The sequence below is a fragment of the Brugia malayi genome (genome assembly GCF_000002995.4).
Source record: "Brugia malayi strain FR3 genome assembly, contig: Bm_v4_Chr4_scaffold_001, whole genome shotgun sequence".
Lineage (NCBI taxonomy): Eukaryota > Metazoa > Nematoda > Chromadorea > Rhabditida > Onchocercidae > Brugia > Brugia malayi.
Window position 1 is genome coordinate 9,623,450 of NW_025062478.1, and position 106,365 is coordinate 9,729,814.

Below are 106,365 nucleotides of genomic sequence, written 5' to 3' on the forward strand. Positions count from 1 at the left end.
CTATACGTAAGACAATCTCAGAAAGAAATTTAACACATTTGTTTTACAATAATATTATAATCAAAATTTAACATTGTTTTCTGGGAAAAATGACTGAATTTAACATTCTGCTGTATTTAATTCTTAAAAATAAATTAATTAAAAAGAAATTAAAAGTTGCACTTTTTCCTAAATAAAAATTAAATTACCATAAATACAAGTTGTATAAAATTATTTAATAGATAAAGTTAACTGTCAAATAATATGTAATTCATTAATAATGAAATCGTTATGTTTACATTTAACGTTTTCAAATTTGGGCTGCGTTTATTGACAGCAATTCTATTTAAGTTTTTTTTTTTTATTTTTCTTTTTTTTTCTTTTTCTTTTTTCTTCTCTCTTTTTTCTTTTTTCTTTTTCTTTTTCTTTTTTTTTCTAATAATTGTGTTTGTAAAGAAGAGATGGATCGTAAATTTGAAAAATTTATATTTTTTTGATATAAGAAATATTAATTATCCTACTATACTATAATAGATATGACATAATCTTGGCTTGCATACAATGGAAAATGTTTATATAACCTAAGAAAATATGTTTGTGCCTATTTTTATACTAAACTTTTATAGATTTACTAGGATAAACTTTATAGTTTTTTTTTTTTCTTCTTTAAATATAAGGTTTTTCTTTTTCTTTAAGATGAGGTTTTTTGATAAGATTTATAGATTATAATTTGACGTTGATAGTTTCTGGAAGTAATGCACTTTCTTCCTTTGGTGATACTTTTTCCCTGATTAATTATCAATAGTAGAATGATGATAATATTTCATTAACGCAAAGATAATTCGCTCTTCGAAGGTATTACACTTTCTTCCTTCTGTGATATCACATTTGCTTCTCAAATTGTAAGAATATTGTTGATATTAAGAAATTGATATTATGCTGAAATTATTGGTATTATCTATTGACTAATAGTATTTATTGTAGATGTCTGATTCGGAGTGTAACAGTAACACTGATGGATCAGCAGATGATAGTAGTTTGAGTGATTTGGAAATGGATATCGAAAATAATGATGGACACTATTCCGACGCAGGTAGTTTGTCAAAAAAATTAATTAGTTAAATTTTCACATATAAATGGTACAATAATTTCTAGCATATAATATATTGATGATGACACAAAAACGAGCAGAAATATTTTTAATTTATGTTATTGTAGCAGATATTTTAAATTGGTCATATCACATACGTGTAAAACATTTAGCTTTGTACTCACTTTGTTGGAAAAAGGAAATAATGGAATAAAAGAAATTCTATTTACCAAATACATGATTTTGATTCATGATAATACAGAAATATGAGTTTAAAATTTGTTATTTTGCTTCATATTTTATTTAGGTTATTATAATATTTCTAGATGTTATCGGGACATTTGATAATGTTATCATCTTGCTTTACAGTGTCTTTCTATAGTTAATATTGACTTTTGATGCTAATTAATTCATGTACTGAAGGAATAACACTTTTAATCACAGCGAATTCTTGCAATCTTTTTTTTTACAATTGAAGAAGCGGCAATGGATGTGGATGAAGAGGAGGTTACATCACCATTTCAGAAGGAAGTTTGGCAATTAAAACATTTGCCATATTATGAAGAAATGCAAAAAGAAGCTGACGACCATTTTAGGTATAATCTTATTTGATACCACTTTAATTTGGCTAAGTTTTGGGAGGTTCATGCATATGGAAGTTTATCAAATTTGATTATGAATTATCATTTGGGATTTGCATCATTCTATTTTTCTGTCGGTAGAGTCAATAGTTTTTGGTAAGAAATGAAGAAAATCCAAGATGGTCGGAGATATTCAGGGTTTTTTTTTTTTTTATTTCTTATGCAGAAATTATTTCATTATAGATAGCTAGTTATTAGTCCTTTTTAGGCACATTAAGGTTGGTTTGGTCCATGCTGTAATGCTGCGAGATATACGACCTGGTTTTGTTCATTGGATATGTGAATTAGATAAGTAAGTTTTACAATTCTATTGTTATAATTTTAACATTCCCTTATTTCAAAATATACATTTTTCATGTGTAACAGATTCTGTTCGTTCATTCAGTATTATTGATAAGTTAATATCAGTAGTATCTGAAGTTCAGCCAGCTTTGTCATTGCAACGTTCTGATTGAATCTGAATACGACAACTTTCTGTTAATTCACTATTCTATAGTTTCATTTTTCTGCAATTTAATTTTTGCTAAATGAAATAAAACTAATGAAGTGAAACTTGATTAAATTGTATTCAGATATATCAATTTGTATTCACGCCGTTTCACAAAAGCAGATCATATCGCTTTGGTGAAGTTATGCTATGCTTGCATGACAATGAAAGGAGCTGATTTTCGGATAGTGAAAATATGCGCTCAATCTCTCTCAAATTTGCTATTGTAGGTTTTTCTCATTTTAGCTTTATGTAGGAATACTTTTGAAAAAAAAAATGAATTAATTAGTTTGTGAATTAATTAGTAATGAAAAGTAGTGTAAAATTGACATTTTCTGAGCTGTTTTTACTGACAATTTGTAGGAGAGGTCTAACAGTCTTGTATATCATCAATTATATCAATTTGTAGCAACTTTTATTTTGGTCTGTGGTTTTTCTGAAGAATGAAGAAAAAAATTTTTTTTAAAAAAAGTATGTCTTCTTTTTACAAGTTAACAGTGTGTTAACAGTTTAAACATGTTACACTATTTTAAGTCGAAGGGAGTTACTGTCAAGAGATGACATACAGCTTGAATGGAAACCAGTCTACGATATCTATGTGGAAGTGAGCTTCAAAAGTTTGGAGGAGGATGGGGTGTTGCTGTTACCGGATGGGATGAAAACATCATTGGAGCAAGTTAGTTTAAGTTATGCAGATTTTTTTTTTTTTTTTAGTTGGCTTTTATTTGTTAGAGATTTTTGGGTTATTTGACTTTTTTTCTTTGATGGCTGAAAATCGGACGTAATCATTTACTGACCTTCTGCCGGTTGATATTATTGTTTATGTTACCAATTGACTTACTTCATTTCAATATCAATCGGATTGGAAACTAAAATACATCACGAATCAAATGAGGCCTTGTTTTCAGGTGATTATACACTGCAGGACCTATTTTAGCTTGAATTCCACACGGGAAATTCTAGATGAAGTAAGTTGCTCTGATAGTTGATTTTACATTTTACTATTCATATATTTATTCCGAAATATAACTATTAATTAAAGAAGGATATAGTTTAAGATGGACGATTGTATCAGTTAATTGGCAGTTTGTTGTGCTGGGTTATAGGTGAAGAATTAGAGTTAAAATATTTTTTTTTCACTTTATTTGCTTATTTTTTTTCTTGATACGCTTACTGTTGATCATTATGTTTTTTCTTATAAAAAAAAAAAAGGAAATTGAGTTTGGCAAAATCTACTAATGCATTATAGTTACTTATCAATTTCTTCTTTAATTACAAGATTATTTGCTATATCTCTAACACTGTACTGTATTTTGTATCTGAGTATGATGTAATTGAATCATATTTTATTTAGAACTTTTGTAATTATGAAATTTTTGTAATTTTGTAATTATGATTTTATTTTGAAACTTTTGTAATTATGAAACTCTAAACATCATTTTTGTAACTTTTTTTTTTAGCTTAACTAAGTTGTTTTCGTTTCTAAGGTACGACCGTACATATGTCCATGGGATGAGAGCATGTCACGAGCAGTATGTTTATTGAATTTGTTTCTGCCAACTTGTATGGAGCAAGAAATGCATATGAAATACGGTGCCGGTTTATGGTTCGATGAAATGTGGCATTGGTTTACAGTTCTTGAAACAAATTCATCTTATGAATCCAAGATAGAAGGACTTTTAGCTCGGTATAATAATGATTAGTTTAATATATTCATTTGAAATTATCGTTTTTTTTTTTTTTTTTTTTTTGATAACCAATTTAAACTAAACTTAGAACAAATGTTATTTTACGTCTCCGTTGAAATAATTAACGTTGAGCATACTTAACGTTTGAATGCACTCCAAATGAAGGAAAATTACGTATGATATCCAAATAATTCTAATCCTGTCATAAATTTGTAAAAACAAAAAAAAAAAAAAAAAAAGTGAAGACGTAACTTACAAGGTACTGTTAGAAAAGAGCTGACAATGAGTAACATGAGCTATTAATTTATAAAATAAAACTAGCTACAATAATTTATGTGACAAGTTTAAGCTTATCACGTGAATGTCCTGGTTTAATCGATTGGCATGATAAATACGACATAATAATGACGCGGGTATTACGTGCACTTAATTTGGAGATAGGGCAAGGTACTGAACGAGTCAACATTTGTTCTACTACTTCATTTCATCTTGATCACGCTGCTATTTGGTTAGCATATATGCTTGGTGGACCAAATAATGGGTTAGTTTTCGTTCTTTTAGGTGATTATTTACAAGTTTAACCTATGCATCAGATAGCTGATTTATTTAAATAGTTTATAGAAATTTTTTTTTTTACATCTGCATATATTTTGGCAGTTTTTTTTCTTAAATTTTCTAGATATAAAGAAGAAATGTTTTATTCTTTCTTCAAATTGAAGTTCATTTATCATTTTGTCATTTTAGAGTTCAGAATCATCTCACTCGTCTTTTCCGTTCATTGGAATCATACTTTCATCCTTCGAATTATGGTCATCATTCTATTACAATACTTCATTTTTTGTTGAGATTGGTTAATTCTGTTTGCAATAGATTACACAAGGAACGATACCAAAAACCTAGCTGCCATCCACAGGTTTTTTCTTTCTCCTTTTTTTTTACTTTATTTGTGAAATAAAAAACTATTTTGAATACATTTTTTTTTTTTGATTAGAAAACAGAAATAAAAAAAAAAAAATGAGAATAAAATTTTTTTTGTGAAATTTGATATAATTTATATCAATCGTGTATATTATTCATAACCATGTGATCATGTAGTTTTTCTTACTACTTGTTTTCATTTAGGTTCCAGCAAATCTTCGTTTAACAAATGCACAATTGGATGAGTTTGTAGAATCTGTATTGCCATGTGCTAAACTTGCATTATTTGCAAAATATAAAATGGAGTATGCACCTGCTATAATTCGTAATCTATCGCAAATAGCACCGCGAATTGTTGTACCAGCAGTTCTTGATTTGTAAGTTTTTTATGCTTCATGGAACATATTAGACTAGATTAGAAATAAAAATCATCTGTTTACTGGATAGTTTTTTAGATATATAAAAAATTTTTTGTTTATTAAATATAAAAAGATGAATGTAGCTTTTATGCAGTAGACATTCAGGTTTATAATGGTATTGTTTTGCATTATTGAATATGACATATTAGTTTGAAATGGCTTTTTTTTTCAACAAGTTTTGACTGAAAATATTGAGAAACTTTCGATTTGTTTTATTTTATATATTTTATAGGGTATATCCTGCATTAGAGACAGTAGTTGAACCTCATCGCTTGGTACAGTCTATGAATGCGCTAATAGCAGTTTGTGTTACATTAGTTCGTGATGATTCTAATTTGGGCAGTCACAAACGTGCTCCATTACATACAATGGAAGAACTTTCCGATAAACCGTATCGTAGTCATGCCATTGCACTTCTTAATTCAGTTCTACCTGGTTTAGATGCTAATGATATTTCAAAAATGCTGCTAACATTTCAGGTTTGTTCATTTCTTGTTATTAATAATAGCTGAATAAATTCCATTCAGGATGAATGCGCATAATGATGATAAATGATTTGAAAGTTAACTGCACGGAAAACTGCAGTAAATTAAAGGTGAAATGAAATTATGCATCAAATTGATTAAAGAATAGGGTATGGTATGCTTTAATAATTATCATCTAGATTCATTTTGAGAAATTTGGTGTATATTGTCCAGGTCTGAGAACCGAGAAGTTTGGTTTGTGGTACTGAATGAATGATTCGATAATTATGGCATGAAAGTATTGCTTGGCGATTTTGCCGAAAATATCACACGAAATTGACTGGCTAATTGAAAAGGCACTTTGTGAGAATAATTCTTTAAAAAAAATGTCAAGATTACAAACCTTTCTTTTTTTTTAATTATTATTCTCTGATTTGATTTAGATCATAAATTTGCTGATAACATTGGTACCCATTGTTGATTGTTCGGAAGCTATTCATGTACGAAATGATTTAACAGAGGAAGAGCAAGAAGTTTGTTCGGCAACAGCAAATTTCGAAACAATTGTGCAAAATCTTTTAGATAAGTGAGTTGTATTTTATATTTCTTCTCTTTTCCTTTTTTTTTTTTAATTTATTCAATGCCTTACATCTTCTTTGCTTACATTTCATTTATAAAGTGTGTTTATAGGATGATAGAGATAATTCATGTTTTTACGGGTGGTGCACCAGCAGTAACGACAGTACAAGGTTCATTGGGTGCTAAATCACAATCAAAATTATCAGTGGAAGAAACGGTGATAAAACGAGGCATATTTTCTGTATTTCGTGCTCTTCTTGGTAACTGCAGCACACCAATTTATAAAGTGAGTGTTTGATAAAATGAATGAGAATTTTTTGAGTATTTGGCATTTGTAATTTAGCTGGAAGGTTAACATTCTGACACTACTTGTTAGCATTTTGCATACTGTTTGCATTATAAGATGAGGCAATGAAGGTTTATGGTTAGAATTTCAGTAATTTTAAGAAATCAGTTAATGCGAGTTAGAAAAAAAAATCTTGTTTTTTAGATTGCCATAGATAAATTATATGATTTCATTTCCACAAATATGTATGATAGCCGATTGGCTGCGGACACCGTTTCAGAAATGATTTTCTGCGCTGTTAGGGTATATTTATTGCATTTTTTTCTTTTTTTTACAGCATAATTTGGAACTTTTTATCATTCTGTTATGATTGATTTTGAAATGTTTATCCAAATTTTTAAATTTTTTGACAACTCTTAAAATTCAATATATATCTCTTATTTGCTGATTAAAATGAAAAACATTTCAAAAATTTTCACTGTTTAGGTGTTAACTAGCAAAATATATGTATAGAAATAGAAATTTTTTTTCCTTTTTTTTTTACGTGAGGTTTTTACATAGCAGTATTAAATTATGAACTATTTAGACAAATCCACGGCAATCCCTGGATCTGTTCTTGGATTTGATTACAGAGAAATTGGTTCCACTAATAACAGGTATATATCAAACTACTTTCATCTGCGTGATCTTTTTTTTTCTTAATTTTTTTTTTGAAAACAGTATGAAATTTCTTATCCTTTCTTTCTGAATATAATAGTATGAGAATTTGGTATCTTATTCATTCTGATCTCAGCATTAATATTATAAAAAAAAAAAAACGAAAAATTCTGGCGAACATTTAAATGGATAAAGTGAATTATTTAATTTCATATTGTATATGGGAATTTGAGATGGATAAATTAATGCTCACTTTCATTCATATTATTGACATTTGATAATTTTCAAAATTTTCACGCAATTATAGAGTTTCAGATAGGATTTTTTTTTTTTTAGAAGAAACATATGAAGAAGAAGAATTAGACTCCACAGTGGTATGGTATATTATTTTGGCTTCACAACTCTTCAGAGCATCAGGAATGTATATTTTATCACACAAGACAAGAATGTTAAATTTATTGCGAATGATTGTGCCTTTGACATGTCGTACGGCATGTGAGGTAATTTTATTTTTTCTTTCATGCATTATTTCCTGGAAAAATGATGGTAAAAAAAAATGCTTTTCCTGGAATTCTGACTTCTTCTTTTCTGTTTAAATAGTCCTCAGAAGGAGTTTGAGTAAAACTATAGTTGCAAAAATAAAGTAAAATATGGAAGAACTTACGCTTTATCAGTAAAAGATTTCTTCTTAGAGTTTAGTTATGTAAGAATTCAAATTCTTTATTTCTTTATTTATTTCCTATATAATTATGGGATCATGAAACACCATTTAATGCTTTGAAATGAGCAAAATTACGGAGGCTTATTTTACAGCTATCGTGTAATGCATTGGAATGCATGTTAACAGGTTTAACAAATATATATACTGATAGCAGCGAATATAGACGTGAAAAACTTGACCAACCATTCGAGAAACATCTTCCAATAAGAGTTCGTATTACTGTTTTTCTTTTTTTTATAAATCAATTGATTTCATCAATTAAATACTGCTCTTTTCTTATTTTATAGTTCTTACAATGCAGTTTTGGATGATTTCTCGAATGAAGGAGGAATTTTGAATTTTACATAACCACTGATCAAATGAAATGTAAGTAGTTAGTTCATATTTATTTCAAGATATCAAGATGTTGATTTTTTTCAGGATTGGGCAAAAGTAACGGATAAAAAAACTTTCCAATTGAAATGGCATATACCAACTGATGAGGAGTTTCAGCTAGCATACGATGTGCTGGACGAATTTTTCTATCCAGAATTAGAAAAACTAACGAATGCAGATTCTCTTTCAAAGTACATTTTCTTTTATGCTATTTATGTTTTTTCTTTTTTTGAATATTCATTCACCTTTCTTTTACCGAAATATATATTTGAGAAGAATGACTGTAATGTATTTAGGGTGAGTATGCAAATGCTATATGAAAAAGAATGAGCCGGATTAATCTAAAATTTGTATTTCTTTCAATTGATATTCCTCTAAAACTGTATTCTAATTTTAGGACAGAAATGTTAAAATCTTTGGAAATAATATGTAGTTGTTTGGCTGGTGTATCTGCTGCATTACCACCTCTTGGTGGGAAATTGATAACATTGATAGAATCACCAGTGAAAGTTTATCCTTTTCAGTTTGTTGCTGCTCCAAGTTATGTAAAAGGTATTTGTATCGTGTACTACTTTATAAGATACGAAGTAACGTATATTAAACGTTTTAAAAACTATAGCTGTTGACGTTTCTTGTAACGGATAAATACTCATATAGTTACTACTCATCACTATTATAATTTATAAAGATGATTTTATCCTGCAATCTTTACAGAAATGACGTATAAAGGAACGAATGTACGAGATTTTGTATTGAAACGAGTAAAAAGTGTTGCGGAATATTTGGTACTAAATCGAGAAAATGATACGAAATCCTTGTCAGCTGTATGCAAAATTTTACATATTCTCGTTTTTCAGCGTGGAATTGATCGCGTTAGTTTATCGTTTTTAATTTGTTTACTTTTACAATTGGACTAGTATGCTTGAAAGAAAAAGTTTCAAATACGTCTTGCAACTTTGAAAAGATGAGCAGTTTCCTTTTATACTTATATTGTTTTGAATTTAATAAATACTTGTGTGTTTGAAGCTAAGAATATAAAAAGATAAGATTTCTTCAAAGTGAAATTAGTTGTACTGATATAATTCATGAAAAGCTTTTATATATGGAATGCGAACATAGATTTGATCGAAGTGGTTCAAACATTACTGTGAATTATTTCATTGGTTTGTTGGGGATTGTTGTTCCACTGAAACTCGAAAAGTTTTTATTTGTTGCAATCTATGCTATAGATTCAATAATAGTAAAACTGAATATCTTTCAGACGAAATTCGATTTGCAAAACCAAAATTATATATTATCGAAAAGAATTGTTGGTGATACAGTGCAGGGAAACAGAGCAAACATAGAGCTGGTCACTACCGAGTTTCTGATGCTGCAGCATCATGTGAGCATTAGAAATTATTAAAATTGAAAAAATGGTTCCGAAAATTCTGGCTTTTTTATCTGAATATATATCTATTTAAAGTTGTCTTCTTGCTTTCAATTTACCTATTTATTCCCTGTTAAGAGAAGCATTGATATGAAGTGGTATGAGGAGGAGTGACTTGTGAACTTTTAAATACTTTTTTTGTATTCACTTTTGAAGATGAAAAAAAGTAAATAAATTATAGAAACGAACACTGGCACGTTCCGGATATTATTTTACTGCGCAACATTTGGAAATAATGAAATTACTGGTGCGATTAGGTACAAGTCTCTACAGTGCTGTATGTTTTTGCTATTTTTGTGAATTTATGGTTAAATTTAATGATTTATAATAATAATAAAATACGACAAGCAATATAAGCTCGCATATTTTCCAAATATTCGCGATATATTTGGATTAGAAGAGTGAACTTAAAAGAAAATAATTTATCGATGTAAATTAGTATTGAGATGTAGTATGTTTCAGACTCGAATTGATGCCCAAAGGATATTAGATGGCTGTATTCAGACATTTCCTTATTCATACCTACTTGTGCTGGATGATATACTTGCATTTCTTAAGGAATCATCCGATATATCCCATGAACAATTCAAAGTGATAATTATTTTTTCAAATGAGTTCAGAAAATTGTTCTTTTATGGTAGTTAGTGCGAGATTTTTCAATCTATTAATAGTCTAATTAGTAATGCATGAATTACAGAGATTAGTTTAACAGAAAGCATTGTAGTTGCTTTTTTTTTTTTTGAAATGGTCTTGCATAACAATATTTGATATGAAGTTATGTCTCTATCGTGAACAATTTACGAGATAGCAAGTTGAATAAGTTTAAAATGATAAGTGAACATTTCGTTCGCAAAATAGAATTTGGAATATTTTCCATTATTTCTTTTTTTTTTTTTACAGGGTGCATTATATATGCTTTTAAATGGTAAGAGATTAGCAATTTGTGTTCGACAAAATTGGAGTACATTATTACGAGTTTGGCCAGCACTTATTGAAGCGCAACATTCCGAGAAGCCTTCCGTAATTGGTTTGTTGGAATTGGCTCAAAACACTCTTGTCGATAATTTCGAATCATTTCAGATCAACTTTTGGGTGATTTATTTATTAGCTTTTTTTTTTTTTTTTTTTGGTCTTGAGTTTCTTTAAATGTGCTACTTATAGTTAGGAATGATAAGAATTAGTATAGTATGTCAAATACTAATGTAGAGTTGATTTATGTTCTTTTAAAAATTAATATTTCATTAAAATATCGAGTATACAGAAAATAATATGCCACTTCTACATAATTATTTAGTATACTTAATGTTGCTCTGTGAATAATTGACTTCGTTAATACATAGATATTAATTTATTAATTTTTAGTTCGATAATATAGATATTGATTTACGACGAACATAGTATCATTAAACTATCTTATAGTTACACTTTCTCGTCATTTTCTATTGTGAATTTATTACAGTTGCCGGATGAACCGGTTGTTGCCGCGCGAGAATTGTATGCAGCAGGTGGTGGTGAAAATATACATCAACCGGCATGGGCATTACCTACTGATGAAGAGATTGAAGCTGCTATTGAAAGAGAAAATACTGCATGCGAAGAAAAACAAAAGTAGTTTCATAATTAGTTGTTATTTACAACAACTTTTAGTTATTTAAGTGGAACATAGATTTTTTTAAAGAAATTTTTAAACCTTTTTTTAGCAACTGTGTTTTTAAATGATCAATAAATTATTGTTAATATTAAGATTAAGCTAATTAATGGTTTGAATCACTTGCGTGGTGAGCGGATGAATTAAATTGAGTAATTTGATTTTGTACATTTTCTAAAGTGCAAACTGCTAAGAAAAGCGTATGTGTAGTTGTTACCAGTTTTTCTTATAGCAGAATTAATTTAGTGAAGTATACTGTCAATTTTACTGACAGTACTTAGGTCGCAATTTATGATATTTACGTATAGATAGAATAGTTAATTTAGATTCGGCTCTTTTTTTTCTGAATTCTAGAAATTTTTTTATAGACTGTATTATTTGCTTTGTGATCGTTTGGTTGCACTCAGTACGGATGCAAATCTTCATTGGCGACATGTTGACATGGCACAGTCTTTACTTTCATTGCTTATCAGACGAGATGTGCCGTTTCCACCAGATGCTGTTAAGTAAGTTTTTAGAATAGCTCAAAATGTTAGAGGGTTTAATCCAATTGTTTTTTATGATATATTCATAAATGATTTTATATGCTGGATCATTTTGTTTCAAATTATATTTTCAAAATATATTATTTTCATGCTTATTTTGACGGTATTATTCCTATAGTTAATACATGCTGATATTGTATAATTTAAGCATAATATATTTTTAATAGTATCAGATTTTCTCTGAAAAAAATTATCAGATAAAATGATTTAACAAAAGTACATACATTTTTATGTATAATTTTTAAATATGATAGCACTGCGTTGTCTCTATTTGTAGATTGTTTATTCGTCTACTTGTGAACGATACTGTTAAAACGAGACGCATGGCAACTGGATTAATAGCTGCATGGTTACATATTACAAAACCTCGAGCCGTAAAAATACCTTTTGAAAATCCGATTAAAGTAATTATTGTATTATTTAATAGAATAAGTATAATCTTCGCATTTTTATCATATTTTCCCAGGACAGATGAATTAGTCATTGATATGCGGTTTTACGATTATTGTGCGGGAATATTAAACTCAAATTTGATCAATCTTCTTGGTAGCCTAGTTTGATCTAACTATATTTAGAAAAGTGAAAAAGAAAGAAACTAATATATTTTTTATTTGATATCTTCACAATCAATTATATTTATAGGAAGAAAATGTTGGTCCTGGTGCAGAATGGCCCATAAAATATGGTTTTCGAATGGACAATCTAATAACAATGTATAATAGAGAAAAAGTACCACGGACGGCCAAAGACTGGAATGCTACAGTGTTTTTCAGCAAAACTCATTGGGGCTTCTATACTTGGCCAAAGTAAGTTTTACTGCTAGTCTTTCCCAGATATTTCAAAAAAGCTATTTTCAACTATCCAAATGTTAATGGAAATTAAAAAGTACTGTAATGATATAGTTATGTTACACAAATGAGTTACCGAATAGATATTTTAATTCTTTGTGATTACTAAAATTTTGAACCAATATGATATTAAAATTAAAGTAGCTAAAGCTTTTTTGACTAATTGGAATAATAGTTGTTGTATGTGATATTGTTTCGAATTACCAATTCTTGAGATATAATAGTGAAATGTTTCTATTTAATTTAATCGATTCACAATTCATAATTTGGATTATCTGCAGGGTTTTGAAAGTTTACGCACCAGCAAATGAACAAAGAGCGATTAATCGTAAACTGGAAGAATTAAGTGAAACTGAACGTTTCATTGTGGAAATATTTTGTGATGATGAATTTGCGGAAAAATTTCGCCAATATATGAGTGTTGAAGAGAAGAAAGGTGAAGAAGCATTCGATGCCATTGCGTTCGGTTTATTTTACGTCAGTTTTATTAATTTTTTTATTAACGAAAGTCAATATTCCTTGTGCTTTGAAAGAATTTATATATTTATTAGCAGAATTGTTAATGTGTCATAAGATACTGTCATCAGTGAGTCACTTTAATGACTTTTTTTTTTTTTTTTGATAGGTAATACTAGGCTTTTTTTAAAGAAGCTTTAGATATCAGTATATCTAGCGTGAAACAGTAAAATTATTTTGATATCATTTTGTAGTCAGTTTGCACTATGTAATAAATTTTGTATGATTCAGATGACTCTAAAGTGTCTTTTCTCTCCATATACTATAAAAGCTTTCCCCAAACTTCGGTGACAAATCGAACTTTTAATATTGCTTTTTTAAATGATTTTCATAGCTGTTTTTTGGAAAATTATTAGTGAGATTAAAAACGATGCATATTTCCAATTACTTTGAGTAAAAAAAGGAATTGCCTTTTCAGGGCATTTTTCGGAACTATAATGATCTTATGCTTCCAATTTTTAAGAAACATTTGGAAATTTTGCTTGCAAGTGATAAGGTTACGCATTTTATCTTCTTTGTTTTTCATGTTTCGAATTGTTTTGTAGAACTAATATATATTCTGAATCCTATGTTTATATTTCATAATAAATGTTTTATTCCTCATTTTCATTCGGACAACGATGAATCAAACTTTTAATATTGCTTTTGTTTTTTTCTAATTTCATATTTTTAGGAAGGTGATCAACGATTAGCATCAGAAATGGTTGCGGGACTGTTAAATGGCAGTAAACTTTGGTCATTCGAGAAGATTTCAGCAATGTCGAATTGGCTTAAACCTTTAATAAGCAGTTGCTTGGAAACAATAAAAACTGAAAATGTCAAAAATTGGGGAACAGCTATTGCGACAGTTTTCGGTTCGGCTGACCCGAAAGCGCTTTCATGGTTTATTGAAATGCTTCTTGATTTATGCATGAAGCCAACGGATAACAGCTTTCATGCTACTACGTATGAACTTTTTTCATTAATGTTATTTGTATAATTCCTTATTAGTTGTATTACGAATGAATGCAGTTCATTTGTTAACTTAGTCTGTATGAGAAATTAATCAAATGAGTAATTTTTTGTTGAAAGATTGAAGTAACAAATTTGTCTTCAAATTAAAAAGAATATTTCTAATTTTACTAAAGAAAACTGATTTAAATAATTATAGGAAAAATCTCTTTTGATAATTAATGCATATCTGAATGGGGTCAAAAATACTTATATGTTATTAACGGTAGCATGTTGAAAGTTTGAAAGTAAGGCAGGGGAATAAATTTTTATGGCCATATCGCAATGAATAATGGATTTGCAGTGATCAGATCAACTTTGTTTACTTTATATGAATGTCAGATATGATGAAATAAAATGGATAACTACTTGGTTTCAATTAGTATAGATTGTGTTATTTATTTCAGTTAATCTTGATAATTTACATATAAGTGGGATAATCAATTATAATCTTTTTTTTTTTTTTTCAACAATTCTTGACTTAATTTTATTTCTTTATTCTAATATCATATAGCTTATACGATGATATCATTTTTTTAGCTATGGGATTTGTGAGAAATCCTTTCCGTTTCAGGCGAATGTATTTTGTGCAAGGTGCTTTAAATCAGTGTGAATGGCGAGTAACAGAATTATGGAATCAGCTGTTTCAAAAATGTTTGGGAACTATGGAAGAATCATATCAGAATTTACGTGAACGTATTGGCTCTAGTATTGCTACCATTGTATGGTTTGATTTGAGTCATTTATACATTGATCCACGACTGCCAAAGAAATTTCATCCAATGAAAATTGACGACGTAATGGGTAAAATTAGTGCAAAAGTATGTTTTACTAGAGTTTTTTGTTATTTCTGCCATTCTTATAGTGCTTTGTCAATGAACTTTTTATATGGATAATGTTAAAATTTTATTTGCAAATACTTTGAACAAATTAACAAGCATTGAGTGAAAATTTTGATTAGGAAGAAAATTTTATTGGGACTTTAATCTATAAATTTTTCTTTTTATGAAGAGGAAAAAACGTTTTGGTAGGTATCCCTAGGCGTTATGTGAAAATATATGTTGATGGAAGAAATTTAAGACATATTGCTATTACATATCTTCACTAACGTAATTGGAAGCGTTCGATTTCTTACTTGAAGTGTAACATATACCTAATTAAATCATTATAAAATTAATTAGAGAATTTCTACAGAAATTGATTAAACAAGCAGTGCTGCTATCTGTTTTATCTTGCTTATTTCAGTTAGAACTTTTATGGTCTGAAGTCGCCGTTGCAAAACGGGATGATGACGAAGTAGAGGATATTTGTTTGGATAGAAACATGGCGATTAGTAATGGTGAAGGCAATGGCCGAAAAAAAGTTTGCTAATCTTTTTTTTCGCAAAAAAAAAAAAGAAAGAAGAAAAATACTTAATTAATTTCTTCTCATATTAAAAAAAAATGGATAAAAGAATATGTTATGAGGAACTGATGATTTCTGTATCAACTTTATATATCAAAGATTTTGGAGAAAAGCTTTCAATTTAATACCATTTTCAGGCAATTATGACATTTAAATGTGCATTAAATTATTTAAACGCACACTGGGTGCATTCGTTCACTGCCTTACCGCCTGCTATTTTTAATGTTTTACCCTTGCTCATACATTTTGAAAATGAAACAAGGTATTTCATTTTTTTTGAAAAGAAATTATAGCATCGAACTTAGGGTAGCAAAATGAACATTTAAATCGTCAAAAGTTGCAAGTTTCACAGTCCTTGTTTCTAACACTGGAAACTACCGGGAGCTCTTCTAATACCTTCACTTTGCAAATCAACAAAATAAGTGATTCGATTACCGTGTTTAAGAGTTATAGGAAAGGAACCCTATTCATGATCAGGATCTTTTTGTTACTTCAGAATTTGTTTCAGCGACGAGGAATTAAAAAATAGTTGTCATGATCAATTGCGCCAAGGAATGTCACAAACTCTTATTGTGGCAAGCAATGTAGAAATGGTTTTGTGTGGCATTAAAGAGGTTAGCTTTATCATGTTCTGCTACCTGTGGATGCATAATCTTAGCAATCAATCTCATATTAAGAAGGGAATTAAAATTGTAGAAGTGCACTGTGATTGTTTACTTGAGTTTACTACTTATAGTAATAAATCAAGTAATTATCCGACATTATGCATAAGATCTATCCTCTGATAGTGTGGTACCGTTCTCCATAGCGGTAGGAGTGGTACCAATCTTTTGATAATTTAAATAACTTATATATATATATGTTTTGATTGATCGCTGTTTCAATTTGATTTTTGCAATTACAGTTAGCTTCATCTGCTGCTTCTTGGTGGAAACCGAAAGTTTCGCTGCTAAAATATATGCAAGTTGCTGTATTCTCCAATTTCTTCCTTTTCCTGCATCATCGCCCATTTTTACAATCTATTCTCTGCTCCATGATACTTGATCCAAAATTTGAAGTGCGTGAAGCTGCTGCTACAACGCTATCAGGTCTTATCCACTGTCACTTCTTCGACGTGGACCACCTAATTGTTGTAAGTTTTATGTTTATACGTGTTCATGTTATCGTTATGAACCATTAATGAAAATTGCAAATAAGTTAAAAGCACTGATTGAATTTGTTGCGCAGGTAATAGCGATATGTATGTCACATTAGCAAATGTACCGACGTATACTGATGATTTAAACAAAATTAAATTTTAGGAGACATTTTACGAATGGTCTCGAGAGGAGAATGGTACAAAACGACATGCCGGTGTCTTAGCTCTTTCTGCTATTGTTCAGGCATTTCCATACAGCGTTCCATCATTCTTGCCGAAAATCCTGATGCAACTTTGTCGTCACACTTGTGACAAACAACCTATGCAAGTAGGCTTCTTGTTCTTTTTCAAATTTTAGTAAAATTTTAGAGTTATTAAATTTAACTCTTTGGTTGACTTGTAGCTGACTTGAAATAATCTACCTTCAGTTATTCTGAACATTCTTAGTCATAGTGATAGCGTAAAAAAAACGTATATTTCACGTGATAACCATTGAATAGTGTAAAAAAGATCATTTATTCCACGTGATAACCATCTTAACGGTTAAGGAAAGAATATTTTTAGGGTACAGTGAAGAAAGCGTTGAGTGAATTCAAGCGTACTCATCAAGATAATTGGCATGAACATAAGATGCAGTTCAGTGAAGATCAACTTTCCATTCTGACAGATCTGTTCGTTTCACCCAATTATTACGTCTGACTGAGTCCGTTGATTGAGGGTTATTTTAGAATAGCAATTTTTCTAGAAAAATGCTTAGAAGTGTGGTTTGTTTATTTAGTCATTTAAATTTTCAAAATTTTGGATGAAATTGCTTTGATGAAAAACTTTTGGGAATTTCTTTTATTATCATTAGAGAAGGCCTTATTATGAAGTTATACCAACAATTATTGTTTAGTGCACAGTTCAAAGCTCGTTGATATTACAGTCAGGGTTTTACATTCTTTTGCTTAGGTGTCTTTAGTATTATTGAACCGGCTACATTTCTCTCTCTATCTCCACGACATATTTTAATCTGATGATGGTGACACAATTTAATTACATTGTCGAGTGGTAACCTTAGTAAAATATTTTAGTAAAGAAAAAAATTCGAATATTGAAAGTTGATTTCTTGCGTCATCATCCATCATTAAGAAAATCTAAGCTTCATTTTTGAACTTAAGCTAATGGATTAACGGCATTACTAGATAATGATATGACTTACCTTTGATATGTTTTTGTTTCTAGAAGTTTTATAAAAATTTTGAGAAGGGATTAGTTATCTGCCGTTCGATCGTGTGGAGTTTAGGAGTACGGAAGCCGGATTTCAAATTTTATGTTAAATGAATGATACTCACTGTAATTTATTTCTTCGTTTATGATGCTGTGATGACATTGCGATTTGTTCACTGAACTTTATTTCTCAATTGCTTCCTTATACTTCTTTCTAATTTTTAGGATTATATGTTGAAAATTCCTTGCATAAAGTACATCTCATTTTTTTTTTCATTTTATTATCATTTTTAGCCTTCTATTTTTTGTCTTTTTCTGCTGTTAAATATTGAAATGCAAAAATTCCACAGATTGTAGGATAATGCATGGATGGTAACAATTTAGATATTATAGTCCCTTGTCTTAATCTTTCCCGAGTTCTTTTTATTGCATGAAACTCCAATTTCATTGGGTATGAATTATTTGATTATTACAAGGATAATGCACAATGATTATTTTTGATTATCAAATATCACTCTATTTGCCTTATCATTTATTAACGATATGTCGAAGATTTGTTTCATTTCCCTGTGGTCTTTGTTGTTTTCTGAAATTGCATTCAGTAAAGATTAAATTGGCATTTTCAAAGATCTTCTGCACTACCAGAATTCATATCCTTCAAAAAAATTACTTTGTTTTGATTTCCAATTAAATTTTAAAGCAATATTTTTAAAACTTGATAAAAATAGAACGATATTAATTTAATTTGTTAGAGTTCTGAAGAAGAATTAAATACAAATGTTTGATTATAGGAGATTAGCTTATTTCCTACCTTACTGATGTCATTATGCAATGAGTAATTAGACTTGACAATGTTGTGAACCCAACGAATATTTTGACAAATTACCTACAATATCTGCACTGGTTGTAACATAAATTTCGTGCCTACACAATATTGTAAAAGTATGCTAGCACGCTATTCTTATGACTTTTAACTCAAAATATGGAAATTTGACATGAAAATGGGAAAGGTTTGTTTTTCCTTTTCCTTTTTTTTTTGTAAGATCTGTGACATACATTTTTCCAAAATTTTGAGTTTTTAAATTGTTAGTTTCTTTTTTTGAAGAAGTAATTTGAGTTAAATTAGTCTCCTTTTTCTTTCAGTTAGCCATTAATATGATGAATTTAGGTTAATTTTAGTACCTTTTTAGCTTGATCTTTCAAACAAAGTTTATCTTTCAAGACTAATATTAAAGACTTTTCTCCTTTTTTTTTGCCCCAAATTTTATTAAATCTATAAAATTGTCATGCATCATATGTTTATTTAGGTTATTTTTTCATAGTATGATGTGAAAATTGTTATTCAATTCTCGAAACAATGTTAACATAATAATGGAAATTCAAAATATTATTCGCGCTTGGTTAGCATTCACCGTAATACAACTTATCGGTAATCTTCGACAGTGCATACAATCAAAAAATTTTTTAAAAGTTTTGTTACGCCGTAAAACTTCTACCACTGCTGCTACAGGTTAGTTATGAAATGAAATTAAATATAATTTTAAAAATAAAAATGTTTATGCAACTTTTTTTCGGTTTATTTTATATTTGCTAACAAATTTATATTTGTAATTAATTAACGATAAACATTTTTAGATATAGCATCTATTGCTGCATCATTTTTTGTTCACTACTGGACAATACTACTCCTACGCCTCTTTGTAATTTATTATTTCGACTGCATCCCACTTCATATATTTCATATAATTTGTACAATAACATCAATTGGCTTCCTTTCCTTTGAAATTTTTTACACTGAATTATTGGAAAAATCAATGGCTCAGTATATACAGATTGCTTTATCTGGTAAGTTTACTGAAATTTGTATCTCATATAGAATTTTCATTGAATTAAAAACAAAAAAAAAAAATTAAGTTTTGAATTGGACATCATGATGAAAATATGCAACACATTACATCATCAAGTAGAGAAATTTATATTATTCCCAATTGAAACGAAAAATGCTAGTTTTTTTTTTATTATTATTATTGCTCGCTAAGGTAATTATTACTAGCAAAAAAGACACATAATTTCTTTCTGGATAGTTTGTTTTTTTTTTTTTTAAATTGTAATGATAGTTTATAAATCGATTGAATTTTTGTCAATTATTCATATCATTCTTTCTTTTTTTCTTTTTTTAAGGTTTTACGATCTTAATTATTATATCTAGCTGGAAATATTTATTCACAGTTACCAGAAAGCAAGAAAAAAGACGTAAAAAATTAACAGCTCTACATATGATGGAACATAATTACATGGATCTCAAAAAACAAAAATGATAAATGTAGTATATTCATTATTTATTTAAAATGATAATAAGAGGAAGAATGCAGTGAAACAATTAATATTTTCTTTCATTGTTTATTGATACTCAAATTTTGTGGTTCCTTTTTGAAAGCTCCAAACATTTCTTAATTTTAACCGACAAAGAATTTTTATACAGATATTAGTAATATTCTTCTTTCTCTTTTTTTTTCCTTTTCTTTTTCAATCTTTTACTTTTTTTTCTTTATTTTCATATTTAATTACAGATTATAAAAAAGATTATAGTCTCTATAACATAACCTAAAAATTAAGATGTGAATTTATAGATATGCGCCAGAATAAGCAGATATATCTTTTTGACTTGACTAAGACCTATAGCTTGTTTACTTTCTTAGCGAACATCAACCATTGCATTATGCTTAATAAGACAATTTCGAGAGTTCAATAATACTTTTTTTTCCAAAAAGATATGTTTATGAGATAACAAAAGAGATCGTTGCATTGTACAGTACCACAAAAAAAGGCATTCTATTGTTTTTCAATAGTGAATTGTCAGCATATGTTTGCTGCATTTTCCAAAAGGTTTTCCTCTTTTTCTAACACATTTTCCATAGTATCAGATCCTTCTATCTGAAAAAGAAAAAAAAAAAAAAAGTATATTAAAAGCGAAACTTTCTTGTCCTTTCAATATTGACAAGCGTCATCTCTGAGTAATTAATTTCTAATCAATCTTCATAAAACTTAGATTCTACTTAAAATTCCCATCCACAACTTGTTTATCCACGAAAAATGACAAAAGATATCGACTACAAAATTATTTTTCTCCTTAAAATTAACAATGCCAAATGAAGGTAAAAAGAATATGAATGTGCCACTTGGGTTTACGAAGTCAGTCGTAGTGGGTTTTACCTGATTTCGTGCAGATTTAGCCACTCGTATGCGACGTTTGATAATAACAGTTTGACCTGGCTTAATACCTACTGCTTCTACAAACGGTCGAGGTAAATGTTGCAATTTCATGCGTTTTTTCATACCAGTTACAGGATTTGTGAACATTACAATATTCGGCATATCATCTTTTAATGACTTTTTCTCCACTTCTTGGGTTTCCGATAACAAAATTTTTTCTGATGAACAATCTTGCAAATTTTCGGTAGCACCTTGGTCGATTTTCTATAAACTGATAAATTCATAAAATTCTCGTGTTTTCCAACCAAACAAGTCATATCTAATTGCAATACAACAGTTTGACTAAAATATGAAGCAGTAACCTTAGGTTCATCTGAAGAAGATATCACTTTTCGTCGTTTTCGTAAAATTGATGGCTTGCATGCATGCAGACGTTCAGTGCGTTCCGGTCGTGATACGGAAGGCTAGAATCATGAATTAGATTTAATTACTCACTGATTAAAACTCTAATGATTATTACGCATCTCTACACTATCGTTGGTGGAGAAAAATACCAGCTCATCCTACATCTTAGTGAACTTCAGTAATCATCGTTTTTTAATAGAAGAAGACAACAACTTTACTACGAGAAAATATTATTATTAAGCAGAAGAACTACTATTTACAAGGAAAAAGTGCTGTAAGTATACGTTATCCTATGAACAAAGTCGATAATCATATGCTTTTAAAAGTAACTGTCATATATTATTTTGTGAGGTAGCCTAGGACTCAAAGCAAGAAACTGAAATGAACACACACCATTTCATCGAAATCATCATCATTTGCAAGACTTTCAAGATATGTTAATGTCTTAGCAACGGGCTCTGTTGTCAAACGTTGCAGGAATAAATGAGGAGCAAAATCTTCATGTGATGGATCGTTAGATGGTCGACCTTGTCGAAAATGTATACTGCATACCTATAAAGTGATAATGAAATAGTAGTAATATGTTTAAGTCGATATTTATATAAAAAAAGTGCACATCATCCTGTGAATGGAAGCAATAATAATGTCATTTTAAGAGTGTGTAAAATGACATAAAATGAAATAATCCTAAGGGATACTAGAAGTATAGTTCTAAATAATTTACATCTTCCAAATCCTCTGTGAAGTTTTGATTTTTCACACTAAAAACAACATGCTGCTAAGAATCATATTTAATATGGTAATCGCAAAATTTTCAAAAAAAAAACAAAAGGTTTAACTGCTTGATTCACTACTTTCTGAGCATCGAGATTTTAACTTCTCTAACAAATAAACATAATCGGTAATACCACACAATACTGTTTGAAGTTAGCTGTATGTTATAATAAGTAAAAATATAGTCAAATATAGTTTTTAGTTTAAGTTTGGACCGAAATATGAGATTAGATTTGCCTTAGATTCTAAACGTATATTAAGGAACAAAATCAAATTATACTATAAAATTCCGCTTGAGAGTTATAGCCAAATATGCATGCTTAAATTATAGTAAAATTTGATACTCATGTTCACACTTAAATTTTGGATATAATTTTTATCAAATAGAAGCTAACATATTGTGGTATTTTCATTGCAAAACCTAAGCAGATACAATTCATTTCTCGAACTAATCTTGCTAATTGATTATGTGAGCAATAGATAGTGCTGGAATGCAATGATATGAAGAAATGAGCAAACCTTATCTTTTGCTGATAATTCGCGATCACCAATAGCACATAACCATTTCACACGTTTCAAGCCTGGTTCACGTGGAATTCCATAAAATCTCAACGTTGGACCATTTGTACGACGATACCAACCACAGAAAATACACTTTTCCATTGCTTTTGAAAGAAAGGAATATTTTATGCTTTTATGAACGAAACTTATACAAATCGATTGTTTGCTTTATAGATTAATATATAAATTTTATAGATATATACTTTATAGATATAAAAATACTTTGTAGAGAAATATGATTTATCATTATTTGATAATTTTGATGATTCAGATGAAACCACTTCAACCACTTAAAATCTCAAACAATTCGAAGGAGAAATAAATAATGAAATTCCGAATGTTGCAACAATCATTACTAATACCATGAAAATACCTCTTTCGCTCTGCGGTGGCACTGAAGTAGTCAGTTTTTCTTTTTCTTTTTTTTCAAAAAAATCATATTTCAATTTTTATAGACTCTAAAGAAGTTTAAAAACATACCAGAATTTATGCTTTCCATCATTGCCAACGCTATATTCCAATTTAAAGACCATTTAATAGACATAAAAAAAGTCGTATTTCAACTTGTATAAACATGGATTCTAGCCGTTGTCATTTTTAATAGATATTTTGATTGAATTTCATAGAGTATACTATTTCTTATCATAATTTTACAAATATGCAATATATTAGTAATATACTAATTATCATTTATTTCCTTTTAATTTGGTTTAAAACGATTTATTTTAACATTTCGGTTTGGAAATATTTTTGAAAAGCATTTTTTCATACGAATTGGTCATATTGCCATTTCAAAATGACCACACCGTACAAATACCGGGATATCATCATACTAACACAAAATTATAAATCATAACCACCAATTTAAAACTACCTAAAGCAAACAAAAAAATAAAAAAATATTCCCAAATATTGTGACCGTACTGTAATTTTCATGAAAGAATTTTCATATTTGAATATTATTTACTTTTTTTAGCTAATTAAAATTGCCCTATTTCATTACTCATTGCTAATATATAGATAATATATGCTTATAAGCCATCAATTAGATCTGAAAATCCCAAATTTACAATATGTCTAGAAGACTCTCTCAATTCTTTGCGAATTTTATTCTGTTGAATAAATGTTGAATTAATGTTACATAATTCATGTCAATGGAATAAAATATTGGATAAAATACATAAATTTGTGATAGACACAAGATAGTACAATTGCTTTCCAATGACTTATGACCTTTTATGCAATCCGAGTTATGTATGATTGCTTTCTGATGACCTATAACCTTTTATGCGATCTAAGTTACATGAAAAGTTTCATCAGTTTGTCGCAATTATTTGATTGTACTTTTAAAACATTTCACTTTACACCGTACCTCTGATTAAATTTATTTTTCTCTCTCTTCTTCCTCTCTCCCTCTCCGCCTCTCTTCGAGCCATTACTTTCCCATCAAACTAGTACCGTTCGCACTCTTTCGATTTTTCTATATCAATAAAAGTTTTTTTCACATCAACATTTTATCTTCAATATTATTATTATTTATTAATCATATTATTATTATTGTTATTATTAATTATTAATTATGGATGAAAACCATCTAATAATGATTGACAGTAAATGTCGAAACTTGAAAAAATTCAATATTAATTTTCACTGTAAAAAATATTTTAAAGAAGAACGAAATGATTTATTCTTATTATACACTTTTCATTTATTGGTCTCTTCTTTCCTTTTTATTTTTTTTTTTTTCAATTTAAAATTTATGCAAAAAAAGATTTCCTTTACTGTTTGCTTATCTCTTATCATCTCCGTTTACACTTATATTTTCGCATTTCTTTAGAAATAATTTCCGATTTAAAACTTTTTCGAATAAACTATATTTAATAATTGTCCATCATAAAGTCACACAGATTCTTTTGTCATTTTAATATCGTAATCTCTTGACAATGTCGGTTTCCTTTATGCTTTTTATTCTGTTCTCTGATTTCAATTTTTATTGTCACTGATTGGTCGAGTACTTATGCAGTGAACTGTTTCCGGAAAATCAACTAACATCCTTTACTGATTGGAATATAATTAATGTATGATCGCTACTTGTTATGTTGACGATTATGCTGGTAATTTTGAAATTCAGTAAAGAAAGTCAAAAATTATATTTTCTCGGGCAATATAAATATCGAGTATCTTTTATTTTTATTGTACCAATGTCATCTACAGCCTAGCATTGACCTGAAATATGCAACATTATGGAAAAAGTCGTCGTACTTCTCTTTAATGACAATTTTCCGGTTTAACTCGATTGCTTCCACATCTATGGATTCATAGATGCCAGAATGATTTCCGGGAGACTTTTTTTTTTTCGGAAACTCTTGAAATGAAACTTCTATTACTGAAATTATTAAAATTTCCGTTGAGTCTTCGTTGTGATCGCTACTCTTCGTGATCAGTAAATTAATCAGAAATTTTGTTCTTTTTCTGATTACAGATCAATAAGGTTTGATTACAGATCATCAGCACTTTTCTCATTTTTATTATCATTTCAAAATTGATTTGCAATGAACAGGTGATTCGTTTCTTCATTCTTTCTTACTCTTTCAAATGAAAACTTGATTTTATCTAAAAAATTTGTTTTGTCTTCTCATTCCTTTCTTAAAAATGCGCCTGCTTTTTTATCAAAAAAAAAGAAAAAAAAAAATGAAAAAAATGATAGAATAAATTGATAAAATTGTCTGATTTAACTGATCGATGGCTTTAACTGATCAAATTAGTGTATTTGAATGATTCAACAGCAAATGATGAAAAGATTATTTTTATGTTTGAGATTTGTCTAACTATTACTATTATTATTAGTGATAGTATAATTAAATTAATTATACTTCTTTATCATTTACCTTTTTCAATAGATATTTTATTTTGGCTTTTTTGGTTGCTATCGTTGCCATTATTACATTCATCGTAACACCTTCATCAGTATTTCAATGTGAACACTATAAGTAAGTTTTGAATTTTTCCAAAAAATGAGCCAAACTGGCAGATTGTGAGTAATGTGCAAAGTGAGATTGCATAACTTCAAAAAATTCAGAAAAAAAAACATTTAAAAAGTTTGACACTTTGTCGACGAATGAAAGTAAATTGTTGAAATGTACTAATTTTTTGGGAAAATTGATGATTCATTAATTCTAATTGTTCATTTAGGTAACGCTTGAATCAGTCGTAGTGGTCGATGATAAGCTAACTTAGATTTTGATTTAAGTTAGATTGGGTAAATGTTATGTGGGATATTTCAACAATTTGTTAATATCTGCAAATTACTTTAGATTGCCGAAACCACCAAAGTTAGAAGGCATTTTAGCAGTAAATAATATATTAACAAAAGCAGAATATCTTCTGAAGGATAAAATTTTTGGCCCAGAATCAATTATTGTGGAGAAAGGTTAGTATTATTGAAATATTTCGAATCATTCCGTTGAGATTATCTACCAGAAACATTGCTAATCCAAAATTTCTTTCTTTGATCTTTGATTTTTTACTATACTTTTACTCAAAATACACCTTAATAGCACTGTTATTATCACTGTTATCACCATTATTATCACTGTTATCATTAGGCTCATTCTTCTTTATTGTTATCTAATTCTATTTCTAGATAAAATTGTGACAGGGATGCAAAATGGAATGATAATTTCGGCAGAATCTGGAGTTATTCGGAAAAGTCTTACATTTGGGTCGGTCAATCTCGATCTCTGCGGTTATTTTTACTTCTTTTAGAGAAAAGTTTAGATCGTAAGTAAACACCCAACTTGTAGATTTTAACATTTAAGACAAAAATGAGGTAATTAGTAGAGTGGCGATGTGATAAAAAATTAAAAATTGAAAATTTTATAGATTCCGAACATTTGCTTTCTAAATTTTACTTTTGCATTTAAATCTAACTTATAAACTTTTACTTTTCTCAGGTAAAATTTTCTAACAAATGACCCATTTGTTAAGACGGTCGATTCGATATGGAACCGAAATGTGGTCGACCGTTAGGTCTTCGTCGATTAAATGCTGAAACTATTTTGGCCATTGATACTTATTTTGGCATTTTCTCCGTCAATTTTGAAAAAGGTAAGAATTTGCGATTGTCACGTGATTTTTTACGGAATTCTCTTTGAGTTCGGTCATTACTACGTATATACGCTATAAAAGGTTACGTTGAATATAACGTTCTTCTGACAGAATTTCAAACTAAATTGTTTTTTTAAGTGATTTAAACATTTCTATAAAATTTCGATAATTTTAAATAAAATCTGAGCACGAAATAATCATTCTAATGGTAAAAATGTTCTACGCATGTGGAATCAAATTAAAAAAAAAAATTTTAATAAATTTTTAATAAAAATATTTTAATATATTTTTAATAGATAAAAATTTTTAATTTTTTTTTTAAGATAAAAAAAAAGTTTTAAAAGATGGCTCAATTTATAATCGATAGAATGCCTAGTCCGAAGGTATTGTGCGTTATAAGCTATTAATTTAATGATTAGAAAAGTAAATTTAGTTGTTTTTTATGGAATTAACTAGGATTATGTAAGATAAAAGAATGTCAAATATAATTAGTTTAAGGTTTAAGGACAACATATGGTAATATTAGGGAATCAGACGGAAGTAAATGGTAAACCAATGAAATTTCTGAACGATATTGACGTGGTTGATCGGGACGTACTGATATTTACGGATTCTTCCAGCAAGTGGGATCGACGCCATTTCATGAATATTCTCTTGGAGGGTATTCCTAATGGAAGGTAATTAGCATTAAATTAACTGATGGAAAGTTTGAGGTAGTCGTAAACTTATTTAATAATAATGTAATAAATAAAAAATATTGGCAAAGATTTTTGTTTTTCATTTGTAGAGAATGAAGTAAACAAATGGCAATCTGTAAATTAAAATAAAATTAAAAGTTAGATTTGGAAGTAAAAGTACAAAATTGAATTAGAAATTTCCTAAATTAAAGAATAAAAGAATAACTTAATTGCTTCCAAATATACAGTATATTGTTTCTTTTTTCTCAAACAAAAAGATCAGAATTCTAGAACAAAAACAATGAATAATGCTTCTTATACAGAGTTTTGCGCCTAACACGATCAACTGGAAAAATTGAAGTCATTATGGATAAATTATATTTTCCGAACGGTATTCAGCTATTTCCTGACAAACAGTCATTTCTGGTTTCGGAAACAGGCGCTGCTCGGATTAAAAGATAAACATTTTTTTAAATTATGATTTCAACTAGCATTTATGAGGGGCAATGTGATTTAATTGTTAACAACTAAAGGAGTAGAAATCGTCAGTTACCATCTTTATTTATTCCTTTTTTTTTTTTTTTTTTTGTTTTTTGCTGACAAACATTTAAAGTAGTCGACGATAGTATTTAAAGGTATGAAACCTGTATTTGTAATGATGAGGACACTCTCTTCGTCCAGGTGACATGCAAATATTTGCAGGCATTGGATTGCAGGCCCACGAATGGGTGAAACGGAAATCTTCATTGATAATCTACCTGGTTTACCGGATAATATACGCTTAGGTAGTAATGGAACATTTTGGATAGGTTTGGGAGCTGTGCGTCACAGTGATCAGTTCTCAATGTTGGATTTTCTCGCTGATAAACCATACATAAGGAAATGTATTCTTCAGGTAAAAGCTGTAGATTTGTTGATAAATAAAGGTGAAATTTCTACAAGTTTCAAACTGAAATAGTTGAAATTCAGGTAAATCTGTTCTTCTCAGTGATACCACAAAAAGTTTATTTATATTTTCTACATTTAGTAGATTAAGAATGGTCAATAACTAAAGTTTCATTTAGTTGGTACCGGAACGACAATGGGAATGGCTAATGTCAATATTCGGTACAAAGCATGCGTTGATTTTGCAACTTAATGAAAAAGGCCAAATAGTAGCAAGCGCTCACGATCCAATGGGCCAAATAATTAAAGAAGTGTCACAGGTGACAGAAGCCAATGAATACCTTTATTTAGGTAGTTACCGCTCTCCATTTATTGCTCGGCTCCGTAAGGATCACATCATTTACTGAAATATCTATGAATCTTTATGCAAACTTCAAGTCAGGCTACCAGTTTTTTCCGTCTTCCATGATAAAACGGAATTTTGTAAATAACAGATCGTCCTAGTAAATATATAGAATCTATTACACGGTAATAGCATTATTTTAACTTAATGGTACTAAAATTTAATAAAAAATCTTCATCTTCCCGTTTTTCGTGATAAATCGGAATTCTGTAGATAAATGAGTTTTCATTTCGTTTAATTATTACAGACCTTACTATTTTCTTTCTTTTTTCTACATTGTTTATTTCTGCAGGATGAGATATTCTTCTGGTTGATTATATATAAAGGACTATACCAAAAAGTAAAGAATAAGTTTAAGTTAAACAGTAAAGTTCAGTGCAGTTCACGGATACAAATAGTTAAGGTTCAAAAGTATTTCAATATTTTTAGTTCTGAGTGCTGACATTTCTTTTTTACAAAAGAAAAGAAGAGCGAGAAATACTCAGGAAAACTTTATATTTCATGTTAGTATATTACCTTTTTTTTTTCTCATTGCAATAAATAAAGAATGCCAAGTTTGAACAGCAAAATTAAATACAATTACGGATTTGATAAGGTTAATTCCAGAAAAAGTTTACAAATACAGATGAGCATAAAAAGGTAGGCCCTTAAAATTGATTAAACATACGTAAAAATTCCATTTTTTACAATTCAGAACTGATAACAACAATGAGCACCACGTGAGCCATTATAGAATAATCATTCATAGTCACCGCATCATAATTATTAGTTCAAAAAAGGAAGGAGCAACGATTAGCGCCCATTAGAAAGGTATGTTGAAAAAAAGATAATGCACTGCAGAGGAAGTCCGAACAGAGAAAAGTCTCTGAAAAATTTAAAGCACAGCCTAGAAACAAGTGTATTTCGAAAAATTACATCCCTAACTATTTCTTCTCAAATTACAACGAACCGAAGCAATCGAAGTCATCGATACAAATTATGCCTCGTTTCAGAGATCAAATATGGAAAATTTAACGCAAATGGTAGATGTAGGACAGATACCATAAACGACAATTACATATATACACCTAAATATAATATTTATTATACATAAATACCTAAATATAATATTTATTATACAATTAAAAAGAATGATATCTTTGAACAAAAAGTCATACTTTCATAGCAAGCACTGGTAAAAAATACCAACAAAAGATAATTGAGAAGAATAGCTCAGTAGAACACCGTTTTTGTCCGATTTCTTGATTTTGACTTTTTCGACTTTCGAGACTTTCTGCTGCTTGCCCAATCTTCATCATCGTCCGCTCCCGTATGATGTGAATCCTCCTGAAACCAAATCTTCCAAACTTATGTCTTTTAGCCTTCTTTTCTAAGCAGTCTTTCTAATTACTATTTGTAGATTAAAACCTTACTGCTAGGAAAATTTCGGAATAATTCTCCTTAGTATCTATTATTTGACGATTGATCATAATTCATCATCTGATCCATCAATTCGAATTATAGATCATTCATTGCGCCGCATCCTTTTGTACTGATGCAACTGATACAGTGCAGATAAATTCCAAGAAGCACTTTGTAAAAAACTAGTTAATTGCAACTATGATAAAAAGTCTTTTAGACAAGCTCAAAGTTTTCAGAAATATGTATCACTACTTAGCACTATTTCAAAATTTAACCGAACACAATCAGCTCAAGTAATTATATTTCTCCAATAAAGCTGCTACAGTGAAACAATGATAAGGTTGATAGATTGCTTGTGATAGCTTACATCAGAGTGATCCATATCGCTGTCTCGACCAGAATATTCACGTAAACGACCTTCTGAAAGCGAATTCTTCATGGAACTGGTGTAGTTCATTGCTTGATTTATGCGACGTTTTGCAACTCTGAAGAAACGAAATTATACAAGTTGCTTCAATTTGACTTATTTCCAGAACTAATATAAAATATCCTATAACCATACGTTTTACTTGTATGCTTCATTGTTTGCCATATATTCGGAATATAGTTAAAAGCTGTTTAATAATAGTAAAATTAGCCACGGTATAAAGAAATATAAAGAAATATTTTTGAAGGAGATTTTCCAATGCTGAATCTCATATAAAAGGTGTTGTACAAATAGGATGGAAACGAAAAGCACCAACGTACAGAAAACAATTACACACGAAACTAATTCTCATCCTATTTAAAACATATCAATGCATTATCCCATTCCTTATAATTTCCAATCTTTCAAAAATTAATTGCAGTTTTTAAATAACTTATGGTTCAACACTAATTCTTTGATTCTTTAAAACATCCCATTTCAAATCAGTTGTGAAAAAGTTATATAAATATATTAGATTCGATATAGTGATACATCGACATACAATTTAAAATAGTACTACTGTTCGATACTACAGCAAACTATACTGTTTTACTACTTTATTAATTATAATGAGCACAGACCGCGAGCTACTTCGTCCCATTCCCATGCATTTCTCAAGATGCGGAGCGAAACGACACGCTGCGATAGGTCGTTTGCATTCATCGCATATAACGTCCATATTTTTTTGATGTTTCGTTTGTGAGATTAATGTACTGCCGAAAATATCATATTCGCCCACTATAGTAGGTTCATTTTGCATATCTAAAATAAAAAAGAACCATGCACATAGAAAGTTATATTAATTAAATGAAGAAGGCAAAATACTAATTATTTCCCATCATATGGCTATTTATTTCAGATGTATTATTACTTACACTAAAACTAAAAGTACAAATTCAAAAGAAAAAGAACACAAAATATTGCTTTTCTCGGAAATGTAGTTGAAAATTAAAGGCGAGTTTTTATCTTTCTTCAATTTAATGAGTTTTCTGTTTCTTTTTATTGGAAATAGTTAAAACCAACCAACTGGTGGTGGTAGCACAGCATTTGTAATTTTAGCAATTCGATGAACTTTGAAACAAGGCTCCAACAATACTGTTCCTAATAAATAATCGAATACCTGTTCGCTCATTTCTGCAAGATTAGCCATAAATATTTGTTGAAAAGAAGCATAACTTCCAAATATTCCAACAAATAAATTTAGAAAAGCTGCTATGCTCATCCCTAATCATAAAATGATTACAACAAGGCTATGTAAATCATATTTTCCTCTTCTTTTCAGCAAAATCATTCAATTCAATCGTGTGACAACCGATCAATTGCATTCACTCCAAATTACCTATAATACCAACAATCAGGTTATTCCGCTTAATTCTCTCAAATAAAATTCCATCACTAATAATTTTCGTTTACTCCTAAAGAAAGCGAAAAAGCATTAACCATTGATATCAGCGACACTTTGTACGATTCCTTCGTCGCCTTTACCGTCAACCATCGATGTTATTTGTTCAAATCCATATTTAGCAATAAATGAATCATTAATCTGTGCCTGAAATCAAATGAAATCAAGAAAAATGTATATGTGAACAATTCTAATTGACAACAGACGAGCCAATTTTTCGACCTCGACTCTCGTATATATACAAATAACATCACACATACACAAACATACATACATGCACACATACACATACATGCATGTGTGTAACACAACCACCGACGAACGCCTCCCCTCCTTTTACAACACAACAACACGTGAAATACTTCATCCCACTTCTGACAACCAAACATCGTTAGGCCACAATGATGGTGATTTTATTAATATGAATTTTGTTCGATGCATTCACTTCAGTATTTCTTGCTATATTCCAAAATAATCAGTGGGATACGCACCAATCGATAGTGCCATTCTTCAGCGTTACTTTGCCTCACCCTTGGTGACAACGTTTGATGTGGAAGTTATGGAATGAAAGATGACTATTTGATGTGTCGCATTGTGCGCCAAATTGTGACTTCAAAAGAATGCGCTAAATAATACAATCGAATTACAAATCGCTGGGCAAAATACTGGTATAATTGGTATAAATAAGTCGAGTAGAAACGCAGAAACCAGCTATTAGATTGAGCGATATCGGAACTTTTCCGGATTGTAAGTAATCCGAATGTGTCTTTTTTTCGGTATTATAATGTCCTTTGAATGTCAAGTTTAATTTGTAGCAAAATTTCATTTAAATTTTAGCAAAATTTAATTCTGATCAGTAATCGGATCTGCGAACAAATGAATAAGGAAATACATGCTGCACTTATTACTAAATGTATTTCTGTTATGAGAAGCTATCAATGTTTATAAATTATGATACATGTAGGAATAGGTAATATATAAAAAAGTGTGAAAGACAGTATAAGTCGAATTTCTATGAATGTGATTAATCGTTGAGTTAATTCTTATTCTTTCTGAGCTAGAACGGATAGTAGTAATTCATATATTTGATCCTAAAAAAAAGAAAATTATATCTCCCATAATTGACCAAAGATTTTGAACAAACAATAATTCCATGAGATATGCAACAATCTTGAAAGATCAGATCAGAAGTGTATACTTCTGTTATGTACTTATGTTCAGTTTAAACTTTATCCCACAATTATAGCTACTTTTTCCACAGAAAACTTTAATTCAACTTAATTTGTGATTCAAATATTCCAGAATAAAGGTGATGTTATAGGTGAATGGAACTGGATCGCTATCAAAATGAGCCAATGTTATGGATGGATCAGAACTGGTACCCAAATAATCCATTGCCATGGAATTAGCAACTACCATACAACTTACCTAATTGATCATTATCTCACATTACTCAATAACTTCATTTTACCGCACTGTTTACTAATAAATTCATTGTTATAGTATTAATTATCAGTCACAAATGACTCATTAAATGTGCATCGTACAGTGATAAAATTGAAATTTTTATTCCAAATAATCGTTAATACTATCATCTTTCATAAATAAAGTGTCATCAAAACTTTTGGGTAGCATTTATACTACTAATTTGACATTTGACTCAAATTGTAGGAACCGTAAATCCGTAATAATAACCTTTTGCAATTCTCTCCCTCTCCCTCTCCCTCTCCCTCTCTCTCTCTCTCACATTTCATTTATGATTTTTGATCATTCTGTGCAAATATATGTTAAGAATTATTATGAGTAAAAAACTAAATGAGTCTACCTGTCATTTTCACGTGCATTAATATTGGGATGTTGCAGCGTTGTTATTTGCATGATAACTTGAAGGTGTCAAAATAAGCAGTAAGAAAGAAAGAATAAATTGTGGCAGAAGAGACAAGGACAGGTAAAATTGGTAAAATAAGTTAAATTGTTTTCATTTCTTTCTTTAACAATTATTTCTCAGGTAAATGACACCTTTCTTGTTTGTTTCATTTTGTTTAATTTTGTATGAGTTTGCGAAATTTTTTGTTATCCTTTTTTTTTTTTAATTTCCAAATGTCACTTTGTTGATATTATATGCGATTTTGCAGTTCTTATTCATTTCATTTATTTTGGCATTGAGATTTTTTTTAAATGAATATACTGATGTTTTCGTCTTTCGTTTTTTTTTTTACTTTTTTTAAAGAAATTTTATGTACTTTTTGAAAATCGTACTTTGCAATAAAAATGAAACACATTCATCCATTTCTTTGATTTTTCTGCAGAAATTTCTTTTTTTTTTCCCTTTTTTTATAAAAATTTAAATAGTTTGAATAAATCTTTAACCTTCGGCAACTCAAATGTAGGAAAAAAGTTTCTTTCAAAAATTCGTTTAAGATTTTATTTTCTCGAAAAGCTAATTGGTTGACCTTTGAGAAAAGGAAAAAAGTTATTCTTTCTTTTTTCTTTTTTTCCTTTGCTCACATTCACATAATTTATTGCAAAAATAAAGCGAAATTCACTATCATTTTGATTTGTTTATATTTTCGCCTTTTGATATAAAAACACACCAATGAGCATTTTTATAAATTTACCCATTTTTTTTTTTTTTTTTTTGCAATTTCTTGAGTAATTCATTAAAATTAGTGATAGTGGCGTATGATTCAGTATTGTCGCTGAGTTTGTAGTTCACTGTACTTTTGTTATGCATACCGTTGTGATACCTTACCCATTATTTATTCCCATGGGCAAATGCTAACAAACAAGCATTACCATTCTATCCGGAAAAACGCTTTTCTTGAATGTAAATTATTTAAGTGTCATATTTGGAATTTTTCTACTATCTGAACAGTCTTCCATCTTTGTCTCTCTTTTTTCATTCCCAAATTAATTTATTGGTATTATCAGTTAGAGTGACCAAGAAATCAATAATTTTGCTTTCTTTGATCAGAAATATCGAATACGACCAGAAAAAAAAAACTTTTAATTTACGATTTTTTTTTTTTTTTTTCAATGTTTTATTGTTAATTAATATATAGAAAAATGATTATATTTCTTATCAAATTTACGCAGAAAAATCACAAATCTGTGTATTTGGTAAAAATGTCAAAAAGTCAAAAAAGCATTTTTGAACCGAAAAAATAAATAAGCATTGTTGCAGAAGTTGAAATTATATTAAATGAAAATAAAAATTAGACATCATAAAAATTTTGAGAAAGCTAAAAAACATTTAAATTTGTTGAGAAAGGTAGAAAGGTAGCGAAGTAAGTAAATCATATTACTGTGAGTTTTGAGCTTTCTTCAGCTAACCTTTCTATATACTTTTCATTTTTTCCTGCTTCTCTTCAGTTTTTCACTTTTTTACTTTTATGTTTTTCGATTAGAACTGGAATTTGTTCAATTGGTGTCCAATCAATTTAACAAACTAACCTTGTCACCTCACTTCCCTTGTCAAATGAAAAAATACTACGGGAAGCTGTAATGATAGTTTCGTAACGGTGTCACTATCTTGAAAAGTTTTACTAAAATTTTAAACATTTACTAATTTTGCAAACTTTAATAGATTTTAATTTTAAAAAACATTTCTTAATTTCTTATCCATGTTTCATTTAGAGTTTCCTTTAATTTGCCCGAAATATATTTTAATTGGTAGACCTTCGCTACCTTTTTTTCCATTTGTTTTTTCGTTGTTCGCGTTCACATAATTTTTTAATGCGAATTTTTTCTTCGTTTTTTGGAAACTTTTTTTTTTACTGTAATTAGCAATTTCGTTTCATATTGAAATTTTGAATTAATAACTTTTGAAAATGCGAAAAAAAAAGAAATTTGTAGAGATGGAAGTAAACACTTTTTCGAGAATAATAAAAAAATATGGTTGTTATTACTTTTTTTTAGTGATTCCAGGAATGGAAATGTTTATTCTTTCCTATTTTCGGTAGCAAAGAGAGAATGAAAGCGGGAAGAAGAAAGGGAGAGAGAGAGAGAGAGGGAGAGAAGAGTGGAAGAGAGGAGAGAGAAAGGTTACTTGAAAATCTGAATACAACAAGGGAATCTCTCACACAATACAATTTATAAAGACTATTTATTTTAGCACATAAATGTTCTTTTGCTCAATCTTTGTATTTCTCAACAAATTTGCTTTTATAAATTGAGCTTTTATGTTATCACAAAAACTCATTCAACCACTTTTTTCCTTTTTGTCAAATATTATCACAAGATTCAGTGAGAAAAAAGAAAAATAACAAATTCTATAATTTTGTGTTTGGTTACTTTTGCTAAATTAAAATTTGGATTCAGCGCTTAATTTAGTTTGATTCTTAGATATTACAAATAGGAAATTAGTTAATAATCTCAAACAACGATAGGTAAATGCAATGGACGGAAAAGTAATATGCAAGGATATATTATCGTCTTGAAATTAAATCAGAAATTAAGAATTAATTGATCGATCGCTGAACGGCAAGGAAAACTGTAAAATTTGCAAGCATTTAGTACAAAGATAAAGCAAAACGGATCGCAAATTCATTTAGTGTTATAAAAAAAAAAAAAAAAAAAAAAAAAACGAACAAATAATCTTCAATAAAAATCAAAAAAAAATGAAAATTTGAAATTCTCTCTTTAGAAATTAATGGGAAATTAGAAAATTGAGGACAAATACACAGATTGCCCTCTTCCCATTACTGTTTAATTTCTCATTTAAGAGAGAGAGAGAGAGAGAGAGAAAAGAAGCTATGATTAATGATGGAAGTTTTCAACAACGAACTGAAAGCGATCGGTAAATCGAAATGCGGTAAAATTGTGGGGAATCTCAGTGAGAGCTCTCATACCGTGTAATTTACAGGGATGACTGTTCAGTACAACTTGGATGTGTCAACTTCTCGGCCTTGGACCTTATTCAAACTTTTATTCCGGTGGCGCGGAAGTATTTGGAAATCAGTAACTCTCGAATTATTTGTTTGGTTGTTGTTATTTGCCGTAATATCAGTGATATACCGCGTTGCTTTAAACAATGAACAAGTTAGGTACATTACATACAATTCTGCAAATAGAAATAATCGCAAAAGAATTTCAAATTTTAATTTCAGTTATTTAAAATAGTATTTTGAGGAAAATGCACACAAAAATCTAAAATTCCTTTTTGACTGTTATATTTACTTATAAGTTTCTACTAACTTAAATTACAGTGTTATGTTGACACATTATGAAATGATAAAGGTATTTTACCTTTCCAAGAAAATTCAATTTAAGCAAATTAATAAAATACAAAAAGAAAATGTCAGCTGTTAAATTGATGATAATAGTGATAAAGGTATTTTATAGGACCCTTACATAAGCCGAAAAAAAAAAAGAAGATATATATAGCATAATTTCAAGTTTGTAAATTAAAATCATTTTCGGTTGAAATTATTTTGAAAACTATTTCAAAACTATTAATAACTTAAATGTTACTGAAATTAGATGCAATAACTGCTAAATATTATAATTTATGCCATCAATGATCAAAAAAAAAAGAAAGAAAATTTGGTCTATGTAAAACTTTTAAATAATATTCTGAAAATTTGAACAAAAACTCAATTTTGCATAAGTTAGTATATTTGATTTCAGAAATTCATTTATTACTTAAGTTTATATTAATGCTAACTTATCATTTTAGTACATTCGAGCAGTTCGTACATTACTGCGATGAGAAATTGGATTACATTCCATTGAATTTTATGCTTGGATTTTTTGTTACAATCGTTGTTTCAAGATGGATTAATTTTTTCGTGAATATTGGCTATATTGACAAGTTCGTTTCAGGAATTTATTTCTTTTAGCTAACTTTTTTTTTTTTTTAATTCAGAAATTTCTTTATTTTGTAAAATATGTTTCAGTTTAGTAATTGAATTATTCATTTCGTTTTTGAGTTGTAAAATGATGCAAAAACTTTATTATTCGCTAATTTAATTCATAAAGTGAAAAGATATTTAAAATTATTATTAAAATGTAAAATATTGTATTTTGTTAATGAATTTTTTTTCTTTTTTGTAATGGATCTTTGATTAGTATTGGTACTAACTAAAATTGCAATAATTAATAGAAATCATTAAAAGTATTTCGAGAAATTTGTACCAATCATTGGGCTTACCGAGCATTACACTTAGTAAAGTTTTGGAAAAACAAAGTTATTTATTTCGTTAAAAGCCATTTTTCTTGTAAAACGCTATGAATTCCGTATACTATACTGAACGGAATTCCGGAAAATGGAAGTGTCATCGTGCAAAAAAGTGACTCTAAGATTGAAAAATACAGTAAACTTATTAAGTATGCTAATTTATAGTATAGCTTTAATGGTAGCAGCATATGTAAAAGGTTCGGATGATTGGGCACGAATGCTGCGCCGAAATATCATTCGGTATTGTGTCTTATCACAAGCACTTGTCTTCCGCGATATCAGTATGCGAGTCCGGAAACGATTTCCGACCATCGAAGCATTGGTTGCCGCCGGTACAATTTCTAATTCAATTCAGTTCAGTGATCAAAATTTAACACAGTCATAAAATATGTGTTAAGTGTTCACAATTGTAAAATTAAAATTAAGCAAAAATACTTTAATTAATTGGTAAAATTAAATTTAACGAAATTTTAATAAATTGAGTATTTATAATAGGTTTTATGATGAAACACGAGAAGGAAAAGTACGATGCGATCCAATATCGCTATGCTAAATATTGGATGCCATTCCAGTGGGCATTGTCACTTTGTCAAGAAGCACGAAATCAACAAAAAATTTCCAGTGATATTTTGCTTGAAAAAGTTGGTGAAGTAAGTGGTTCCTTTGAACTGAATCACTTTTAATCAATCAATCAATTTTATTTTTAAATTATTCAAGAATTAATCATCAAAACGTCAATTTATACAATTAATATGTAATTTTTAAGCCAAACACAGTTAGAAATTTTTATTTTCTCAAAGAAATTTCTGCTTATCTAATTATCTCAGCATATATGCATAATCATAGCTTTCCTGAAATTATCATTGTCATTTAAATTGAATTAAATATTAAATTTGGATGATAGGAAGATTCTTCTTTCCTTTATTTTAATTAAATTTGTATAAATTTTGTCATTTGTACTATGAAATATCACTTCGACTTGAATTTTAACAAAGGACATTTAGAGACTCTTAGTGTCTCATATACAAACACTTCTCTTTTGGCCTGAAAATTTTTTAAATAAATTAAAATGAAGAGACATTCACAAATCTTAAATAATTCTTCGCCTCTGTCAATCATAAATTAGCAAAACTTCAACCACTTTTATTAATTTGAATTTCAGGAAATTAAAAAGTTTCGTACGAATTTGGCCATTTTGTGTAACTTTGATTGGGTACCTTTACCAATTATGTACCCACAACTAATTGTCTTAGCTGTTCACACATATTTTCTTGTTGGTGCTATTGCCAGGCAATATATTATTAGTGAAAATGCAAAGAATAAATCAACGGTTAATATTCTTTATTTATATTTTGTTTTAAGATTTTTTTTATTGATTCTCTAAAACGTTAATTTCTTAAATTTTAATCTTACCAATCGAAATTTTGAAAAATTTTTATTCTGAGAGATAATTTTATTTTAAGAGATTTATCAGGAAGGAAAGGCAGAGCCTTCTTATAACTATTTTTATTTTTGGCATCATAACTGCCTGATTGTCTAATTACAGTAAATTTACCGGTAAAGGCCTGCCAAATCCAAGCAACAACTTTTCGAGACAGACCTATAAGTGACAGTCATGAAATCTTTTCACAAAATCCTGCAACCAATTCTGAGTTTACATCATTTTAGCGGCAAAGCATCAAAAATTGCACTTTGTTTATTTGTTTACCTTTTGCTGAACTGTTAAAATATTCCGTTTGCAGTTGGATATATACCTTCCGGTTATGACTATCATTCAGTTTGTCTTCTACATGGGATGGCTAAAGGTAGCAGAAGCAATGCTAAATCCGTTTGGTGAAGACGACGACGATTTCGAATGCAATTTTCTGCTCGACAAAAATCTTAGCGTAATTTATTCAATCATTTCCTTAATGAAAATCTGATTGAAAGTGGACACATGGAAATGTATAAAATTGAACGAACTAATAAATATGCAAATTAAATAATTAAAATGAGAATTTAAATAATCAAAAACGATGCTATGACATGCATCAACGCTTGTTTTTACTTTTTCATTTTAGGTAGGTTTAACAATCGTCGATGACGGATGCAACAAAATACCGGCATTACTTAAAGATGTTTTCTGGAGCGAAACCGAAATTGAACCTTTGTATTCAGCGGAATCGGCTCGTGGAGAATATCGACTTTCCGGTTTGACTGGTTCAACCGCAAATGTTCAGTATGAATTTTGTTTTTTGTTGAATTTATTTACGATGATTCCTTCTAAACAAATTTAAAATTTCAAAAGAAGTAAAAAAAGTTTTCATTTTCATTGATTTCTTTCTTCTGTTCTATGATCATTGCAATTCTCTTTAGGTTAACTGATCAAAATAGGAAAATTAAAATGTTACCTTTATCACGAGAATTAGACAATCATCATTCAATTTCGGAACTTTTACGAAGTTCAATGCGGCATAGTCTGCGTGCTGGAAGGTAAGTAAAAAGTAATACTTACTTATGATGAAAAGTGATGTGACGTGGTTAATTGACGTGATTAATATGATGATAAAAAGTGATAAATGTATTGATTAAATGCGGCATAAAACAGTGAGATTTCTGTTAAGTAATTATTATAAAGTTGCAAAATAGTTAAATTTTGTGAAAAAAAATTTCGTTCAATTGATTAATTCTTTGATTAATTTGTTTCAATGCAATTTAATCATTTTATCTTAAAAAAAAGAAAAAAAAAATCCACTTTCAAAGCTTTCTGAAAGTGCTAGCTGTGACATTAAATGATATCAGTGCGAAATAAGTGATATCACAGTAACTCTAATGATAAAGTATAGAGTGATTTAATTTCAAAATATTTAAATTTTAGAGCTGATCATCATGGCGGTATTATGAACATTGTTCGTCAAAAATTTGGTAGGTAAGGTAATTATTACATATAGAAATTTATTTCTTTAATTTAAATCAATCTTTGTATTTTTTGTACGCAAAATTTTATCTTTCATTCAATTATTTCTCTATGTTTACAATAATCAATGAATGAACGAGAAATGTTATCAGTTTAATGTTATCAGTGTTTTGCACTGATATTAGCAATTATTGCAGAATTATGTCAAAGGTCATATTCTTAGGTCATTAAGTCATTCACATTTCAATACGAGCCAAAATGCCGATGATAACAGCAACAAAACGAATCAAACTGTGGACGAATTGTCAGTCGTGGAAAAAGGTTACTCAAAATGGATAAGTAACAGTGAAAGCCGTCGAAGCAGTTTAAATCGTGTTCTGGAGACTATTATCAAAGAATCATATGATAATCCAAATGTTAACTTATCAGGTAAGCAAAGCAAGATGAGGAAGGTTATTGCAAAGGTTATTTAAATATTCAGTATTAACTTTTAAATTTTAATATCATCATTAATATCAGCAAAAAGTGTGTGAAAATTATTTCTAAATGGAAAATTTTCATATTTTAATCAAATTTCGACCTTCTAAATTTATAATTTTAAATTTATAGATGAAGATTTGCCCCTTACATTAAAGCAAACATCGATGAGTGATGGACGACATACTGGCCATGCTGCACTGTCACAAACGTCAACGCTGTACAGACTGGAAGATTTGGAAGAGGAAACAGAAGATGCTATAAGTAGGAAAAATACCAAAGCAGATAATACTGCTCCTGTCACTGGCTACACTTACGTGAATTACGTAAGGTCACCGAATAGTGACGTACGGATTAGTGCTGTCGATGGATCATCACTGATTGTAACTCGACAACGAAGTGTTCCATCGAATGATGCAAATTGCGCTTTTGTTCAAACAGCAATTCGTAGGCAGAATTCATGTCCAGAAGTTAATTTAGAGAATAAATCTTGGATATGACATTTCAACAAATCATTTAATATAAAATTTGAAGTTTGATTTTTTTTTTTTGAAATGTAATTGCAAATTCTATATGCAAAGTAAATATTTTATTTTTAGGCATAACTTCAAGTAATTAATTTATTGAATTTGACAAATTTTTATGAAAACTCAGCCAAATGACTTATTATTACATTGCAAATTGTGTATTGTTGTTTTGTCAATTGTTGCATTATTTATTATTACATTACTGAATTACAATAAATCGAATTTTTGTAGAATCTTACGAATAATTATTACATAAACAGAAAAATGAAATAATGATTACATGAAAAGATCAAAGATTAGTTTTACTGTTTATGATTTCAAGTTTCTTTAAAGAAAAGTTTTTTTATTCTCTAATTACTTGATAAAACAACAATTACTGATTGGTAAAAAATGCATTTAGTTGTAAAAGATCAAAAAAAATGAAAATTTGGATCAGTAGTAATGGATTTATTAATTTCATTTACTAATTTTTTTTTCTTACAAAGAAACTTGAAATTTCATTGTTAAAATTGTTTTAAAGTAAATTACTTTAAAAAGAAAAATGAATTTTTTTAATAGAAAATTTGACATTTAAAAATTGTTATAAACACTTTAATTACGATAAACAATAATTTAAAAACTGCTGGTTTTTTGGTTTATTTTATCTTATTTTGAATAAAAACAATAAATGGTTCATTTTATTTGCTTAGGTTTTTTAATTTCTAATTTTCAACCTTTAACCTTTTGCAAGTTCTTTTCCATCCTATACTATTACACCAATTGAATTCACTCATTCTAGTAAATATTATTCTCACATTCGTTTTGTTACTGTCACCTTCCTGTGTAATTAAAATGTTTACCTTGTCATTGTCACCAATTGTCATGTCAACGCCACTCTTAAATCACCAGTTTTTCGACTGCACTTGCTTAATTTAACCTTTTAACTCTTTTTATATATATTTGTATTTGTGTATATGTTTTTGTCTGTGTCTGTGTATTTACAAATATATGTATATTTGTTTATTTACATTTGTATTTACAATTATATATTTGTTTATGAATGTTAAAGTATTATTGACATTTATAATTCTTTTCTTTATTGTAGTTAACAAAAAAAAGTTTTTTTTTTTCTTCTGCTCAATAACAAATATTATTTTCAAAGAATTCATTTTTCCTTTGTTCGTTTAATTCAACGATTAATTCCAAAGATCAAAAATTTCATCCATATTATTAGTATTACTATTATTATTATTACATTTTACAAATAACATTTTTTTTTTTGCTATTTCAAATTAGAATTATTTGAAATTATTCCAATTAAATTACATTGTTTAGATCATTTCATTCCGAAAATCTCTAATATGTGAAATTTGAATGTTCGAAATTTATTTTCCAGATTATTTAATTTTATTTCAAAGATGACCGTAAAATATAACTTGGCTGTATCAACATCACGACCATGGACCCTGTTCAAATTATTATTTCGATGGCGTGGAAGTGTTTGGAAGTCGGTGACCTTTGAACTTGTCATTTGGTTATTGCTTTATTTTACTATCGGTATTATTTATCGTAAAATGTTGTCACCTCAACAAATTAGGTATGATTCAATTATACTATTTCTTTTTTGAGAAAAAATTTGTATTCTGAAAATAAAAAAATAAAAATTCTTTTATTGAAATTCAATTGGTTACAAGTAATAAACTAATAAAACCAAATTCTATTTAAATCTTTACACAATTCAATTTTGCTTTCTTGTTTAATTCAAACAACCAATTTTATTGCAATTAATACTGAATTTGATTATATCAAATTTAAACGAAATTTGTATAAATATTGAAAAAATTGAAAGAAAAACTAACATATTGTAATTAACTGATAATAAATAACATTATAGTAGCTTAATCACAGAAAATAAATCAAGTAATTATCCGACATTATGCATAAGATCTATCCTCTGATAGTGTGGTACCGTTCTCCATAGCGGTAGGAGTGGTACCAATCTTTTGATAATTTAAATAACTTATATATATATATATGTTTTGATTGATCGCTGTTTCAATTTGATTTTTGCAATTACAGTTAGCTTCATCTGCTGCTTCTTGGTGGAAACCGAAAGTTTCGCTGCTAAAATATATGCAAGTTGCTGTATTCTCCAATTTCTTCCTTTTCCTGCATCATCGCCCATTTTTACAATCTATTCTCTGCTCCATGATACTTGATCCAAAATTTGAAGTGCGTGAAGCTGCTGCTACAACGCTATCAGGTCTTATCCACTGTCACTTCTTCGACGTGGACCACCTAATTGTTGTAAGTTTTATGTTTATACGTGTTCATGTTATCGTTATGAACCATTAATGAAAATTGCAAATAAGTTAAAAGCACTGATTGAATTTGTTGCGCAGGTAATAGCGATATGTATGTCACATTAGCAAATGTACCGACGTATACTGATGATTTAAACAAAATTAAATTTTAGGAGACATTTTACGAATGGTCTCGAGAGGAGAATGGTACAAAACGACATGCCGGTGTCTTAGCTCTTTCTGCTATTGTTCAGGCATTTCCATACAGCGTTCCATCATTCTTGCCGAAAATCCTGATGCAACTTTGTCGTCACACTTGTGACAAACAACCTATGCAAGTAGGCTTCTTGTTCTTTTTCAAATTTTAGTAAAATTTTAGAGTTATTAAATTTAACTCTTTGGTTGACTTGTAGCTGACTTGAAATAATCTACCTTCAGTTATTCTGAACATTCTTAGTCATAGTGATAGCGTAAAAAAAAACGTATGTTTCACGTGATAACCATTGAATAGTGTAAAAAAGATCATTTATTCCACGTGATAACCATCTTAACGGTTAAGGAAAGAATATTTTTAGGGTACAGTGAAGAAAGCGTTGAGTGAATTCAAGCGTACTCATCAAGATAATTGGCATGAACATAAGATGCAGTTCAGTGAAGATCAACTTTCCATTCTGACAGATCTGTTCGTTTCACCCAATTATTACGTCTGACTGAGTCCGTTGATTGAGGGTTATTTTAGAATAGCAATTTTTCTAGAAAAATGCTTAGAAGTGTGGTTTGTTTATTTAGTCATTTAAATTTTCAAAATTTTGGATGAAATTGCTTTGATGAAAAACTTTTGGGAATTTCTTTTATTATCATTAGAGAAGGCCTTATTATGAAGTTATACCAACAATTATTGTTTAGTGCACAGTTCAAAGCTCGTTGATATTACAGTCAGTTGATACTTTATATCCTTTATCTCACTGTCATTGCTATTTGTGATATCCCCAGGTATTTCTTTATGAATGAGTTAGTTCGTAATTTGTATTCCTAACTTATCGTCATTTTTATATAATTTTAAAGTTGTTTTAGTTTCTCTTTTTTGACTTGATAAATTCAAAACATTATATTTCAATTAAATATAAAAATAGATTTTAAACTGACGTGCTTTATGTTTACGGCAGAGAAACAATTAACTCTGAATGAATTGTGATATGTATTTTGGTAAATTTCTAATTATTTAATAAATATGATTCAACATTAATAAAGCTGTGTATCTTATCATAGTTACTTTGTGTGTTTTTTTTTTTTTTTTTCCTCAAATATTTTAAAGCAGATTTTTAAAGTATCTAAAAGAGTGATCAGTGACTTATGTAGGGTAATAATTCACCAATGGCTTTCTTTCTATTTGATGCCATACTTTAAGTTTTAATTGAAGTTTGAATTAAAAATAAAGAAGAAAAAGAAAAACAATAACTTCATTTAGTACTAATAAATTTTGTAATTGAAAATAGAAGTAGGGCTAAATTTCACTTGAGAAACTGGATTGGACCAGAATGTAGCGTACCGATACCTAATAGATTTCAGCAAACCATGTTTTAACCGGTTGGTTTGGGGTGATTATGCTACAGTAGTGCACTCAAGGAGTTTGCGAAGTGTGGTCTGATGTCTGCTGGTGTAGAAACTTTTGGAAGTTTTGCAGTAAAAAAATTAGATTAATTAAATTGTAAAATTAATTTTATATTTTAGGAACATTTCAGGATGCTTCTCATCAGTTACTGCTAATTATTGAAACTTGCTTACGGCAAAAAAATTTCAGAGAATTTAAGAGACGTATAAAGGGTTCTTGCATGCGAGCTTGCATGGAAACAGAGAGTTCCGGGGTGAAAAGTCAGATTTAATTTTTAGGAATTCATTATTTGGTTTATTTTTGTTTAATTTCAATACAAAAAGAAGCTTTTTATTTTCCTGGAACATATATTTGGCTGTTTGAATTTGCAGTCAGACTTTTGTTCTGACTACTGTTCTTTTTACCGTACACCGAAAAGTAGTTTGTATCGAAAATGGAAATTGAATTTATATCAGAGCGTAATTTAATTCTGTAAGATTTTACAGGTGTTCCTCACTTTTTTCCAGTCGACGCGATTAATTTTTCGTAAGAATGTCACTCGCTGATGAGCTTTTGGCAGATTTAGAGGATGAAGAAGTGGTGGAGGAGACGGAACAAGATGCAGGGGAAGGCTTGGAAGAAGTAGATGAACAATTGCCATCTATGAGTGCATATGATCGAGTTGGATCCGTAGCAAAATTATTGGCGAATCAAAAGTGTGGCATTAGAATTACTTAAGATTCTCATTTAATATTAAACATTTAATATTAAATGTATAAAGATTGAGGGATTCTTGGTTTTGGTTTCATTTATAGTTCGTGACTGCTTTTGTTAATTGTGTAAAAAACTGTATTCCTATTTTTTTCATCCTTGATTATTTGTAGTTATAAGGATCTTATCGACAAGATGCAGGAGCAACTAAATTTGAAAGAAATTCCACCAGTCACAAAGCCATTGGAAGCGGATCCTCAGTATAAATTGATTGTGGAACTTTCTGGAGTAAGCAACAGACTTCTTTTATTTGAGTTTTATTTATGTCGATTTTTCATTAAATTTTTACTGTCAGGATAATGCAGTTGCAAAGTATTCTCCATGTGGCTTTCTAATATCGCTAGTAAATCTCCTGAGTTACTCATATATAGTGACCATATAGTGCATTTTCAGCTCGTCTCTACATCTATGATATATCTGTTTATAAAATTTTGCATATGAAGTACTTCAGATTCTGACTAAATCATTTTTGCAGCTTGCAGCTGAAGTGGACCAGGAATTAAACGTAATTCATAAGTTTGTTCGTGACAAATATGAAAAACGTTTTCCTGAGTTGGAATCTCTAGTACCAAATGCTTTAGAGTATTTGGCGACTGTAAAACTTCTCGGGAATGATATTTCGACGAAAGGACAAAATAAGCAGATTTTGAGGTTGGATATTTTTCAGCGAGAAGTTTCCAAAGCTATGAGATTTCGGTATTGATTTAAGGTTTCGTTATTGACTTTAATTTTCAGTGAAATCCTAGCACCCGCTACGTGTATTGTGGTTAGTGTGACAGCGTCAACTACACAAGGAAAAGCGCTAGAACCAGATGAATTAGTGGCAGTACAAGAAGCTTGCGATATGGCTGAGCAGTTGCATACCGATCGACTTAATATGTATCAGTTGGTTGAGTCGAGAATGGCACTTATTGCACCGAATTTGTGCGAAATCTTGGGAGCTGGTACGGCAGCAATGATAGTTGCCAAAGCTGGAGGTAATATCCATATTAGTTGTTTCTTTAGAGTTCCATAAAAGGGTTTAGTTTGAGGTAATGATTTTTGTTGGTTTTTTATTGTTCCTAATATGCACTGCAGCCAATTGGAGCGGAAAGAAATAACTAAAACAAAAAAGTATTTAAAAAAAGTATCAGACTGGTAATCAGACTGGTATCTCTGGCCTATTTGAATTTCTGTTTCTCTTCTGCATAAGAGCATTTTTTAGGTCTTGCACCATTGGCTCGCCTTCCCGCCTGCAATGTACTGATTCTTGGTGCACAGAAAAAAACGCTGACTGGTTTTAGTTCAACAGCTGTATTACCACATGCCGGTTTCCTTTTCTTCCATCCTATTGTTCAAGGTGTTCCACCAGATTTGAGGTAACATCGTTTCGAGCATTTTGTTTATGCGATTTTTTTGCCTATTAACATAAAATAGAAAATTACATCAGAAGCACTAGGTTTTCTGTTAGGTGCTTTTCTGTTATGATTTTTTTTTACAATATCACATATTTTTAGGCAGAAAGCTGCTCGATTACTGGCTGCGAAAACCACGCTTGCTGCTCGTGTTGATTTTATTCATGAGGCATCAGATGGTTTGATCGGAAAAAGTTTATTTGAACAAATAAAGCAAAAAATAGAGAAAATGTTAGAACCTCCACCTGTAAAAGCTGCAAAACCTTTGCCAAAACCTTTGGATAAGGTTAATATTAATATTTGTTATGCTTGTTCGTATGTTTTTATGAGCAACTTCAGGATTTTAAAATCCCAAAATTCATTTACTTTATTTACTATTTTAATTTTCTTGCAGTAAAACTTTATACTTGACACCTCTTTGCTAATGTTGAAAGAGAGCTACGTAGAAACTTCAAAATAAATAATGGGAGATCTCTTAATGAAACGATGCACATTTATTAAAACGTTGTTCTGGAAAATGCATGCTCTTCATCTTTTACATGGAGATATGTTACTAATAAGATATGAAAAAGATATTTCGGGTTGAATGAGTCTTTATCTTTTAATCTTTGTTTATTCTAAAATTAGTTTAATCCTACTTAAATTTTTCCTCAAGGCTAGTAAAAAACGAGGAGGTCGTCGAGTAAGAAAAATGAAGGAACGACTGGGCATGACTGAATTAAGGAAAAAGTCGAATCGAATGAATTTTGGTGAGTTAGCGGAAGATGTTATTCAAGAAAATATGGGATTCTCGCTTGGACAGGCGTTGAGTGGTCCATCTTCTGGAAGCCGCATCAGGAGTGCAACAGTTGATCCAAAAACAAGAGCCAGGTACAGTGATACTACATTCTTGTTTGATTAACTGTATGAGTTCTGAGTCGTAAATGTTTTTACCAAGTACTGCAAAAATATTTTGTGGAGCTATAGATTACCTATTTAATGTAGAATTTCCTGTATTTTATCTTCTGGTATTTCATTTATGTGTCTCAAATATAAAAATTGTTTTAGAATGTCGCAAAAGCTTCAAAAAACAATGGAACGACAGCGATCAATGGGTGGTGTAACGTCAGTTCGATCACGAGCAGCAGGCACTGCTTCAAGTGTAACTTTCACTCCTGTATTAGGATTAGAGATTGTAAATCCAACAGTGAAACCTGATCATATTGGTTCTTCTTCTACAACTTATTTTTCGCCTTCTGCTGCATTTGTGAAAGTTCAAACTCCGATGTTACGGCCCTAAGACAGAATGACGCGAAAAACATTCAGAACATCCTCACTCTTTCCTATCTCAAAGATGAAAGTAGTGCAATCCTTTTTTCTAAGTTAAGTAGACCTACTAAACATTTATGAAGCAATTTAAATGCGATTATAAAGTCATTTCGAGTCTTTGTTTTTGATTGTAATTCCAGAACGAAAGTTAAATAGGGTATTTTTAATTTATTGTTTTTATCATTGTACAGATTATGTTGTTTGTTTTTTGAATAAATATCCCAGTGTATATTTACATTTCTAGTAACTCAAGATTGTTTTATCAGAAAATTATCTTCCGCTGTGACAGGTAATTTTATAAGGTAATGTCATTTTTTTGCTTTTGCACCAAACCATTCACCTTTTCTTTTATAGATTAACAATTTAATAAAATCCAACGATCTGTAAAGTATTGTTTAAAATTTCCTTAAAATTTATCTTTTTGGTGACAATGCATAATAGTTCTAAACCAGAAACAGTGTGGTTGGGTTGTTGTCCGTCAGATAAGTTCCCAAGTGAATTCAACATCAGATAAGACATGCAATTCTGAATATTAAACTGGTCATTGCAGTAGTGTGACATTCTAATAATTTGACTGCTGTGTTTACCGATATTTACTTTCGGGTTTCAAGTAAACAATTCTTAGGAATCTTTTTTTTTTTTTTTTTTTTTTTTTTTTTTTTAACAAAAATCTTGCTATAGCTTTAGGAGGGACTTGAGGTGTTGAAGGAATAAATGTCGTATGTCTGATTCACTGTCATCTGCTCATCTATTATCAGTTCCAATTGTTAATCGTGGAACTACGACAGTACCAGATACTGAAGATACTTTAATCGATTTGTCTGCTAGCCAAAGTGTGTATTCTAATCCTTTAACCGGTGAGTTTATCGGATTGTTTGGATGTATTAAATTTTGACCGGGGATCATAATATTATTATGTAATGGCTAGATATATATTCAAGAAGAAAGAAGATATAATATACCATGTTTACCTCATGATTATATCTTTTTCGAGAAGTTGCTGCAGAACTTGAACAGAATTTATCAATGGCTCATAATTTTGGAAATGCTGCAATTGATATTGAATTGGTTGGTGTTTCTATTTGTGTTCTTTACTTATTAGCTGTAGAAAAAATTTAGTTAAATCTCTTCAATTTTCTGCTCGAATTCGAAATGTAACTAATTACACAATGTATTTTAAAGTTCTATCAAATTATTCACTTCAATTTGCACTTTTGTTAGCATAAATGTGATTGTAACGGCAAACATTGCATAATCTAAATAGTAAATTATTTAGTTGGAAAAAGAAATCTCAGCAAAGGAACAGGAAAGACGTGATCAGCAATATATTGATTTGAGTGGAGAAATTGCTGGAGTAACTTCTTCAAAACCACGACGTTCCATTATTGAACCCGATTTGAATAGCGATTTTGATACTTTGGATGAACCGGTCTGGGATACTATTGTTAGTTTTTCTTTGGTATTATCACTAATAGGGTATTGTTAATAAGTTCCGAATTTTCCATTTAAAGGTTAGTCCCTATACGTTAGTTCTATCGCATTTCCTTTACTGACCTCTTTTCTGTTTATTTTCGTCACAATGTATGCTAGAATTTGAAACTTAATTAGCTGTTTTAATTATTAATAATCTATATTAAATGATTATTGGCTGCACTAATGAATACTCATTTTTTAGAGACGAGATTTGCATACTGTTGTTGCAAAATTTGGGCAGGTTATGACACCAAGAAGCAGTCAACAGTTACTGCGTGATTGGGATCTTTGGGGACCGCTCTTTATATGTGTTTTTATCTCATTGTAAGTTATTTTGCTGCTATACTGGCTAAAAATTTAATTGTTTTGGTGAATTTAACTGACATCAGATTTGCTAAATAACTGGAATAGTTGTCTTTTATTATTTCATGTCAGAATCTCTATTCGTTAGTCCTACCATTTACATGAATTCTTTGTTTACTCCTTTTAAATAAAAGAAAATGAAAAAAAAAAATGTATTTCCAGTGATTATGTGTGTCTAACTTACTGTTTTTAAGATTATTGCAAGGAGGTAAAAGTGGCAAAGGTCCTCATTTCACCGAAGTTTTTACGTTGACTTTCTTTGGCTCGTGCGTTGTCACTTTGAACACAAAGTTGCTTGGTGGTAACATGTAATTGCTTGTTATTACTTTCATTTGTAAAAGAATAGAAATTTTTTATTAAGTAAATGATTTTTTTTTTAAAAGGATCAAATTAGTGAAGTCGTATCTTCATATGTAAAGATAGACCGTTTAAGACAGTATTAATCATTCTCTATGCTGTACCGGTAATTTTAACAGTTAAATTATTGTACTTTACAACCGGAAACTAAGCGAAATCGTCAAAACGTTTATATATGATTAAATTGCCTTATTATTTGAGACGCATAAAATGTTTAAATGCTTATTTTTGCTGAGATATAAGTCGTTGATCATTTCAGATCATTTTTTCAATCGTTGTGTGTGCTTGGTTATTGTTTGTTGCCTCCTGGTTTAGCAGCAATAATATGCAAATTTATTGAAATAAACTCCGAACAGACAGTATTTCTCTTCGCTTTACGTCTTCTAGTTACGACGGCTGGATTTATGTGGGCAATATATGGTAGGTTTATTGGAATCTATTTTTTGACTTGACTACAAACATTTAAGAAACAAATGACATATTATTTTTTTAAAAAAAAAATCATGAAGCTCAAGAAAGAATTTCTGTTTTTTTTTTTTTTTTTTTCAAGTAATGAATGTTCATAATAGATGTTAAAAATAGAAATTTACAGTTCTTTTTCTAGCATCTATGGTATTCATATCCAGTTCACAACCACCGAGACGAAAAATGCTGGCACTTTATCCTATTTTTTTATTTTATTTCATTGTTAGTTGGATGATTATTTCACATTCAAGTTTCTGATCTTTTCCTTTCTTTTTCCTTTTTGTTAGTCATGTAATTTCCAGATTTTGATATTTATAATACTGTGATGTAGAATTTCTAAGTATGCAGAAATATTCACTCATTTCTTATCTGGTTAATTGTCGAAATATCGCTTTTCTTTTGACTCTGCATCATATCATTTAGCTCTTCAAGATTTTTTCTTCAAAGATGGTACCAGTGTAAACTTATTTATTGATGCTATGGTTAATGTGTCCAATAATTCCCTGTCTTTTCGTTCACTTTTTTGACTATTTTTGATGTATTTTTGTATATACTTAATTTAAGTGACTCATACATCCAAAAGTTTGAAGTTAAACGAGGAGATAGGGAGACTATTATGATTGATATCAAATATGTACCATAATTCTATATTCTTTATTTATTAAATATTTAGGCTGTTTGCATTTGCATTACAGTGTATATATTTGGACATCTTTTCTTTCCGTAACGGAAACTAATCATGAATATTTCAGCACTGTCTAATTATTTCTTCAGTTGCAATTTAAAGCTTCATTAATTTTGCCAATCGTGCTTTGCTCATTTCATTATCCCTGGTAATATTTGTTTATAGGTGTATTAAAATGTTTGGTTATTTTGTTTCATAAAAATATTGTTAACACTCCGGTTTTTTCCATTCAGTTTCTTCACAATAAATGGTATATTTAAATTTCACTCCAAAGAAGTGACAAATGCATCTTGTACCATTTCAGAGTGCTTGAACGTTATATAAAGTTGAACTCAGCGTAATATTCTTTACAAGTGGATCTCACTTTTGTTTTATTCATTCTTTGGGCTTATTTGCTTTATACTATTTTCAAAAATTTTGTTTATGATCCAATGTTGAATCCTAACTTGTATCATCGGGTGATTGAGTTTTTTCTTAAATTTTAGTGGAAGTTTTGTGTTTTCATAGCAAGATCAAAGAACAGATTTTGAAATTTATTGATTGCAAAGATATGTTTTTTGTTTTTGCAACCATTTATGTTTTATTTTGTATTTTAAAAGAGATAGTATTCGTGGACGGGTGAGTCATCTTCCAAAGAGTTACTCAGAGTGCGGACAGACTGTTTCAGATTTCAATTTTTATTCAAAAAGCAGATCCAAAACGGACGTTGTTGATCTGGGAATATTTACCTTTTGAATATTCTGTTCTCTGATTTATAGTTGTTGGTAGTGATGGAGACAGTTACCTGGTCATCTCGAAGTGAAAACGATGAAGAAATCGATGAAGGTGTGTCTCTTCGTTATTGATATTTCAAGATAGGCCTTTCTATATTTTTACGATAAGAGGACAAGGTGATTCCTGAGAAGGTTATATGGTACTTCAACTTTTCTGGGCATTTTTTCATCTTATACACAGAAGATTGTCTGTTTCAGAAGGTAAAAGCGACATTTATCTGCACGGTGTACCAATTCCTCCTCAAATTCTCGCAGAAATTTTAGTCAGAGTTGATGGTCGTCGTGATGTTGGTTATATATGTCCTTTGGTAGGTTATTTTGCTTCTTATTCGTTATTTCATCAATTCTGGTAGTGGTTAATCTGTTTATGTAAATTGTTGGTGCAGGAAAAAAATTAAAAATGTAAAAAAAAAAATGCAACAAATAAAACTTATAAAAACCATTAAAAAAATGTATTCAAACATACTGGAAATTCGGAAAATACAACTGTTTGATTGAGTAAATTTGAATGTAGTTTATTTGCGGTGGTATTTGGAATTATAGTTTTATCTTCACATATTGCTGATTTTAAATTCAATGTTTCACTTTATTTTTTTCTTAGAGCTATTGCAGGTTTGTCGTCGATGGTACAATGTTTTATCTGCTCCCGGTTTCTGGATCAGTTATATGATATACCGATCAATGGATTTGCCTCCCAGCTTCTTACGAAATGAACCTTCACTCAATGTCAAAAAAGTTTCTCTTCAGCAAGCTTTCGGGCGCAATTTGATCAGCAATCCTAGTGGTGACGATGGTTATCAAAACTGGGAGATATATGAAGATGGCGGTGATGAGTGAAGTCTCTATTCATTGTTTTGAATGTTTTCGATGGAAAAGAAACAAGATCCATATCGTTCGCAGATATTTATATCTGACCTCAATCCTCTAACATTATATGGAGTTGATTCAGATGAAGCAGGAGAGCTGAGGAAAAAGTGACTTAGAATTAGCATACGAATGGAGTAAGCAAACCATGTGGTATTTTTCTCGATTTGGACACAGTAAAGTCTGAATTATTGCTTTTTGATTGGATTTTACTTATTTGAAATCATAATTTAGATTCGAAATCGAGAAACCACCAGTAGGCTGTATAGCACTGGAAGAAATACCGGTTGCATTTGTGACAAGCTATGATTGGTGTAGTAAATTTCAAATCATTGATTTGTGGAAGGAAGGAATTGAGGTATTTTCCTATACCATTTTCCTATATTTCTTTTTTAAGTTAATTCCGATTATTTATTGGTGATATTTGGTGCCAGTTAAAACGGTTTTTTCCTTAGCTCATTGAGGTAAAATAAATTATAAGAAAGTTTGTTTTACTATTCTATTCTATTTTTATTCTATTTTATGTTTTACTGTTATATTAATTCACTCACTAATGGTCAAAATTATAGACTTCAATTTCAATAAATGCGACAAAAACAATTTTTTTTAGCATATCCTAATAAAAATTTCATTTAGCGTGCTTTTTTGGATGAATTTTGTCCACCAATCACCGTTTCGGAGTATCATACAGGTCGTTTCGATTGCGCATCGATTTATTTATTGGAAGTACAATTGCTTCCTGATGGATCTATACCTTTGCCACATAGAACAATGCCAGGATTTCTTCTTTATACTCGGCATCCTCGTCTTCCTCAACAACATGATAGATTACAGCATGGTCTGCCACAAGATGATGAAACAACCGATACTTCAATAACTCGAATTCGCATGTTGGACGGTAAATTTTCACTTAAGTGTCTTTTTTTTTTACTTTACTTAAAAGAGAAAAAAAAAAAAAAAAAAACAGGACAAAGCAATTTATTTATATATTTCCTATATAATATATAATAAAATATGTTAACGATTATTATTATTTTGAATAAATGCATGGAGACGTTCTAATATTGTTATTTGTATTTGAACTCTGTTAATGTTTCGTAATTACATGTATTTTGCTTACTGAATATAAATTCATCGTTATTTTCTTTAATTATTACAGCTTTTTTTTTTTTTTTTTTCAGTCTTAGAAATTGAGTGGCAAAAGATTGAACATACATTTTCGAATTATCCTAAAGGCATTCGTTACGTATTATTTCGGCACAGTGGAAAAGATCAGCAATTTTGGGCTGGACATTATGGTTCAAAAATGGCTAAAGCTTCAGTTACTGTAAATTACGGTAATGGAAAACGAAGGTCTATACTCTGAGGGACAAAATTTCGATAATTTGATGGACGTTCGATTTAAGTTCTATGTAATTTAAAGTTTTTTTTTTTTTTGTTAAATTATATTTATTTGAATTGTTTTTTGAGTTACATTGTATTTATGTGACTTGCTCTAATATCGAACATAATATCGATGCATGCTATTCTTGATTTTGCTATTTACTCATGGCAGTAATTTGAGCTGATCATTATATTGGTTTTGTCCTTCAAATTTTTTAGCTCTGAATTGATGAAGATAGAAATTTCCAATGAATTGTTAAGATATAAATCACCTTATGAGTCCATCTGCACTTTTTTTTCTGTTAGTTCTATTCAAAATTTATGATTTCCTTTTCTCTACCTTTTTTTTTTTTTTTTTATCTAATTAATTTTTCTTTCCTAGAAAGGAAACTTTGTTTTTCTGATTTTATCGGAAGCAGAAAATTTTTCTCTTATTTTATAGTTTAGTGAAAATTCTTGTCTAATTCTAGTATGAAGAAAACAAAATGTCTGACATACTGCATCCCAAGGATTGAATTATAATTAGATGTGTAGCTTTTATTCTTACCTCCCCTATCTTTGTTGATTGAAAGGTTCTATGGGAGCAACTGATGCAGATATTGTGATGCAGTTATGTGCGATGTATTTGCTATATTCTTAATGAATTTTTTTTTTTAAATAAGTTCCTTAAAGGATCAAGAAACAACATATCATTTGATGTTTTATTGTTTGGTTTTTTTTTTTTTTTTTTGCACATTATATATTATTTAACATTACTTAAAATTGAAGGGAAAATGGAATTGAATTCTATCGTGATTAATAAATTTGAGTTTTAATTATTTGAGATTAATAATTCTATTTTATTTCATCTGTTTTCCAATCCTTCCTTTCATGTTTAATGTATGTAGTGAACATTAATCTTTAATTCATATGCTATCGGATGTTGTTTTTGATCAAAAAACAGTTCCTGATAATGCTCTGTTCTATTTTGCTTCCCTTTATCATCAATGCATTCCTTTTATTTCTGGCTGACATTATATATTTCTATTTAATATCTAGCTTGTTATTTTTTTAAATAATTTTTTTTTCTTTTTTTTTTTGCTGATAACAATCATTTGTTGAATTTTACCAGAGGTGTAAACCTTCAAAAAGAGGTCTTTTCTAAAGCTTTCATTAATAGAAATGACATGAATGCCTTCAAATACATGATAAAATTGAATAAATGATTGTCAAAGGCATTTCTTCCTTTTTTCTTCCTAGTTTATTTGGAATGTTTAGCATACTAAACTTTAGCTAATTGAGAAAGGGAAGTACTATTGATGGCTGTAAATTTGTTGTTTTCTTAGAAACATTTTGCTTAACTTTCACTAGCATAAATTGTTTTCTTCTTCACTTCACTTATTCTGATATTTCGCATTGTAATTAATAATTTATTTAAAGTGCTGAATATAGTAATAAATTATATTTTTGAATTTCTAATTTTTGGAAATTACTGTATTTTTCAGAGCAACTAGTGTTCATTCCCTATTTCCTAGAATCAGTTCTTATCGTAGACTTAATTACTTGTCTCAAAAATTAAGGTTCCATATTTCGTTGGAATTTTGCATTTCTCCTTTTAATATTTTTAAAAGCATTAAAATAGATTGTTTACAGCGAAAGAATAGGTAGTTTTAGTTCAATTTAATCTATGATTATGAGTTTTTGCAAGGAATAACAATGTGATTTTTAGATTTAGAAAAAAAAAAAATTCGTTATGAATTAAAAAAAATTTGAGCTTATGATTGAAATAAGCTTTATATGCTCATTATTTTGTTGGTGAAAAAAAAGAAGAAAAAAACCTATTTTGACAAAGTCTAACACGATGAGCAATGCTAATAGTTTGTTTTTTCATTGACTTAGAAAATATTGAAGAGTCTATTTATCTAGTAATTTCATCCTCTTGAATATTCTTCGGTGTTCAACATAATCTGTTATTTTCTAGGATGTCCCAAAGATGATTTGTTCGGAGTTGAAAATCTCAAGATCTGGCGCAAATGTTAATGCCGCAGTTCTGTTTGCTACCCATCTTAATACACCTTCTTCTAGTGTATTAATGGTATGGTCACGAAATCAACAACAGCTTTTCATCGTTATCGGCAAATGCAATGGTGACGTTAGTCTTTTCTGGTTTTTTCCGGTGTGGACAGTGGTACCACTGCTATAGTGGTTGGAGCATTTGTATTTCAGCTAAAGATTGTAAGGAATTTGTATGTTTGTCTATGCAAGTAGTGAAAACTTAGTACATTAGTAACTGTTCTAGAATTATTTTATCAGTTGTAAGTAGAACAATGAACTGGAACGAAACTTTCTTTGAAATATGAAGAAAAGCTTCCTGAAAGATATCGTTTAAGTTCCTGTTCATTGATCTTTTCTACCGGAACATTTTCCTGTGACTGTAAGAATTTGTTCATTCCGATGAACATATACTAATATAATTACTTCTTGGATGGAAGATTGATGACGATTTTTAAAGTTTTAAAATTCATTGTTTGATTATATTAGTGTGAGGTTTTTTTTTTTTTTTTTTTTTTTTTTCGATTGTCTATTTATTTTATTCCGGATCTATCATCATTTTCCTTTACTACGCTTTTTTCCGTGTTATAAAAATGAACCATTCATTAATTCGTATTTCTAGCTACCGATCTTAATTGACTTTTTGCAGTTACTATTCTTTACAACCAGAAAGCAATATACACAGCTAGAAAATATCTTTAAAAGTTCTTTGACAACAATTTGTTTTGGAAAACTAAGACAAAGCAGGTCGGTTTATGAAAGAGTTCATATAGTTTGTTTAGTTTGTTTGCTTCAGTAAGATCAGAATTTTAATTTTAACCAATCATACAACTGTAAGCTCTTAGTCATAGCTGCATTAAATTGATAAACATTAAGATCACTAATTTTTAGTACCTTGAATAACTTGAAATAAATGTGATAATTTTCTTTAAGACATTTTTATTCTGCATTTGTGTATTGGATATCTTTTTAGCGATGAAATAGTTGCCATATCAGCAGGTGGTCAGATACGTTCTTTCGATTTTCCACAAACAGATGCGCAGAGCGGAGATTTACAGAAGCCTTTACCACTTTTTGAACAACTGATTCAAGCTAATATATGCACATCATATATTGGTGACATTGATGGTGATGGTTTATCAGAGTTGCTGGTTTTGATGACTGATCGATGCGGTTAGTTATTTTTGTTGTTAATATTAGATTTGCTTCATTTTGGTTGTCCAAAACGTTTTTTCAATTTTAGCTTACTTAAAATATGATTTTCTTCTAACCTAAAAAAAAAGTCAATCCATATCGATTATGTGTGTTATAAATGATTGTGTTTCAGTAATATTCAAAACACTGAAATGGAATACCAACAAATTTTGATGATATTTTGAAGCTTAGGCTATGATCTTTTATTTAAATATGAATTTTAGTAAGAACTTATCGATATGTTGCGAATCATCTGGCATCATTGAATAAATATGAAGTACCATCGCATGTTTATGGTTTCGCACTTGGTATCACGAATTCTGGTTTATATTATGCACTTCTGGCAGAACGGAGTGAAAATTATGTGGTGAAAATTGATTTTAGTTCAAATATTTGTAATATTTTGCCACAAACGTTAGCTTCGAATGCTTCGAATCGAGAGTTGATGGTACCCAATCAGCCGGTATATCTGAGTTTAGTTGGATCACTTGCTGCTCGACTGCTTGTGATTAATCCAGGTTATTTTATACTTATTTATTTGAACATAAAACAGTAAAAATATTACAATGCACTTTAGAATATTAGCTATATTAAATTTGTTGAAAAATTTATCAATAATTTTTAATTATTCTAACTAGTTTGACATATCTAACAATGACAGTTAACCTGCTATGAAAGCTAAACTCTTCTGAATTATCATTTAGTAGTAATTGCATGTATCCTGCATATGAGATATTCTTTACTTTTGCAGAAAATGACACCGAGATAGCATTAGAAAATCCAGCAGGCGATTTTATTTGTGCAACTACTGTTAATCTGCAGAATATGCATGTTGTGATGACACTGGATATTTTCGGTAACTTACTCATCTATGGATGGAATGACCATAACGTAAGTTCTTAGATAAAAATGTTTATTCTTTTTTTTACTTCAAAGAGATCATATTAATATAATTACTTTGTATTGTTTCCAAAATTTAATGCTAAAAAGTCTAGTTTTTTCTACACTTTTGCTTTTTTTTTTCATCTGTATTATCCCTTCGTTCTCTCTATTTTTCCTTCTCTAGTAATTTGAAAGAGTTGTTAAATCTTCTAAAGTTTGCAAATATTTGATCTATCTAATATGATTTTTTTTTTTTTAATAAGTCTACTAATTGTATATATTGTATATATATATATATATATATATATATTATATTGTAGACTTGTCATGCATATCTTATAGCAAAAGCGACAGTTTTGCCGGATGCAGATCGTATAACTGCTGTAGCAGGCCGGAATGAAAATGAAGTTCTTTTTTGTATATCTACAGTTTACTTCAAAATTGCTGTTTATCGAATTGATTTATCATCTGTACTTAGTTGATTCAAATTCTAGCTCGATATTCATATAAAGCGGAAATACTAGGAAGATAATTAATAGTAATGAAAAGATAGAAATAAACTTCTGTTTGCTAGGTCCGATAGTAGATTCGATACTGAGATTCTGGAAAGCTTTTAGGTTTGTACATTTTTTTAAAAATAAATATTTCGAATTGAAATCAGAAAAGATAAGGTTTTTTTTTTTTCTCCCATTTCGCATTTTTTTCAGTGCACCAGTCCAAATCAGTTTTAAGATTAAATTTTATACTCAACATGAATTATGATATTTCAAATCGAGAACAATAGATAAATACTGCAGTATGCTAACTTCTGGTAGATGGATTAAAAAAAATCATAGCAATTCAATAACTCAGTATTAAATAAATAAGCTGTATCATGTAATAGTTCTACATTTTTTTCTAATAGTTCTTGTAGGATAGCCTTGTAGCACCTGCTATGCATATATTTGCAACAGTGTATATATTTTTCTTGTATATTTTGTTTTTAATGTTTTTTTTTTTTCTTGTAACTTTTAGATTATTTCTTATTATTAAGTGTATTTATCTGTATTTATATAATTATCCATTGTTTAATTTATTTCTGCATCAACTTTCAATATTTTTCCCCGTGAATTCTTCATACCGACAATGTAAAATGAATGATAACAAGTATTATTTAATAAATTTTCTCTCATACTACAATAAAATTTTGAGACTTGTGCTACAACTAAAGTAAGCAACTAGCGGTGCAATGTTCAATTCAAATTTGAATGATTTTCCAGAAGTTATTCATCTATTTTTTTTATGTTATGTAACAGAAAAAGAGCAAATATAAATTGGCAAGCAGAGAAATTTGTTACTTATTTGATGCTTATCTTTAATTAAATACTCAAAATGTTAAAGAGGATGAAGTATCTGCCCTTGATGTAAAATATTGGTTGTTATATAAAGCAAATCTTAGCACTTTTAAGTATTTTATTCGAATTTCAAGCAATTGTTGAAACATTTGAGCATTTTATTGGAATCTTAATATACTATTATGCGGAAAAGTTTCCATTCTGGCTTGCAACTTGCTAGCTTGACTGTGTATAAATGAAGCTGATAGTTATGCTACAAAAATTAGTGCCTTTTGGTGAGAAAAAAAAAAATAGAATATTAGCATTAGAAATAAATTTAAACAATATAAAATATACTTGCATAATCTAAATTTTAATATTTTCTGCAGTTGAAAATACCTGAAAATTTTCAATATAAATTATAGTATTAAATTTAAAAGATACTTCTACTAATATTTTAATATCAAGAAAAAGTATTATTAGATCAAATAGATAATAATTACGACTATAAATAATACTAGTAATCAATGCTATCACCCTGAATAGTTCCTACTTATTATCATGATTTTAATGAAAACCAAAAAAAAAACTTTAACATTTCTCGGTATTACTTTTATCATTCGAAGAAGTTATCCTATCAGTAGAGATCATTTGATAAATTTGTTTAATAGATGATATATTATCATCTAGAAAAGAAATTTAATGGATATTCTAGCTATAATATTGAAAATTTCAAATTCAATCAAATCAATCAGCTTTTGATTATTCACTTCTCATTTGTATTGACAATCTATTAAAATGTTTTATTTCATCATAGAATTATAGATAAAATTATTTGTAAAATTTGTTACTGCTTAAATTAGAGTTAGAATTTGTATGTATAATATATATATAATATATAATTAATTCTACAGTGCTTAAATTTTCCATAATTTTAACCAACATTTTGATATTGAATAAATTTTAACTAATTAAATTCATATTCTTTATTATACCAATTAATATTTTTACCATTAAAATTATCCTTATCTCTTCTACAATATATCTTTTTCTTTCTGAATTCTTTTTGAAATTTTTTTTTTTTAAAATAGGTTCATACTAAAAGTTTATAATTCATATATACAAAAATTATAAAAATATGGAATCTAATAACATTGAAATAAAAGCATTGCTAGTTAATATGAAGCAGAAATAATAGATATACTAAATTATAAGGAATGCATTAATTAATATAAAATCTATCAAATGTTTACTTAACAATAAACTTTTAAAGCAATAAAAATTTTTTTATGTTTTTATGCTTTCACAAAATTTAATCAATTGAATTAAAGCATTCACACAATTCCAAATGAATCCAAAAACATGCTGAATTATGTTGCTATCTCAGTAATGATGTGATAACAACATAATGAAATCATGTGAGAATATTTTTGTTTTTCCAATTGACATTTTTATTCTTTATTGATGATAAAAGGAAAATCTTTTTTTTTTTTCTTTCCTTTTGTATAACTTTAACAATTTTTTATTATTTCTTATTATTTCATCTATAAAATGTTACTCATTTCTATATGTGCTCTTAAATCTATGTATTTTGTTGTGTAATATTGTTCTATTTTTGACTTTTTTTTGTTGTTTTTATCAACTATATAAGTTTTTTAAATTAGTTTAAATTTTTTTCAAAAAAGTTTTTTCATTAAGAATAGCAATTTCTTTTCCTTTTTTTTCCTTTTTGCTCTAAGCAATACTAACAGTAGTTTACAAAAAGAAAAAAAAGCAAAAACTAAAAAAGAAAAAAAAATGTGTTTAGAAATTGAATGATTTTGAATAAATAGTTGACAAAAAAATCTCAGAAAAAAAAAAAAATTAAAAATTATATTTGCATATGCGACAAAAAAAACGAAACGAAAAAAAAAAAAGTGAATTTGGGTAAGTATTTTGCTTAGATACATATTATGATTAGTACTGATTATTTTATTTTATACATTTATATTTCACAGTAATATTTAGTATTACAAAAAAAAAAAAAAATGCATTACAATTTTTTGGAAGAAAAAATTTTTGTTTTCCAAATTTTTATTCACATTTATCTTGTACCAATCATATAATCATAGATTGTTATAATCATAAGACAGCTGTTCTCGATCCATTTTTTTTCTTTTTTTTTTGTCTGTTAGAAATTCTAGAAGTATTTTAATTTCTGGAATTCCTTCTTTGCTTCACCAATCTACGGCTCACTTGTTTCATTTTTTTTTTAAGAAAAAAAAAAAGAAAAGATCAAATTTTTTATTTTATAAATTATGGATTTGATTTAAAAAAAAACGTAAATTTCGTCAATAATTTGTTGCATTTGTAAACGACAATTTAAACTGATATCATATCATATTCCTATCTATTAAAATATTAGATGATGACAGAAGAAGAGAAAATAAGAAAAGATATATTATATATATAAATGTTTGTACTGATTAGTGAATTCGTTTGTTTCATTCTATTCATTCTGATAATGATTACTTATCTCTCTCTCTCTTTCTTTCTTCTCCTCTTTCTCTCTCTTTCAACTTGTTAAAAATCAGTAAAGTAGCAGTTGTTTAACAAATTGGATGAGTTAAACATATCAACTTGGAAGTTGTTATTATTACTAATCTTTCTCATGATGCCGATGACATGACATATTGCGCCAAATGATTTGAAAAGAGATGATTCCTGATGAATTACTAGATTTTCCTCAAAATCTTTCATCGTTGCAATTTGCAGTTGATTTTAAAGATTTATTTATTTTAATGTGTTGATTTTCTTTTTCAACTAACATACATGATCAAATTTACTTTTCAATTTCCAAACTTTTCTAATTTTATTTGTTAACTTTTCTAACATTTGTTACTCTTGACTTCATTCCAAAATTTTTGCATTCCTAAAAATTGAAAAAATTGAATCTTAGGAAAATCGTTAAAAAGAAAAAAAATTATGAAAACAAATTTGTTATATATATATATAATATATATATATATATATATATATATAATATATATATATATATAAACATTTAAAAAAGAAGTTATAAAACAAAAACAAGAATGCACTGTGAGATATGTAATATAATCAATTGCACTAAATTTACAATAAAAATTTCCAAAGTCTTAGAGTACAAATAAATTAAAATCAAAAAAATCACTTAATTAATAGTTTTTAAATTCAATAAACAATAATATTCATTTACAAATATTTATGTCTTCAGTACATATGCACAAATATACAAATATATGTATCATAAATTTTACATAAATATTGCAATGCTATGAATTTGCTTAATAAACCATTGAATGACTTAGCAGTATAAATTTTGATAAATTTGAGAATATATCAAAATGTCAAAATTTGAGAAATTTTGACAAAAATTTGAAAATCCTTTATTGATATATGATATTTTTAACCTTTTCATTTTTTTTTTTTTTTTTTTATTTCATATTATTTCCATTTGCTGTAATTCTCACAGCTATTATTAGACACGAAGTTTATTTGTTTGTCTGTTGTTAAGAAATTTCATTATAGTTTTAACATCGTTTCAATTTCTATTTGGTTATTATCAAAGTTTGATGACAATAAAAAAAAAAAATTGAAAAAAAAAAAAAAATCACTAAAATAAATTGTTATGTTTACGTTGAAATATTTGAGAATCACTATCATATTAATATTACCTATTAGTCGTTAATCTCTTTGAAGATTAATCCAATAATCTGCATGAGTGCAATATTATTGCTTCTGGTTGGTTAATTTCCTTGGAAAAAAAAAAAAAAAAAAAAGCTAATTTAAGCTCTTGGCTTATTGGCCACTTTCAATCAAATAACATTCCAGTAAAAATCAATATGTTTTGGTTAAATAGTCTAAAGTTCAATATTATATTTGAAATTGATACATTTTGCAAAACAGTTGCAACATCCCAAATATTACTCGTTCTTCTAAAACATGGGAATACGGTAATATACAGTATAGCCATGTCTGTATGTATGGGAATACGGTAATGTGCAATATGATTGTGTCTGTACGCATGTGTGTGCCAATTTTTTCTGAAATTTCTAGAATAGATGAAATAAACTTATTGTTATTGGCAAAAACATTGATAATTCATAAGTAAGTCAATTTTGAAAGAGATGAAAAACGCAGAAATAACTACAGTAAAAGTTAATTTACCATAAATTGCTAAAATAATAAGCTTAATGAGTTAAAGTTTGGATTAGGATAAAGTAATTCTTTCAAGGCACTTGACGATAATTCGATATATAAGTGAAACACTAAGTTAATGTCTTCAAATTTTATTTTAAATACCAATAATTCTTTCAATTTTACAAGTAGTTTAAAAAAAGTAATGTATTGATTAAATACGAAGAAATGTTTGATACAATACAAACTTTGGAAGAAATTTAAAAAATTTAGTTGCAGTCTTAACACACTTTGATATGATTTTTAAATTATTATTATTATTATTGTAGTCTTAAAATAAAATTGATAAAAGTGAGTTGAAGAGTTTTAAAATTAAAAATACGCAGAAGGATATAATTTATTTCACTTACATAACTTCGTAAAATTTATGCTTTGGTATGCTTTTTTTTTTTCGAATATTTAAGTTTTATTATTAATATTAGTTGATTAAGTAATCCTACTTGTAATTAAGTTAAATTATATTTGGAGTTATTAACAACTTTATAAGGAACATCTATGAGAAATTTTAAATTGCCATCATCGGAACATTTCTCACATTGCTGAAATATGAATTTGCCATTTCCTAATTCATATATTAAAGTACATAAACTTCACATTATCAACCGACCAGGCTAGTTAATTTTCTAGCTTATATTTTTTCTACTTTTAACTGCAAAAAAACTTAATTAGCAAATGGAACCATTAATTTCTTGTTTTAATAATTGTATTAGCTTATCCTATTGATTGCATTGCAAATTTTGAAATGTTAGTTTCGATCTAAACAATAGTCTTAGTATGATAATATGGTATTAATTATTTTAGCATTTGGCTTAATTAGTAAAAAAATATTATCAACCAATGCTACTATTCCTAATTAGACAGAAATATTTTAATTATATCATTTAGTTTTGTTGAAAACGAATGCAAATAAAAAAACTTTGCAAAAATAAATTTAACTATTTTGCTAAATAATTTGGTAAAAAATAACAACGAAAGTTTTTCAAGAATTTTCAATAACAATCTAACATTTTATACTTCAATTCTTTTTTCAGAAAAAATTCCAAAAAAAGTTTCATTTTCTCAAACCTTAAATTATTTAATTAATACATTTTGATTAAATTTATTGCATGTTAACATATTATATTAGAAAGCTAGCAATTAGTAATATTTGAAAAAAAGTTTTAAAGTTAAAGGAAGTCAAATACTATTGTATTTTAGTAATTTAATTTATAATTCTCTGTTGCAAAAGGAAATGTTGACATGATGATAAATTTATAATGTTAAAGTTAAATAGATAAAGATTAAAATATTCTATGAAAATGCTTTTAGTAATTTAATTTATAATTCTATATTGCAAAAAGAAATGAATGAAATAGATGAAAGGGAATGAAAAGAAGTGGAAATAATTTTTCTTTATATCAATATATCTTAGTTTGATATCAATTTTGCATCATTTTTTAATATTTTCTTCTCTTTTTCCTTTTTCCCCTTTTTTTTTTTAATCAAAAGTGCTAAAAAAAAAAGAAAGCTAACAAAAAGTAATTTTATTTAACGATTAATAATAATAATACAATTGTGCTTAGCTTAATAATACTTAATAATTTTATGCTTTTTATATATTTACTTTTGTCAAGTCTAAAAATTATAATACAAAATTTGTTTAAAAAAATGGAAACTTGAAAAAAAAAAATTAGCAATTGCTATAATTTGTTATTATGAAACAAATAGATGATAAAAAATTCATATCAAAAATAAAAAAGCAACATAAAAACAAAAAAGTTTGGACAAAAAACAAAAAAGAGCGACGAAAACGACCATATTAATAAATTAAAAATATAAAAATCGATGAATAATATTTAATTTAATTTAATCAAGTAAAAAAAAAAAAAAAAAAAAAAAAAAAAAAACAAAATTTGGTTGCAGTCTCTTTTATGTTATAATAAATAAATGAAGAAAATAGATAAAATAAAATAGCTAGTCTAGTTAAGTCAATGTCTAGTCTACTAGCTTCCCGAAGTCTACTAACTTCCCGGAGAATTAGTAAAAGCCTTAAACATAACACTAAATCACCATATACTTTCCCACAAGTACCGTGTGAATGAAAATGATGTTTCGCCCTTAAAGCTAAAGTTAAAAAAAAAAAATGCATTTTCTTTCATTGTGTGATTTTCCATTTTCGTTTCCCAGCGTAAACATCACATTAATTTGACTTCCATATCAGTAGGACGTCTTTCTCATTTTTAAAAGCATTTTTTTTTTTTTCTTTTCTTTTTAACCAATTCAAAAGATAAAAAAAAAAAAAGAAAAAAAGAAAGAGAAAATTATTTGAATTTCTTTTCTTTTGAATACAATTTTACATTCTAATAATATATTGAATTCAGTTTTGCTTTCTAATATTATATATAAATTAATTATATTAATGAAGAATTGAATTATATCTACTAATTACATTTTCTTTTTTTTTGTGGCAAATAAAAGAATATTTAAATTGTAAAACATTTTTAGTGGATGCAATTTTCATCTAATATTATTATTCGAACAAAAATGTTTAGTTTTTTTTTTTTTACTTAAATTAGAATTTGATAAGTATATATGTGGTAAGAAAAAAGTATAAATTTTTATTTCTAATTTTAACCTTTTTTTTTAAAAAAAAAAACTTATTTAATCATTAACAATTACTATTGTTAATTAAATTTGCAAATTTCTAATGCATTGTTATTTCTTTCTATTTTTTTTTTCGTTTAGAATAAATTATTCAATCATTATCTTTGTAACTTTTTTTAAATAATAAGTTAGTTCTTTTAAATAATAAGTTAATAAGTTAGTTTTTTTAAACAAGTATACAAAGTACAAACATATATAATACCCATTAAAATTTCTCTTCATCATTTTTTTGTAAATAATAATTGGATCTGTTTTACAAGAGATATATTTGTTTTTGTTTTTTTTGAAATAATTTTATTATTTCTAATTATAGGTAGATAAATGATACACATTAAATTTTCACTTTATTAATATTTACATGTCTTTCTTTTACTTCCTTTGCTTGATTAATAATTAAATTTATCTTCCATTTTTTTTTTAAATTTTACACAGGGCTTTTTTTAAAAGAAATCTGTTGTTGATGATTTATTGGTAAAATCTTGTGGATATGAAAATCAGAATGAATTTATTTTACTTGATAAATCGATAATTTTCCTCCAGCGAATAAATATTTTTTTCATTGATTTCTCACAAATAAATATAGCTATGTATTTGCTTATCAAAAAATTTCATTTCAATTTAATTCTTTTAGTAATTCAATTTTTGTAAATGAACTTTTTTCATTATCTCTTTTGAATTGATGAATAACCTAGCTAAACCTATTCTTGAAATTATTATACAAAACTTACACATTTAATAAGTTTGACTTATTTTTCAATAAATTTCTTGAAAAAATATTACCTTAGCTTATCTTAATATTTCTTTTTTTCCCTTCATATCACTAATTTTTAATTTTTTATCAGTGAATTAAGCAATAGTAGTAACTTTATTATTATCATGATAACGTCATTCATACATTCCTATTCTCATAAATTACAATTATTATTGCTATTCAATTAGCAGGTGGTTAAAGTGGTTCAATTAAATGAAGTTAATAGCATTTAAATTAGAATAACAATTAAAATTTGACAATAATTTTTATTCTTTTATTCTATAAAACATATAAAAGTAATCACTTGATAATATAAACCTATTTGTTAGCATTGATTAAATTTAATTACAATATTATCAATTATTTATTTACATTTCTAAATGTCCAATTTTTACAATTTTATTCAATTTATGATAACAAAAAGCATTAATTATATTATAAAATATTTTTAAATTAACATTTAGCATCTATTCAAACATTTGTACACAAAGAAATGATCATCACTTCATGTTAGCAATCATCACTACCACTACAATCAACATGATAACAAAAGTTGTTTTCATTTAATTCTGCTAGCAAAATTGAACCCATTTATTATTTTTAAAATTTTACAATTAGCTTATAAATGAAATAAAGCCGAATTATATCTTACATCATTGCTTAATTTTTAAAACCATCAATTGAAATCAACATTAATTAATTTCAACAATTTCTGACATCAGCTGTATTTTGTTGCTTTTATTCTAACACTCTCGTTTTAATGCTTCGCAATATTTGATAAATATGCTAATAATATTTATATGTTAATGTTAATTTTATTATTATATGTTAATATTAAATTCTTTTTATCAAAAATAAAAAATAAAAAAACGAAAAAAATGATTGGTTTTTAGCTTAGCTTACTTGAATTCGTTTATTGACATAATAAATAGACCGACCTACTTATTTAATTCATCTTATTCATTTTTCACTTTTTTTTTTAGAATGTTAAAATCGTTTAAGTCTTTTTTTCTCCCTCTCTCTCCCTCCCTCTATCTCTCTCTCTTTCTCTTTTATAATCATCAAATGGTTATGTTTCCTATAATAAAATTTCGATGATTTTGAGCTATTATTGCACACCTTTAAGCAATTATCATAAATGCAATTTGCTTACATCAATTTTCAATCTTTTTTTTTTTTTTTTTTTGTAGGTGAATTTTATGATTTTTATTGTGATCCACCGGACTCATATAAGAAATACCGGTATAGGTGGTGAATGAATTATCCATATACTCTGATTTTTTTACTGAAAACAACTGCTTTACTTATTATTCAAATTATTCAGGCAACTGCAAATACCGAACTCTCAGGTTTGTTTCATAAATTTCAAAAAAATTTTTAACTTATAAACTTTTCCTTTGTTTCCTTCTTTACAAATCTTATCATTGTCATTATCATTTTATGTTACACTAATTCTTATTTATAAGAGATAATTTTGCATTTTTTTTTTTAAAAAAATATAATGTTTGCTTTTTAGTAAAAATAAATAAGTAGAAATAAAAATTAAAAAACTTGTTTAATTAAAAAAATTTAAATAAATAAAAGTTAAAAACAAAAAAAAAAACAATTTTTTTCCAAAAAATAAAAACAGAAATAATTTTAGTGAAAATCTCAAAAATTTCATGCAAATATCATAATTTCAATAAAATTTCATATCTAATTATTTGTTATATTTATTAGAGTAAATAGCAAATACAAAGTTTCGTTTTAATCTTTTTCTTCTTGTTTTTGTCCAATATTTTGATTAAATTAAATGAATTAATTCAATTTGATCGATGCATTCATCATTTTAACAAGAGAAAATATATTGATTGATCAAATAGAAATATTTAACAATTTAAGTTTTATGAAAAAAGTGAAAATGCTATTTTTAACATTTAATAAACATCTATCTATCAATGTCAAAATTTTGATAACAAAATGTCATTTTAAAATTTTTACTACAATCAAAAAATTTTTCCTCAAATAAAATTAATGTTCTTGTACTGGTAGTCTTTGCTCATTTTGTATTATATTAAATATTTCAAATATTTAATAGTTTAAGTTTTATTCAAATGGTTCACAATTTTTGTCTTTACAAGACAATTGCGCCATCATTTTTCACCAATTAATAAACGATTAAGTTTAATTTTGAATTTCAGTCTCTTTCAATCTTTATTCATATTATAGATATTATAATCAATTTTTACAGAAACTTTGTTATTATTATTGTATTATTACTATTAGTATATTAAATGAAGTACTTTTTATAATCATAATTATATTTGTTGTAAAAATTTGAACAATAAAATTGAAGAATTAAGTAAATAGTATCTTTATTGATTTATTTTGTTTACTTATTAATTTGTTTACAGTTAGTTATTTAGCTAAGATTTTTTTTTTCTTTTTTTAATTCATACTATAAAATAATAATTTAGGTTGTGAGAAGTGTGATTTACGTTCATCATTTTGTCAAAAAAGTAGTAGTACGGGTAAAGTAACTTGTATTTGTCGTTCTGGCTTTGTCGCTGATAGTATTGGAAGATGTCACCATATGCCTGGTAAACGGATTTTTTAATTTCAAATTTTAAAATTTCTTTTTTAAATAAAATTGTATCAAAAAAAAAAAAAAAAAGGAGGTTGACTTAGAAATTTAAGTATAAATGAAAGTGTTATATTCTTTTTTTTTCTTTTGCAGAAGCTCGTGAAATTAATATGTCAAATAATAAATGTCTTATGGGACAAGATGAAGGAAGAGCTGAAAAGTAAGTAATATCTTTCTGAACTTAAATTGTTTTCCCTTTTTTTTTTTGGTTTTAAAATAAACAAATAATTGATTTTGCTAAAGTATATTATTTTGCTTATTCAGTTATTTTCGATTAAAATTAATTTATTTTTTCTTTTTCTTTTTATATGTAATATTGCAATTTTTATCATCAAATTTTTACAATTTTTTCTTTTTTGTTTAAAATTTAAAATTTACTACATAATAATTGATGAATGATTAATTGAGGTGAAAATTTCCAAATGAAATATTACAAATTATTTTGTAGTAATAATATTATTAAGACAAAAGTTTTCTAAGAAATACAAATGATTTGGAGAATTTTTTGCAAATTTTTCTAAAAATTTTATCAATGTAACAACAGCTGATAGCGTTTATCAATAAATTTATCTGTGATATTTTTTTTAAATAACTAAAAATTACTCTAATTTTTTACTAATTAAATAATTTTATGATATATATATATTTTTTAGAATTTTAACAGAATTATTGAAAACATATGATCGAAATTTAGTGCCAGAAGCAAAAGGTGTTGATGTTGATGTTGAAATACTTATTCAGCAGGTTCTCATCAAAATTTTCTATAATTTTTTTTTCTATTTTTTTTTTTTTTTTTGAATTTTTAATCAATATAATTTTGATAAACAAAAAAAGAAATACTTAAAAATTACTATTGTTATTTTTTTATTTTCGCAAATTTTTTAACTTATTTGCTTTTTTTTTATTGGTAAATAATAATATTATAGTTTTTAAGTTTATTATTAAATTAATAAATAAAAGAACAAATTTTTTTTATTATTTATTAAGTTTTAGATATCTGAAATTTCTGAAATACATAGCAGTTCTAAGATGCATATTTTATTAGCGCAAATTTGGCGTGATCCTAACTTATCATTTCAGGTAAATTTGAAATTTTTTTCCATTTTGAAAAAAAAAAAAAATACGAAGGAATTTTTTTTACTTTCAAAAAAATAAAACCTTTTTTTTTCTTTTTTTTTTAAAGATTGCTTTTTGCATTCCTATTTAAATGCTATCAATCTATTACGAGGGAGAAGGAAGAAGAGTGAAAGAGAGATTGTTTACATTTAATGATTTAAATCATTTCATTAAATTTTATCGTTTAATTAAGTTGAAAATAAATGAATAAAAAATAATAACATTAAGTTAAAAAAAAAAAAAGGAAAAAAATTGATAAAATTCAAATATTATTATCATTTTTTGTTTTTTGTTTTTATTTATTTAAGGATATGGAAGGAGCAGATTGTGTACAAAATTTAACTTTATCACATCGAATGGTTGAACAATTATGGTTACCAAATGTTTGTATTGTAAATAGTAAAGGTTCACTGATACATCATTCACCTACACCAAATGTTTTCCTTTCTATTTTACCGAATGGTACCGTTTGGATAAATTACAGGTTATAAAAAAGTTATATTAATTTTTTTTTTTAATTATTAGAAAATTTTTTATCAGTTAGTTAATTAATTTATTATGTGATAAAATTATCAGTGATATAAAAAAACTAGAAATTAATATAGGATTAGTAAAAAAAAAAATTTTTTAACTCAATAAATTATACTTATTTATTATTTGTTTTTATTAAAGTTTAGATGATAATTGTTGAAGTGAAGCAATTGATGATAAAAATAAAAAATTTTTTTGTTATTTATTTATTTATTTTTTAAGGATTATGGTTGAAACACCATGTGAAATGGATTTTTCAATTTTTCCAATGGATCGTGTTGAATGCATAATGGTTTTTGAAAGTTATTCATTTAATATTGGTAAAGTTCGTCTACACTGGAAACGTCATGGTATTCCGGTTGAAGTAATTGGTGAAACAAATTTACCGGATTTTCATATGACACATTACATTCATGAAAAAGCATCATTCCATTATCCAGCGGGTGTTTGGGATCATGTATGTAATGTAATAATAATACTTAATAATAATAATAATTAATAATGATATTATCGATAAATGTTTAATCATTCAATTAATGATAAAACTTACAATAATAATAGTATCTCTGATAATAAGTGCTTAATTAATTAAATATGATAAAGCCTACAGTGATAATAATATTTCTGATAAATGCTTAATTAATTGAATATGATGAAGCTCACAATGATAATAATATCTCTCATAATAAGTGCTGAATTAATTAAGTATGACAAAGTAATAGAATATATAATTTAAATTATAATTAAGCACAATATTTAGAATTTTCATTTTATTATTATATATGAAATTACATTAAGATTTGTTGAAAATTATTTTCTAATATAATATTGATTTTATAATCATAACTATTATTACTTTTAATACAATTTGTATAACTTCATGCTGTGCTTAACATCTCAAATAATTTTTGAGTTTCAGCAAAAAAAGAGAGAACATTTTTATAATTTCTCTTCGAAATTCTATTTTTCTAACAATTGATTAGACACTAAAATAAATGTGATTTATTTAAAAAAGATAAATTTTTGTAATTAAATTTTTGAAATAAATAATTTTTTGCTAACAATTGATTATACAGTAAAATAAATGTTAATTTATTTTAATAAAACATTTACATAGTAGTAATATTATTGATAAGTGTTTAATTAGTTAAATCTAATAAAGCTTTTAATAATATAATGATATTACTGATAAGTGCTTGATTACTTAAATATAGCAAAATGATAGAATATATAATTTAACATTATAATATTATAAGTATAATATTTAAAATTTTCATTTTACTATTATCATTATATATATATATATATATATATAATTATATTAAAACTTGTAGAAAATTGTTTTCTAATAAAATATTGATTTTATAATTATTACTTTTACATTTCATAATTAATAATAATTAATAAAATTAAATTTGCATTAATTTAAGATTTATATAATTACAGTTAAATATAAAATTATATTTTCGTCGCTCATACGGTTTCTATCTGTTACAAATTTACCTTCCAACTTATTGTATGGTACTCATTTCATGGATATCATTTTGGTTAGATCGTCGATCATTACCCGCACGGGTAACTGTTGGCGTTTCATCAATGATGGCACTTACTTTACAATATTCAAATGTTGCAAGGACACTTCCAAAGGTTTAATCATCATAACACGAAAATTTTTTTTTTTTAGTTCAATTCACAAAATTTTGCTCTATTAATAATTTAAAATTTAATTTTAATTAAACATTGAAAAAAAAATTTGCGTATTTGATTTTGAAAGTTTCAAATAAGACAAAATAATTGTATTAAAATTTCTCTATATGTAATCAAAAGTTTACTTTGATTTCTTAGCAAAAAAGTTTTAGAATAAATTTCAAATGTTACCAACTTTCTTAACTTATATTTCTGTGTGGTATTTTTTGTTTAAAAATTGAAACCAAAATTTGCATATTTTGATTTTTGAACAGAATTTTACTTTACTTTAATTTGTTAAAAAAAAAAAAAAAAAAAAAACTTTTAAAATAAACTTAGGATAATAAACTATCAACAATTTTTCTTAACTTATATTTTTCCGTATGGTACTTCTTTAGATATTTGATATTTTATAAAATTTATTTTCAGGTTTCATATGTGAAAGGTTTGGATTTATTTATGTTCGGTTGTGTTGGATATATTTTTTTATCAATTGTTGAATTAGCTATTGTTGGAATGTTAGAAAAGTCGAATACGTCAAGGAGTCGTGGAAGTGCTGAAACTGATATTATTAATACAACTAGTTTACTTTTAAATGAAACTCGATCAAGTAAACGATTATTCAGGGAAGGTCGAAGACGAAAGGTTCTATAATATAATAATTATTCACTTTTTTGTTTATTTAAATTTTAAATTTATTATAATCTTTTTTTCTTTCCTCCATTAAATAATCAAATTTTGATAAAAATATATCAGTTAATGTTCAAATGTAATAAAATATTATCAAACAAAAGAAAATTAACAATAAAATAAAATAAAAATTAGTAATTATAACATTCGTATAATATTGATTAAAATAAAATTAAGTCAAAAGAAAAAATTCATATAATATTGATTAAAATAAAAAATGAAACTTTTAGTTACCACTAACTGAACAAGTTGACGAAGATAAACGATTATCCAGAAAAGTTGACATTGATCTGAATGATAGTTTATGGACACGTAATGCGGCAACATTTGCCGAATACGGTGAACGAAATCCAACATCAACAATTCGACATCCGGAAATAATGAAATTAAATGAGTACAGTATGTCTTTTAATTCATGCTTCCTTATTGTTGTAGAAAATATCATTCGTTTGAAATTCATTTCGGAAAGTTTTTTATTATTTAATTTATTCTGCTTAACTAAATTTTGCATTTATTTTATAGTCAAATTTAATTCGTTCATTCAAATTTTTGTATTTATAATAATTTGGATTCTAGGATAAACTGAAATTATTAGTAGATTTATTAAAATATTTTATGAAAATAAAACAAATAGTTATTCATTTAAAAATTTGCAAAAAATCTCGAAATCATTTCTTTTTTCATTTATAATATTAAATAAAATATATATATTATAAAATTTTTTTATAAATTTTTAAAAAACACATAGATAAATATAAAAAAGAAAAATTCCCATCATTTATAGCATTCAAAAATTTAATAATTTAAATTTAAATTTTAACATTATCCTAATTGTAGTTGGAATGTTACCTGCTGTACTTCTGATTCATATGTTATTGATATTTATATATAAATATTTGTAATGCTATAAAAATATTAGTAATATAATAATAATAACAATGATAATAATATTAATAATAATAAAAATAATAATGATAATAATAATAATAATAATAATAATAATTTATTGATGTTGCACAAGTATTGTTATACCATAAATAGTAATAATAATAATAAATATTTAATAGTAACAATAACAAATAATAATGATAAAAAAATAAATAAAATTATAATTTAGATGGTGAAAATACGAATCGTTACTTTCCCTATCGAATAACCGAAGAAGCAAGAAGTGATAGTAAACATCGACGAAAAAAACACAACAATGAACGAAGATTTTTAAGACATTGGACTGGTGAAGATATGGATAAGTAAGTATTATTATTATTTACTTTTATAAAATTAATTTAATTAAAATAATTAAATTTTCATGGAATCAACATTTTCTTTTTCATTTATTTATAACAGAATTACGTAAATTTTAGATCCGATATATATATTTTTTGAAAAGAAAAACTAATTTTCTAAGAAATTTATAATTATTGTAAATCAAATATTTGATGTTTAATTTTAGTATTATTATTATTATAATACATTTTAATTTTACAATTTCAGTTTATGTCAAAAAGCATTTCCAATTTCATTTGCACTGTTGAATATGGTATATTGGACGTATTATACTGCACGAGCAAATGATTAATTAGCTAATTAAAATTTAGCTATAAAATTTTGTTTATCCAATTCTAAGATTTAATGTTAAATTTGAATAATTATATACGGAAGAAAATATTTTAATTAATAAAAAATTTATCAAATGATTTTCCATCAATTATCATCTCTTATCCATATCAGTGTTTATGAGATAATTAAAAAAAAAAAAAAAGGATGAAAAGTTTCTTAAATATTTTATTTACTGGAAGAAGAAGGATGCTCAATTTATTTATTTACCGTTTGAAATTGTATAATGCATTTTTTTTTTTTGTTTTGTTTGTCAACAAATTAATTGAATTACTTATGTGAACTGCTCACTAACTTCATATTTTTTAATGTGTTGTTGGTGTAATTTCATTTGATTTTAATCATATTTCTTTAAAATATTTAAGAGCGAGAAAAAAAAATTAATTTATTAATTAAATATTTGAAAGCAAAAAGAAAAAAAAGAACAAAGAACAAAAAGAAAATGAAATAAAAATTTTATACATTTCACTTTTTTCATTCATTTTTCTTATCCAAAATACATGTATATACATATGTATAATAAAAAAAATTCCTATTTTTTTTGCTTTTTTTTGGCCTTTTAAAAAATTTGATATTTGTTTACAAATTATTGAAATAAAAATGCTTATATAATATCAATGAACATTACCATATATTTATATTTAATTTAAAACAATAAATTTGATAAAATAATTGGCGATTAATTTTGCTGTATATAAAATATTGAGCTAATAAATTCTATATTTAATTTAAAACAATAAATTTGATAAAATAATTGGCGATTAATTTAGCTGTATATAAAATATTGAGCTAATAAATTCTATATTTAATTTAAAACAATAAATTTGACAAAATAATTGGCGATTAATTTAGCTGTATATAAAATATTGAGCTAATAAATTCTATATTTAATTTAAAACAATAAATTTGATAAAATAATTGGCGATTAATTTAGCTGTATATAAAATATTGAGCTAATAAATTCTATATTTAATTTAAAACAATAAATTTGATAAAATAATTGGCGATTAATTTAGCTGTATATAAAATATTGAGCTAATAAATTTGCTCAATTATTAATCAGCAATGAATAATTTCCCTTTTTTTTTAATATTTAAATTTTATTAAATTTAAAATAATAGAAAAAATTATGTGCTACAGTGGTGACAATGACAAAAAGCATTCCTATGCAAATTGATGGAATATGTGGACTGTGCCAATTATCTATTAATAAAGTTTCTGATTCAATTATTTCATCCATATTTGATGACATTTCAGTTTGAAATTGAACATTTGATTGAGTTATTTCTTCTACGGTTGACATTTCAGTTTGAAATTGAACAGCATTTTTGCAAACATTTGAATGAACTGCAAAAATAAATGAAAAGTTGAAAGTATTGCAAATGATTAAAATTGATTAAAACAAAAACATTTTTTTAATGATAAGTATTTGATAAATTTAAATTTAAAAAAAAAAAAAAAAAACTTTTTTATTTATTTCATATTTAATGAACTAATTTTATTGGTTTTTATCATTAATTGCTCATATATTCATCCATAAATTTTGTTTATCTTTAAATTTTGTTTACCTTTGTCTTTATCATTAATAAATTCAAATTAATAATCATGTTTCAATGACCTGAAATGTTTGATAAATTTAAATTTTGAAAAGGAAAAAAAAATCCATTCCATATTTGATGAGTAAATTTTATTGTTCTTTGTTTTACTTTAATAAATTCAAATTAATAATCATCTTTCAATGACCTGAAATGTTTGATAAATTTAAATTTAAAAAAAAAAAAAATCCGTTTCATATTTGATATGCAAATTTTACTGTTCTTTATCATCAATTGCTAATATAACTGATTAATAAATTATCAAAAAAATAAAGAGTATCACTTTAACTGCAATTAATTATTTTATTACTCAAATATTAGAGAAATATTATTCATAAATTTTATTTCACTTTAATAAATTCAATTTAATAATTATACCAATAGCTCTTTCATCTTCATCACTGTCTAATTTCATGCCTAATTTAGCAGCATCACGTAGTACACGTTTCCAAATTTTTTCATAATTATACGAACTTATTCTTGGATTAATCACTTCACGTAATGATTTCAAAAGTAACATTTCTTCCTCATTCAATACCTAAATAATAATTTTTTTACGCTATTACTGTTTTCTTTTTTGTTATTATTTCTAATATTTAAATAATAATAAAAGATATAACTGATTAATAAATTTTCAAAAAATAAAAAGTATCATTTTAAGTGCAATTAATTCTTTTATTATTCAAATATTAGAAAAAAGATTTAATTATTTTTTGAAATATTATCAATATTAATTACAATTAATTAGACAATGTAGCAAGAAAGTAATCAAATAAAACTGAATCTTAGTGTAAACATATCGATTTAAAGCTTAAACACTGATAACTATCAGTTAAAATACTAAATCTTATCAGTTTTAATTTCATTTAAAAAAAAATTTTTTTTTGTTAAGCATACCTTAGCTTTATTAGTTCCATCACAAAAAGCTTCTCTTATTTTTGGTTGTTGTAACCATTTGACAATCTCTTTGTACTGTATAATATCCACCATTCTTTTTGTAAATTCTTTCTGATCATTCTACAAATGAATTAATTTTCAAATTTTAATTGAAATCAATTAATCGCTTACTAAATTAATATTTTGATGAATGAATCATAAATTGATAGAATTTTGGCTTTTTTTTTCTAATTTTTAGATTATATATGAGTAAGTATAATTTCATTGTATAAACTGATTGTTTAAAAAAAAAGAAAAAAATAAACATAAAAATATTTTACCTCTCTTTGTTCCACTATCACTTCCTTCAATCTTATCATATCATCATAAAATGTATCAACTAATTCATTCAATAAATCTAATTGAGCTTTTGCTTCAATTAATTTGTAATCAGTACGCACCTAAATAATTTTTTTTTTTATTAAATAATTGTATATATATAAATAATTAAGTACTTTTTTTGCCCTTTATTAAAATAAAATTTAATTTAAAGTTAAATTATTCATATGTACTTCAACAATTTAATTACTATTCCATACCACTATAATATCAATTATTGTATCCATTAATATTTATTGTTTAAGTTTCCTTATTTTTAATTTATTTGTTTTAATTTAATTTTAAATTTTATCTTAGTTTTATTTTAAGTTTTTAAATTTAATTTATTCATTCAAAAAAAGAAATTTTTTTTCTACTTCATTTCAATTTGTTTCTAAAGCATACATAATGCTCAACAAGTGCATTTCCTGATTTCAATTCTTGTCTCCAGCGCATTAGTTGCAGCTGAAAAAAAATTTTTCTTTTAAAAATAAACAATTTTTTTTACTTCAATTGAACCCCCGTTAAGGTCAAAGGTTAAAGGTTGAAAAATTGAATATTTCAATTATTATATAGCTCTTTTTTAATATGGTTACTGCTTCTTCTTCGATCTTTTGATTTCATCGTTGATATCTTTGATATCTTCTAGAATCGATTGATAATTTCTAATTGTTATCATTACATATTTTCTCATATTATTTGTTCAGAAAATTATTACAACTTCTACAGCTCTACTGATAATTTCAATTTTTGAAATTTTAACTCCAAGAAAATGCCAAAAATTACAGGGAGGAAAAGATTAAGTATAAGTAAGTAAATATAAATGAATTAGCAAATAAAGCTAACATATCGCTTCTTCTGACTATTTTGCCTTTTTCGAAGCAGCTCCTCGACTTTATCAAATGGTTTAAATATTTTAATTTCAACTGCTGGATCTGATGATATCATATCAGAGCACTGATTCTCCATTGATATAATATTTACTTCAAACCTGCAATATTCATCGAACAATCATTTTTCAAAAAAAGAATGAAAAAAAGAAAATTTATTGAAAGTAGTAAATTGATAAAAAATGATTACATTTTTTAAATATAAACGAATTAACGAATTCACGTGTAACAGCAGTTTTTATGCTATGAATTTTCTTAAAAAAACAATGGAATGTAGCATTTGAGTCAATTTGAACTTTGACATTTTAATCAAAAACTAATCAAAAGTTGAAATAAGCTGTCGAGAATGATAAAAAAATTGTTTCAAAAAAACGAATCAATAAAGTAGAAGCTATCAATAAATTCTCAATAACATAATTATCAGCTTACTATTGCGAATATGAACAAATGTGATCTGAGAAAATTGCGCTGACCTCTCAAATCTTTTATTGATTCAAGTTATTGACCCAAGTTATCGATTCAAGTTATCGCTTCAAGAAAATGTAAGGATTTGATTTTTTGAGTTAGGAAAGAAAAGCAAAGTACAATAAAAATATTTTACTAATGAATATAAAAGTATAATGAAAGTAAATATTGATTTTATTTGCCCATAACTAATTGTTATACAACAACTTTCTTCCTAATTAATTAAAAAACAATATCTTACTTAAATTGCTCCTACATTTTTGTAAATTCCAATAAAATAAAACTGAAAAAATTGAAAAAAAAAATATTTAATCAAGAATTTTGATCATTAATTAGATTGATCATTAGAGCTTATTGAATATTTTCCATTTTAGTTCTTACTTAATTCGACAAAAAAACTACGATAACGATGAAATTATTCGCTTAAAGAAATCATTTCTAGATGTCAGGCATTTCAATTTTATTTAATTCTATTATTTTTATCTGTAAACTTTTTTTTTTTCATTTCAGTTATTTTTGTCGAACTGAAAATTTATTGCACTGTTTGCAGCAAATCAATAAACAAACAAAAAAATCGATCATTTAATTTTTTTTTTCTCTGTGATCAAATATTTCTTGCATAAAGTTGGCTAATTTATGAAATTGTATTAAAATAGATGAAGCAGAAATTATTTCAAAAATTTTAAATTATTATAAGCTTTTTTTGTTGTTGTATAACTCATAATCATATAGCATTTTGATTTTTTTGTTTTTATTTTATATTTAAAATCAAATCAAAAAAAATTGCCTCTTAAGCACTGTAAAATAATTGATCGATCGATCAATCAATCAATCAATGCCGAATAGTAAATTATAAAAAAAAAGATCAGTTTTGAATTTGCGACAATTATATTGGAATATTATCAATGTTTAGCAAAGGAAACTAAAAAAACTAAGGAAAATTGTAAAATAATTTAAATGGAACAATGGAAAATAATTGATTGAAGAGAAAACAATTGAAATATGCCTATTAATGAAAAGCTATTTGGATAAAGTAAAATTTTAAGTTAAATTTAAAAAGTAAAGAAAGTAGATGTTGTCACAAATGAGTAAATATATATGTATAATATGAAATAAAGCGAATGAAATCATTTCAAATTTGATAAAATATAATCAATTCTGATAACTTTTTTTTTTCAATTCATTGCAAATATATTGAATTAATAAAAGAAACAACGAAAAAAGTTGTTTTCATTAAATTTAAAAATTTTATGAAATTATATTTTTCAAAAAAAATGATTTGCACATTTTGTAAGCTACAATACCAACAAATAATCCAATACAAAGCGATGAAATGTGAAATTGGCATGAAAAATTCAATTGAATATCATTTTTCCCATTAACTGATAATTGATAATTATCATTAACTGATAATTTCTCATTAACTGATAATTCCTCATTAACTGATAATTTTGTTGATTGGTTACTTTTTGAGTTTGATATTTCCTTATCATACGTTGTCGTATTTTGTTGAGCATTTAAAATAGCTATAAAACAAGGAAAATAAAAATAGAAAAAAAAACAATAAAGAGAATAAAAAGTAATTATTCTGTTAAAAATTAAATACCTAAAATTAAACTAAATACTTTATCATTTGAAATTGTTTAAGAATGATTAATTAATTAAGAGTATTATCGAATTATTACAGATAAATAAAATTTAAAATTTTTTAAACATTTATATTGTTAAAAGAATTTAGAAAAAAAAGGAAATGCTGCAAATTTTAAATAATATTTTATTATAATTTCAATTTTAATTAATGCAAAAATTTCTAGCAAATTTTAGCAAAATTATTACATTTGACATTACATTCACCTACAATTTACAATTTATTCGTAAGTTTTTTTTTTTTTTTTTTTTTTTTTTTTTTTAAAAAAAAGTTTTAAAAATTTTTTTTAAACAAAATTACGTACTATTAATTGTTGTCATTTGTTGTCCACTATTTGTTGATAACGATTCACTGTTAGCTTTTAATATTTCATTATCATTGCAATAATTTGGCTAAAAATATTTAGCTAATAAAAAAAAAAAACAATTTTAAATTCAGGTGACAATTTTTTTTTTTTTGTAAAGTAAAATGAAAAATTAGCTAACCTTTTTAGTAATTTTATAATTTTCATCTGTAAAATTCATTGTATCAGAATATTTATCAATTTGATCAACATTGCTATCTGTGTCAATGGAACTACAATTCGATTTGCTACTACTGCTACTACTACCAATAGCAAAACATGAAGCAGAATTAGTAACAGCCTAAATTTAACTTTTAATTTGTGAAATTTTACCACTAAAATGAAACAAATGTGTATAAAATTTGATAATTTAATGATTTGAAATCTTCAAAATTTACCAATTTGCGAAATTCTACCATTGAAATGAAGCAAATATGTATAAAATTTGATATTTTAATAATTTTAAATTTTATCAAATTGTCAAATTTTGCCGCTAAAATGAGAGAAAGTTTGATAATTTAATGATTTGAAATTTTGAAAATTTATCAATTTGTGAATTCTTACCATTAGAGTGAAGCAAATATGTGTAAAATTTGATGTTTTAACAATTTTAAAAATTTAAAATTTATCAGTTTGTAAAATTTTACCACTAGAATGACAAAAAGTTTGAAAATAATTAAATGATTTGAAATTTTTAAAATAAATTAAAATTACTCGTGCTGGTGCTATAAATGACATTTGTTGAATGACAATCATATTTTCCAACCAAGATGGCATATTGGCTAATAGTTGACAATTTCGAACACGGTCAAGCAAGCATTTGATGTCATGACCTTGAAATTATCATTTTATAGCTTAGCATTTTCAAATTTTATACAATTTCACGTAAAAATGTAGAATTTTTTCAAAAAAATTTTATATTAAAGAAATTTTTTTTAGAGCATCAAAAAACAAAGCAAAAGTCAAACATGTAATTATCAAAAAGTTGAATAAAAATTTTTCATTTCTTAAATTTTACAATTTGTTTTATTTATTTATTTAACTAAAAATATTGTTTATTACTATTTACAAAAATAAAAGTAAATTTTATTAAATTCAAATTTGTCAATTCTCACCTGTATAATGACCAATAATCCGAAATGATGAATCTTTTATCACTTTTATTCCATTTTCCAAAGCAATTTTTAATTTCCTACTACGAATTTTGTTATTTTCTTTGAAATTTATCGTCGGATTTATTAGCAAATGTAGCAAATTCAAAAGTGTAAGTTCCTTTCCATTTAATTTCTGTTAAAAAATTGATGAAAATTATTTTTAATCAATAAAATTACAACAAATTCATCAAATTTAATCATTTTAGTTTCAGGAAGAAATGAAAATTTTATAAAAAATTATATATTAATTAGTATTCTTATGATTTTACACTATTCAATTTCAAAAATGGAATATACTAGGACAAAACCGCCTTTTTTTGGTGACAAAATCGCCTCTTCATTTTTTTTCCTGATGACAAAATTGCTTGTTTTTCTTGTTTGATAGTATCGATGCCAGGAAAAGAAAAAGGATTTAAGCTGAATTTTGAAATGTTTTTTGCTAAATTTGTAGTTTTGAACAAGAAAAACGTAATTCAAACATACTATAGCACCATTTGTTCCGGATGCAAGCGAATAGCTAATTTCCGGAATTTGCGTATTGGCGATAATTTCTTTATATTCTAGTAAAGCAATCATTTGTTCTACAAATTGCTTTCGATCTCTCTGTAAAGCATTAAATTATTTTTAACTTTATGTTTTTATTTATACTTTTCTAGAAAATATTAAAAACTTAATTTAGTGATAATAATTATTTATATAAAATAATTATTTCAAATAATTATAAATGAAAAATGATAATGCTTCTTTATCATCTAAAAAAGTTATAGTAGTAAAATTTTATTGCAAGAATTTCATTACTAAAAAAATTTAAATCATACAAGCATTATCTTATTCATTAGCAAATTAAAAGAAAAAAAAAACTAAAATAAAATAAGCATAATTAAAAACCTGTCTTTGCTTAATTAAAGCTTTTTTTCTAATTGTCATTTCAGATAAATAAACATTCAATACATTATTTAGAGCATCAAGTTGATTCATTATCATCGTTATCACCTAAACAAAATTGTTATCAAAAAGTTTCAACCATTATTATCATTGAAATAAAAAAATGAAAGTAAAGAAGAAATTAATTTTCAAGTTGGTTCATTATCATCGTTATCACCTAAACAAAATTGTTATCAAAAAGTTTCAACCATTATTATCATTGAAATAAAAAAATGAAAGTAAAGAAGAAATTAATTTTCAAGTTGGTTCATTATCATCGTTATCACCTAAACAAAATTGTTATCAAAAAGTTTCAACCATTATTATCATTGAAATAAAAAAATGAAAGTAAAGAAGAAATTAATTTTCAAGTTGGTTCATTATCATCGTTATCACCTAAACAAAATTGTTATCAAAAAGTTTCAACTATTATTATCATTGAAATAAAAAAATGAAAGTAAGGAAGAAATTAATTTTCAAGTTGATTCATTATCATCGTTATCACCTAAACAAAATTGTTATCAAAAAGTTTCAACTATTATTATCATTGAAATAAAAAAATGAAAGTAAAGAAGAAATTAATTTTCTGTGATAAAGCAAAACCATTTGATTTGCACATGCAATATTTCCAGCACTTAAATGTCTTTGTCCCATTTCTAACATTTCCTGCAAAAAAAAAAAACAAAAAAAGAATTCAGCTAAGAAATATTTTTATGATATATATTTTTTTCATTAATAATTAATTAATTAATTACTTTTTAATAAAAGCAAGAAGAAAAGGAAGGAAAGTTAGTACATAATGAATTAATTGACTGATAATAATTTAAATTAATTATCAAATATATCATTTAATATCAATGAAATATGTTTTAGAAAGAAAAAAGTAATAATAATAAGTATTATTGCAATATTTAAATGAACTTTTTTTTTTTGTTAGAAATTTGTTAAAACTAACAATTTGTTCCTTTAAATCTTGAATTTTATCAGTAAGCAACATTTTGATAATATCATTTCCGGAATTCCATTTGGAAATGATATCATCGTAACTTTGTTCTTGCATCTATTTCTGTCTTTTTTTTTTTCTTTCTTTGCTTTGAAAATATCTAAAAGAATTATAATCTGAATTAATTAATTAATTACTTGAATAATTTGAATTAATTAATTTAATTGATTACAGTTTTTTTTCTGAGAAAGAAATTTGATAACTATTGGTAAATAAAAATTAAATTTTTACTTTTATGAATAAAGTAAAATTTAATTTTTTTGGACCGACTGAATGTTTTTAAAGTTTTAAAAAGTTTTTTTTTTTCAGAAATTTTAATAAAAAGTAAACGAAAAGAAAAAAAGTTTAAGAAATTATTTTTTTCAATATCTGATAACATAGAAGAAGGACAGGACTTGAATGAATGAAATTATCGAATAATTTAAATTGCAAAACTTATTAACGACTGTTTAGTTAGATAGTTTATCGTTTTTTTTTTTTTCAAATTTTTGCAAATGAATCAATCAGAATAGAATAATAATTTATCATTTCAAAATATTTGATTAGTTGATAGGATAATTATTAGATAAAATATGAAAGTTATCGATGAAAATATACGATGAAAGAAATAAAAGTTAAACTTGTAGCAATCTGAATTTACAGATTTGATCTTTGATTAATATCAGTTTTAAGATCATGATTATCATGATCTGAATAGTGCTTATCACTATAATAATATTTTGATTATTCAAATATTATCTTGCGATCATTGTTCACCACGCTGAATAACTTTCATCGATTTTCTTTAATTTTTTTTTTGTTAATAAAAAAATAATAAACAAAACGGAATGATAAAAGTTCATAATTGATGAATTGTAAATAACTTTCGATATGCAAATTCGATATAAACTTAAGTTTTTTTTTTCTTATCAATGAGAAATCATTTCTGTATGAATAAATTTGAATTTGAATTGCTATTTTAAAATTTAATTTTTTCAGATTATCTCTGCCATTGCTGTAGCAATAATTATGTTTTATTTTTCTGTTAGTTAAATTCTTCTTATATTGAGCAAATTTTTATATCATTTCACAACTTTATCAGTATTGATAATACTGATAATTCTGCATAGTATCTGTTTTAGTTAAATTTTGCCAAATTAACAAAAAAAAAAAAAAAAAAAAATTGCTAAAGTGTAATTTTGATGAAAATAACTGTTTCAATAGTTTGTTTCAAATTTAATTTAATGTAATAAAATTATTTAAATCAAATAATTTTTAAATATTTATTTGTACTTGCCACTCAAACAAACGAAATATTCAAAGTATGAATAATTTCATTTGAAATAATCATATCCAAAGTGATAAGCGAAAATGAAATGCAAAAAAAAAAAAATCTGAGATAATTCAATGAATGAAAAATAAGAAATTAAACGATGAATTATACACTTTTTTTTTTTTTTTCATTCATATCATATGGATGTAAACAATTAAGTAAAAATTAAATATTTATAAAAATTTTATCATGCATTGAAGATAAAATTTTCAATCATTGCAATGAAAATTTAAAAAGAAAAAACGAAACGAAAAAAAAAAAATAAATTAAAATTTATTTGGATAAGTAAGCAAGACGAAAAAAATAGAGATAATTAGCATTTGAAATGAGTTAAATTAAAAATCACAACGAAATATTCCTGGTGGTGGTCGTCCAGCTAATTCTGATGGTACATTAACATCTGCAGTGAAACGAGCAGGATAATAGTTGAAGCAAAGATAGTAATCTGAAAATTTAATTAATATTTTGTTAATGCAAAATTTCAGTAAATATAAAATTAATATTTTGTTTAAAAGATGTTTCAAAGATTCAAATAAAAACAAAATTTATATTTTTAATTTATAGAATGACACATTTATGTTTATTTATTTATCAAATAATTTTATTAAAGAAATAAAAAATTAAACTAATCTTTTTATAAACACTAATAAATATTTCATTTTATTTCGCTTTTTTTTTAAAAAAAAATGAATTCGTATGGCTATTTTTTTCTTTTCATTTATTATAATTTAAAAAAAAAAATTTCTAAATATTTTTTCTTCTTTTTTTAACTATTAATTTTACATTTACAATTTAAATATGCTAATTTCAATCGTAAAAATTAATACTTAGCGCCTTATTGAATAATAAAAAGTAGAAAATTAAAAAATATATTTGAAATTTTAGAAAAAAACAAAAGAGAAAAGAAAAGTGATATTTTAATTATTAACTAACCATCTGGTTTATTGCTTCCTTTTATGAATTTATAATTTTCTTTTTTTGCTTGTGTATTCTTTTGCCGAGTAGTTGAATTACCTGCAAAAATATTAAAATATTTTTTCGCATTTTTGAATAAAATAATTTTTTAATTTTACATTTACAACTCAAATATGCTAATTTCAATCGTAAAAATTAATACTTAGCTTTGATTTTGGTTTTTGTTTGTTTGTTTGTTTGTTGACTTGTTCATTTGAAATTCTTTCCATTAATTAAGCTATTATTTTGAAATTAATAAAAATAAAAAAAAAAAAGAAAAAGTTTACTAGCAGAATTACTGCTTAATCTTTGATCATTATCATCATCGTTTGAAGTTTTGATATTTGATTCCATTTCAGGATTAAATTGATAATATGCATGCTAAAAATAAAACAATCATTTTAACATTAAACTTTTTTTTTTTTAAAAAATAAAATTTTATATTTAATCTTTTTAAATAAACAAATAAGAAATGAAACCTCATTATTATAATAATTATAATAGGGATATGGATATGATCCCAAAATTGGAAATGAGCTTGCATTAATTCGATTAAACATTGCCATATTAATCCACATTGTGCGACCTTTGAAAAAATCACACTTACTAATACGGTCCAATAAGCGTTTCGTATTATTACCTAAATTATAAAATATTTGATATCATAACTTAAAATACAAATTAATAATAAATTATTAATTACAAACGTTAAAAAACAATACATATATACGTTTTAAAATGATGAAAATAAATAAAAAAAAATATTTTTTAAACAAGAAAAAGTCTAAAAATTATTTTATTCGATAATTTTTTAAAAAAAATTTATTTATTATTTTATGCACTAATGTTTCTTCCTTTTTGTTTATTTGTTTATTTATTTTCTTATTTAATTAATTTTTCTTTTTCATTTTTGTTTATTTGTTTATTTATTTATTTATTTATTTCCTACCAGTCCAACAATCATTGATTGTTTTATTTGTGCCAAATATAATTTCCATTGCTTTCAAAGCACTTTCACGCACTCTCTTGCGCCAAATGTAATTATTTTCAACCAAATTAATTGATGGATTAATTTCTTCATTTAGCCAATGCAAATAGTCCAATTCATTTTCTGTTAATCTCTGATAATAATTAATTAATTAATTAATACTTTAATTTTATATTTCTTAAGTGATGGATAAGTTATTAATTTGTCAATAATACAATTGCTAATTACTCTAAAGAAGTAATTATCAAACTATTTTATGCTGATTACATAAAGATCAAAAATTGTTATAATTATGATCACAAAAAAAAAAAAGATTAAGACAAAAGATTAAGCAAAATAATTTATGCAATAAAATGATAATATCTGATTTATTCCTTAATTAAAAAAATCAAATAATTAATTAATTTTTCTTGAACAAAAAAAAAAAAATTTTTTTTTAATACTTTTTGCAATAAAATTAAAAAATAAATTAAACTTAACAATTGCACCGCTTGTTTTTGTACGAAATGCTTCTCTCACTTCACAATTTTGCATCAATTGTAGCAATCCTTTATAATGTTGATAATCTTCCATTCGTTTAATAAAATTTTTTTTATTTTTCTGCAAGTAATTATTTTTATTATAATAATTATTTACATTATAATAATTTCAACATTTTATTATTTATTAAATTAAATTAATAACTTTCAAAAACCTCTCGTTCTTTATCCATTTTTCGTCGAATTTTCTTCACGTCAGACATTTGCACCTTATTTAAATGATACATAATCATAAGTTGATCTTTTACTTCATCCATTTCAAAATTCATTTCAATCTAAAAATTTTTTTTTAATATTACATAAATTTATTTTAAAATTTATTATTTATTAAAAAAAATGTGATTACTATAATTATATTTCTTACATAAGAAACACTTACTTTTTCTTCTTCTGTTTTATTATTATCATCCAAATTATTTCGTTTATTGCTTAATTCCTCCTGAAATTATAAAAAAAAAAGAAAATTAAAAATTGTGCAATTTTTAAATTTATCATTCGTTATTATATTTTATTTTGAATTAAAAGTTAGTTTTTCATTTTAAAAAAGCAATTTTGATCTTTTATTATGATAGTCTAACTCAAATATTAAAACTTAATAATTAGAGTACAACAATAGCAATTACAATTAAATTAACTTTTCCAAATTACTTATTTGATATATTTCGTTTACAAAATGCAATTTAATAGATTTATATAATTAATTAATTTATTCATTTGTAATTGTCATATTTAATTTATAAGAAATGAATATAAATAATCTTTATGTAAATTTTTTTTTATCTTATTTCTTACTTCTATCAATATTTAATGCATTAAATTTATTCATAAAAAATTTTAAAGTAATTATCAAGAAATAAATAAATAAATAAAGACGTACGTAACGTGTCTCTAATTCATTTATTCTTTCATTAATTAGCATTCTAGTTTCCTGGAATGCATTACCAAATTTTGATTTTTGTTTAAACCAATTCTGATTTATCATAGTTTTGCTACGTGAAGCATCATCGATGATAAGTTGTTGAAATTGTTTTTCCATTTTCAATTAATCAGTTATTGCTTTGCTATAAAAAAAAAATGATTATTAATACTTAAATTTTACTAATAATAAATAATTAAATTGATAATTAAAAAAAAGAAAAAAAAACTGTTCTTAAAATATTAATTAAAATTTAATTATAATATCCTAAACAGTTTAAATATTAATTTAGCAATTATATAAATTGAATTATTTATGTTAATATGGGGAAAAAAAAACTTTTTCACTTTTTTTATTATTGAACTTAAAATTTATTATTTATTAAATTTGTATACAAAAACAAAAACAAAAAATTGTTTTGTTTTTGTTTTGTTTTTTAATTTAAGCAGGAAAAAAAGTACGAATCAACCGTTTAGAGGAATGAGAATGATGGGAAAATGATAGCTAAAATAATCCATAATGATGTTTTGTTTTCTTTTTTTTTTTTTATAACTGTGATTACTTTCTATTACTTAGGTATAATGTGACCTTTGACATTCTTTTTTTCTCTGATTACTATTTATTATCATAGACTATTTTATTGATTGCATATTGTCAAACAAATTTACTTATAGTAGTAAATCAATGCAAAAAAAAAAGAAAAAAAAATGTAAATTTCTAATTTTATTTACTATTTTGTTTACTGATTTGTTTACTTTTCATCACTTATTGATGATAAAAATTATTAGTTGAATTTTCATTTAAAAAATTTCAATTACGTAGTAAGCAACTACAATAATTACGGATTATATTAAAATATTTTATCTATTTTGTGTTAGATAAACAAAAATGAAATTGGGTTTTGCTTAATTATAATTAATTTTTAAATTGGATATAAAAGAAAATTTTTTGATCTTTAATAAATTTAAATTTATTTACTGTAATTTTTTTTAAAAGGAAGTATTAGCAAAAATTTTTTTAAGATGAATGAAATTGAGCTTTGCTTAATTATAATTAATTTTTAAATTGGATGTAAAACAATTTTTTTGATCTTTAATAAATTTAATTTTATTTACTGTAATTTTTTTTTTTTTTTTTGAAAAAGTTTTAGCAAAAATTTTTTAAAGATGTTTTCCATTCTTTGCTGAATAGCTAATTGACCTTCAATTATCTACTTTTCTTTTGCTAGAAGTATAACAAAAGATAAACTGTTTTCTTGACATGAAAGGAAAAAAACTATCTAAAGGTCATAGGATAATAATACATGTTGACCTCGGGTAAATTCAAAAAGATGATTGAATTGATGGACACTTTTTCATAAATGGCTAAAATCAAATTATGTCAACAAAGCAGATGTATTTTTTGAAAATATTCTGAGATCAAAAATCTCTCAGCAATTAATCTTCTTCTTCTTCAGTTGACCTATGACCCTTCATCTATTCAAATTAATCAAAACATATTTTACTAAATGAATGGAATGTGAAATAAAATGTTGAAAAGAAATATTAAAACTATGAATGATATATTGAATTTTATATTTGTACGTTTTAAACGTTGTTGCGTTATTGACGTACGTTAAGCGTAAGTAATAAAAATTTCCACTCAATTGATCAAATATTGCAAACAATGATAGAATTTATTGTAATAACTTTTAGAATAAAAAACATGAAACATTTAAATTTATGAAAGATTTAGAAATGCTAAATCATTAATTCAAAAAAATGACAATTTAAAAAAAAAAAAAAAAATAGAAATGATAAATTCATAAATTTAATTATTTTTTATTAATATCATTATTATTGATGGTTTCAGCGGTAGTTGATATAACTACACCGTATGGTAAACATGATGGTGGTGTTTCGGTACCAGAATATGGATGTTCCGGATCATGATCTAATGGTTCATTAGGTGAAATTCGATTTTTCTGTAAATATTATTTTCCGCAAATTTCATTTCTATACATTTATAAAATTGTCTAACAGAAATGATTTGTTTTAAAAGTAATAAAAATATTAAAATTGAGAAAAACAAGAATAATATTTTAAATAATAAAAGTATTAAAATTTCATTTCTTTTTTTCCCATTTTTGCCTTTTATATTCTTCATCAGATGAAATTTGATTTTTCTTTTTTTTTTTTTTTTTGTAATATTATTTTCGGCAAATTTAATTTTTATACATTTATAAATTTGTCTAACAGAAATGATTTGTTTTAAATGTAATAAAAGTATTAAAATTGAAGTTTTTTTTGTCTATTTGTTTGTTTTTTTTTTATTATTTATTTAAAAAAAATAATAATAATTATTTAATTAATTTAACTTATACCTTAGCAATATGTTTAAGTAAGAAATAAATATATCCATAATCTGGTATGCTAGCATATTGTAAATTATCAATGTATTGCATAATCATTCGATAATGCGGTAATGGACAACCATCTAGGAGTAAATTTATGCCATCTAATTCACGACTTTGCTCTTTCATTAGCATAATCATATCACGATCTTGATTCTAAAATTATTAAAAAATTTTCTATTAATCATTTTTTTAAAATAAAAATAAAAAAGATTTAATAAAGAAACAAAAGAAAGTTTTATTATTATTTGATTTAAAAAAAAAAAAAAAAAATAGAATTAATTGTATTGATTAAATATTATATAATATTCAGATTTATTTTATGTAAAATTAATATAATTTGTTTGAAGAATTATGATTAAATTAAATTAAGTTTATTTTACTTTTTTTTTTTTTTTTTGATTGCTATTCTTCTTTTTTTTTTTAATTTTTAAAATGTTTTATAGTTTAAAAATTATATTTGTGCATATTTAAAATGTTTTCTAAATTAAAAATTAAAATTTTTTTTAATTTACAGATTATATTTTTAATTTAAATTAAATTTCTTACTTTTAATTTACGCCATGGTAGAGTACCTACTGTCCATTCGACAATCATATAAAACCATGATTCGATGTCATCTTTTGGTGATTGTTCCTGCTTTCTGTGACTGCATAATGATGCATAACGTGGTGTACCACGAAATGGTGCAGATTTACGTGGAATACGACAATCTTTATCACGTGTACTGAAATTAAACAAAATTACTTTTTAAAAATTAAATAATTTTTAATTAACACTACTTTATGCAAAATTAATTTAAAAAAAAAAAAAAAAAAAAAACTAAATAACTTTAATTAATACTTCATTTATTTCCTTGAAATCCAACTTTTTTTTATTTTTTTGGTTTAAAAAAAGGGCTAAAAATTTTAATAAATTTTTTTTTTTTTGAAAAAAAAAGAAAACAAACGCAAATTGTCGAGCGAGACCAAAATCAAAGATATAAACAATATGAGAATCATTTGTTTCTGGACGACCAATGCCAAAATTTGATGGCTTAACATCACGATGAAGAAATCCAATGGAATGCATATCCTAAATAAATAAAATTAAATTTTAATAAAAAAAAAAAAAAAAAAAAAATTAAAATACTTTATTGAAATAAATAAATGAAAAAAAAAGGCTAAATTTGAAATGAAGATAAAATTTGAAATAATAAAACTTAGGATAATAAATCAATCAGTAAACATAGGTAATTTAAAAAACAAACCAAAAAACATTTCAAATAGTTATTTATTTTATATTAATGATATTTCATATATACTGTAAATAAACAAATAATTAGCCAAATTAAGTTAAGTTAAGCTAAATTAAGCCAAATTAAAATTAAATTATCATACTTACCTGTAATGCTTCTAAAGATTGTTGTGCAAATCGTAGTGCTGTTCCAAGTGAGAAATGATTTTTTTCGTGTGATATTCGTAATGTATGCAAACTTGGACCCAACTATAATTTATTTACTCATTCGCTTTTTTTTTCTTAATTTTTTTTTTTAAATTTAAATGATAACAAAGTATTATTACAAACAGCTAACAGTCTAATTAAAATTAAAATGCTTAAATGATTTATTTACTGATTCATTTTTTTTTTTTTTTTTTGCTAAGTGAAATGATAATAAAATATTGCTGTAAACAATTAATAGTCTAATATGAATGTTTATTAATAAAATTAAAATGTTTAAATGATTTGTTTACTGATTCGTTTTTTGTTTTTGTCTTTGTTTTCAAATTATTTTACTAAGTGAAATGATAATAAATTGTTAAATAAAATAAAAATAAAATATCACTGTAAACAGTTAATAATCTAATTAATTAAATAATGAATGCTAATTAATAAAATTAAAATGTTTAAATGATAACAATATTGCTTTTTTTAATTTTTAAAAAGTTATTAATTAAGATAAAATATAAATTTTACCATTGTAATAATAATGAAACGAAATTTTCCTTCTACTTTACCAAGTTCAAAAATTTTACAAAAATGTGAACTTTTCAATATTTCAGCACCACGTAAGACAAGACAATCCATTAAAAGAACCTCAAAAAAAGAAAGCAATTAAATTCAATTATTTTAAATAATTTACTTTACATTAAAAGTTAGCATTATTGATTTCTTTTTGTACTTTTTAAATATAAGTTATTACTTTTGTTAAAAGATTTTACTTACCTTACGTGAATGTCCGTATGATTCTAATTTAGCAGCGTACATTTTATTATCAATTGATGATTGTACTTGAAAGACAGCGCCAAAGCCACCTTTACCAAGAAGTTTGATCACCTGTTTATGCAGTATAAAATATGGCTATAAAAATTTGTTTCACAAAATAAAAATTAAGTAAAAGTAAAATTTTTACGAGTAAAAAGTTTTTTTTTTTTGAAAGTTAAAAAATTTTGAAACAATTCTTTTAACAGTTAAAAATATTTTAATTATGATTTTCTATGTTTACAAATAATAATTTTATTTATTTATATAACACAAATATTAGCTGATAATTTATGATATTCACTGATAGTAATTTAATATTATTATTTTATCTTTTAAATTATTTATTTCTAATTTGCAATTGCTAAACAATTATTTAATTTTCTAATTTCAATAAACTGTGATAAAAATAAATAAGTTAATGATTAACCTGATAATTAGCAATTTTTCCTTGAAAACTTGAACCTTCTTTTGGAAAATCTTTTAGTGATAATGGTTGTTTACGATCATGATAAGCTAGCAACATTGAATGATAACAAAAAATTCGTTTGATAAGGTTTGACCGTCCGCCCGCTTCAAATGACAATAATGAGAATAGTGAAATTAAGTAATTCATTTTTCTTTTTTTACTTTTATTTTCAACGCTTTCTCTTTTACATTTATATTTACGTATGCAATTGTTATCACGCAAACGTGTACTCGAATTTTACGCTTAACTTTTTATCAGTACAATATCATCTCAAAATTGATTATCATCGAAACTAATTAACTTATATATTTGTCTCTCGTTTCTTATCACTTGTTACTATAACCAAGTGATAACTTAGCTATCAGTTGATTTCGATTTAATTTTTCGATTTATTTCTTTTCCTAATTTCGATTTAATATTATTTTTCTAATATTATTTCCTTACTTACTCTCAATCATCTCTTTTTTATACTGATAATCTTTGTAACTTCTAGCATTTTCTTGAAATTATCAGTAGAGCTATGGAAGTCATCACTGTTTTCCTAATGATAAAAATGATTTAAGTAAACAAATAACTGAAATTAAATTTGAAATAGAGAAAAAAGTAAATAATTATTTAAATTTTGTATAAAAATGCAGAATTCAGAAATAACTAATATAATTATTTGAAAGCGATTACATTTGAAATTCCAAATTCTCCAATTTATGTTACTTAATTATTCAGTTAACTATTAATTATCCAATTCTAAAATTAATATCAAAAAGAAAATTTTCATTTTTTTCTTGCAAAATATAAAATCAATCTTTAAATCAAAATTTTTAAAACATTTTTTTTAAACAAAAAAAGGAAAAAAAATGATAAAAATAAAAAAAAAATAAAAAACTGAAATGAATCAAAATGCAATTTAAATTTTAACATTTCCATTTCAAATTTCAAGAAAAAAAATTAAAATTAGTTACGGCAAAAGAAAAAGCTCAAAAAAAAATTGATATTAAATGAGAAAACAAGTTTTGAAGTACCATTTTTTTAAATAAATAAAAATCAATTCATGATGAATTATTTTTTGTATAAATATTTTTTTAATAAAGTATACTTACCATCGTTTCCTCTTTTGAACAATTATTATTATTATCATTTTTTTTTTCCAGCTGATAAATATTAATTTTTGAATTTAAAATATTTAAATATATTTTTTAAAGTGAAAATAAAAGTGTTATCGTCAAACTTCGCCCTTTTTTTGATTTTTTTTGATATTTCAAATTTATAAATTTAACAAATGTTTTTGTAATATTTTTTTAATTTCTTTGTTTTGCTAAAAGTTATGATAAAATTAAAAAAAAGATAACTGCACTGATAACTATTAGTAATACTAAAGTTTTTTTTTTATTTTTTTTATAAAAATTATGGCACCAATTTTAATTAAAAATTAAGCATAGAATTCAAAAAAAAAAAAATTGATAAATTAAATGTTTGATTTTATCAAATGTCAATGAATTTTTTTTTAAATTATTGATTTTTAAATTATTGAACTAAAAAGTGCTATATATATATATATATGAAATTAAATGCATTGAATTAAAATTAATCATACATTATGTTTATGTTTTTTAAATATTAATTGAAGTGTTTTTAAATTTAATTAAACTAATTTTCTTAATATTTATTTTATGAAATTATTGAAATTTTATTTCAGACAAAGTTTGAAATTAAGTCCAAAAAAAAGTGCAAAAATTAATGAAATATTATTAAAAGCTTATTAAAAGCTTATGAATGATTCAAGAAACGAAACAAAAAACATTTCTGATTTCCGTTTAGCGAAAGAAAAAAGGAACATTAATACGGCTTCCGGAATTTATCGGATACTATTTCGAAGCACTAAACCGGTTATGATCATAGGATTAGCCTAACAACAACGATAATAATATGTTTAATTTTTTTGATAATTTATTTTTTTTTTTGAAATTGAAATAAATTTAAAAATTTATAAAATAAAACTATCAAAATTTATCAAATTAATTAGTAATATAAAATAAATGTAAGTGAAAAATTTTAATAATTTTGTATACCTCAGTACTTTTTTAATTTTTTTTAAAAAATTTTTTTTTCATTTAAAATTTTCTTCATTTCTCTTTAATGCTAATTAAAATATTAAAATTTGCAATTAGCAATTAAATTTTTAGCAAAAAAAACCAAATTTTTTTAAATAATTTTTTTTTTTAATCAATTTTTTTAATTCAATAAATTTTTATTTTACTTCATTTTCACATCTATTTTATAAATTTATACAAGTTTTTGACCTTGTAATGGAACAGATTAGCGATTTAAATATTTTATGCGCAAATGTAATCCTTTATAATAAATAATGTTAGATGACAATTAAAATGGAAAAAAAAAGTTTAACTATTTTAATTTTATAAAATGACAAAATTTTTCTCAACAAATATTTATTTCTTTATTTTCTTTTTCTTTTAAATTAATCTAATTTTTTGCATTTGCTTATTTAAATTAAAAAATTTTATCATTCATTTATAAAATATACTTATAAATAAAAAAATCAAAAAAAAATTTAAATTAAAAAAACTAATTAAAGAAAAAAAAAAACTTTCAGAAATACGATGTAAATCTAACGTTCACTGATAAATTGCTATCCCGCATAATCATACTTTAATTGATAACACAGTTATAGTCTTATCATTATTATCATAACCAGTAGTGATAAACAATATGGTTATCATTATAATATGTTCTGATAAGCAAATTATCATGTTATTTTATATCGTTATCACTATAATGCCAACAATTACTGTATAATATCTAATTTTTTATCAATAATATTTTATTTAACACAATTAATAAACAAGCAATATGTTTAGTTAATAGAATTTAAAATATTAATTCATAATTTAATTAAGGATTTAAATTTGCATAATTCATGATAAATTTATGCATTATACTTTTTTTATAAATTTTTGTTTACTACGTTAAAAAAAAAATTCTTCACGCATTCTTTACGCATATGATTATAAATTTCAAATTTAGTATATTATATAAAATATCAAATGCAAATTTAATAATTAACGCCTTATTTTAAATTAATTTTTTATTTAAAATTTAAAAACTCTTTCCTATATTTCACATTTTAGTTTACTCATTAACAAAACTTTCAACTTTCATGCCATTGCATGCATGCAAGTATTGCTGCATGAAACCAAATATAATTAATTAGTTATTAGTTCAAAGATACCGTAGTAATTAATTTTAGGATAATTTTTTTTTTTTGTTTATCAGTTTGTGATTAATACTTAGAAAGTTATTTTTACCTGAAATATCACGATAAGATCACATTTTTTATCATTAATTACGTAAAAAATAAAAAAACTAACTACATTGTAAAGCTGCTAGAAATTGAAACTTATTTCAACAATAATTATATGTCAACGTTAGCAAAATATAATCAGCGTGTTTCACGTAAGCAAGATGTCACGTGAATTACTGTCCTTTATATAAAATAAAATGCTACTTTCAATAGTTTATAATTTGTTGAAATTTCACAAAATAATTATATGACGTAAGTGAGATATTTAACATTTTATCCAAATTCACTATTTGTAAGTTTTGCAATTTTTGAAATTATTTTAATTGAACACAATTTGAAAAAATGTATTATGCAGAATACAATGATTTTACTTCGATCACAGATCAGAGATTTTATAAATATTTCTAGAAATTTCCTTTTCAAAATTTTCTAGAAATTTCATTTTCAACAAAAAAAAAAAAAAGTACCCATTTTTTACATCAATTTTGAATGTTCAATGATATACAAAGTATTAATGTCATATTTACAAATATGCAATTACCTACTTACTTACTTACTTAATTAATCAGTTAATCATAATATTTACATAAATAAAAAAACAGATCACAAATCAAAGCATTCATAACAATGCCTTCCTTTCCAACTCAAACATTCCATACATCGATCATATAATGGCTGAAAGAAGTAAAATTTATTTCTCAAATTAAAATTGTAAAAAAAAAAAAGAATTCATTAAATTTTTTTTAAAATAAAAAAACAAAAAATGAGAGTAATAAATAAAATATTCTAAAGAAAAAGATAGAAAATTAAAAAGTTCATTCTAATTCATTTTTTTTTTCTCGAAAATTTATAAATTAATCATATGAAAATTAAAATAAAAAAAAGAATTAAACAAACCCTTCCTTTTGCTAAATCACAAAACCAATGACATTCATGTATCCAATCTTTACAAATTGTACGAAAGCATCGTTTTATCATTAAATCAAGCTATAAAAAAAAAATATGAAAAAAAATTCAAATTCAAAGTTTTTTTTCGAACTTTTTGCAACCTTTATTGAAAAAAGGTCAAAGGTTAATTTGAGAGTTGAAAGTAAGCAAATTAATAAGTTAAATTAATAATATAATATTGCTTTTTTTGTACTACATAAAATTACATAAAAATATGCTTCATTTTTAATAAAATTATATAAATGAAACTTTTTTCAAAAAAAAAAAAAAAAAAAAAACGAAAGGCGAAATAGTAATAAAAAGTTAAATTAAGCATAACAAAATTTTCATTTGTTGCCATATATGCGCATTTGTCCGTGTAACATGTATAAATAGACGATATATTGATTAATGTCCTTCAAAAAATTCTTTATACTTCAAAATTTTCAAAAAAAAAAAAAAAAAAAAAATTTCAAAAAAAATGAAAATTAAATTGGATAATATAAAGGTGAAATAGCGATTTACAAATTATGATAACACACTGATAATTTTTGTCACTTTTTTCCTTTCTTATTTTTTTTAAAAAAATATAAAATGAAACGTCACGTGAAAACGAATTTAAATCTTTCACGGAGAGTTCCGTGAAAGATTTGAATTTGAACAAATTAAATAAACATTATTTGTTAAATAATGTATGCATTAATTCAAATTTAAATTTTATATGTTACAAAAATTATTTTTTGAAGGTTAAAAATTTAAATTATTTCATGCGATGATTATCATCTTAAATGTGCCAAAAAAAAAATTTTAATTAATTAATTTACAATATTTATTGTTTTTTTTTTTTTTGAAAAAAGATATTTCGTTATTTTTTCTTTTTATAAAGCATTCATTATCAGATGATAAATATTAGTTTATCTTAGATATAATAATATTTCTTTTTTAACATTTTTTTTAAAATATTTGTTATCAAATAATAGATATTAAATTATGTTCTTATCACAATAAAATTTCTCTTTTCTTATCAGTTGTAATATAATTTGGCATTTTTTTAAAAGTATTTGTTATCAAATGATAAAATATTAGTTTATGCTAATATCAGATATAATAACATTTGAGTAAAAAAAAGAAGAAAAATAAAAACAGCTTATCAACTAAAGAATAAATAATAATTACATATAAAAATGATAACACAGTGATAATACATACCTGATGATAAGATTTTTGTCGTGGCATTGAATATGAACTGATAACAGAATTAATTGCAATTAGTGCAATTAGAAAACTATACGATCGACCGTCTATAACGTTATTCATCATAACCGATGACACACACAGAGAGAGAATGATAATGATATTTACTGATAAAGTGATCTGATTAACCTTTCAACAATTTTCTTCTTACCACTTATCAGTAAATAATCTTTAGGAATGAATAGAATAGTGATAGAGAAAGAGACAAAGATGATAACTGCTGATAATAAATGAAATGATTGGTTTATTTTATTGGAATAGTTTACTCCGATTTAACCTCCTTTTTACACTTCAAATCATATCAACCTGAAATGAAAAGAGAAGAAGAAAATATGTAATTGAAATTATAACTTAAAATTAATATTATACTTTTATTAAAGTTAAATATAAAAAATGTTTAAATGAAAAATATTATAATATTTTAGTAATATATATATACATATTAATTGTAAAATTCATTTAAAATGTAATTCTAGGAACACAATAATACAGCAATTTTAATTAAGTATTAGTGCTAACATAACTTTAGTTAATTATTTTATTTATTTAAAATATAATACAATAGAAACTGAGAATTGAAAACATTAGTCAATCGAAATGATAAAATTTGATAATGAATGATAAATGATATACTTTTTAAAATTTGAGTAATATATTTCTGTTTCTGGACGATGATATTGTCATTTACATTTAAACTTGTTTGTTCATTATATATTTTGCATGAAAATTATTTAAGAAATGAAAAAAATAAAAAAAAAATTTATGAAAAATTTTGGATAAATTTTTTTAAAAAAAAATTCTTTTCATGCTTGATTTCATGCATTTTAATTGTAGAAAATGGAAATATATTTTATTTTTATTAAATATTTAAAAACTTTTTATCATTCACTGCTATTTCAATAACTCATAAATGATTTTAATTAAAAATTAATATGATAATAATAGTGATAATAACAATAACATCTAAAAATAGTAATAATAATAAACGATAAAGTAGTAATAACAAAAAATAATAACAACAAAGTAATGATAGTAATAGTAAATAACAATAGTAATAATAGAGCATTTGGCGCTATTTTACTCTACAATTGGCGCATTATGTTATTTAAAATAAAATTTTTTAAAAATGATTGAAAAGATGCAAAACTATATTTTCTATTATCTAATTTATAAATAAATAAAATAAAATAAATAATAGATAAAAAAACTAAATAAATAAACCAATTGCATAAATTATTTGACAGTCAAATTTATGTTGCCCAATGTCAAATGGAAATTATGACTAAACTATTAATATAAATTTTTTTAAAAAAAAAATTAAAAATTTTTTAATTTTATTTTGCAAATGAAAATTTAACAGAAATTATTTGGACAAAAAGAAAGAAAAAATTCATGCAGTTGATATTTGTTCTAATTTCACCCTAATTTTTGCTAATTTTTATATCATTTTACTTTTAAGTTTTGCTAATTTTATAGCATTTTATACTGTAACATTTTTTATAGCTAAAAAAATAAATGAAAATAATTTTTTTTTTCAAATGGAAAACAATAATATTTAAAAAAATAAATTTCTTATCGAATACAAAAGAATAATGTTTAAACAAATTTGTTTGTTGAAATTAACAAAAAATTTTCAAATGTAAGTTTGATAGTATTAAATTTATTTGAATTATAATAAAAAATAAATTCGAATTACGAATTATAATTTAAAATAAACTGGTGAGCAATATGTTTGAATTAGCTAATTAAAACTAATAATAGTTAAATAAAATATGCTTTTATTAGTTAATAATCAAAATGTCATCGTACATTCATAATGTAACGAAATGTTAAAATGTTTTTTTCTTTTTTTGTTACCACTTACTATTTCAGTCAATCATTAGTGAAATTTATTGTATGGAAAGGATTAACAATTTAATTTATTTCATTTTATTTTATAAAAGCAAAAAAAAAAAAAAAAAAAAAAACCAGTTTATAATTCTTTTCATTACGTAAATAATAAAAAGAAAAAGTAAAATTAAAAAAAAAAAAAGAAAAACTTCCAATTCATTCAATTTTTAACCAACAATAAGAATTCAAATGATATATAAATGAAAATTTTGACAAAAATCAATCAAACTTATCTGATAGCAATGAAATTAGCTTTAAATATTATTTTTAATTTTTATTTTTTACTAATAAATTTTAATTTCTACTAAATAATATCGGTGATTTCAAAAATTTGTCAAAACAATCAGTCAACATTTCATATCTAATTTACTTTTGATTTTTTTTTTTTTTTCATTTAACTAATTTTTTTCTTTGATTAAACAAATTTACATTTAGAAAAAAGGAAACAAAAATAAATAAATAAATAAACAAAATCAAAAAAAAAGAAAAGAAAATTATTTTTAGCAACAGTATTTGAGAGTAAAAATTGAAATCATTTTGAAAATGTGTAAAAGAAGAATGGATGAAATGTACATAACCTAAATATGGTTCAATAATTTCTATTCATCCATTCATCATTTATGCTAAATTTATTCCATCATTGCCTCATTTACGTAAAATATTCATTTAAACTTAGTTTTTATTAATTTTTAAAAAAAGCAAAAAAAAAAAAAAAAACAAAAAAAAAAGCGTCAACAGATGATTAAATTATTAATAAAAAATATTGCAGTAGTCACAGATAAAAAAAATAGTTTAATTTTATTAATAGTTTTTGCCATGAACTTTGACCTTGCTTTAGAATGTTAACAAAGAAAATAATATCAATGTAAAATTAGGAAAGTGAAAAGATTTTTTCATTTCTTTTTCTCCATTTACTTTTTAAAATTTCATATTTTTATTGCACTTTGAAGTAATATGCGATGTGATAACAGAATTTTGATATCAATATAGTAAAAATTTAAAATAAACAAAAAAGAAAAAATTGAAATTTATTTGTAAATAAATATTTAAATAAGTATTTAATTCTTTTTTAATTTACGAAGAATTATGAAAAAAAATTCTTTCACATATGTGAAATATTTTTGTTTATTATGCAGTTTTAATGCATCATTCACCATATCAAAATAACAAATAATAGAAAGGATAAAATTTTAAAAAAATTTAATTGAAAAAAAATTAAAATTTATAAAACTTTAAAAATTATTAGAAAGTAAAGAGAGTGAGGGTTCCTTCTTCAATTTCATCTCATTTCTGTCCTCGTTTACCTTTTCAAATCATCATCACATAGCTATTATAAATGATGTTAATGCCCTCTTATTACACCTTTACTTACCTGTCTAACGCCCATTTTTCATTTTAGCCAATTTTGATGAGAGAGCCAAGTTGAGTAAATGGTTCCAAGGTAAGATGAATTAATCGTTGAGGTACAATCGATTAAGTCTTAAGTGCACTTTAACTGAAATAAATATTCAATTAGCAATACTTTAAGTAATTTAAAATAATAGCAAAAAGAAAAAGTTTCTTATTTGAATAAAATGTAAGTACTTTTATAGTTATAAAAAATAAAAATTTAGCAGAAATATCAAAAAAAATATATAATACGATGATAAGTAGAAAAAAAAAATTGGATTAAATTTTAAAATTAAAAAATCTTTTTTTTGATTACTCAAAAATATTTTTATTTTAATGCTCAGTTAATTTTTCTTTTTTTTAACATTTGTTTCCTGCATTTATCTGCTTTATCAATCTTCTTTTGTTGTCGTTCTTTTAATTGCAAATTTTGAATTTGATTAATAAACAAAATTAAATATTATTAAGAATGATTAATACTTTTTGCTAACTGATCAACACTTTTTGAATGATCAATACTTTTTGCTAACTGATCAACACTTTTTGAATGATCAATACTTTTTGCTAACTGATCAACACTTTTTGAATGATCAATACTTTTGCTTCGAAATACCAAAATTTCTTCCATCGTTCTATTATTCTTTTTTCTTTAATATTTTTTTTTTTTAGGAAATCTAGAAAAAAAAGTATAAAATTTGAATAATCTTCGAGTAATACATCTGCTGAAATTTTCATAAATTGAGATTATTTAATGGAAAATAGAATAAGATAATTGCAAATTGTGCGTTGAAATGTATTTAAAACTATTTTTGTTAAAACTAAAATTGGTAATGCTATATAAGAATTGTTTGGAATTATTATTATTAATAATAAAAATGTTAAAGCTTTACAAGAATTGTTTAGAATTATTTCGAATTATTTAGAATTATTATTCTAGATTATTGAGAATTATTTCCGATTTATTTCGAATTATTTAGAATTATTTTAAATTAATTTTTGTTAACCGAATTTATGATTTAATAACATTCTGTAATAACTTATTCTCATTTATATTATTTTGTGCTAATGAAGTAGAAAGCAATTAAAGTATTAAAA

General features: G+C 25.5%; 16 protein-coding genes across 20 annotated transcripts; 10 read left to right on the plus strand and 6 right to left on the minus strand.

Moving 5' to 3' along the window:
* Positions 1-963: 963 nt before the first annotated feature.
* On the plus strand, positions 964-17,521 carry Bm2201 (MGC83251 protein, putative; the record flags this gene model as incomplete). The annotated part of the gene is made up of 38 exons (XM_043082257.1): positions 964-1,072; positions 1,548-1,665; positions 1,919-2,002; positions 2,283-2,423; positions 2,732-2,873; positions 3,106-3,165; positions 3,685-3,884; positions 4,235-4,426; positions 4,630-4,798; positions 5,008-5,180; positions 5,455-5,701; positions 6,130-6,272; positions 6,377-6,551; positions 6,756-6,854; positions 7,138-7,207; positions 7,545-7,708; positions 8,022-8,138; positions 8,350-8,495; positions 8,702-8,856; positions 9,019-9,176; positions 9,566-9,688; positions 9,915-10,010; positions 10,196-10,324; positions 10,634-10,825; positions 11,193-11,341; positions 11,750-11,887; positions 12,204-12,330; positions 12,569-12,732; positions 13,056-13,251; positions 13,709-13,786; positions 13,964-14,235; positions 14,855-15,101; positions 15,526-15,642; positions 15,822-15,946; positions 16,193-16,298; positions 16,589-16,816; positions 16,986-17,150; positions 17,387-17,521. 38 exons carry the CDS (start codon positions 964-966, stop codon positions 17,519-17,521), a joined length of 5,649 nt encoding a protein of 1,882 aa, XP_042938191.1.
* Positions 17,522-19,402: 1,881 nt separating this feature from the next.
* On the plus strand, positions 19,403-20,349 carry Bm98 (Uncharacterized protein; the record flags this gene model as incomplete). Its single annotated transcript, XM_043082258.1, has 3 exons — positions 19,403-19,541; positions 19,667-19,876; positions 20,213-20,349. 3 exons carry the CDS (start codon positions 19,403-19,405, stop codon positions 20,347-20,349), a joined length of 486 nt encoding a protein of 161 aa, XP_042938192.1.
* Positions 20,350-20,887: 538 nt separating this feature from the next.
* On the minus strand, positions 20,888-23,086 carry Bm8202 (Uncharacterized protein; the record flags this gene model as incomplete). The annotated part of the gene is made up of 5 exons (XM_001897231.1): positions 20,888-20,965; positions 21,245-21,508; positions 21,607-21,708; positions 22,043-22,201; positions 22,943-23,086. The coding sequence occupies 5 exons, from the start codon at positions 23,084-23,086 to the stop codon at positions 20,888-20,890; spliced, it is 747 nt and encodes a 248-aa protein (XP_001897266.1).
* A 2,450-nt stretch (positions 23,087-25,536) lies between these two features.
* Positions 25,537-29,060, plus strand: Bm10670 (Strictosidine synthase family protein; the record flags this gene model as incomplete). The annotated part of the gene is made up of 9 exons (XM_043082259.1): positions 25,537-25,544; positions 25,885-25,974; positions 26,299-26,414; positions 26,628-26,729; positions 26,972-27,091; positions 27,597-27,768; positions 28,092-28,224; positions 28,469-28,663; positions 28,833-29,060. 9 exons carry the CDS (start codon positions 25,537-25,539, stop codon positions 29,058-29,060), a joined length of 1,164 nt encoding a protein of 387 aa, XP_042938193.1.
* Positions 29,061-30,268: 1,208 nt separating this feature from the next.
* On the minus strand, positions 30,269-32,418 carry Bm8203 (Uncharacterized protein; the record flags this gene model as incomplete). The annotated part of the gene is made up of 5 exons (XM_001895711.2): positions 30,269-30,382; positions 30,825-30,942; positions 31,505-31,685; positions 31,947-32,057; positions 32,364-32,418. The coding sequence occupies 5 exons, from the start codon at positions 32,416-32,418 to the stop codon at positions 30,269-30,271; spliced, it is 579 nt and encodes a 192-aa protein (XP_001895746.2).
* A 4,773-nt stretch (positions 32,419-37,191) lies between these two features.
* Bm599 (Bestrophin family protein) lies at positions 37,192-42,376 on the plus strand (the record flags this gene model as incomplete). The annotated part of the gene is made up of 11 exons (XM_043082260.1): positions 37,192-37,370; positions 38,003-38,137; positions 38,669-38,835; positions 38,999-39,153; positions 39,666-39,833; positions 40,246-40,389; positions 40,564-40,721; positions 40,859-40,975; positions 41,361-41,411; positions 41,623-41,828; positions 42,009-42,376. 11 exons carry the CDS (start codon positions 37,192-37,194, stop codon positions 42,374-42,376), a joined length of 1,848 nt encoding a protein of 615 aa, XP_042938194.1.
* A 2,139-nt stretch (positions 42,377-44,515) lies between these two features.
* Bm18212 (Uncharacterized protein) lies at positions 44,516-45,367 on the plus strand (the record flags this gene model as incomplete). The annotated part of the gene is made up of 3 exons (XM_043082261.1): positions 44,516-44,689; positions 44,859-45,023; positions 45,261-45,367. Coding segments are annotated over 3 exons (446 nt in total), but the record flags the coding sequence as incomplete, so codon positions are not given.
* Positions 45,368-46,828: 1,461 nt separating this feature from the next.
* Bma-prp-31 (SnoRNA binding domain containing protein) lies at positions 46,829-49,720 on the plus strand (the record flags this gene model as incomplete). 2 transcript variants are annotated; one of them, XM_001897227.2, is made up of 8 exons in its annotated part: positions 46,829-46,992; positions 47,161-47,275; positions 47,523-47,698; positions 47,783-48,024; positions 48,252-48,405; positions 48,544-48,727; positions 49,097-49,311; positions 49,489-49,720. In XM_001897227.2, 8 exons carry the CDS (start codon positions 46,829-46,831, stop codon positions 49,718-49,720), a joined length of 1,482 nt encoding a protein of 493 aa, XP_001897262.2. The 2 variants fall into 2 exon arrangements, with proteins under 2 accessions (XP_001897262.2, XP_042938196.1); XM_043082262.1 differs by having other exon boundaries at positions 46,940-46,992.
* A 750-nt stretch (positions 49,721-50,470) lies between these two features.
* Bm6141 (uncharacterized protein) lies at positions 50,471-52,665 on the plus strand (the record flags this gene model as incomplete). The annotated part of the gene is made up of 7 exons (XM_001897226.2): positions 50,471-50,606; positions 50,744-50,817; positions 51,026-51,193; positions 51,425-51,546; positions 51,780-51,893; positions 52,202-52,362; positions 52,547-52,665. The coding sequence occupies 7 exons, from the start codon at positions 50,471-50,473 to the stop codon at positions 52,663-52,665; spliced, it is 894 nt and encodes a 297-aa protein (XP_001897261.2).
* A 1,197-nt stretch (positions 52,666-53,862) lies between these two features.
* Bm2191 (F-box only protein 26, putative) lies at positions 53,863-56,095 on the plus strand (the record flags this gene model as incomplete). Of its 2 annotated transcripts, XM_043082263.1 has the most annotated exons (6): positions 53,863-53,917; positions 54,064-54,173; positions 54,478-54,698; positions 54,964-55,087; positions 55,366-55,627; positions 55,911-56,095. In XM_043082263.1, 6 exons carry the CDS (start codon positions 53,863-53,865, stop codon positions 56,093-56,095), a joined length of 957 nt encoding a protein of 318 aa, XP_042938197.1. The 2 variants fall into 2 exon arrangements, with proteins under 2 accessions (XP_042938197.1, XP_001897260.2); XM_001897225.2 differs by lacking the exon at positions 55,911-56,095 and having other exon boundaries at positions 55,421-55,606.
* Positions 56,096-58,084: 1,989 nt separating this feature from the next.
* On the plus strand, positions 58,085-60,701 carry Bm10673 (uncharacterized protein; the record flags this gene model as incomplete). The annotated part of the gene is made up of 6 exons (XM_043082264.1): positions 58,085-58,243; positions 58,793-58,890; positions 59,117-59,316; positions 59,562-59,855; positions 60,089-60,228; positions 60,540-60,701. The coding sequence occupies 6 exons, from the start codon at positions 58,085-58,087 to the stop codon at positions 60,699-60,701; spliced, it is 1,053 nt and encodes a 350-aa protein (XP_042938198.1).
* A 9,698-nt stretch (positions 60,702-70,399) lies between these two features.
* Positions 70,400-77,369, plus strand: Bma-lgc-55 (Uncharacterized protein; the record flags this gene model as incomplete). The annotated part of the gene is made up of 12 exons (XM_043082265.1): positions 70,400-70,493; positions 71,601-71,723; positions 71,861-71,927; positions 72,421-72,511; positions 72,761-72,847; positions 73,192-73,367; positions 73,637-73,871; positions 74,861-75,061; positions 75,530-75,745; positions 76,021-76,189; positions 76,908-77,040; positions 77,285-77,369. The coding sequence occupies 12 exons, from the start codon at positions 70,400-70,402 to the stop codon at positions 77,367-77,369; spliced, it is 1,677 nt and encodes a 558-aa protein (XP_042938199.1).
* A 1,979-nt stretch (positions 77,370-79,348) lies between these two features.
* Positions 79,349-86,740, minus strand: Bm793 (Uncharacterized protein; the record flags this gene model as incomplete). Of its 2 annotated transcripts, XM_043082266.1 has the most annotated exons (12): positions 79,349-79,540; positions 79,900-80,019; positions 80,220-80,339; positions 80,662-80,721; positions 81,103-81,247; positions 83,560-83,651; positions 83,745-83,903; positions 84,317-84,435; positions 84,718-84,889; positions 85,240-85,359; positions 86,284-86,346; positions 86,636-86,740. In XM_043082266.1, 12 exons carry the CDS (start codon positions 86,738-86,740, stop codon positions 79,349-79,351), a joined length of 1,467 nt encoding a protein of 488 aa, XP_042938200.1. The 2 variants fall into 2 exon arrangements, with proteins under 2 accessions (XP_042938200.1, XP_042938201.1); XM_043082267.1 differs by lacking the exons at positions 83,560-83,651; positions 83,745-83,903; positions 84,317-84,435; ... (2 more) ...; positions 86,284-86,346; positions 86,636-86,740 and having other exon boundaries at positions 81,103-81,225.
* A 1,590-nt stretch (positions 86,741-88,330) lies between these two features.
* Bm819 (Uncharacterized protein) lies at positions 88,331-91,512 on the minus strand (the record flags this gene model as incomplete). Its single annotated transcript, XM_043082268.1, has 9 exons — positions 88,331-88,440; positions 88,929-89,009; positions 89,237-89,330; positions 89,429-89,589; positions 89,899-90,070; positions 90,418-90,537; positions 90,632-90,751; positions 90,856-90,915; positions 91,354-91,512. 9 exons carry the CDS (start codon positions 91,510-91,512, stop codon positions 88,331-88,333), a joined length of 1,077 nt encoding a protein of 358 aa, XP_042938202.1.
* A 1,693-nt stretch (positions 91,513-93,205) lies between these two features.
* Positions 93,206-96,641, minus strand: Bm2845 (Uncharacterized protein; the record flags this gene model as incomplete). Of its 2 annotated transcripts, none has more annotated exons than XM_043082269.1 (8): positions 93,206-93,355; positions 93,755-93,940; positions 94,334-94,511; positions 94,734-94,858; positions 95,168-95,269; positions 95,741-95,860; positions 95,990-96,124; positions 96,456-96,641. In XM_043082269.1, the coding sequence occupies 8 exons, from the start codon at positions 96,639-96,641 to the stop codon at positions 93,206-93,208; spliced, it is 1,182 nt and encodes a 393-aa protein (XP_042938203.1). The 2 variants fall into 2 exon arrangements, with proteins under 2 accessions (XP_042938203.1, XP_042938204.1); XM_043082270.1 differs by having other exon boundaries at positions 95,990-96,100; positions 96,456-96,551.
* Positions 96,642-100,413: 3,772 nt separating this feature from the next.
* Bm17791 (Uncharacterized protein) lies at positions 100,414-102,057 on the minus strand (the record flags this gene model as incomplete). Its single annotated transcript, XM_043082271.1, has 3 exons — positions 100,414-100,485; positions 100,708-100,797; positions 101,947-102,057. 3 exons carry the CDS (start codon positions 102,055-102,057, stop codon positions 100,414-100,416), a joined length of 273 nt encoding a protein of 90 aa, XP_042938205.1.
* Positions 102,058-106,365: the final 4,308 nt, after the last annotated feature.